The sequence below is a fragment of the Sapajus apella genome, unplaced genomic scaffold (genome assembly GCF_009761245.1).
Source record: "Sapajus apella isolate SASKATOON/1434 unplaced genomic scaffold, GSC_monkey_1.0 scaffold4, whole genome shotgun sequence".
Classification (NCBI taxonomy): domain Eukaryota; kingdom Metazoa; phylum Chordata; class Mammalia; order Primates; family Cebidae; genus Sapajus; species Sapajus apella.
This window is the reverse complement of record NW_022436944.1, coordinates 17,607,039-17,751,217: the sequence shown is the minus strand read 5'-3', so window position 1 is coordinate 17,751,217 and position 144,179 is coordinate 17,607,039. Positions and strand designations below refer to the sequence as shown.

The window sequence follows — 144,179 nt, the reverse complement described above, 5'->3', positions numbered from 1 at the left end:
TTTCAACTCTTAATCAACCCTCAGGGTCAGCCTAAAAAGGAAGACTTATGGTTAGTTGTAGAATGAGGTTCATGTTTTTTGTTTTCTTTTTTCTTGACATCATAAGCTAAAATGAAGCACTTGATTGAGATCAGGAAGAATCAAGAAATGAAGAAAAGGCTAAGGGCTTTCATACATTCACCTCACAAAGCAAAGAATTAAGAGATACTGTCAAATGGTTGATGGAATTAGAGGTAAGGATGTGAGTATATTTTTGTTATTACAAAGGTAACTGTTAATAATGGGAAGTAGAGAAAAGAAAGGCCAGATTTGGAAGATAAAGATAAGTGAGTTAAATCCATAGCCACCATAGAAATCGGCAGATGATGTCTAAACTTGTTGACTAAAGAAACAGGAAAGTAATAATAATGAATTGAAGAGTTTATTACAAGTAAAAGCAAAATGTATGACAACCATAGCACAAACGCTGGGAGGGAAAAATAGGTACATTGGGGGTTCATACACTACAAATGAAGTGGTACTGGATCACTCAAAGGGAGATTACGATTAGCCAAAGAGGTATGTGATAATTCCACTTCCAGTTGAATGGAGTAAGAAGGATTAGATTTACCGTCCTGCCTGAAATAACTAAAATACCAGATAAAATATATGAAAAATGGCACTCAAGACATTGGACACCTCATGATAAAGAACAATGATCACTGAGAAAGGAAAGAGAAAAGCAAATGTAAATCTGTAAAAACACTTGTATAAAAAATTTCATAGCAACTTTATTTGTGATAGCCCCATGCTGGAAACAACCCAAATGTCCACCAAAAGATGAATGAATAAACAAATCATGCTATATCTATACAATGAGATGTATTACTTAGTAACAAAAAAGAATGAATTAGGTACATGTGATTACATGATTGAATCTCAAATTAATTATGCTGGTGAAAGAAGCCAGAAAAAAATAGTACATACTATAAGGTTTCATTTATTTAAACTTGTAGAAAAATGAAAACTAACCTATAGTGACAGAAAACAGATCAGAGAGTATGGAGAGAGGTGGTAGGGGGTATTAAAAGGAGCATGAGGAAGCTTTCAGGGGTAATGGATATGCTCACCCCTGATAGTTTCCTCTTGCCCCTTTTAATAGCTTGATCGTGGTACATACAAATGTCAAAATTCATCAGATGGCCCACATTAAATATAAGCAGTTTATTGTGTGTCCATTATACTTCAATGGTTAAAAAAGAAAAGAAAGATGACATAAACATATTATTTTTAAAAACAAATATATTACATATATTTATATATAAAACAAAGATATAAAATATATATCAAATAAATATTAAACATGGCATAAACATTGTTTTAGGAGTACCAAAGTAACTGCCAAAGAGCTGTAAGAGAAACGGTTGAAAGTGTTTCCTTATGTGAGGAAATGCGGGGAAGGAGAAAATGAGGCGGGGAACTGTTGCTTCTTCATATTAACCCTTCTGGATTTGCTCATTTTTAACAGTGAGTATGTATGTCAGTTCAGATGCTCAGAGAAGAAGATGCTCAGATTGGACTTGATGTTTACTTACTTGATGTTTAATTCTTAGCCTGTGAAGGATAAAGGGAGGAGGAAGCAAAAATAGACAGGGAGAGAGCTGGGACTGAGATCTGGTCTGCCACCTGTGTGGAGAGAGGGAGCAAGGAAAGCCTGGATAGGAAGAGGCTCGGAACTCAGAGCAGTTCAGATAAAGATTTGCTGGACTGATAGGAAGTGTCTAAGCAAAAGTTGCCCATTAGCAGAGTCCTGTGTCAGGCAGGATGGGCCAGCACTCATCCTAGCACCTCTGCAGTGTTCAGTCATTGGCTGGAATAGCCCAGAGGGCTGTGGCTCAGCATGAATGTCACAGTAGATCCAAAGATGTGGCAGCTGGTTGCTGTCATTCTGCTGTGTGCCCCACAGCAGGTCTTCTTAAAGGGACATCTGAAGAGCATATCTTCCTGGCTGCTACAGCAGGCATTGATTTGATTTTAAAATTTCAAAAAATTTTTTAAAAGAAGAATAAATTCCTCTGATCAGCAAGTACAATGAGGCCCCGCAGTGGCTCACACCTGTAATCCCAGAGCTTTGGGAGGCTGACGCGGGTGGATCACTTGAGGTCAGGAGTTCCAGACCAGCCTAACCAACATGATGAAACCCCGTCTCTACTAAAAAAATACAAAAGCAGCTGGGCATGGTGGCACACACCTGTAATCTCAGCTACTTGCAGGAGAATCGCTTGAACCCAGGAGACAGACGTTGTGGTGGGCTGAGATTGTGCCATTGCACTCCAGCCTGGGCAACAAGAGCAAAACTCCATCTCAAAAAAAAAAAAAAAAAAAAAAACAAGTAAAACAAATAAACATTCAGAGAGTAGCACAGTTTTTTATAGAGTTGAACATTCACTTGATTGGTGCTATATATTCTGCATTATTTTTTGTTCAAATGTGTCAAGTTGAGTAGGCTAAATCTATTTGGTTCTTTCCTAGCTGAAGGGTCACAGTGGACAACCAAAGAGGCAGTTATTTTCTGCAAAAACTATCTATAGAGTCAATAAGCGGGGTTCTGTGAGCACAAGGAGGAGTGCCTCTTGAGAACCTATGGATTCTGATGAAACAACTCTGGGAATCACATAAAACTACTTAGAACACATTGAGCTCATTAGAAATCCTCTCACTCTATAACACTCATGGCTCTGAAATTTCCTCTGACTTAACAAATAAGGCTAGAAAATAATAAATAAATTATGTTTACAGTACAAAGCAACGAAAAAGCTGTTAAAATATATGTACACAAATACACTCATATATATTTGTATTTAAAAATATATTACATACATATTTGCAATTCAGAGATGAAGAGGTATATCCAGGTTTTTAGGTCCTGGAACTTACACAATTTTTCAGGCTCTGCTAAAAAAAATATATTATAACAATAAAATGCCCTCACATGACTACTCACCACCACCCTGCATAAAGGAAAGTATATGTGTGCTGGGTTGGGGGTGGGGCAGAGTGGAAAGATGTAGCAGTCTTAACCAATTGTGATTCACGTTTTATCTTATTTTTGCAAAAATGTATGACCATCTGAACATTTTGTAGAACCCCTCTCAGGGCCTTGGAGAGGGTCCTGATGCCTCCACTTTGCCAGGATTGTAGCCCTATCTGACGAGCAGAGAAGAAAGGAGTGTTGATTCCCTTAAGAAATTTTGGATATACGTATAAGTTATCGGGAGACAGAAGTTGGCCCTTCACACACGTTAGTACTGAAAATAAAAAGGATATGCACAGAGGGAATTGCCTATTGATGTATATTATCTTCAATGTGTCTGGCACCCCCAGGCACTGGTCAATCCCTGCCAGGACCCAGATCCAACCACACGACACTCTCACGAGCCTTTTGCACACTCAGGATATAGTTGCATCTGATTTCTCTGAGAACCTGTCACTCAGAGCAGGGAGCTGAATGACAACGATAAGCAAGGCACATTATTTTTGTTACAAAAGGAAATGGATTTGACTTGGTGAAAATATGGTTATACAGCATATGATCACAACCACTTTTTTAAATACCCTGAAAGAAAATATAGGGAAGTACACTCAAATGTGCTAACTATAGATGCCTTTGGGTGTTAGAACTATGGGTAATTTTTTTTGAACTTCCCCGTTACATTTTCTTTAATAAGCATATACTGTCTTTAAAATGGAAAATGAATTTCAAAAAAAATTTTTAGAAAAAATGCATTAACTTTGTATATACAGATATACACAGGTATATGTATTAATTAATGCAAGCAATGTACAGGAATCTAGAGAGATTTAAAATTTCCCAAGGCTTCCAGTAAGAATATTTCACATGGAAGCTATTTCCAGTGTGGTATGAGAATCAGAGAATCAATTAATCTTCCTTTTGAAAGGGACTTTGTATTAGTTATCTATAGTTGCATCACAAATTACCCCAAACTTTAGCAGATTAAAACAATAAACATTTATTATTTCACACCCTTTCTGTAGGTTAGGAAACTAGAAGTGACTTAGCTGAGTGTCTCAGGCTCAGGGTCTCTGATGGGATTACAGTCAAGCTATGAGCAGGGGCTTCAGTCATCCGAAGGTTTATCCAGGGCTGGAGCATCTACTTCCAAGATGGTCATCCATCTAGCTATTGGCAGAAGTCCTCAATGCCTTGCCACATGGGCATTGCCATGGGGTGCCTGATTGCCCTCACAACACAGCATCTGGCTTCCCCTAGATGGAATGATGTGCATGTGTATGAGAAAGAGAGAGGAGCCACAATACCTTTTGTGATCTAGCCTAGGAAAAGTCATACCATCATTTCTGCTATATTCACAGACCAATCCTGCAGTGTGGGAGAGGACTAGTTATAGCCAAGGCAGGGATCATTAGAGGCCCTTCAACACCATCATGTCCAATCCCCATGGGATCCTGGAGAAACTAAGATTTTTCCAGAAAGCAAGAAATATTGAGATTGTTAGTCAAAGTCATTTAAACCTATCAAGGAAATAAGTATTTGAATCCTATTTTATAAGTATTTGAATCCCATTTCTGCTGACTCAGCAGAAATGACTCTTCTGAAAACAATGTTTTAAAGATTATAAGTGTAATGTGACTTTAAAATGTTAATTGGTTTTCATTTCTTGGAAAGCTACACAATTTTATTTCCCTCCTTTTAGAGAGGTTTAGATAGGCAAAACAGATTTTTTTTAAACAAGCCTTTATACTTTTTATCCCCCCCAATAGGTCAATTGTCTTTGTAATACAATCCATGGATTTCAACATATGGAAAATGAGGCTCATGAAATCAACATAGAAACCATATTGTTAAAAAACAACAATTAGTCTAGGCTCAGTAACTCATTAATCCCAGCACTTTAGGAGGCCGAGTCAAGGAGTTCAAGACCAACCAGGGCGATGTAGTGAGACCTTGTCTCTACCAAAACAACAACAACAACAAAATCAGAATGAAAACTCTGTCTGACTTGGGGGATTTTCTTTTCTAACAAATGAATTTATTCAGGTTAAAAAAAAAAAAAAGCCTTTCAAATAACATCTTACATATTTAATGAACTGCTTTTACTAAAAAGAATAAAATTATATGAAATTTGAAATATCTTTAAATTAGAGACATAAGATTATAGAAATATAGGGCAATGCATCTTCCAGGCTGCTCCTCCTAATAAGAATAGGAAGAGAAAATTTGTCAGTGCTTGAAATTACCTCCAGATTCTTAAAGAGATGAATTCTCCTGTATTCATCTTTGAATCCCAAATGCCAGCAGAGTGCCAGGCACAGAGAGGTCATGAAATATTTGCTGAATGAATGAAGAGGGGAAAAGGACTGGATGTTTTGGATAAATGATACCACTACAAAGCCCATTCTCACCCTAATTTCCATTCCTCTCCTCACCCGCTGTGTTCCTAACATCCTCTAACTTCAAAGAGAGTCCCCAGGAAAAGTGCTGGCCTTGGCATCAGTAAATCACCAGATTCCCTAATGGCTCATGACTCGTCATCCCAGCAAGTCCAATTAATTCCCTGTTCAAACTGACATTTTAAATTCTGGTCCATAATACAAAAGGAATATGAATCTGCCCCACTTCTTGTTTGGGCATCTATTACATTTTGAACACCATCCCATAAATTCTATGCATTCACTCTCTCCCCCAGTGCAAGAATTAAACATGGACCTGCAACCGAATGGATTCTGTCTCCTGCCTTTTGTCCAGCTGGAAAGCTACTTACTAGTTCTCTCATGCTTTTGGTCCCAGGAATCTGCACTCTGGCTGTTAAACTTCCCAGCAAGTTCAAAGGGGCTCTTATCTCTCCAAGATCTGCTAGTTAACTTACTCTTGCTACGTGGCATTGTCTTTGATAATTTAGCCCCTCCCAAAGGCAGATTTTTCTCCATCTCAGGATAAAATAAGGTTTTTTTTGTTTTTTTGTTTTTTGAGGCCATGTTTCACTCTTGTTGCCCAGGCTGGAGTACAATGGCACAATCTCAGCTCAGGGCAACCTCTGCCTCCTGGACTCAATACTCTCCTGCCTCAGCCTCCCGAATAGTTGGGATTACAGGCATGCACCACCACGCCCGGCTAATTTTGCATTTGCAGTAGAAACAGGTTTCACCATGTTGGTTAGGCTGGTCTTGAACTCCTGACCTCAGGTGATCTGCCTGTCTCGGCCTCCCAAAGTTCTGGGATTACAGACCTGAGCTGCTGTGCCCAGTCTAAAATAAGGTTTTATCAAGTTGTCAAAGCCCTGTACTTTGGCACTGTTTCCAAAGGGTGTTAAAACATTCCCAAAGGATGAGCCCTCTTGAACTAAGGAATCACTGAAGGGAAAGGAATGCAAGCAGGTCTGACAGGATCTGCAGCTTTCCCCTGATTTATTGCACCTTGCTTTAGAGGAACTAAATGCTCATTCTGGTGAGTTTAGTGAATATGAGACACTCTCTGTGAATCCAGGATTTCACCATATGCTATTGGGTCATACGTCTCAAAACTCAGGTGTGCTCATCATTGAACTAATAACCTCAATTATTCATTTGGTTTCTAAATGCTTATCCCAGCACGTACAGTACTGTTTTCTTTTAGGGCTGAGATTTTATCTAACACAATTACAGTTTCTGACAAGCTATTCTGTGTTTAAAGCACATATTTTTTTAAAAAAATTAGAGATCTGCATCTCCAAGCAACGGGGCAGTCTAGGATAAATCAGACCCACTAAAAATATAAGGACTATAGCTGATCTTTCTATTATTGTTGTTAGAGAGGTAGTTTTTCCAAATTGCAGAAAGAATGAAAATAGAAAAAAGAAAAATATAATAAGTAATGCTAGGCTATTCTTTTGATGTGATTCTTTTTAGTCTTTTTTTAAAAAAATAAAATTTTGAATTTTTTTCACTTAACTTATTATCACAGATATTTTGCCTTTATTTTGCTACAGAGTTTGCTTCACAACTATGGCTTTCAGAGATCACTTTTCACAGGGACATGTTTTAGTGAACACTATTAGGCTGGGAATTTTTAAAGGCAAGAAATCCAGATCACACATTTTTTCATTAAATTATTTTTTAATTATCAAATGATTTTTCATCTGTATTTGAGAAGATTGTTCTCCCCAGAAATACTCTATAATACATTGTATGTATTTGAGAGAAAACTCTGAACTTGTTTTTAAAGTTTGTATATTCAACCAAGTATCAATGACACTTTTCATCTTTTTTTAATTATTAAAGAATCCAGCCACATCAAGGATCTTGAGCCTCCAGAATTCTGAATTCTACAGGAAACTAATTAGCTTGAACATCTTCCCCAAGGTATAAAAATATTTCGCCAATCCCAATACAGGGTGAGAAGAGCTTATGAGAATCAAATGACTGAAACAATGCAGATAGTCTCTCAACAATGTCCCCCATGCCCTCACAATTCAAATGCAGCATTCCACTTGCTTGGCTTTAAATTTAATAAAGAAAAGTAAAGCAATGGGTTGGAAGATTTTGGAAATTAAGCAAAGATGAAAGAGGCAGTATTATTGTACATTTGTGTTTCTTTTATATTTGATGTCCTTCCATGTTAGAGAGAAAAAGAAAATATGCAAGAGTATGAAGGACAATGTTTTTAATAAAACCTTGGCTGCTTTTCTGTAAGAATCAATGCAAGTAATTTTATCTCTTTAGGGGTCGTTTTCAAAGCAAAGGGAAGAAACAAATTGACAGGATCTCATAAGATACTTGGGAAATGCACTCTTTTTGTGCTTTATTTAACTCAGCTAGGGGAAAAAAAACTAGGTGAAAAGGCAAGATTTCACTCACTTCTAGTTCTGCTTCACACTACTTTTAAAAAGAAAGGAAAAAGGAAGGAAAAAAAGGAAGGAAGGAAGAAAAAAAAATCCCTCTCAAACCTTATGCCCTATATCACAGCACTGTACAGATGACTTTAAAAGGGTAATAACATATTTCAGTATTTTTTCAACTGAAATTTGATTAACTGTGCAAATTTTGGTTATGGGTTCTTTAATGAAGGAAGATAATTATATTTATATTTTTCTGACATGATATAAAAATTTAAGTCAGCATAGAGCCCCTGCTGTCAAGCTAGGCTGCCATTTGAGCAGAAAATTTTGGGGAAAGATTGTATTTTATAGTCCTGCCCTCAGCAATTCAGCTGTGCTTCATTCCACGATACATTTTTGCCTTATGCGCCATAATAAAAGCAAAACTTCTTGCCCCTTAGAGGGGCACACTTGGAAGATCAAGAGGATAATGTACTTGGGCCACATTCTCTCCTAGGACGGCTGCAAGGCGAGCTGCCATAGAAACCGAAACAGGGCACATTCAACCGGTTCTGGGTTTTCTCCTGAAGGCAGGATGTAGACCAGGCTTTTTGCAAGGGTCACTGAAGTTTGCAAAACTTTTTCTGCTTCTGGCTGATTGAGCGAGCCAGAGCCAGCTCATAGCTTGGATTGGAAACCATGTGAAACTTATTTATGCCATTTTTATTTTTTCTCTTTAACTCACTATCAGACATTAAGACGAATTTGCATCCGAGTCTGGAGTTGGTTTACAAGCATACTGTAGGCAAAATTCAATTGGGAGTAAGAATCCACATCAACCGAAGTAAACGTGAACTCTTTGTGAATCAAATACTACTGTACACCCCTCTTCAAAGCCTACAGGCGCCTGAAAATCTCCCATAAATCCAAGCTGCATCGAAAGGATTTGCTCCAAGCCTTCTACCAGTAGCTTGCATCCACAAGCATCAGATTCAGCTGTCTCCTAAATCTGCAAAGTTTTATCTGTCTCACTGTGCACAAACTACTGTCCCAAACTGTATTCAATGCAGATGGGAGGCTTTGTCACTTCCTGACTTCCCTTCAATTGTAAGGATGGATATTTTGAAACCAGGCAACTAGGAGAACCATACCCCACTAAATGGGAAGCATATGCTGTTTAGGGCAAACTTCCTAGTGGTCCCCAGAAAATAGAGAAATTATGCTCTTCTTATACCCTGAGTGTATAAAATGTTCAACTCCCTGGGATATGCACTGGATCACATTCACAAGACAACCCACCATGGGTGTGGCCAGGGTCATGCACAATTCTCAGTGAAACAGTTTGATCTCCACACCTTTCTATCTCACTTATAAGCAAATTAGAATGCAAGTGAGGGTGATTATCACAGGAATACATGTTATCCTATTTTTAAAAATACTTTTCAAATGCTGGTACATCACTAGTAATAACAACAATTTACTTGTGACAGCTAATAAGATGCATTGATATTTCAATCCTGATCTGCTCAGACCACCACCACTCCTATAAGTACCTCCAGTCAGGGAACTTGTCAATCATAAGGTGGAAATTGGTTTATGTGTCTACTTCTTCCTCAAGGACAGGGCCCAAGTCTTGATCATCACTTTGCATAAACCAGTGCCCAAGCTATTGCAAGGATGCGATAACACTTATGTAAACCAAGGGAAAGGCACATGTATGCCTAGAATATCTCTAGAAGGATCCCCCAAGAAACTGCCAGCTGTGATTGTCCCTTAACAGAGAAACTAGGGGATTGAGGTGAGACACTTGCTTTTCACTGTTTATTATTTTTTTATGAATTGAACTTTTTATCCAGTATTTTATATTTTCTTGGCTACATTAGAATATTTATTGAATGAATAAACAAATAGATGAATGAATAAGCTATATCCAGGAACACAAGAGTTGACGCCCAAATATTTTTATCTGCACCAACAGCAGTGGCTTTTTCCAACCCTAAGTTTCAAATCCTTCTAGTGACTCATGTCAAGTTGTATGCCAAGTCAAGAGAGTGCTGACACTCTGACTCAGTGTGTATAGACATTCTTGGCCAAGGAGGAGACAAAGAACTGTCACAAAGGCTAGACTTCACTGGTCCAGTTTTGATTCATTAATCAGAAATGGAAATGCTCACAGTTTTTCTCAGTATTAGGCATTATTATATCTTGTCTCTGAAGAGCAACCATGGTTACTTCTCAAGATAAAGCTCTATCCAAGATCAAGAAAAATGACAATTCTTTAGGGAAAAAAAATCCATTTATCTCATGTCCCTAGGTTTGCGTCTCCTTTCAGCTCCAGAGAGGTGGCTTACTGCAGTGAATCAAAGAGCACTGGCTTTGGGATCACGCAGGACTTTCTAACTGTCCTGAATCTCAGAATTTGCAGTTGTGTATAAATTGGGGACAAAGGTACCTATCTGACAAGGCTGCCATTAGGCTTAAATTAGCTAATATATTTAAAATCCCTGTAACATAGCGCTCAAAAAGTAGTAGATATTATTGTTATCATAAAATAGTCTCACAGCCCTTTTCACTCTTTCAACTGACTGAGAATCAACACCAGTCTTTGCTTTGAAACAAAGCTTTGAGGCTTTGAGGCTTACCTATGAGGTGCCACTACATTACGAGCTTAAGAATGTTTTGCTTCCTCCCATAATAAAAATATTCTATGATGTTTTTGACATATTACTTCTATTGCCTACAGTGTATAGATTAGAAATAAGCTGCTATTAATACTTCAGTATCCACCGTGTCATCCGTCTGACTGTCATAATCCTCAATCAATCACATTTGTGCTAGCATCACTTTTTATCCAACCAGGTCAAGATCATGTAATTTGATGGCTGCTTGGGAATTTGTCAGCACTGTCATTTGAAGGGTGTTAGAAAGACACTGGCACTACAATCAGACTCTGTAGAGATCCGCCATGCCAAAAGAATTTTTAATGAGGTGGATTTTTTTTTTTAGTTGGGGGATTCCTTGTCCCTACTCAAATTCATGCTTCAGTCTGGTTCCAAAAGAGTCTAGACTTTTGGAACCACAATCCCCAGATTCCTCAATGTTTGGCAAGTTTGCCAAGAGGTGCAAGCTGCCCTCTAGCTCATCTGGCTGCTGCTATTACTCAGGCTGTCTGATGACTTGCTGGGCCACCAGGGGCCCTGCCTTTCCCAGCATGGAAGTATGTGACTCTCCCCATACTCCCTGATCCAACAATGCCAAGAATCAGAAACAAGGGCTGGGAGTGTTAGCAGGCCCTGCATGAGTGGCAGCTTAGAGGGCTTGCATTGTGCTTGGTGCACCAAGAGCAGATTGTTATTCTGCAGGCATGAATTAGAGCCTAGACAGAAAGTGCCACGGTCTTGCCCCGGCAGTGTCTTGCTGCTGCTGGGGAAATGAGAGGACTGTGGTTGTGCAGAATTTCTGTGGGCCATGTTCCAGGAATTGTCCTTAGAGGGCTCATCAGAAGGGGGAAACATTTGCTTTTTGCATTTCTAATGCCCTGAAATTCCATTAGTTTATTATTTTCCCCCTACCTTCCCCAATTTTCCTGCTGTGAAATGGCATCAATTCATTAATTTTGCTCAAAGACAATTGTATTCTCACAACTTGAATTTATCATCATTTAAAAATTTTTATATTTTGCACGGGCTTTACTAAATACATATCTAGGTTGGAATGATTATCCCCACTGTCTGTTCAGTTGTCAGTCAGACAATACTTCCTGGCAGGTTAGCTACTATAGGTTTAGTACAGTTACTGAAAGAATGAAGATAATCTGATTTTATAGACCTCATTCTAGACTACAGGGCTCTGAGGCATCAATCCATGCAATGACTGCCTCTTCCCTTCAGGTATTGAAAAATGCATCTCTTCATGCTTTCTCATTGGCATGAATCCATAACAACTAGATTTAATTGTGTAAAAGATCTCAACTTCAAAGTCAGCCAGAAAGGCCTACAAAACCATCCATTATACTGCGAAGTTAAACGATCACTGTTTTTCAAAGTTTTCCTGATTTCTCTGCCAACAGAGATGTGCTAGAATCAATATCACACTGTTCTGGCGGTGGGGCGCTAAAATGGCTTTGCAACAACAGAAAATAAATACATCTGGGCAAACTGAACGGTAGGAAATGGTAACCAATGAGATTTGCAGAGACCATTTGGGGGAAAGTTTTTAAAGGACTAAACATGCGTATATCATCTCCGCTACCTCACCCTTCCTACTCCCCCTACCCTCACACCACAAAAGTGGAATTCAGTAGCTTAGAAGGAATAAAAAATATCAAGTACAGAGGATTTTTTCTTTTTCTTTTTCTTTTTTTATTGTTTTGAGACAGTTATGCTCTGTTGCCCAGGCTGGAGTGCAGTGGCACAATCCTGGCTTGCTGCAACCTCTGCCTCCCGGGTTCAAGTGATTCTCCTGTCTCAGCCTCCCAAGTAGCTGGCATTACAGATGTGTGCCACCACGCCCAGCTAATTTTTGTATTTTGAGTAGAGACCGGATTTCAACATGTTGGTCAGGTTGGTTTTGAACTCCTGACCTCAGGTAATCCACCTGCCTCAGCCTCCCAAAGTGCTAGGATTACAGACGTAAGCCACCGTGTCCAGCATTGCAAAGGATTTTCTAAAGTAGAGTCTGCAGCATTTTCCTGAGGGGGTCATTTACTCACTCCTGCCTCCCCAACCCCTATTCTATTCTGAGTCTAGAGTATCAAAGATATCAAAGGTATTGAAACTCTCCTTACACTGACTTATACGTCATGCTTCAGCCTCACCATTGCTGGGTGGGGATGGCAGGGAAGTATGCATGAATTTCTCCAAACCATTTTTCTGGTTCAAGCAAAAAGCAAAGGAAATGAAGGAATCTGTCTCATATACAGACTATGATTCTCCTCTGAAACATGTGCCTACAAGTAGACTATCATTATTTGAGGTAACCTTGAGTATAATTAAAAACCTTTCAGCACTCTAGTCATATTTCCTGTCACAAGGACAAGATGATACACTGAGAACTGATCAGGCTTAACTGTATTAGTAATGAAAGTAAATAGGGCATTGTATGAACATACTCCCCTGTATATACAAGTGTGTATTGGCAAAAATTAACATCCTCCAACCATTCTTGAAAAATATATTTTATTCAAATGATTTCTAGAAGGAACAGAATTAGGGAAATGTAGAAATCTTTCACTCATGCCTTTGTGATAAATTTTTTTGAATATATAATATAGGATATATATACATTATTAAGTAAATGAATGAATGATTTCTATAACTCCCCAGTTCTACTCCTAAACTCATAGACTTTATTGGCCCAGTATCTTAGAGTAACATTGACAATTAGGCTCAATCAAAGGGAATGTAATCATAGGCTGTAGTAGATTTTATTCTCTCTTTCTTTCTTACACAATGCAAGAAAAAAAATGTGAAGACTGGGGAAAAAAACTGCTTCATGTAGCTTTTGTCCAGGAAGGCTGATGTGCTTTTCTGATGGCCTTCCCTCCCCTATTTAAATTGGATAAAGATAGCCTCTTTTGAGAAAATTCACTCACCAAAGCCCTAATGCCTGAGCTTATAAAAAGAGATCCATATCACAAGTGGAAGATGACAGAAGAATGTTAGCAGAGTTTCAAAGCTTCATCCTTCCTCTGCCAGTCTGGAATCCAAATCTAGATCAACATGCTTTTGCTTGCAATGTCTTCTCTTCAAAGTAGGAAATGAAATTTTAAAAACAAGAGAACTACTCAAATGTGGGATTTACTTGTCTGCTTTCAAACTAAGAGATAATAATGATTCCCTCTCCCAGATGGCATTTGAAAAATTGCATACAATTAAAAAGTCCATGTATTTACCACTTTTGTGCTTTAATATTTAATGCCAAAAGATATTAGATCTGATAGCAATGACTATTACTGTATTATTCTGTAATATTCACTGCATATTCAGTATTTTACTAGTTGGAAATATTAATAACATTTTAAAAGCATGGTTCCTACCTTGATGGAGTTCACCTGATTGGAGAAAAAAGAGGTATTATTTGGTAGCCAGATGTGTGATTACTTACAATGACTCATAGTTTCTATTCTGAGCTCTGCCATCCTACTCTAGGTAGCCCTAAGCAAATCATTTAATCTCCCCAATGCCTCAGTTTTCTCATCTGTAAAACAGAACTAAGAACACCAGCCTTCCTCAGCTATTCAGTGAAAATTAATTAATGTTTGAAATCTTCAGATGAAAAACTCTCTGGATGTGCAGAGGGCTACTATACAAACAATAAACCTGCTGCATTTGTACACCACTTGGCATGATTCATACAAGAAGAGACAACTTCCTGTAAACTCTGCATCCTGTTAAGACCAGGAGGTACATCTGTCCATTGATGACATTAAGCCCCAGACTCTGTCCAACAGAAGTATAATGTAACTACATATGTAATCTTAAATTTTCAGGTTACCAAATTAAAAAAGGAATAAGTAAATATATTTTAATAACATATTTTAGCTTAATATATACAAAATATTATTTCAACATTTAATTAATAAGCAATTATTAATGAGTTATTTTACCTTCTTTTAACTGTTTTTGAAATCTAGTATATATTTTACATTTACATCTCAATCTCAATTTGGACTGGCCAACTTTCAAGTGCTCATAGTGCATTGTGGTTCTAGTGGCTCAGCTATTCGAAAGCACAAGTCTAAGAGTTTGCTCCAGGCTGTGACATCCATTCATCCAAGTGCTGGTTTCTCTTAGGTGGATAGGTTGGTAGAGTCAACTTTAGTCCATTTTCATCCTCTGTGCTGTTGGGCTTTAGCACTGATAATACTAGAAAGTCCCTGTTTCCATTAGCACTTAGGAGATTAGCAAGATGGCAAGGAAAGATGTTCCAGAGAAAACAAATAAATAAATCTCCCCCACTTGTTCCATCCTCACAGAGGCATATCTTGAGACATTTGTGGCAAAGTCCCTCTCTGTTTCCTGCCATGACCCCCAGATCACACTTGGCATCCACAAAAAATACACAGAATCACAGCATTACCCAAGTCTCCTCTTAAGAACATTATGTCAATTTTAAGTGGTTCCCAATAAAGTTAACTAGAATTTGAAGTGCAATAAACAAAAAATTTTTTGTTTTGCTTGTTTTGTTTCATTTCATTTCTTTTGGGGGGTGAGGGACGGGGGGTGGGGGACAGTGGCTGCCATTGTTGGATTTTTGGATTTTTAGTTGATCGGTTGTTCTTTTAAAAATATTTTTTCGGCCGGGTGTGGTGGCTCAAGCCTGTAATCCCAGCACTTTGGGAGGCCGAGGCGGGTGGATCACGAGGTCAAGAGATCGAGACCATCCTGGTCAACATGGTGAAACCCCGTCTCTACTAAAAATACAAAAAATTAGCTGGGCATGGTGGTGCGTGCCTGTAATCCCAGCTACTCAGGAGGCTGAGGCAGGAGAATTGCCTGAACCCGGGAGGCGGAGGTTGCAGTGAGCCGAGATCGTGCCATTGCACTCCAGCCTGGGTAACAAGAGCAAAACTCTGTCTCAAAAAAAAAAAAAAAAAAAAAATTTTTATACATAAAATTATTAAGGACATAACCCATTCTCAATTATAGCCTCTAAACTCATTTACTTTACACAAACCCTAACTCAAAAACAATGTTTTTTTAAAGTCAATTTGAAGCAGCCAAGCCAAAACATAATTTTACATAATGGCTTGCATAGTATACAATACTTAAAAAATAATATTCCTTACATGGAGATGTTTTACTCTTCTCACTCATCACTGTTGAGAACCTCTGTCCTTTCTAATCTCCAAATTCTGCATTAAAATCCTATATCTTCTCTGTTTCTACTTGAGCCCAAGTCTTGAATGCTGCCTAGTCTCCTGCCCTAAGCTTATTATCTGTGGCTTTCTTCACAGAAATTGCTGCATTATCTTGAGGTCATCGAATGTTTACTGAACATCTACTTTGGGCAAAACCATGTACAGGGCACTGCAGAGAATGCTAACATAAGTATGACGAAAGACCTACCTTCAAGCTGCCTATAATCTGGAAGGAGTGATAAGAAACACATACTAATAAAGAGAGTGAAACAAAAGACCAACCCAAAGGAGAAATACAAAGAACCCCTTATACAAGGATATATTAGTCAGCTCAGGTTGCCATAATAAAATATCATAGACTGGATGGCTTAAAGAACAGAAAGTTTTTTCAGAGTTCTGGAAGCTAGAAGACCCAGATCAAGATCTGGCAGAGTCATTTCTCTGAGGGTTCTCTTCTGGCTTGTAGACAACCGCCTTCTTCTCACTGTGTGCTCATGTGGCCTTCCGTTGGTGTATTCGCAAGTAAAGAAAGTAGTGACTCTTCTTCTAAGGGCAGTAATCCCATCGGATCAGGGGCCCACTCTCAAGACCTCATTTAATCCTAATCACCTCCCACAGGCCCCATCTCTAAATACCATAGCGTTGGGGATTAGGTCTTCAACATATGAATTTGATGGGGCAGGGGAGACATAAATATTCAGTCCATAACAAAGAGTGTAAGAGTAAAGAAACCCTACCCAGTTGGGTTGATTAGCAAAGTTTTATGGTGAAGACTATTAAGGTGCCCTCTCTTCTGAGTACTAACAGAAGTCATGCATCTGGGATTACAGATGTGTACCACCACACCCAGCTAATTTTGTATTTTTAGTAGAGCCAGGGTTTCACCATGTTGGTCAAGCTGGTCTTGAACTCCTGGCCTCAGGGGATCCACCTGCTTCAGCCTCCCAAAGTGCTGGGATTACAGACCTGAGCCAACACACCTGTCCTTCCTATGTATTTTTTAAATCCCAGTATGGACGGAGTTTCTATGAATGCACCTTGAAATCAGTCCCTCAAGGAAAACTGCTGATTAGGTGAAAATCATCTACTGAAAGTGAAGTCCTGAATGATCAATTCGTCAAATGACCAACTTATCAAATTTATCAAAAATTTAAAATGTTCAACTATTTCAAAGGTTTACAATAATTCATCTTGGATGGAATGGTTTATACAGCATTTTGAAGATTTCTGTGAGGCTGTAGTTGTCCAGGTAAATTAATTGATCCCAGGGTCCTGACCCTGAAGTTGCCCATTCTTTTCTCTATGTGGCTCTGTACCATGTTCACACTTGTCTGATGCACTGCCATTCTGTGGGGTAATTATTTCACATGTCTGAGGCCCCCAGAAGATTGGGAGTCCCATAAGGGTCTGGCCTATGTATTTTTGCCTCTCATCCTGTACCCAGCAGAATATGGTATATGATGAAGTTTCAATAAATATCATATTAAATTGAACCCTAGCCAGTCAATAAATGAGCACGCATGTAATACTCCTTTTCATTCATATAGAAAGGTAAATTATTATATAAAACAATTATTATACATTCTAGAAATTTACAAAATATATAATATGTGTATTCAGGCCTGCTCCTGACGTTTTTAGGGCCTGCCTCAAGTACAAATGACAATACACCTGTCATGTGCCAAAATGTTTTAAAGTTTTGAAAGCAAACTACCAAATAAAAATACATTGCTGGGCGCAGTGGCTCACACCTGTAATCCCAGCACTTTGGGAGGCTGAGGCAGGTGGATCACCTGAGGTCAGGAGTTCGAGACTAGCCTGACCAACATGGAGAAACCCCATCTCTACTAAAAATGCAAAATTAGCCAGGTGTGGTGGCGCATGCCTGTAATCCCAGCTATCAGGAGGGTGAGGCAGGAGAATCGCTTGAACCCAGGAGGTGGAGTTTGCAGTGAGTCGAGATCGCGTCATTGCACTCCAACCTGGATGACAAGAGCTAAAACTCTGTCTCAAAAAAAAAAAAAAAAGCCTTTTTTCCTTAAAAAATTTAAGCTTCAAAATTATCTGGAAGAAGCGATTAAATTTAGAATTCTCAGCTGCAGTGTGGGTCTATCCAACCCCAGACACTGGCCTTTGGTTCCTGGCCCAGGGCTATAGTTCACACCTCTTTCTATCCCCAGCTCAATTCCACACTGTGAAGTACCATACACACATGCACACATTCACATGGATGCCTAGCTACCTTAAACAGTGCCCCTTGGCTACCTTTTGATGCCACAGTAGTACAACCTATCCTCAAGCGGCCAGGCCCAGGGATGATTAAGTTTCAATTTAATGTAAGATCTTCAGAGCAAAGAAATCCTGGTCCTATGCAGCTAAAATGTTCTTGGCTTGCAGCCATTAAATATTATGTTGGAAATGGAAAGGTATTTATGGTATATTAAATTTTAAAAGCAGGGTTTGAAGGTTTTAAGATATCTATATGATTTATTTTTGTGAAAAATTACATGCATGTATATAAATGCATAGAAAAAAAAGCCTAAATCAGGTATACATTACATATTTTATGGTTGCTATTATCTCCACATGGGGAGATCAGGTATATTTTTCTTTTTACTTATCTGTATTTTATATGTTTCCATTATGAATATACATTATATATATTATTTTAAAAATAATAAAAGTTAAAAATCAAAAACATAAAAATAGTAATGTACTTATACTGGGATAATTTCTACACTGCCTAAGTGAAACATGGTATTTGTTAAAACCTCAGAAATTTAGTACTTCCCATCCAGGAATAGTAGAGGATTGATTAAATATACCAGAGAACTCACTGGCTAGTGAGGAAAATGCATGAAGCTATTGAGACCCCATATTTACAGACATGCGCTCATGAGGCTATGAATGTATACATTTATACTGAGTCATATAAAAATACTCAAAGTCTACAGTGCATATGTGTTCATCCTGGTGCCCGGAATTCTGTGGACAGAGAAGTGCTCTGTTCTCTGCAGAGCCTGTCACTAACTCACTGTTTGAGTGTCAGTAAGCTGCTGTGGCCTCAAACAGTGGTGTCAGAGGATAAAACTAGTTATCAGCAAGGTGCTTGGAAGGTCTCAGAGAATAACCTTCCCTCTCTCTAATATTATTGCACAAACATAGGATGTGAAGATATTATTTGTTAATATTCCAGGTAATTTTAAGGATTTTGTGCAAGTGCAGACACACACACACCCTACCCACATACATATGCAAATTGAAAATGGAGCCAGGATGCTTATATGCATGGCATTTCAATAACCTCAGCTGTAGCTGAGTTTTTATCCACTGAGAGTAACCTTGTGCTTTGAGATGGAATCAGAATAATCATGATATAAATTTTCAACAAACTTAGTGAATAATAAATTGATCTAAATATTACCTCAAAGTATTCACGCTATAAATTAGTTCTAAACTAAACTTCTCTGAACTCTTTGATGTGTGTCTGTGTGTGACAGAGTCTTGCTCTGTTACCCACTGGAGTTCTCAGCTCACTGCAACCTCCCGTTCCAGGTTCAAGTGATTCTCATGCCTCAGCCTCCCAAGAAGCTGGAATTATAGCCGTACGCCACCATGCCCAGCTAATTTGTTGTTGTTGTTGTTGTTTTAGTAGAGATGGGGTTTTGCCATGTTGGCCAGACTGGTCTCCAACTCCTGATCTCAAGTGATCTGCCTGCCTCGGCCTCCCAAAGTGCCAGGATTACAGGCATGAGCTACTGTATCTCTCCTAAACTCTTTTTTTTTTTTTTTTTTTTGGATTTTTAGTATTTATTAACATACAGGTCAAATCAGTGTGTTTTGGTTCATTTCAGTTCCTTCACTGCCAAACCAGGCGGCAGGAACTGCTTCAGTTTCTCTGCCTTCTCCTTGTCAGTGATGACCAGGGTATAAAGGTATCTGCTGCATTGAACTTTAAACTTCACATTGTCCTTATTTTTCTTGATCTTGACAGATTTGGCATCTTTTCGTCGGGCTGTGAGCACAAAGTCCTTGATTTCCTCAATTTTCCGAGGCATGGTGACGAGACACGCTGGGAGCGGGAGCGCACTGGGAACTTCTCACCCGCGTACCACCCTACAAACGCTCGCAGCCCTAAACTCATTTTTTAAAGTTAGTTTTAAATGATCATTTCTTGCCATTTGTAGTAAATGTTACATATAAACAAGAATGTGACATGTCTATTTTCAAGAAATTCTATCTAGCCCATAAATATTCCCTCCAGATAAACATCTGAAAAAATATATATCTCAGTGGAAATTGAGCTGCTTATTTCTTCCATATCCTGATAAACTGATCCATTCAGAGGTGAGAAAGTATTATACATTCAGGAGGTTAAAGCACTATTATCAATTTGGTTTCTCACAATGCTAAGTTAAATATGTAATTGTCTTTATAAGCTACACAAATAAGCAAATGAGAAATCAGAAAAATATTCTATGATGAAAGAGAATTAAAAATTAAAAACATTGAACATATTACCATAACATGCCACATTCACACTCAAAATCCTTCATTTATTCATTATAGTTACTGGTCTAAGCAGTTCCCTACTGATTGTAAGGATGCATCCCAAAAGTTGGAGATTAGAACATATACAGTATATCCTCAGGATCCATATTAAGTTTGGTAGCTGAGTTTATAAGATATGCCTTAGAAGCCTGTACCTAACCTATGATAGAACTGGGCTAGCCTTGGAACCTCAGCACTGGTTTATAACATTGTTATTAAGGAGAAATGCATTTAAAAACACAGCTCAGGAAGTCACTTAACACCCTCCCTCCACACTTTCATTACATTTGGGACACAAAAGGAAGGGAACACATGGCTGAAGAATGCTCTTTCATTTCAGAGGTGAGCTGGCCTGTCTCTCTCTGCTTGTTTTTTTTTTTTTTTTTTTTTTTTCCAACTAACTGTATTTTGTTTTTTTGATTATAAAAGAAACATACACTTGTTGTTTTAAAAATTAGCCTTCTCTTGTCTTATTTTTTAAAATTTTCCTAGCACCACCTCTTTTTGTTTTTTCTTTTAGATGAACAAACTTTCTATTCATCTTATTGATTTTCTAATATATTTTGTGAGGATTGTAATTGAGATTGCATTTGATTTCTAAAATATTTCAGGAAAAAATAACATTTATATAATACTGAGTCTCCTGTAAGATCTCAACATACATCTTTCCTTTTTTTTTTTCCAAAGTTTTTTAATGTCCCTCAGAAGAATTTCCGACATTTATTCTTACAGAAACTGTACATTCTTGGCTGGGCGTGGTAGCCCATGCCTGTAATCCCAGCCCTTTGGGAGGTCGAGGTGGGTGGATCACAAGGTCAGAAGTTCAAGACCAGCTTGGCCAAGATGGTGAAACCCTATCTCTACTAATACAAAGATTAACCGGGCGTGGTGGTGGGTGCCTGTAATCTTAGCTACTCGGTAGGCTGAGGCAGAGAATTGCTTGAACCCAGGAGGTGGCGGTTGCAGTGAGCCAAGGTCGTGCCACTGCACTCCAGCCTGGGGGACAGAGCAAGCCTCTGTCTCAAAAAAAAAAAAAAAAAAAAAAAGAAAGAAAGAAACTGTGCATTCTTTATTAAATGTAAGCCCAGGTATTCTAAGGCTTTGTTACTGTTATTGTTTCATTGCTACTATGATGGAGAAATCTTCATCATCACATTTTCTAGCTAATTGTTTTTGTGGGAGAAAATAATTTTTGTATAACTATTTAATCTAGTCACATTGTTGAAATTGCATATTGCTTATATTAATTCTACATCAATGACTTTAGATTTTTCTACATATGTAATTACATCTTCTGTAACTAGTGATCATTTCGTTTTCTCTTATATGCAAAGACATTTGTAATTCAAAAAGCGCCTTACTAAATTTACGAAATTGGTCTGTTGGAGCTGGCTCAGGCTCATACTGTTCACAAGAGTTGATTGTTACATTTTCAGGATTTTTGCAAGCTGGCTGACAGACATCAAGTTGGTAGCCTGAAATCGGTAATGGGTGGGAGTATTCACATCATGGTAATAAGCAACGGCTACAAATCAGAGCTCCTCCTGCTACCCCCACCCCACTGCGGCACCCCTAATTGGTTGTCAACCATTTACTAGCACATCACTAAATTTACTCCTATTATATCCTAGATTAAAAATAAAACTGGGCTGGGTGCAGTGGCTCACTCCTGTAATCCCAGCACTTTGGGAGACTGAGGCAGGCAGATCATTTGAGGTCAGGAGTTCAAGACCAGCCTGACCAACATGGTAAAACCCCATCTCTACTAAAAATACAAAAATTAGCTGGGTGTGGTGGCATGCACCTGTAATCCCAGCTACTTGGGAGGCTGAGGCACAAGAACTGCTTGAACCTGAGAGGTAGAGGTGGCAGTAAACCTAGATCACACCACTGCACTATAGCCTGAGCGACAGAGTCAGACTCTGTCTCCAAACAACAACAACAACAAAACCCTTGCTTTTAAAAGCTTCTAGAGGTGAATACCCAGATGATAATTAAAATTCAATTCAGTGCATAACAATCTTATCAAAATATTCTTCCTTACTTCTAAGAGCATGAGCAAGATGATATTGCATAGTGGCTAAAACTCTGGCATTTTAGCCTAAACTTGAATCTGAATTTCACAAATTTTAGCTGTGAGGAAATGCAAATCAAAACCACAATGAGATACCACATTACACTCACTAGGATAGCTTAAATCATGTTAATAAGAATGTATAGAAATGGGAACCTTCATACATTGCTGATAGATTGTAAAATGATACAGCCACTTTGGAAAACAGTTTGGCAGTTCTCAAAATGTTAAACATAGAGTTACCACATGATCTAGCATTTCTTCTCCTAGAAGTAAACCCAAGAGATCTGAAAACATATGTCTACACAAAAACTTTTACATAAATGTTTGTATCAGCATTACTTATTATAGCTAAAAAATGGAGACAACTCAAATGTTCATCAGCTGATGAGTGAAAAAACAAATGTGGTTATTCATTCAATGGAATATTACTCAGCAACAAGGAGAAACGAAGTACTGATATACACTATAACATGAATCTTGAAAACTGGACATTAGTAAAATGTCCAGAATCGGCAAATCCATACAGAAAGAAAGTAGATTTGTGGTTACCAGGGACTGGCAGGGATGAGGAGAAATGAAAAGTGAAGAGCTAATGTGTACAGGATTTCTTTGGGGGTGATGAAGATGTTCTAAAATTAGATAGTGGTAATTTACGAGTATATGAATATGCTAAAACCCACTGAATTTTATATTTTAAAAGGTTGAATTTTATGGTATGTGAATTATATATCAATAAAGCTGTTATTAAATATATATATGCTGAGTGACCTGGAACAGATTAATAGCTTTAAGTATTGATTTTTTATCTCTATAGAGTTCTGTGAGGCTTTATCAATAGATATGAGTTGAATAAATGATAATATATAATCACTATTTCATAAAAATAAAAACATATGTAAAATATTTATATTTATTTAAATATTTTTATATATAAAATAACACTGGGCCAGGTGCAGTGACTCATGCCTGTAATCCCAGCACTTTGGGAGGCCCAGGCAAGTGGATCACTTGAGGTCAGGAGTTCAAGGCCATCCTGGCTAACATGAAACCCCCTCTCTACTAAAGATACAAAAATTAGCTGGGCGTGGTGGTGCATGCCTGTAGTCCCAGCTACTCGGGAGGCTGAGGTAGGAGAATCGCTTGAGCCCAGGAGGTGGAAGTCATGGTGAGCTGAGACTGCACCATTTTACTCCAGCCTGGGCAATAAAGAAAGACTCAGTCTCAAAAATAAAAAAAAATTAAAATAACACCATGCTTGGCACAGAGCAGGTCCTCTGACTATAGTAGCCATTACCTTAAATTCTTTATGCTACAGCAGACTTCCTTTTTTATGTCTTTTTTACAGTGTATAATAGCTAGCTATTCTCTTCTATATAATTTATTCATCTTATATTTGAAAATCATAATTATTAAGCTACCTCTCAGTTCACCTGTCTTTATGATGAGTAAACCCAGATTTACGACACTTACTTGACTGGTGACTTTACATTTATCTGCTTGACTTGATTAATGTGTGTCCTGCACTAAACCATGCATGGCCTATGCCTGTTTTTGTTCAACCCTGAGTCACCAGTGCTAGTCCATAGCCAGTCACAGTTAGAGCTCAAGAAATAGTTGTTTAATGAATAAATAAATGGATATATCTGCTTATGAGTAGCCTTCCTGTAAAAGATGGTTCTCATTGAGAGACAGGGTGTGGAGAGAAGGCAGGACGTCATACAGGATATAGGCTGTCATATCTGAATCACCTGGAGTGATTTTTAAAAGTTAGCTGACACCTTCTCCCCAGGGCATGCCATACCAGAGCTTGCAAGGTGCTATCCAGTGGCAGCAAGGCCCACCTCACCCAAAATACACCTCAAATAACCAGTCACTGGTGATGAAGATTTCCTTAATACAACCTAAAACCTTTCATTCATAATCAGAGATCAAGGTTAAGGTACAAATACCTTCAGCCAGTGTGATATGATAGAAACACCCCTGACTGAACTAGGAGTCAACAAAGCAGGACTTTAGACCTGCCTTGGCTTTGGAAATGGGTAGATGACAGGAAGGGAAAGGGGATAAGTACACAAGTACACAGGCTGCTGAGAATCCAAAGGTGTAGAGAAGCAGAGCTGGGGGCAAGCACAAATGGAATAAGGTATTTAAGGCTTCATCTTTATAATTTTGCTACCATCAAGCCTACCCTCTCTTGAGCCCATCTGCTTTCTCCTATCAAGGTGAAAAATGTGCAGGAACTGCCTTGGCAATCAGGTTCAGACTACTGACCCGCCCAGTGATGTTTCAAAAAAATAAGCTGAGAGATAGTTTATTATATGCTACCCTAATTCTTGTGTCCCAACACATGTTAGTTGCTTTCGAACAGAACCCTAATTGCTAGTTCATGTTCACCTTTTGATCCAGTCTGATTCTCAAGATTTTATGCTATATTTATAATCTACTTTCCTTTTTCCTTTCTGTGGAGAACGGGATCTTGTTCTGTTGCCCAGTCAGGTCTTGAACTCCTGAGCTCAAGCTCTCCTCCCGCCTCTGCCTCCCTAAGTGCTGGGATTACAGGTATGAACCACTGTCCCTGGCTATACTCTACTTTGGACCTTTTAAACTGTAAAATATAACAAACAGTGCATAGAATACGAACATATGGTTCAATTAACTTTATTTGTAAAGTTAACACCTGTGTAACTGATACACAGGTTACATTATATATTACATTCATATATTATATGATGCATTATGTATTATATATAAGCATATATAATATATAAAATAAATATATATAAGATGTTACATTCATTTTATTACATGTAAGTTAAACCTCAACAGGTATGATTTTTTTGTTGTTGCTTTTGTTTTTGATTTTTTTTTCCGAGACAGAGTCTCTCTCTGTCACTGAGGCTGGAGTGCAGTGGCTCAATCTCAGCTCACTGCAACCTCCTCCTCTCAGGTTCAAGCGATTTTTGTACCTCAGGTTCCTGGGTAGCTGGGATTACAGGCATGTATCACCACGCCCAGCTACTTTTTATATTTTTAGTAGAGACGGGCTTTCGCCATGTTGGCCAGGCTAGTCTTGAACTCCTGGGCTCAAGTGATCCACCCACCTCAGCTTCCCAAAGTACTGACATTACAGGAGTGAGCCACCACGACTGGACAATAGGAAATGATTTTTAAAGAAAAAAAAAGAAATGATAAATTATAAACACCTCCGAAAGCCCCTACTCATAGCTCCTTCCCAATCACAACCTCCATATTCATCCCTAAAGAAATCATTATTCTGACATTTATGATATTCATTTTTCTTACTTTTATTTATGGATTTACCTCCTAAGTAATCATCCCTAAAAAAAAAAATAGTTTAACTCTGCCTCCCTTTGAACTTTACATAAATAGATTCATACAATATATATTCCTTTGTGTGGGATCTTTTCCACTCAACCTTGTTTTTAAGCTTCATCTGCATTATTGCCTGTAGCTGTAGTTTCTTGATTTTCATTTATGTACAGTATTCTAGTGAATGAACATTCCACAATTTTCTTATGCATTTTACTGTTGAAGGATGCTTGTTTCTGATTTCAGGTTTTTATGAGTAATAGTGCTATGAACATTCATGCACATGTCTTTTGATATACATGTGCACTTATTTCTGTTATGTGCATATAAGAGTAGATGTTGATAATCTATCTGGTGGTATGCGTAACTTCACCTTTACTAGATAAGGTAAAACCGTTTTCTGAAAATGATTGTCCCAGTTTATGTTCTGACAGCAGTATATGGGATGCTTGGTACTATCAGACTTCAATTTTAGCTGATCTCATGAAAAGTAGAATCTTATTCTCATTTTAAAAAGCATTTTTTTTTTTTTGAGACAGTGTCTCACTCTTGTTGCCCAGGCTGGAGTGCAGTGGCATGATCTCAGCTCACCGCAACCTCCGCCTCCCAGGTTCAAGCCATTCTTCTGCCTCAGCCTCATGAGTAGTTGGGATTATAAGCATGTGCCACCATGCCTGGCTAATTTTGTGTTTTAGTAGACAGGGTTTCTCCATGTTGGCCAGGCTGGTCTCAAACTCCCAACCTCAGGTGATCTGCCTGCCTCGACCTCCCAAAGTGCTGGGATTACAGGCATGAGCCACCGCATCTAGCCAAAAATGCATTTTTAAATGAATAAAAAAAAAAATCCATGTTTTTTGGGGGGATGGGGATACACTTTCTTTCCTAGTATTAATTCCTTCTGAACATATCTCTGATTATTTATTTCCTACTTGCCAGAATGAATTCATTATCTGTTTCAACGTGACAAATTGTAGCAAAACTTAGTGGCTTAACACATTAAACATTATCTCACACCCCCACGTGTATAGGTCAGGAATTGGGCAGTGCCTTAGCTGGTTGGTTCTAGCTCAGGGTCTCTCATGAGATTGCAGTCAAGATGTCTGCCAGGGATATAGCGACTTGAAGGCTTATCTGGGGCCCAAGTATTCTCTTCTAAGGTAGCTCATATACGTGTCTTGCAAGTTATGGCTGATTGTTGGCAGGAGGACTCAATTTCTGCTCACATAGGCATCTCAAAGGGCTACTCAAGTGTCTTCATGACATGGCAGCTGACTTCTCCCAAAGTGAGTCATCCAAGAGAAAGATCAAAAAGTAAACCACAATGCCACTTCCTATGTTGCTTGGGCTGATCTCTTAACTCCTGGCCTCAAGTGTTTCTCCCACCTTGACCTCCTGAAGTGCTGAGATTACAGGTGTGAGCCACCGGGCCCTGTCAATGTCCTGATTTTAAAATTATATTGTGGTTATATAACATATCAACATTTGAGGAAGCTGAGTAAAGAGTATATAAGAATGCTTTGCACTTTTCCTGCAATTTTTTCAGAAATCTGAAATCATTTAAAGTGAAAACAAAAATAAAACTATTGTGTCTGGATATGAAATTAAATATAATAAATATGTCTTGGCCAAGCACGGTAGTTCATGCTTGTAATCCCAGCACTTTGGGATGCCAAGGCAGGCAGATCATCTGAGGTCAGGAGATCGAGACCAGCCTGCTCAACATGGCGAAACCCATCTCAAATAAAAATGCAAAAATTAGCCTGGCGTGATATGCACACCTGTAATACCAGCTACTTGGGAAGTTGAGGCATGAGAATCGCTGAACCCAGGAGGCGGAGGTTGTAGTAAGCCGAGATTGCACCACTGTACTGCAGCCTGGGTGACAGAATGAGATTCCATCTCAGAAAAATATATACATATGATCAGTGAAAAAAAATGAGTGATATAATCACATCAGAAGCTCATTAGTCTCTAAGCAGAGTAGCTACTGTGAGGAACTACAGTAGTTTTCTACATGGCCTCCATCTTTCCTTGCCTCTAATTCTACCAGGCCCTTCTTATGACCCAACACCAGCTGTCCATCTAAAACATATATCTAATTCTGTCAATCTCCTTATTAAAATCTGTCAATGGCTTCTCATATCTTAGGATCTTCCCTAGCAGGGAATCCTCATATGAATCCTTAGCCATAGCTATATGGAATTGAACACATTCCCTAAGGCATACCATGGGTCTCCCACCACTGGGTCTTTGCATATTCTATTCTCTCTTTTTTTGCCTGGAAAAGTCCTGATTTTTCTTAGAGACTAATCTCCAATGCCTGCTTGTGAAGTTTTTCTGTACCCCTTCTCTCTCCAAATGTTATATATCTCCTGTCTCCTACAGCTCTTGTAGGGATTTCCCTCGCAGCATTTTTTGTACTGTGTTGTAAGTAGGTGCTTATACACCTGGGTCTTGTTTTGGTTTGTTTAGTTTTGATTTTGTTCCCCCTGAGTACTGTTCACATCTAGAAGGCAAATTCTTAAGCTATATTCATTCCCAGTATCTGGCACAAGAACAGACAAATGGTAGGTCTATTAGTTAGTTATTCGTTGCTCTGTTAACAAAATACCCCAAATGTTAGCAGCTTAAAGCAACCAACATTAATTGTGTCACACGGTTTCTGAGAGTCAGGAATCTAGGAGCAGGGTCTTTCACAAGGCTCAGTTCAAGGTGCCAGCCAGGGCTGCATCATCCAAAGACTTGGCTGAGGTTGCTGAATCTGCTTCTAACCTGGCTTACTCACAGAACTGTTGAGAAAGGCCTTGGATTCTCCTCAGCTGTTGGCAGAGGGCCTCAGTTCCACATGGCCCTGTCTATAGGTCACTGAATGTCTTCATGAAATGGCAGCTGGCTTCCTCCAGAGAAAGTAATCCAAGGAATAACAAGGCAGAAGCCACAATTTCTCTAATCATCTAACTCAGAAGTGACATACCATCACTTTTGTCATATTCTATTGGACCCACAGAACACCATTGACAAATGTGCAAGGGCACTATAGCCAGCATGCGTACCAGGAAAGAGGGGTCATCAGGGGCCAACTTGGAGGCTGACTACCACAGTCGGCACTCATTCAATGCCTGAATGAGTGAATGAAGTGATCTCCTCGGTACCATATCCCAAAGCACTTGTCAGCGAAGAACCAAAGTGAACTAATTTATCTTACAGCGTTCTTGGGTATAAAAATCCATGCCCCCAAGATGCTGATTAGGACCACAAACAGCACTTGAGAGAAGTTCTCACACATTATTTACTGACTCTGAATAGAAGAACCTTGTCATTTTGCAGGAATATAAACTCAGAGCAGGGAAGACGGGATGATTCACCTGAGGTCACTGAGAAGATCAGATGACGCAGGAGTAGACACTGTCCACTGAGAGTTATCAGAATGAATTTTAGAGGAACACACCTTCTGGAGGCTGTTGAGTTGCTTATAATGCTGAGTCTACGTCCATCTTCTTTAAAGGAAGATGCAAGGGTCCAGGGAATGGCCAGCTCATAACACGTCAATAGATTAAACTTTTCCCCTTTCAAATTTTAAAATGAGACATATTTTTCCACTACTTCCTATTCTCTGGTATAAAAGCAAACAAATAACTGACCATCCCTGCATATTTTTATAAAATATTCTAATATTACTTAATAGCTATTTACCCTCGAGAAGGATTCATGGCCTCATCCCTTATTCTTGACTTTTTATCTCACACCAGTTCCCTGTATAGGCTGTCCTTTCCTAACTTCTAATGTCAACTTATTGTTATTCTACCCGTTCTCTTAGTTACAGCCAAGTCTCTCCTCCTTCAAGAAGATTCCCTGATCCTTTGCTTCAGGGTTTTGCTTCCTTATTGGAACTACCCTATCTTATCATTTGTTTCACTCTTAGAACATTTGACTTGACTTTTAAAGTATTTAGGTACATGCTGGATGTCTCATACATATTTTTATTCTCTATATCCCCAAGAATAAATGAATACATTTGATTTCCTTTAATAGAATAAGAATTTAAATAAACCACAGGGCCTCTTTATACTTAAAAACTCTGGGATAAATTCTCTTGTAATATTCAAACTGTTTTTCAATCTTTGTTTTGTTTTTTACTGTGATTTCAGATTTTAAAATTATTATACTTTTGAATGCAGTCTGTCCATACTGTGAAATTAACAGGTTACATATGTGCAGTATTGATACACTTCCCCTTTAACAAAATTTAATTCACTAATCACATGCATTTCTAAAGCCCTTTGAAAATGTGTGTCATGCTTATGGGTGGCCGCATTCCAGAGGGCTGAATATGTGCTAGAAAAGGAGAGGAGGCTTGGGGGTGGGGAGGAAACCCTTACAAGGCAAGAGAACTGAGCATGTACAAGACTCTGTACTAAATGAAGGAGGGCAGAGGAATGCTGTTTTGGAAATATCAAGGGGAATGAAAAGAGAAAGAGAATTGACAGGAGAGAGAGGAGTGTGCCCACACTCAAGGAATCACCCAGAATTCACAGAGGAACAGGGTGCGCTCAAGGAAGGCTGCCCCTCCATCAGAGCACCACCCTTTGTTGACTGCTGACTTGTAAGACACTTCCAGTATCTTTTTACCAGGCCCCACCCTTGGGGATGTCCAGACCAAGATATCACTCTTTGCAGTAAGTGACTTCTGAGATACCAGCTGTTTACCTGATTTACATTCTATCACACTGCATCAGAATTGCCGTTTCAAATTTTTAGAGGTAGTGTGGTATGGGGGTGTTCGATGAACTTGGAAGAATTCTGGCTCTGCCACTTAGAAACTGGCAAGTTACCTGATTTTTTGGAACCTCCATTTTCTCATCTATAAATTAGGACTAATAATACCTATAATGCAAGATATTTGTGAGGATTACACATTAGTTGGTACTCAATAAATAATAGCTATTGAAAAGCAGTATAGCATAGTGGTTAAAAGCATGGAGTCTGGATCTAGGCAGGGGTTGAATCCTTGCATTATTACCTACTGTCTGTGTGACTGATTTTCTATGCATCTCATTTTCCTAATCTATCAAGTGGGGACAATAATAGTACAGTTTCTATCTCATAAAGTTGATGAAGAGATATGATGGTTATAATTCAGAGTCTTCCACTCAGTAGATGGAAGTAGTAGTGGTGGTATCAACAGCAGTAGCAGTAATTATTATTATTATTACAAAAGATACAGTGGAAGGCAACAGTTAAGACCGTGTGCTCTGGTGCTGAACCACTTGGGTTCACATCCTGGTTCTACTCCTTTCCAGCTTTGTGATCTCACAGACTCCATTCTCCTATCCTTAACCTGGGAATAATAATAGCATCTCCTTCATAGGATTTAATGAATATATGAAAATTACTTAGGACAGTGATGATAAACAATAAATATTAAACAATAAAAGTTAGCCAGAACAGTGATGGTAAACAATAAATAGTAAACAATAAATTTTAGCCAGAGGTGATGGTAAAGAATAAATAGTAAGCAATAAGTGTTAGCCATTATATTCTCAAATTTCAATCAGCCATAGCTCCAGTTTTTAGGCATTTCTGTGGGCAGTTTTAAAGCTTGATATTTTATATAATTAATTAAACTTAAAATGTATGTATTATGTGGTGAGTAACTTGTCCTACCAGTTCCCTGAGAAATAAACAGGCTTTCAGCCACAAAAGGTTTTCAGCTGGGTCCCAGCTGACCATCTCTTCAGTCTCGATGTGTATAGCAGATGGTGGACTGCATTTTTTAAAGTATTGCTTCTAAAGGGAAGACTATAAAGTTCTTAGAGAAATAAAATACTCTGATTACAGGAGAATGCCATTGCCTCGGCTGTCTCACCCCACACCTTAATAACCGATACTGTGGAATATCACACAGAGGGAAGAGAGCTCATAATTAGGCACATTGGAGAATCTCCCCGTGTGCTGCAGACTGTGGTTTCCAATGACACACCTACTATAAATCCCTTTTTACTTTTCTCTCTGGCTGTACTGCAGTAACAGCACAAGTCGTTCGTTCAGATACCGGAAAGGCTTACAGTCCAGGAAACTTTTTTTCTCGTCTACAGCCAATAATCTTGTAGCACGGTGATGTCACCCCACAGTTATGCAATATGACTTAACTGTTGGATAGGTGACAGGAATTCCACTGACACCAAGATCACAATGAAATTGCTTAGCTGCTAAATTAGTCATATTGTACATTACAGATAAGTTACTTTTAAGCTGTGATTAACTGCCAGTTCAAATAGTACTATTGTTTGGATAGGGAAGTCAGGACCCCATCACTCATGGTTTAAATGATCACATCCAGTTTTTCCAGCAACTGAATAATACAAACAAGGTAGTTATCGAATTTCATAATATCACAGGCCACTTGAAAAGGGACTCAGTCTGAAAAGGAAATACTTCCTATCCTCTATATTTAGGAGGAATTTTGTACAAAATTTCCTTGATTGTTTTCCAAAATTAATCATTTTAATCTCTTGACAACTTTCCTAATCTAAATAGGATGAAAGAAGGATCCTGTTCCTCAATGATGACAAGGATTGTTTAGTGATGTTTTCTTTTTCTCTCACAAACTGGCCTCTGTCCTACAAGTCAACCACACTGTGAAAGGGGACTTGCTACTTTTTACTTTTTACTGACCACAAGCCATGATGAGATAGATGTCACTTATTCTATAATAGCAACTGTTAAAATAATCCTTAAATCTTCCCATTTTTAGCACGTTAGAAAAACTTCGAAAATACTGAAAAGTACAAAAATAAGCAAACTCTCCACAGTCCCACCCTTCCCAAAAGAACCATAACTAAAACTTGGTTGTAATTTCTTCTAGCCTCAATAAAGACTGAATAAATACAACAGACTAACAAACTCTTTGCCTGGAAGTGTGCTGAGTGCTGGGCATAGAGAGATAAGTAAGACTCCATCCCTGCCCCTCAGGAAGTACACAGCTTACTGTAATGGGGTATGTAAACACAAAAGAGGCATTTAGCAGAGGCTGCAGAGAGCAGAATGTGGGGTGGAAGAGATGCAAGGAATTATCAAAGCAGATTAGAGAAATCCTAGAGTGGGACTATTCAAAGCATGGTCCACTAGGTGACTGCAGATTTTATAAGCAACCAGTAGAAACTAAGAGTCCTTATTTAAAATCTTCAGAGCAATTTGATAGAGTAATTGTAATTCTGCTGAATCTAATAATTTTGAAAATTGGGTTTGTCTTTTATATCTATTTATTTCATTTTGGTTGTATCTATTTTATTGTATTTTCAAAAATATCAGTCCACAATGGATTGGAGATTTAAAAATATATAAAACTCTGCTCTCATGATAAATAGTTTGAAAACTGCTGTCCTCAGAGATTCAATAGCTTAGCCAAGTGTAAGGTGATCAACCATCTGGTTTGTGCTAAAACTGGGAAAGCTGCAAGAAAATCAGGTGAATTGGCCACCTTAAAAGTCTTTCTTTCCAAGAAATAATTATCTTCATGAGAGAATAGATTAGATGAAGGGGAAGCAATCATCATCAAAGAAATAATAGAAGAAAACTTCTCTGAACTGAAAAGAGGTCAGAGTCATTAGGTCAAAAGAGTTCACTAAGGGGCAGCCAAGATTAAAAAGAGTGCTGTAGCTAGCTCTATTTTCTAAATTTTAAGGATTAAGACAAAAATCCTGTAAGATTACACAAATTGAGGTGAACAAAATAATCAGGTAGTGAAACAGTATTTTCATTTCTAATGAAATGAAATTCTAACAAAATGAAACTTCTAATGAAAATACATTTCTTTAACAAAAAAAGATGTTTGCTTTCATTTTCTAAATTGAGAGAAAAGAAATGAGGAAAAATCATCTTTTGTATACAAATGTAACAATGAAGGTAATAAAATGAAAATAGAAAACAATACCAGGAAAAAGTAACATGGGAACATGCTAATATTAAGAATTAACATAGTTTTTTTTATTTGGCCTCAAATTTGGCTCTAAGCTTCCTGGTTGGGGAAGAAGAGATTGGGAATCACAATCATTAAAATTGCTGCTAGGATGAAGGAAGAAGCATATATGTTTCTCAGCAAGACATGTTTTCCTGGATCGGAAATCAAAAACAAATTCAAAGGGTTTACTATTGGGGTCATTAAGTGGTGTGGTAGCACTACCTTCAATAGCATTTCTATAGTAAATGTAGGAGTAAATTTCACATACCTGCTTCTTGCAGGGATCCTCAAATCAGTAAAATCAAGATGTCTAAACATAGTATAGTCTACAGAGCTTATTTAATTCAAGGATAGAACTTAAGAGTACCCTAGAGGAGTAGATAAATGGCATGTCACTTAGCATTCTCTGATTATTTCTCTCAGCCAGGCTTGTATAATAGGTAATCTGAGGTCTCATAATGTCTGAAAGTAAGTTACTCTGGTGCTCTCTATTGCTGATTGAGAGTATATAAAACTTCCAGTTTCAAAGGAGATACAGTTGAACTTTGTTTACTTTCAGTACTGATATTAGCATTGGACATCAAATTTGTGTGAGATTAGGCTAATAGGCTTCACATAATGAATATTATTTTAGTAGGTATCAAAAGCTTTTAACATTCTTATTGGTTTTACTCCTCTTCTGGCATTCTCAATAAATTTAATAAATATCATAGCACTTTCATTAATGCAAATGACATTGTTTATCAAAATATTGTTATAATATCCAGTTCTCATAATTATGTTAGAAAAATTTTCTTCATATGTAATCTGTTTGAATGAGCAAGAATCAGTTTGTAAATCAAGTATGTACATTATGAACTCTTCATAAAGTATATATTTGCAGGCATATATTTTATAAATGATATAATATCTACAAATATATAAGCACCAAAAAAGCATTAGAGAGATATCTAATGTTAACCTTGATTATCTCTGGATGACAAGATTTAGATGACCTATTTTTTTCTTTTTACTTTTCCATGTGTTTAAGTGTTCTACGATTAAACCAATATTATCTTTACAAGAAGAAAAATAATAATATTCTTGTTTACTTAAAGGCATGTAGGGGTGAGAGCAATTAATGTCTCTATATCATCCCTAAGGCAAATCAGTCAGGTGATCATGATGCCCTTTCAGGGCTTATATGATGACTTTAAGAATTGGATGGTTTAAGAAAGAGCACAATTTGGGCCAGAGACTGAGAGCAACTTTGCCACTTTCACAGCTATTTGACTTTGGGCAAATTTTTAAATTTTTGATTCTCTGGTTCTTCATCTTTAAAATGGAAACCGGATTGTTTTAAGCATAAATGAAATATCTGATATAAAGTGACTGGAATGAAATAGGTGCTCAACAAATATTATATGCGTATTTGCTTGCCCCATTCCTAAAAGGGTTAGACCTGGTTCTATAAATGTTAGTGCTCTTCCCTACAGTGGCTTTATGCAACCTGGCTTCAGTTTAATACAAGTATTGGAGGAGTAGGAGGCTTGGTCTTGTTTTTCCCTTGTTCACTACTTTAGAGATGAGAAAGGGAGGAAAAGGAAGATTTATTGTAAATCTACGAAATATCAGGCACTATGTTACGTGTGTTACTTTGCTTAAGGAAAGTTTCATATTTTTCCCAAACACTTAAACATCTGTGAAGTGTCTCAAGTTTTTACCTTATTAATACATTTATCTCTTTAGAAGTATCTTACATTATATCACCACTCACACTAAAGCAGTTTCGTTATTACTGTTTTTATCCTCAAAGACTCTCTTAACTGTGACATAGAAGTTTGGTGGGTTAGGTCACCATCACAGTTAGGTCACATTTCTAGAACTTAATCTCATAGCATTTGGGACCCTAGAAGTGCACATTTTCTTTTTTTATCCCTTTATTTGCACATCAGTATGTGTCCAATCTTTACTTTTTACATTAATTGGGCAGTATTCTGTTTCTTTAATATACGTTAAATGTGCCTTGTTTAAATGAACCTCATTCTCTGTGGAAAAAGTTAGACAGAAGGCTAATGAAATGGGTATCTCTAACCACCAGTCCTAGTTTTGAAAATTTGACTAAATTAACCCTACTAAAAAGAGCTGAATCTCATCAAATTTGCAACACTGGAAAGCATTTTAGTACAAGAATTTTTCTGGGTCTGTGACAACTCATTTTCTTTATAACTTTGCCTCAATATTTCAGACAGAGACAGTTAAGCAATTGTAGAGAGGCCTGCAGCATTTGGGAATGGGGCCTCCCTTCCTAATGATCTATTGCAGTTGTATTGCACATGGATTGCACAACAAAGGTTTCTATTTTCCTACTTTTTTTTTCTTTATCATGTGCCAAGTAAGCCTTTTTTTCTACACTCCCTTAAAACCTGACCCTTTCTCATCTTTTATGCTTTTGTCTTCCTGACATGAAACACTAAGAAGGCAAATTACTAACTGCATCCCTCAAAGCCTCAACTAAATATGATGTAATTAGCCACACAAACATGACCTGCATCTTTTCCCCTGAAAGCTTTCCCAGCTATTTGCCCACTAAAGTGTGGTTTTCTGCAAACACATTTCCCAGGAAATGTCCTCGAATGGCATGTGATCTTTTCATTTTAGACAAGCTGCCTTGATCAGGTATCACCCAACTGACCTGCTTTTTTCTGCCTTTATTTCCAACACAATGTTGTCTCTACAGACTATCAACTAAGTCCTGGTTTTTCCTCACTCAATTCCATTCTCAGCCCTATCCCTGCACCACACTTGACACATGCACTAGTTGGTTAACATACGTTTTATTATTCCCTCATGATTCTCACCAGGCCTCTGAGTGACCTTGAAATCCTGTGGTCATTTCCCCAGTGCTCTCCTCCAATGCTTTGGTGGTAGGGAGCTTGGCTTCAGGTTTGTCATCACCTCATTTACATGTTTAGTTTTAGTTGGCTGGGAGCCAGCTCTCTGCTCTCTGTTCCATGCTCACCTTGCAAGCTACATATCCAGGTCACAATTTTTATTTATATGTCTCTCACTATTTGAGGGAGTAAATCCAACACAAAGCAGTGAAGATGAATGACAAGGGAAGAAATTAACAAGGGCTCTGGGATGCTCTTAGAGCATGAACTGCAGAGCAGAAGGGGTCCTAGATGCCACTTGATCCAATTCTATCATTTTACGGACAGAGTTGATACGTCTGAGTTTAAAATCATAAGCCATTCAAATAAATTAGTACAATAGCTGCCAGGAGGAACATTTCCAAGTGGTTAAAAATCTTTGACTTCAAAATCATGTTGACCTGGGTTCAAATCCCAAGTTGTGTGGGCTTATACAATTAATGTAAACCCATTAATCTACAGTATTCTTACCTGTTAAACAGGGATAGTAACACCTGTCTTACTGGTTTGAGCTGGATATATGATTGCTATTAATTTTTAACCAGAATCCAGCTCTATTGATTTTTAGTCAAATACTCTTTACAAGATAATGTTACTATTATGGTTCTAGGGGCAATCTTCCAAGGTTTCTAATCGTTACTAATGGTCTGACTTTGAACAACTTATTTACAAAACAGTGTTTCAGTTGATTAATCCAAAATATAAAGCTAATAATGATATCTAGTAAATAGGTAGTTGTAAGAATTAAATAGATAATCCTTGTAAATATAGCATTTCACATAGAGTTTAGCATGTAGAAAGCAAGAAAGCATTGGATAGTTCCTTGTAGTCTCAAATGCCCAGAACAAATGAATGGTCAGGATACTCTCCTCCCATGTACTCTCAAACACAGATGCAAGGTTATACACTTGGTTCTTTTTGGACCACAGTGCTTACATTCATTTATTCAAGCTGGGCCTTAAACAACAGGTAGCATTAGATCATGTGGAGATGGAAAAAAAAAAAAAAGTGTTTTCCACCAAAGCAAAAACTATAAGCAAAGATGAGAAAGGGGAAGGTGCATGACAGGTCTCTGAAACACTAAGTAATTCTGTTTGGTTTCAAAGGCTTTGAATTGCCCTCCCCACCTGTAGTCTCATCCCCTCCTTGCTGATGCCAGAAACAAAATACTATTTTGAACATGATTACAATTTTCCCAATTTTACTGTTCCACATGAAATTCAAAATAAAGTCCCAACCCTTTAGCACAACCTCCCAGGCCTGTCACAATCTCTCTCTGCCTAACTTGCCAGCCTCAATTCCTCTGCTCTGCCAATTGCCCTCCCTGAACCACGTGCATTTATCTGAATCATCTAACTCACCTTCAGCCCTTTGCATGAGTTGTTCCCTTGGCCAAAAACATTGCCCTACTTGGCCTTTAAAACTTAGTTCAGAGGTTGCTTGTAGGAAGTCTTCTTTGACACCCTTTGCCTACCCCTGACACTCCCCCAGCATAAACAAAAGCAGAGTTCCTCCTCCCATAGCATCATATGTTTACCTTATGCAAAACTGGCAAGACATGGGACTCCATGTTTGTATCTCTCTCCCTCTAGAGTGCAAGTTCCCTGACTACAGAGGCTGGGTCTTTTAAGGAACCTACTATGTGCTGAGCACTGTTGTAAGCACTGAGAATAAAGAATAAGAGAGGCAAAGTCCCTAATGTCTCAGAGTTTATAGTATTATGTGGCAAGTCAGACAATTAACAAACAGATAAAAGCATAAATAAATACTTTCAGTTAGTGACAAGTGCTACTCTAGTGTACTAAAGAGTAGCAAGAGAGAAGAAGGAAAACATAAGATAATGTGATATAATCATGGCAGAGAACTGAGGAGGAGCCACCGATGCCTGGAACCAGGGCAAGACTGCTTGATGCTGAGGGCAGATTAAGAGCTCAAAAATTTGTGGAGAAAAGGAAGGAGTTCATTGAGATCTATTTCAAGGATATAAAAGGGATTCAAACTCCCTCCATATAGAAACCAAGAGTACAGTAACTTTCCAGTCCAGGAATAAAAGGCAGAGAAAAGCACCAATATTTTCACGCCTAGGTCTGACTTGGGGCCTTGGAAGGTAATAATGGTTTGGATCTGTGTCCCCACCAAATGTAAAGTTGAATTGTAATCCCCAGTGTTGGAGGTGGGCTCTGGTGAGAGGCGATCGGATCATGGTGGTGGAGTACTCATGGATGGGTTAGCACTATACCCCCTTGGTACCATATAGTGAGTGAATTCTCAAGAGATCTGATTGTTTAAAAGTGTGTGGCACCTCCCCTGCCCCATTTCTTGCTCCTGCTCCAGCCATGTAAGACTTGCCTACTTTCCCATTGCCTTCCACCATGATTCTAAGTCTCCTGAGGCCTCCCCAGCCATACTTGCTGTATAGCCTGTGAAACCATGAGCCAATTAAACCTGTTTTCTTTATAAACAGTATCAGGCACTTTTTTTTTTTTTTTTTTTTTTTTTTTGAGATGGGGTCTCACTCTGTCACCCAGGCTAGAGCGCAGTGGTACAATCTCAACTTACTGCAACCTCTGCCTCCTGGGCTCTAGCAATTATCTCACCACAACCTCCCAAGTAGCTGGGACTGAAGACACACAGCACCACACCTGGCTGATTTTTGTATTTTTGGTAGAGATGGGGTTTCACCATGCTGACCAGGCTGGTCTTGAACTCCTGGACTCAAGAAATCTGCTAGCCTCAGCCTCCCAGAGTGCTGGGATTATAGGCATGAGACACCATACCTGGTCTAGGTGCTTCCTTATAGCAGTGTGAAAATGGACTACTACAGGAAGGGTGGTCATAATCTATGCTGAACTAGTGATCTTAGGGCAAAACAGGTTTTTTTTTAAAGAAATGGGGTCTTGCTATGTTGTCCACGCTGGAGTGTAGTGGCTATTCATAGACCCAATCATAGTGTACTACAGCCTCCAACTCCTGGGCTCAAGTGATCCTCCTGCCTCATTCTGCCCAGCAATTGGGACTATGGGAATGTGCCACCTTGCCAGGTTTGATGCAGGTTTTTATAAGCCAACATTCGTTGAAGAATAGTCCAGAAACACTAGACTAAGCCCTGGAGTTGCTGGGAAGCCTCAGTCTCGGAAATACTACTCTCCCCACCCTCACCTCACCACCACTTGGGCACTCACAATGTACATTAGCATATTTAAGCCTCTGAATATCTCAGCATGTGAAAAACCTGATACAATTTTATTTCCCAAATTAATTTGACCACTGTATGCTTTTTTTTTTTGTCTTGTTTTGTTTGAATACAACACTATTTTAATCCTGTGAACCAGTATTTTGTAAAACATACTTTGGGAAACTCTGGTCTAAATCATTCTCCGTAACCTACAAGCCTAATTACAGTAATTTCTAGCTTCCAGTTCCATTGTGTTCAGTAGAAGCATTAAATAAGGTAATAGGATTTTTGAAAAGATATAATAGTTTGGTTTGTACATGTGAAAGTAGAAGGTGCAAGAGTCTCAGTAAGTCTAATTTCATCACATTTATTCATCTTAAAATAATTTCAATAGAACTAAAAATGGCTAATATGTATAAAGATAAACATGTATAAATATATACTAATATAAGCTTTATGAAAAAACTAATTACTAAAGGTTAAATTTGAATTTGAATGCATTTTTATGCACTGCAGATTATTCAGATTTTTAAAATTAAAATTAATCATTTCTGTTCAACCAAGTGCAAAACAAATTAAGTTTATTCATCACAACCCATCTTGCTTATTTTAATTACAACCATTTTAAATAGCAGAACTATTAGGTTCTACAAGATTAATTTTTAAAAATTAAATACATTAGACTTCATAATAATATAGATACTTAATGGAGAGAAAAACTCCATGTCAAAGGCTAATTAATATCACTGACACTTTCCTAGTAGCTAAAAATAAGACTAATAGCAAATTCCTCCAATATCAGGCTATATTATAATAGACGTATATTTCATTGGGAAATTCACTTTATACTTCTTTCATTAGAATAAATCCAACCAAGGCCAGGTGCAGTGGCTCACGCTTATAATTCCAGCATTTTGGGAGGACGAGGCTGGCAGATCACTTGAGATCAGGAGTTCAAAATCAGCCTGGCCAATATGGCAAAACATTGTCTCTACTAAAAATACAAAAATTAGCCAGGTGTGGTGGCTCACGTCTATAGTCCCAGCTACTTGGGAGCCTAAGGCAGGAGAATCGCTTGAACCTGGGAGGCAGATGTTGCAGTGAGCCAAGTTCGCACCATTGCACTCCAGCCTAGGCAACAAAAGCGAAGCTCCGCCTCAAAGTGAATAAATAAATAAATAATAAATTCAACCACACAAAATTATTGTTCTAACCATTGAAAAATGTTACATTTATAAAGTTCATATATACATCATTACTGTATACAGAACTCATTTCCTAGCTAAGTTTTGATTATAGCCATCTTTGTCAGATTAACTCTTCTTAAGTTTCCATTTTTCTAATATCTTTAAAATTATGGGATATCTTAAATAAAGCTACCTCAAAAGAAGTCACTGAGTGAATGATTGCAAGTAGTTTAGTAACAATAAGTATCAATGGTGTAATTTATTCCCAAGCCAAGTTTTATCAAGTAAATATCAATAATTTGCTACCTTCCCCAAACTGGTCTTCAGAATATTAAAGAGTAGTTTAATTATTCACCTGCTTAATGTCCAACTAATAAAATAAGTCAACATCACCACTAACTAGAATTAACCTAAGCGTCCCACAAATATTGATTTATGTAAGTCTCCAGGCAAAACTCACTTTTTAAAATCTACCTTCTAACAGTCAACTGAGAATTATAACTAAGAACTTTACCATACTTTAACAAATGCTTGGCTGATTTTAGCATTTTAATACTTATTCTTTATAGAATAAAGTACTTTTAGCACTCATTTCAATAGATTTTTTTTTAGATCACTCAGGTCAAATATCAAGAAAGAGTAAATAAGAAAATGATCAACTAACATGTTCCCTTGACTGTTAAATATCACATATATGATAAAATACCATGAGCCCATTGAAACTCACATTGTATGGAGAGAGAACGGTCTTTTCAATAAATGATAATGGATCAATTAGATACACACATGAAAAAAGAATTTGAGCTTCTACCTCAAACTATACATAAAAATCAGTTTTAGATGTATTGTAGATCTAACTATAAAAGGTAATATGACTTTTAGAATAAAACATAAGAAAATACCCATGGCTTTAAAATAGGCAAAGATTTCTCAAACAGGACAAAAAAAAAAAAAAGCATTAATCACAAAATAAATTGATAAATTGGACTACATTAAAATTAAGAACTTCTATTTCATGAGAAGTCACTGTTAAGAGTGAAAAGGCAAGCCATAGAATGGGAGAAGATATTTCCACTACAAATCTGGCAAAGGACTCATCCAGAGTATGAAAAAAGCTCCTCTAGGTCAATATGAAAAACAGACAACCCAAATGAAAAATAGGCAAATGAATCTGACCAAACATTTTACAAAACAGGATATCCAAGTGACTGATAAACATACAAAATAAAAACCACTACCCAACCACCAAAGTGACCAAAATTTTCCAGCATTTCTTTAAGTGAACATATCATCATTACAATTAAAAATACACATATTGGCTGGGCCCAGTGGCTCACACCTGTAATCCATCACTTTGGGAGGCTGAGGTGGGTGGATCACCTGAGGTCAGGAGTTCGAGACCAGCCTGGCCAACACAGTGAAACCTCATCTCTACTAAAAATACAAAAAACTAACCACGCATGGTGGCATGTGCCTGTAACCTCAGCTACTCAGGAGGCTGAGGCAAGAAAATTGTTTGAACCCAGGAGGCAGAAGTTGCAGTGAGCCGATATTGCATTATTGTATTTCAGCCTGGACAACAAGAGTGAAACTCCATCTCAAAAAAAAAAAAAAACAAACTCATGTTATCTATATGCTCCTGCAGAATTTGTACGAAAAGATTAATAGATGTGTCTTGTCTGTCTAGGTAAAAGAAGAATATCAAGTAAACTATTACCTTCAATGGTCTTAACCTTTTTAGACTGTGCAGATGAAGTGTTGACAAGAATGTGAAACAAATAGAACTTTTAAACATGACTGCCAAGAGTGTAAAACGGGTATAGCCACTTTGGAGAACTGTTTGGCATTATCTATTGAAGCTGAACATATGCTCGCCACATAACCAAACACTTTCTTTCCTAGGAGAGAAAGGAATACACATGTCCACTAGAAGATATATATAAAGATGTTAATAGCAGCACCATTTATATTGGCTTAAGATGAGCAAATAACACAAATGTCCATCAAAAATGGAATGTTTAAATAAACTGTGGTATATTCATACAATGGAATACTATACAACAACGAAAATGAGCGATAGGCCAGGCGCGGTGGCTGACACCTGTAATCCCAACACTTTGGGAGGCAGAGGCAGGTGGATCACTTGAGGTCAGGAGTTCAAGCCCAGTCTGACCAACCTGGTGAAACCCTATCTCTGCTAAAAATACAAAAAGTAGACAGGTGTGTTGACACATACCTGTAATCTCAGCTACTCAGGAGGCCGAGGCAGGAGAATCAGCCTGTCAGGAGGCGGAGGTTGCAGTGAGCCGAGATTGCACCATTGTAGTCCAGCCTGGGTGACAGAGTGAGACTCTGTCTCAAAAAGAAAAAGAAAAGAAAATGAAATGAGCCATATACAAAAACTGAATGACTCTCACAAGCATGATGAGAGGTGACAGACAAAAAAAAAAATACTGCATACTATTGTATGATTCCATTTATTAAAAGGTCCAAAACCAGGGGCTGAGGGGAGAAGATCTATGCTTTACAAGTCAGAATTATGATAACACTTTCAGCATAGGGCCTGGTAGGCGATATGAGTGAGGCTTTTGGGGTGTTACTATGTTCTCTTTCTGGAGTGCTGTCCTAGTCTGCTGGTTACATGAGTGTATTCACTTTGTGGCATTTGTCAAGCTGCACACATAATTTGTGCATTTTTTGTATGTTATACTATAATAAAATTTATATTAAAAAATCTTATTATACATATTTGTATAACATATTTTCTTTTTTTGGACTTTTTCTATATTTTTTAGATTTCCTTAAGTGAACATATCACCATCGCAATAATAAAAGATAAGTACAGTTTTTATGCTCCTGTCACAATTTATACAAAAAGAACAAAACAGACTTATCAACATAAATGTGGTCTTGCCTGTCTAGGCAAAAGAAAAAGTTGTAAGCGATTTCCTTCAATGGTCTGGAAAATTGTGTCAAAACACCAACCTGATATGAAATACATCTTATATGAAATAGATTATTGAGGTGCTGCGAAGTAGCCTTGGATAAATATGGTCAATACAAAACTGTCTCTTCAATATCAGGAACTTCTTGCTTTAGAAAGCATCTGAAAAACTTCCTCATTTTGCCCATAAATCCTAGCATAGCAATAGTTTACCTACCAATTGGACATTTGTAATATCTCATCAGAAGTCCAGTGAAATGCATTTTAGTAAGTCATAGGATACTCCAGCTTTCTTGTAATATATGAAACAAATTTTTATAAAAGCAGCCTGGGTCACATGGCAAAACCCAGTCTTTACAAAAAATACAAAAATTAGCTGGGCATGGTGTTGTGCGCCTATAATCCCACCTACTTGATAGGCTGAGGTGGAGAATCTCTTGAGAGTGAGAAGTCAAGGCTGCAGTAAGCCACGATCGTGCCACTGCACTCCAGCCTGGGCAACAGAGCCAGACTCTGTTCAAAGAAAACAAAGGAAAGAAAGGAAAGGAAGGAAAAGGAGAGAGAGAGAGAAGGAGAAAGAAAGAAAGAAAGAGAGGAAAGAAAGAAGAAAGAAAGGAAAGAGAGAGAGTAAATGTTTTCTCATTCTGTCCTCTTCTCCTTCTTTGCTTGTCTCTTCTACCTCTCTCCCTTTTCTTCTCTTCCTCTTTTTCTTCTCTTTCCCTATTTAATCTCAGTCATGAGATTGCCAGTGAGGCTAGAAAGTCTTAAATTTAGTTCTCCTAGTGTCTGAAACACAAGTAAAGTGAAGGCCCTTGTTATAACTGGGAAATTAGCCTCTAGACTCTCTAAAATTGGAAGTGCAAAAAGAGAAGGGAAAGTGAACAAGTATCTGTTTCTTCTTCCCTCTCCCAATGCAGCCCCTCCCCCTTGGTTTTCCAACCCAGGCCTCACTATAGGTCAAAATGAATGCAGCTGCCAACACTGTGATGCGAGCTTGTTCACATTGATAGACACTTTTCTCATGTTCACATGATAGGTCACAGAGCAGTAGGGGAAAGGGAAATGGTGATGCAATATCTACTAGCCACGCTAGGAGTGGGGGACCAGAAAGTTGTTATGGAAAAATAAATATTCAAACGGTGAAATGGAGCTTGTATCAAAGTGGAGAAGAGTGGCTCTTTGCACCACTATAGTGACCGGAAGAGCAAATCAGGTGCTGTGCACGTTACAAACAACAGGAAAAAATTGTACAAATGAGATGGTGTATATCCACGTTATCTGAAGACCCTGAAATCCTTCAGATATTAGAGATGACAGCTATGATGCTAAATGCCTTAGGGACTTTCAGAAGAACTTGTACATTTAAAAAGGGTACAAAAACTCAAAAATTTATAGGCATCTTAGAAAGTCCCCCAACAGAAACTCTGAAACCTGCATCAAGACTTTCCATTTCACAGGACGAGGAAGATGGGGGTAGGGGATGGGGTGGTTTCCACCGGGCCCTGTAGAAAAAAAGCAGAAAGGTTACCTCCTCCCAATCTGCAAGTATCTGAAATCCCCTCGGAAGATTGTGACATGAGGTTGGAAAACTCAGAGCACCCAGGATGAGACCTCAGGCCAGAGCCAGGTCAGCTTGCAAAAGAAGAGCAGGAAGCTCCTTCTCTGGTGCTGCTGGCACACCATCCCCCAGAACAGAAGCAGGAGTGGGAGGAAGGCTGCCTGGAAGAACTAGGGGGAAGAGAGAGAAAATGGCCTGAGAATGAGACTAGATTTGAGTATTTGATATCTGAGGGGGATTTGGAGTGAGGCACAGAACAAATGACTTGATAAGAAAACCACAAAGGCAGATGAAAGATACAAGATAGAAGAGGGGACGCTAACTATAAGAAAGTGATTGTGGGCAGGTTGAGAGATAGCCACTGGGACCAAAGAAAGTGGTCAATGACAGAGACGAAGGAAGAAATCGGCCTCCAAAGGAGCAGAATTCACTCCAATCTGAAGCCTATATCTGAAATAGATTCACACATTATTTAAGCCCAAGAGTTGTGGTTTGGGGTACCCTTATATTTGGGCTGGGGGGAGGTGGCAGGAGGGATTCTTTTTAAATAAATGAACCACAAATTATTCAAAAGATTTTTAAAACTTATTACGAAAACTGAACATACAAAAAAGTAAGCAGAATATAATAAAGACTTTCATGTACCCAGTACTCTGATCCAACAATTGTCAAATCCTGGCCAATCATGTCATTCAACCACATCCATTTTTCCCTTCTCACACTAGTTTATTTTTTTTTAATTATTGTAGTTTTTAAATTTTTAATTAATGGGCCAGGTGCAGTGGCTCACATCTGTAATTTCTGCACTTTGGGAGGCCGAGGTAGGTGGATCATAAGGTCGGGAGTTCAAGGCCAGCCTGGCCAACATGGTGAAACCCCATCTCTACTAAAAGTACAAAAATTAGCAGGGTGTGGCGATGCACACCTGTAATCCCAGCTACTCAGGAGGCTGAGGCAGGAGAATTGCTTGAACTGGGGAGGCGGAGGTTGCAGTGAGCTAAGATCGCACCACTGAGCTCCAGCCTGGGTGACAGAGCGAGACTACATCTTAGAAAATAAATTATTGTAGTTAAATATACTCTCACATTAGTTTAATGCACATTCCAGATATTGTATCACTCCATCAATGAATATTACACTATTTGTCTCTCTGAGGATATAAGAATAAACTCATTTTCTCTTGCTGTACTCTCACAACACGCTTTTGGCACCAGGTATGTGAGGGTTTTTCCCCACACATCAAGTAAGCAATCAGTTCTGCAACAGACATCATCTGGGTGTCTTCTAATTCAAATCAATTGACACAACCTGGAGATTGCATGAGACGCCACAGGTTGAAGGCTCAGTCCTCAAGACTGCCCCACACCCCCACTTCCGAAGTAAATCCTGAGCCCCTTCCCCCAATCTATTGTACTAATATATTATGTGCACCATAAATGTACTAATATATTATGTGCACCAGAAGCCTGTGGCTTCTGACTGACTGTAAGTTAGGGTTCCCATTACCCTCTCCTGGGGTTTAATTTGCAAAAGGAGTTCCCAGAACTCAGGGAAACTTACTTACATTTACCAGGGCACATCACAAAGGATACAGATGAACATGCAGAGAGCAAGGCATGTGGGAAGGGGTACAGAGCTCTCATGCGCTCTCTGGGCTGACGGCCCTCCAGAAGCCTCCATGAGTTCAGCTATCTGAAAACTCTCTAGAATCTTTTCCTCTGGGTTTTTATTGAGGCTTCATTACATTGGCATAATTTGATTAGATAATTGGCCACTGGTGATCAATTTAACCTTCAGCCCCTTTTACCTTGGTTTTTTCCTGTGACCAGCTCCCATCCTGAAGTTACCTAGGGGGCTGCCAGCCATCAGCTGGCATACATAAAGACACTTATCACTTTGAAGATTCTAAAAATTTTAAGAGTTGTATGCCAGGAATTGGGGACAAAGGCCAAATATATATTTCACAGTATTACAGTCTCTGAAAGATAGTCTTCTTATATCTTTAAAAAGTAAGTACAATGGGCCAGGTGAAGTGGCTCAGGCTTGTAATCCCAGCATTTTGGGGGGCCAAGGCAGGCAGATCACCTGAGGTCAGGAGTTCAAGACCATCCTGGCCAACATAGTGAAAATTCATACTAAAAATAGAAAATTATCAGGTATGGTGGTGCAGGCCTGTAATCCCAGCTACTCGGGAGACTGAGGCAGCAGAATCACTTGAACCTGGAGGCAGAGGTTAAAGTGAGCTGAAATTGACAAGAGTGAAACTCCATCTCAAAAAAAAAAAAAAAAAAAGTGACCACAATGTCATTATACCTCAAAAATGTTTACCATCAGGGGATATTTTGGTGGTATTTCTACACTAAAGCCTCTCCTGTTACCGTACCCAAAAGTGTTTGTGCGTTTTAGAAGAATTTGGAAGGGTGAGAAGAAATTTTACTTAAAGAAGGGACCAGGGGGTAAAGCTGTGTCAGGAACCCTGGGAAGGACAAAGACCCAGCAAGAGAGACTGTGTTCTGTGGTTGGTCGTAGAATACAGCTGTGCAGTATATTGTAAAACTTCATACTTAGCTCATGTGTCTTGTAAAACTCCATACTTAGCTCTAGACAAGTCTGCAGCAATCAGTAGACATCAAAAAGCCAACATTGAAACTGCTGTCATTGATAGAAGAAAATTAAGAAATCTATGTAGTACAAAAAAGGATATTTTCTGTTCTGTCTCCCCTCCACCCAATCTATTGTACTAATATATTATGTGCACCATAAAATATTTTTAAAATATATCATTAAAGGATGTGGTTAAAAAATAAACTCATATTTTTCCTCACACTCTAATAGATCATCTTGCACCCCTCACTTTGGAGACCACAGAGCTTGATTTTCACAGTTGTTGTCAAGTGTAGTCTTTAATTGGATGATAGAGAAATCAGGTTTGGCAGGTTGAAAAAGACACCTGTGCAAAGGACAGTAGAGGCCAGTGGTCTCAACTCTACTGTATATTAAAATCAGCCTGGGAGGTTCTAAGAAATGTGAATACTCAGGTCCCACCTCATAGTAAGCAAATTAGTAATTCAGGAGGTGAAGTCTGTGCATTTTTAAAAAGCTCCTCCAGTGATTCTAACATACAGGCAGGGTTGAAAAACCACTGGTGTGGGTGTTTAAAAAAAAAATAGTTGCTTAATGTGAGGATATTAGTTGTGATTTAAAAGCATTTTATTCTGCTACTTTCTCATCTGTAAGTGGGAACAGTGTTTCACAGGGAAGTGAGAGGAAAAGGAGGGTAGAAAAACTTTAAAGTAGAAACCAGACCTAATTAAAGAATAGTGAGGTTCTTTTGGAAAAGGGTGGTTTTCATTTCCATATTCCAGGTTCTAATTTACTACATCTTAAACTGATCCAAAATTTTGACAGACCTTATTTTCATTCAACCAAAAGCACTTATCCTATTAGATTATTAAAATTATCTAATGACTATTTCATATTGCACTCATGGTTATTTCATATGTCAAAATAATTCTGGCTACTTATATGTTTTCTTTTTAATCAAGTTTATCTCTCAGTTGGGAAAAGAAACAAATCTGATCTTAAAAAAATAGAAAGACATTTTCTATCTCTGAGGAACTGACTTCATCAAATTATCCTGAAGGGAAAAGCAAGTACAAAAATATGAACTATAGGCAGCTGGAAAGCAAAATTCTCCACAGTGAATGACACACCAATCCTGCAGGGAAATATGCACCACAGTACATTGTTTCCTGAGGCTTCCTGCCTGGGGAACACTGAAGAACAGTAAAAATTTTTTCAGAAAAGATTTCCTCAGCTGTCTCATGGATGGATTTAGCACAGGTATTTGATCAAAATGTTAAATCACTGTCAAATCCAAATGTGTATATTTATAAATTTTATATATGTAATCACAGGTTCCTAAAAATGAAGGTTAACAGAAACTTGAGCTGGATTCCATTTTATCACAATCCTGGAATGCTAAAAATGCTGTGACCAAGTCATCCATTCATTCATCTAAGTGAAAAGCCTATAAAATCACAGGCATCTTTGGCCATATCCTTAAATTTCAACATTTTATGTTTCACCAAAGTTATATTGGCATTATCTTTTGTGCTGGAAGCAAAGTTAATTGTCTTCTGCAGGATATTTAAAACAAAATGGGCAATCTAAGTTTATTTTATGATATTTAAGAGGCTAAGATGAGCTTGTTCCACAAATAACCTTCCTAGTAAATCCTGGACAGTCATGAGAGGACTGTGTGATGGTAGCACACACCTACTATAGATGGCATTGTGCATTTAGCTTGGCCACAGGAAGTATTTACCAAATTGGGAGTGGGTTGTCAAAACAGACTCCAAGGTCGTGCAGAAAATTAATATCAATAATTAATATCTTTGTATGGTTTTACATGGTACTTCACATTTTTAGATGATTTCTAATTAGTTATCATCCATCCTTGATATGTTATTGCCATAATTCGGGATCTCCATATCTCTTACCTGAACCACTTCTAAATAGGTTCTCATCTCACTCCAGCCAATCCTCACCATCACATGTTCTCTTGACAATGCATCTGGCAGCCTGTTACTCCTGCTATTTATCTATGGAATATTCTACCTCTTGTTTGTTGGTTCTCACCTCCTCCGACCTTCCCATATTCACCACTTAACACAACCACATGGAGCTTTGTGCCATTCTCCAAACATACTGTTTGGTTCTAATCTCTGTTTCTTCACTGTCCTTCATGAGTATTTTTAATGTCTCTGCCTGAATGGCAAACTCTCACAAGGCCTGGGAGATCAAGTCACAGCTTTATCTCTTCTGTGGAAGTCTTTTTGGAAAGCTCTGTGGTTGGCCTATCTTTTGGGTTATCTTAACCTTTGTAAATACTTTTATTGTCATTCTTATCACCATTGTCTCTTTCCAAATCTGGGTTCCCCTCTCTCCACTATCACCCCTAAATAGAAACTGAGTTCCTTCAGGGAAGCTACTCTGTCACAGTCATCTTGGTATCCCCAGAATCTGGCAGGAGTTCAATTAAAGAAACTGATAAGCTCAATTGATTATTGAAAGAATTTTTTTCCTGTTTGAGGTAGAGAAAATGGAATAATACAAAGCAGAAACAATGTTGCCTAAATCAGAGGTGAGAAATCTATTTTACTATAAGCCAATTATGAAAATATAAAGATGATCACTGGTTATATTTTTAAAATATTTAAAATGAAAATATTTTTACTGAATGAAAGAATTTCAGTGTGAAAATAGGCACTTCCTGTTATAGGCACTAGACTGTTAAAGTATGAGCAGATGTGAGAAGTAGCAACACAGACATGGTTTTCTGATCTTTGATCAAAGCTTAGAAGTGGCAGATTGCTCTTCATCAACGAGGATCATTTATACTTGGCACCAAGTCTTGGCACTTAGATTACAGAGGATTACAGGACCACATGGTCCTTGTTTCTTAGGGAGGCCTTTCTTCAAAGGTTGACTTTTCTTTGCCATCCTCTCTCTCCAAGGGGCCTCTCTGGCCTCTCTAACTTAGAGGATTTTTCCTTCCCCCACTCCTCTTTTGTGAATTAGGTGTTAGAGTTAATACTTAGCAAAGAAAATATATATACATATTAAAGTTGATCGTTAGCAGCCTCATATAAATAACACCCTAGGGAAAATCCCTATATCTATGAATAGTTGCTTATAAACTATGATTCACAGGGTCTCAAGGGAGTTACGTAGCAATTTGGGAGACTGTTTGAATGGGGCATGTTTTGACTATTCCATCACCTACAGGTCTTGAGCATTTCTGAAGTCTTCTCATGGTAGTAGGCCATATGTAACACGTAAGCACTCAAGTTGTGTCTACAGGACATCAAAATAGCTATCTAATTTGACTAAATAAATTATCTTTAAAGCATATCTTTCTAGGATAGGAAAACTGGTTGTTTTGTATCATGTAAAAGTTCCAACAAGAAGATATTTAAAGATGTATTTTAATTCCCGACCTGATTGCATCAGAGATGAATACACATCATCATCATATGATTCAAATGATTACTGCTCTGAATTTGTGAGATTACTACTTCAAATAGGAGGGAACAGATATTTTTTGAGCATCTGAAAGATACTTTATAAACATAAGTTCATTTAATGACTTAGCACATGAGGTGGGTATCACATGGCCCCATTTTACAGATAAGGAAATTAAGATTCAGAAGGGTTGGGTCATTTTCTGAGGTCACATAAAGAGCATATGACTGAGCTGGCATTTGACCTGGGGTCTGTGTGTCTACAAATCCAGTGCTTTGTCTTCATACCACACCTCTGCTAAGAGGCCCACAGAGTTTTAAGGAACCCAAATAAGACAGGGCAATGCACATGACTGTACTCTATGACCGCACCTAAACCATGCCAGGCTATTGAGTGTGGATTGCTAGTCCCCTATAGCTCCAGGAAAGGGAATGTCTCATCTGTTAAGAAGCTCCCATACAACAATCCTTACTAGAACTTACCATCCAACCAAAATCTTGACTTTGTAAATATAACAAGCAGTTGTCATCACCCTTAGAAAAAAACTAATTTTCTCACTTTTAGTGATTATTAGGTCCTTAACTATATTCCATGAATTTTAAATAATTTATTTTTGTTTGCCTTAACCAAATTTATACATGCTCATTGTTTAAATAAGCTTTAAATAAGGTTTGATGTGAAAATAATGGTCCCTTGTGCCTCCCTTCAGTATATTTCTCTCCACTCCAAAGGCAGCCACAGTCAATGTTTTCAGCAATTTTGTTTTGTTAGTTTGATTAATTTGTTGATTGGTGGCTTTGATGTTTACTTCCACAACTTTTTAATGCTATGTTTGCTTAGGTTACTAATTTGATTTTTCAAGTGCAAACATTTTCCATGACTTCTCACCGTGGAATACAAGCTTTCTTTCACCACCTTCTCCCTCCCCTTCCCGCACATCCACCTTTCCCATCTTTTCATCCACTTAACTATCTTTATATTAAAATTTTGATTAGATTAATACTTAGTGTTTATGTTATTTAAAGTGAAGCTCTGTAGTATATATAATTATTCTTCTTTTCATTTTGGCTCAAACTTTTGTTTCCCTGGAGTTGGTTTTTATTGGTTTTAGCAAATATTCTCTGTGTATATCACTAATTTAACCCCAAACTCTCCATCAAATGCTTAACATTTTTTCTTTCTTTTATTTTTTCTTTCTCTTTTCCTTCATCTTTCCTTCCTTTCTTCTCTTTCTATTTTTCTTTCTTTCCTTCTTCCTTTTGAGATAGGGGTCTTGCTATAATGCCCAGGCTAGAGTACAGTGGCTATTCACAAGCATGATCATAGCATACTGCAGCCTAGAACTTCTGGGTTCAAGCAATCCTCCTGTCTCAGCCTCTCAGGTAACTTGGATTACAGGCATGTGTCACCACATATTTCTTAATATTTCTTAAAATCATTCTTAATATTTCTAAAATCTTTCTTAATATCTCTTAAAATATTCAAACACATCAGAATTCTTTTATGTTCACCTTCTTGAAAAATATCTGTCCTTTTGTAACATGCATTACCTGGATAGATGGCCCTGGATACCAGGTGGACACTTGCTACCTGAGATGTCCCTTGCTTATGTCCTGGGAACTCCCTTTGCCTGTCTCTTGTATTCGTTGTCTTCCTCATTTTGGTGGAGCACATCCTTGAATAGCTTCTGAGAATGAAAATATGAGAGGTAAAATATTTTGAGACTTTTCTATGTTTTCACATACCTAAATTTCTAACTTTCAATTATTTTCTCTATCCTCTAAATCTCATACAATTTGTTACAAATCTCTTAAACTGGTAGGACTAAGACTGACCATAGTTTTCCAGTAATAGTCTGAAGAATGTAATACGAGAATTATTACTACTTTGTCATTCTGAATTTGGTGTTCTAAATTCCTCCCTGCCATAGTTGCATAGTGCAGTTATAGTGCATTTGTCTTTTCTCCCCACATGTGTTCCTATTTAGGATTAACACCTCTCAATTTTTCCAAGGTCATTTTGAATTCCATTGTTATGTTCTGAAATGCTAATAACCCTGTCTCTTAACATCAGCCATACTGAGCTTCATAAATATCATACAGATTACTGATAAAGTACACAATATATAATACTTCTAGACCCTCAAACCTGCTGCCATTACTTCTAATGGCCAACTTAAAATGATTCCAAACCATTAAATAATGGGAAAGCTTGACACATATGACCAAATTATTTCTTCATAAAGAAAAGAATGCTTTTGTGGTTGGGAATCAAGATGTCTGAGCTCTGGGGGATTTATCCTATCGTTTTTCCAAGGGTGTTCAGCTTCTACCTTTCAAAGGCAATCTCTTTCCTTATTTAAAAAATTGGGGAGTATGTAATTATTTTTCCAGACCTCAAGCATTCATCCTGTTAATACTAAACAGGTATATAATTACAGAGGCAGCAAGGCATAGTGAAAGAGTACTTAGTTCAAGAGTAAGAAGATTAATGCTAGTAATGTTTACTTGTGATCCAATATTTGTTGGAGCTACTAATAATCTAATATGTATTAATGCATCAAATATGTTTCAAATATGTTTGGATTTATTAATCCATCAAATAGGTGCTCAAATGGAGCACCTATTATGTGCCAGATTCTGTGCTAGGCACTGGAAAACAGTGAAAAAGATAGACATGGTCCCAGTCCTTGTTTAAGGGACAACAGATACTTGGCAAGTAATAACAAGTTGAGCATTATAACTTAACCTCCATGAGACTCAGTTTCCTGTGTAAAATAAGGAAAATAATAACAGCACTCCATATGTTCAAATGAGGTCATACTGTAGAAAAACTTTATAAACTCTCTTTTTCCAGATGAACTACAGGCATCTTCTACTAGCTTCTGATTTTTCCAGAGCCACAGAGCATATCTTACTTATCTTTGTAATCTCAGCAAGTAGTGCAGCACTTGTCAAGTTAGCAGGACTCAACACATGTCTGCTGAGCAAGCAACAACTCCAAAAGAACACAAATCCATATTTTCACACAATTAAAAGTCTTTTTATTTTCTTACCAAGATAATCCACCCATTCATGAATTTATGAACATTATGCAGTAGAAAAGCATAAAGTAAGACTATGGTAAAATGTTTCCTGTTAGCATGTATTCATCATCAAAGTGTATATGTTGAATAACTTAAATATTACAGCATTTAAATTTTCATCTATTCAATTTAACATAACAAGTAATTTGTCCCTAAAGTAATGTCTGAGGGCAGAGTATACTTTTTAGAATGTCTCACAAAATTATCTGTGGCTTAAAAAGCACCTACATAAGATATTCAAAACAAGTGATTTACTTTAAATTTCAAAATGGGATGTGAAAAAGAATGAATTAATTCCCAGCAAAATTTTTCCCTACAGAAAAATTTTCTAACAATGCTAAAACACAATGAAATAAAAACTGTATGAAAATGCCAACTGACTTGCTTCCCAACAAGTCTACAAGATTGATGGACTTTAATCCTTGGGAACATTAAAATTTATATAGCAGACAGTTTTACCATGGAAGCTAACTGTTTCAGTTTTTTTTCCCTTTTAGAGGGCTTAAAGGATAAGCTGTGATTTCTGTTTCTCATGAAACTGCAGAACGGAAGGACTGAAAGTGAGGCCGAGGAATTGTCTAGTTCAGCCTCCTTATTTTTCAGAGGAGGAAAAACAGAGGCCCAGAGAGGTAAGATGATCTGTCAGTTGCAGAGGGGCTAGAACTAGAGTGTCCTCTTCTCTAGGAGAGGAAAATAGCAGCAGCCTACCTCAAACAGCAGCCTGGTATCCTGGGAATTTGCTTGTCTGCTGTGTGGAGATAGTCTGGCCCTAGAGAGTCTAATTCCAAGACAGTTACACATACATTCCAGATAAAAATGCATCTTTATTTGAAGTGAAATAGAATGACAGACCAACCCCCCCACCCCTTTTTAGGAATAGAAACATAAAATTATCTAATATTTTAAAATCTCTACTCCTTAATATAACAGAAAGACCATCAGAGAGCATTATCCAACTCCATCAGCAGTTCCCAACACACCAGCCTAACAGGTGCACCTCAAAGCCTACACTGGTCCATTGCTTCTTTCACTTGGCAAGCAGCTACTTTCTGCTCACTTCATTCCCCTGTGAAGAACCTCATGCCTGTAATACCAGTATTTTGGGAGGCCAAGGCAGGAGGACCGCTTCAACCCAGGAGTTTGAGACCAGCCTGGACAACAAAGCAAGGGACCGCATCTCTCCAAAAAATTAAAAAAAATAATTAGCACGGCCTGGTGGCACATGCCTGCAGCCCCTCGCTATCAGTGGCCCTTACCCTCACATTCATCCACATCAGGTTCAACCTCTTTCTCCTGGCCCCTCTCCCCATCATTATGAGATTTCAAAATAAAACAAAAAACCAGAATGTTGTTCCTCTTCACAAGTTTGGGAACATCTGATCTAGTATTTCCTAAATTATAAAGTGGAGTAATGGAGAGAACATACACCTGGGTTTCACTCAGATCCAATTCAGATGTGGTTCTGATTATAAGCTCTTAAGGAAGTCGTGAATTTCTTGAAGGTTCAATTTCTTTATCTCTAAATTAGAGATAATAATGCTTATCCTACAGAGCTGTTGTAGAGATTAAATAAAAACACATTTATAATGTATTTACCACACTGTGTGGCTCCTGCTAGACAGTCATTCCGTTCCATCTTTCAATGAAATTACATTTTCTAGCCTCTGAATTATTCTTCTTTATTTATTAGGTTGGTGCGAAACCTAGCTTAATTAAAATTAACACGTCTTATCAAATATCTGATGTTTGTAAGTAGGCTTTATTCTAATATGTAAGCTACATGAAACATTAGTGACAAGGTTGACCACTTTATTGTTTACGCAATATTATTCAGAAAATATATATATTTGGAAAATATTATTTTGATCAGAAATATTACCAATTTCTCTTCTCAGTTTATGTAATTCATAATAATTCTGGAATTAATTGCCTTCAAATTGGATATCTTTTTAAGAAACTTGGGTGTCATCCATCTGTAGCCTATCGATCAATAACTAATAAAATCATACTGTTTGACACATTTAAATAAAATTAGTGAGTTCATGTTCAGAATGAATATTTGGTCTTATTATTTAGAAAGCAATATTCTCTACTTATGAGGCAGTATTTTATCCTATATGATAAAATCTCATGCTTCTTATCTAAACTAGAAAACATCAACCTTTTAATCCGTGTTTCTGTGTGTTTCCTGGGACCAATGTGGTTAAACACTTAGGGCCAACTCACTTAGTCTCTCTAAATTTTAGTGTCCCAAGCTAGGTGAATAAAATAATTTTGCATTTATAATAATACCTTTCTTTTACAGAGTTCATAATGCATTGAACTACTCTATTATTAATTCTGAAGCATTCCTATGGACTTAGTAGAGGACATCTATTAAACCTAGCTTACAAAGCAGGAGTCACAGCCATGGGCTGAGTGATTTGCTCAAGGTCACACAGATACAGGGTTATAAAGATCAAATGATATCATGCATGGCAAGAGTTTGACAACCATAAAGTGCTGTAAGTGTGCAGGGTATGACCAGATACATGCACAGATCTGTGATGAGTTTTCACAGTTTTTGGCTGCTATTCTCAATACTTCTTTCCTTTGACTTTTGGCCAAAATAAAAATAACACATGCCACCAAAACATCTCATAGAGCATAGTGAGTAATAAGAAGCTGGGAAGTATACATAACTCCTTGGAAATATGATGCCATGTAAATATTATGAATATTAATGGTGACCCTATTATTTATGTGTAAAGTAACCTGTTGATTTACTTTTTTAAAAAGAATAAAACAAGCTTGAAATTCTGACCAAACTATAACTAGGGGGTTGAATTCCAATACTTTTGAATCTCTCCTGCTGTATCTACTTAATTTCCTACTTGGCTGGAGAATTATTGAGAAATCTTGTAGGATATTTTAAGTACTTGCTACACAATGCTGGCTATGCAGCTATGGAGTATCAGCAAAACTTGTGTTAGTCTCCCTGATTCTCAGAACTGTTTCAGACTATAATGAACTGCTTCAGAGGGGTCTGAAGGCTTCTAGTGAAAAGTGGTTTAGGATGTGCCAAATACCATGGTTGCTATGAAAATTATCAACCAACTAGAAACATTAGCTATTTTGTGCCAAAAAAAGTGTTTTAATAATGATTCATTTCTGGTCATTAGCTGATTATTCTGAGTTCTCATTATCCTGAGACTACATTAGCACTAAGGAAAAATGTGTTTGCAAATTTGGCTTATTTTATGTGATGGTTATATCTCTCATGTACCAACCATAAATTCTTTGCCTCTGGGACTGCAAATCCTTCAGGATGTAATGGAAAGTTAGTATCACATGGCAAGACATTTGTTCTCATTGCAGAGTGAGGCCAGCTCTGAAATTCAAACCCTAATGAGAGCAAGTATGTAAATGAGAGCAGCCAAACCAAACAGACGAAGAAAACAAAGCCCAAGGAGTCTATAAAAGACATTTTTTAAAAATCTAAGTATTCCTTAATCAACAGTATTTAGACTCTATTAATTCAAAATAGAGCTTTTCCTAATACTTTGTTACTACAGTGACATATCTATAGACCTACACTTAAAAAACCAAATGATACGAAATTTTCATCCTTAGAGTGGCTATAGTTTTTAGATTTTTTTTATGCAAAGGAAATATCATTTTAGCCATTATACCAAATATTTAAAATATTTCAATGTGCATTGAAATAAATATGATCTTAAATGGCTAGTGTCAAAGTAATATGTATTCTTGATCAAGATGTTAATCTTACACTTTCCAAATACTAAAGATGCTATTTTCTCAAGGACTTCTACATATGATCCAATACATATCTTGCATATTTTCTGAAAGTTTTGCAACAAATGAAATGCATTAATGAAAAGATAAAGAAACTTTTATCTTGTAATTAAAATAGTTTATGTCTTTTTCCCCCTTTAAAAAAGAAATGCTTACAAAAGTATCTATCTTTGCAGGAAATTTCCCACTCTACCAATGTTCCATGCTTTTCAGCATGTTTATTACTTTACTTTCATAAATATTGAATACAATTGTTGTAGCATGTTGTGAAAATGGAACATTCATTTATTCACGTAATATTTACTTAGAATCCAGTATATGCCAGGCTGTATTATTCACTCTGAGAATATAAAAATGAACAAGACAGATGAAAACCCTCTCCCTTTGGAATAATCCATTTTAGTATGGGAAGAGAGACAACAAACAAAATAAGTAAATAATATCGTATGTTAGAAGGTTATAAGTGTGCTAAAGAGAAAAATCAAGCTGAAGACAGAGATGGGAAGTGGAGAGACTTGCGGTTTTAAATAGTATAGTCAGGGAAGTCCTCACTGAAAAGGTGACATTTGAGCCAAGACCTGAAGATGAGGGAATTAGCCATGCAACCAGCTTAGGGAGTAAGGAGAAAGTATAGTAAGTGCAAAGGTCCTGAGGCAGGAGGGTACCTTGGTAAGCTAGAAGAATAGCAAGGAGATCACTGTGGCTCGAGTAGAGTGAGCACAGCACCAATCATGTAGGCTATTGTCAGACTTGACTCTTACTCTGAGTAAGATAGGAAGCAATGAATTTGAGCAGTTGTAGGAATCAGAAAAAACAGAAATGACTTGGATGTAGTCCTAGCAGGAACTGAAGCCACGGTTCCAAGGGAATTTTGAGTACAAACTAATATAAAGAGCAATTACAGAAATTTGGGCAGAGTTAAGTGTCCAAACAAGGAATGTGGAGGCATTCAGAGGCTAGCACATTGGGATGCCACCATTACACTTTGATCTGAAGCAGCCTAATGAGAGTTAGAGCTGTGGGAGGGGATCTAATAGGGGATGCAGTTGTAGAGGGATTCTATCACTACCAGAATCTCAGCCTAGTTCAAAGGGAGGGGGAAAGAAATGCCCCAAGTTCTTTTTTCTACTGTCCTCTGACCTCCTGCCAGCAGTTCTCGTTGGCTGAACCCAGGGAAGACAAGGGATCCCTGGTGATGAGGGCCAGAGCACCCCATTCCTGGAATGAAAGAGTGCAGAGAAGAGGAGGGAAATGATAGGGAAGAGAGAGGAATCAATGATAAAGAAAAGAGGAATCAGGCAATAACCAGCACACTTGAGTGTTACCAATGCTAAAGTAAAGACATCTTCTGGACCCATTTATATATTGACTGCTGCATGTAAAACCAAGAATCTAAATTTGTTTGGAGGAATTTAGATTCATGAAGTCTTAGCACTGAAAATAGTCATGTTTAGTCAATCCTTCTATTTTAAAGAAACTGAGACCCAGTGAGATCATGACCTGTTCACAGACACACAGCTAGATACAATGCTGCAGAGACTATAGCAAAACAAAGGTTTCCTGACACCTCATTCTCTTTCAACTTTGCTTCTAATATTTTAATTATTTTTCTGTGCTTGTAATTCCTTTCTAAAATCCTTTTGTGTTTCATAAATTAACTTTTAAAAGTTTCTCTGCATTAGTTTGATTCAACTGAAAAGGCACTAATTATTTCTAATATTATCTTTGAAGGCATTCAAATATATACTATTCCCAAGGGATAATTTATCTTTGGATAGGATTTATGAACTATCAGCTATCGCAACCCAACAGCTAAAACCATAATCTTGTCTGTTGTTATTACACCTTTATAAAGTTATTTTTGGCTTAGCCTGGAGTCTGTGGGTACATTTTTTAAATATATAAAAGTAATGTATTTAAATAAAAATGATATGTGATCATTGAAGAAATTTTGAAAATATATAAAGCAAAAAAAAAACGCCTATTATCTCAAATCTTAGAGATAGCCATTATTAAAGATCAGATGTTATCTCTCCAAAATTCTTTTCCTATGCATACATGCCATTTTTTTAAAGGCATAATATAATTTTAATTTTTTTACTTGGTATTCTACCATATTTAATATTTTTAAATATTTTCAACAAATGACAAATGTTCATTTTCAAAATAACTTTGACTTTTGAGAACAGTGTCAACTAGGTCAGTAGTCTGAGACCAGACTGGCCAACATGGTGAAACCTCATCCCTACTAAAAACACAAAAAAAATAGGCAGGCATGGTGGCACGTGCCTGTAATCCCAGCTACTTGGGAGGCTGAGGCAGGAGTATCACTTGAACCCAGGAGGTAGAGGTTGCAGTAAGCCAAGATCATGCCACTGCACTCCAGTAGGGAGACAGAGTGAGACTCCGTCTCCAAAAAAAAAAAAAAAAGTCAACTAGAAACAAAGTTCATTAATAAACTGGGCTATAAAATTGGGGTAAAATTTTTCTACCCATAACGAGGTGCTATTTTAAAGTAATATGACCAGTATTACTTTAATCACAGCCTACCAAGTAGCTGTGATTACAGGTGCCTGCCACCATGCCTGGCTGATTTTTGGTATTTTTAGTAGAGATGGAGTTTCTTCATGTTGGCCAGGCTGGTCGCAAACTCCTGACCTCAGATGATCCACCTGTTTCGGCCTCCCAAAGTGCTGGGATTACAGGAGTGAGCCACTGTACCCAGCCTTCCTTTTTTAATCTTAATGTTTCATCATCTCTTATAAAACTCCAAATGCTATCAAATAATAATATATTTCAAAAGTATTGGATAAGATAAGCAAACTTTCTTCTTTTGCTTGGAATTTATGCCACCTATTTACATTTACATTAAGGCTCCAATGTAAATGTGAATAGGTGGTATAAATTCCAAGCAAAAAGAATTTATACCTAGATGTTTATAATTTCCAAGCAAAAAGAATTTATACCTAGATGGCATAAAACACCTAGATGTATAGGTTCATAGGCTCATGGTATAAAACATCTAGGTGTTTCTTCTCCCATGTTCAACTAGGATAACAGATTATCTTTGTGTGCTATAGAGAAAGTAATAATGGCCTTTGGTGGCTTTGCTTTAGATTTTAGCTGAGTAAGAACAAATTTAACCTTTGTACATATAGGCTTGAAGTTGAGAGAAGATAAAGGGAGATACAAAGAAAGTGCCCAGGCCAGTTGTCCTTGCCGGTGCTCAAGACCTGTAACCTTGCTAATAAAGAAATAGCCTGTGAAACAGAATAGAAATCATCTACTGTTCAATTGTACCGGACAAGGAAAAGAAAGTAGTTTCTAAAAGAAAAGCAACCCACCAATACCAAATTGCAAGACCTTTCTACCTACCTCTTCCAAAGTAGGTCCCTCTCTCTATGACCCTTTTATGACTGCTTGAACTCTTTAAAGTGTCCCTAGATTTGCCTATGTAGATTTTTATCTCATTGAAAAAAAAGGAGTCTCAGCCCTGAGCATCCCTAAAATTAGCTCTATTTTTGTCACACTTATTTAATAATTACATTTACATTTAAACAAAATGACTTCTTTTTCATTGTTGTCCAGTTGTTTTTTTAAGTGGGGCATTTCAAACTTGTCTTTTTTTTTTTTTGAGACGGAGTCTCACTCTGTCACCCAGGCTAGCATGCAGTGGTGCAATCTCAGCTCACTGCAACCTCCACCTCCCAGATTCAAGCTATTCTCCTGCCTCAGCCTCTTGAGTAGCTGGAATTACATGTGCATGCCACCATGTCCAGCTAATTTTTTTTTTTTTTGTATTTTTAGTAGAGACGGGGTTTCACCATGTTGGTCAGGCTAGTCTCAAACTCCTGACCTCATGATCCACCCACCTTAGCCTCCCAAAGTGCTGGATTACAGGTGTGAGCCACCATACCCGCCCAAGCCTCTCTTAAATAATCGAAATCACTGCCTTTAAATTAAAGTTAAGGTTTCATTGAGAAAAAGATTTCTCTGTTACAGGAACTTAGTCATTTTGCAACCAAGTTATTAAATCTCTATAAGAAATGTCATACAGATTGTTAAATATTTCTTCCATTTTGGTATCACACAAATAGTATACCCCTACAAAAAGAAACTTATCTTTGACCACATATTTTTAGATCTCTCTTAACATAATATATAATAAATTATAAACTATTACAGGTTAAGAAGGTGTTTTTTGTTTGTTTGTTTGTTTTTGAGACAGAGTTCCGCTCGTTACCCAGGCTGGAGTGCAATGGCGCGATCTCGGCTCACTGCAACCTCCGCCTCCTGGGTTCAGGCAATTCTCCTGCCTCAGCCTCCTGAGTAGCTGGGATTATAGGCACCCGCCACCATGCCCAGCTAATTTTTTGTATTTTTAATAGGGACGGGGTTTCGCCTTCTTGACCAGGATGGTCTCGATCTTTTGACCTCGTGATCCGCCCGCCTCGGCCTCCCAAAGTGCTGGGATTTACAGGCGTGAGCCACCACGCCCGGCAAGGTTTTTTTTTTAAAGGTTTCCTTTTAAATGTAAATCAGATCATGTTAATCCTCTGCTTATAAACTGCCTTTAGCTTCTCATTACATTTAAAATAAAAAACCTGTTCCTAGGCCGGGCGCGGTGGCTCAAGCCTGTAATCCCAGCACTGTGGGAGGCCGAGGCAGGTAGATCACGAGGTCAAGAGATCGAGACCATCCTGGTCAACATGGTGAAACCCCGTCTCTACTAAAAATACAAAAAATTAGCCGGGCATGGTGGTGCGTGCCTGTAATCCCAGCGACTCAGGAGGCTGGGGCAGGAGAATTGCCTGAACCCGGGAGGCAGAGGTTGCGGTGAGCCGAGATCGCGCCATTGCACTCCAGCCTGGGTAACAAGAGCGAAACTCCCTCTCAAAAAAAAAAAAAAAAAACCTGTTCCTTTACCTGGCCAACAACGTCCATATGATCTGGCTCTTGCCTACTCAGATGCCCCCAGCTCCCTCCCAAACACATACTGGTTTCTAGCACAAAGTCATTGTCCTCATCTGTTGCCCTTCCTAAAATGCTCCCCCAATGAGCTTGTCCTTAGCTCAAAGAACACTTTCTCAGGCCTACCTGCAGGATATCTGAGTAAGATACATTGCCTCCCTCCCCACCTTGCATTGTTGTTTCATTTTTTTGTTAACACTTATGAATATTTTAAATTATATATTTTTGCTTATTTCTTTGGTGATTGTTTCCCCTACTAAAATATAAGACCTATTTGAACAAGGACTTTGCTTTTCTTGTCTGGTTCACAGCTGTTTTCCCCAAGTCAAGCAAAGAGGTCAACATAGTAGTTTCTTAGGGAGTCTTGCTCTGTCCCAGGCTGGAGTGCAGTGCTGTGATCTTGGTTCACTGCAACCTCCACCTCCCAGGTTCAAGCAATCCTCATGCCTCAGGATCCCAAGCAGCTGAGATTACAGGCGCCCACTACCATGCCCAGCTAATTTTTGTATTTTTAGTAGAGACAGGTTTCACCATGTTGGCCAGGCTAGTCTCAAACTCTTGACCTCAAATGATCTGCCCGCCTTGGCCTCCCAAAGTGCTGGGATTAGAGGTGTGAGCCACTGTGCCCAGCCAGGTTTCTAAATATATGTTGAATGCATGAAGAAGTAGAGTTAATATTATTATTATTATTGAGATGGAGTTTCGCTCTTATTGCCCTAGCTGGAGTGCAATGGTGCAATCTCGGCTCACTGAAACCTCCACCTCCCGGGTTCAAGTGATTCTGCTGCCTCAGCCTCCCAAGTAGCTGGGATTACAGACATGCGCCACTCTGCCCAGCTAATTTTGTATTTTCAGTAGAGACAGGGTTTCTCCATGTTGGTCAGGCTGGTCTCAAACTCCTGACCTCGGTGATCTGCCCGTCTCAGCCTCCCAAAGTGCTGGGATTACAGGCATGAGCCACCATGCCTGATCAGAGCTGGTATTATTATATTTGGAGCTGTTTGTTCAAGACACAAGCTTGATGTTACCATGATAAATTTTTTTCTTTCACAGAAATAAAATATCTCAAATGAAATATTAATACACAAATTATTTTGAATAGAGTAGTTAAAGAAATTCAGTGGTGATTACTTAATATGATTGAATCATCACAATGTAATTTATCTTTCTTGAATATATGCATTTTTGTGGGAGGAGCTGATTTTTTTTTCCTTGGAGGGTAGAGCCATTGTATTGATGAAATACCAATGAAACAAACAAAAATGAAATGTGGATAAGCTAACAATCTAGAAGTAGATTAGTTGCTGAGTAAATGTATACAACATGCAAAGAAAAATGATTAGTATCAAAATCTAGAAGCAATGGGGAAGAATCAAAATTCTAAACATTTGAAGATGAAAATATATTGACATCATCTAGTCAATTTAGTTTAACAATAGGTAAAGGCCACAAAATGGGCATCAAAACAATATCGTTACTATTATTCACTAGGGATTTGATAGCCAAAATTAAAACAGCCCTCTGGTTAACTTTTCACCTTGATTTTGCATTTCCCTCTGTCTTTAGTTCAGTGACTTCCTTTTCCTTCAAAGATCCCACATTAAGGATGAGGGAAGGGAGTGAATATTAATTGCAGAGAAGCAGCTCATTACATGACCATTTTAAGTAACACCCAAATCCTTATGTAAACATGGATCATGGGTTGAGCTTTTAATGAGTATGAATGCTTTCAAAGTAGGATTTCAAGTATTCTAAAGTTAAATGCTGAAAGTGTTTTGTTTCCAGTCACTAAAGAGCTAGTTATTTTGGAATTAAAACATAACTGGGAATGCAAGGTAGTCAAGATTCTATCTGTACCTTTCAAAACTTTGGTTTCTATAAATTAAAAGTAGTTCAATCAGCCAGGTTAGAATGACCTTCAGATTATCAGTCCTAGAGCATATAAGCTATCCTTCATGTGTAAATACAGTTTATGTAAGTTTCTACACTCACATTTTAAAAAATTGTATAAGCCAACAGCAGTAACATACAGAGGGAATTATCACCCCGAAGTCTAGAAATTTGCAGTGTTTCAGTGTTCTCTTGTGAGTGTTAAAGTTTTGCAACTTAAAATTACAGGTATGTTACAACTTTAATAAATACTTCAAATTCATATACAAGAAAAACTAGACAGTGATGATCCACTTTGTCAAAAAATGTGCCATTGAATGTCTGTAAATAGCTCATCTATGACAAAATATGGCTTCTCCATAAAATCATGGATATCGAGTAACTGCTTTCTTCTTTTTTTAAATTAACAAATGGTATTGCCAATAGCATCACATTGAGTTGCTATCTTTTCTCCTAAAGATGCCAAAGCACTGCCACATCTGTGACCTTTTTTATACCTTTTCATTGGGTTTGGTAGTTTAACACCTCTTTACCACAAAGTTATTTCTTTTTAGTGATAGGAAAATTGAGGGATTAATAGACTTGTCAGCAATCACAAAACGATGTTATAGCAAAATGGAGCTTACTTTTGATTTGTCCAACTAGGAAATGTTAAAAAAAAAACTTTATCCTGAGTGACCACATATAATATTTAAAAACAAAAAAAACAGAAGTAATATACTCATTAATGAATTTTGTTTGGATTTTCTGTTGCAGCATTTAAACTACATTGTAAAATCACAGAGCTAATGTCTTACATTCTAAGTTAAATTCCCTAATAATATAATACAGGTCTTAGTAGGACATTATGTTTATTATCAGTTTGAAATGCACCCTTTACTTTTACCAAATTGCTACATTTTGCTTGAACTTCAAAGGTCTTTGAAAGTCAAGGAAATCTTCATTATTGAAAAAAAAAAAAAAAAAAGACATTGTTTCACAGTAAACGCAAAAAGAGTATTTGATAAAATACCTCATTATCAAGTAAGCATTTATGCATCTCAATCAAATTGTATTTTTCTTTATAAAAGTATTCATAGAATTTTGTTAGTTCTTTCTCCTTGCATTTTTTTCCCCTTTTGGGTAATATCATACAATGGTCTCACTGAAAGTGTTTGTTAATATGATATTGTCTTAGAAATGGAACCCCAGGAAAATTATAGTCATAAGACAAGTACTGTTTAGACAACTGATATTTATTCCAGCAAATGCTTTGTGAAACCAGAAAACTATTTCTCCATTTTGTATTTTTCTATCAGGTTGATGCAAAAGTAGGCAGTTTTTGCCATCAAGCAAATGGCAAAAACCACAATTACTTTTGCACCATACTAATAACAATTTGGTAATAAAAACATAGAAAATAAGCATAAGCTACTTCTAAACTCTGGAAAAAAAATTGTTCACTGGGATATAGGTAGTCCAATTCTTAACATACAGCACAGGGAATGTTCAATAAATGTCACTGTCTCACTGATAGTATTAATGCTAAAGGGTTACTTCTCTTTGCTAGGCAGTTGCTTAATTTCTTTGGAAAGTATTTTCTTTATCCCATAATGTTTAATGTATCATTATTATTTTAAATATAATATACATTTATTGAAAAAAAAAAGAGAGGTTTTCTTGAGTATCTAGAGTTCACATTCCAGGATTTTCTGACTACTGAATAATTTACCAACTGGTACTGATATGGATAGATAACAACCTAGTAAAATTTTGGGGTATGATGTTTACAGGTGATGAATAGATCTTACTGTAGCAGTTTTTTATTTTCATCAGTAGAAATTGTCCTTAGTTTTTAAGTGCTTTTATTCCACTGCATTATGTTTTCTAAATATACCTCCCATGCATCACTGCAATTTGAAATATTTGAAAAAAGCACTAGGTACAGAAGAAACAGTCAAGTTGGGGGCTCTAAGAGCAGTAATTGAGGATTCCCACAGCCTCCAGTATGGTCTCTGGGTATAGGAATGCAGCCTGGTAATTGCATTAAGACTCTTAGTCTTGAGGCTTGGTACTCCGGGGATCTCTTTATTCCAGTGAGTTAGGCTACCATGTTCCTTATTAACAACTCTCTATACAGGGAGAATGTGTACTTGCATGTACATCCTGCTTTTTATCATTTAGCTATTTAAAGGCTTTCAATTCTTTGTGCACCAGCTTATGAATTACAGTTTTTTGTTTAGATATAGCTATGCCACTTTTTGTCTTCCACATTGATTTCAAACTGACTTGCAAAAATCAGAATTCTTATTTCTTCATGGCAGTTTGATGTAATGAATTCTACATATTTTTTAAGGGCAAATGTATAAAAGTAGCTAGGACCTTTAAACTTGTGGAAAACAATATTTTCAAGAGAACAATTAAACACAAACATAAATCCTTAACCATCTAAATGAGACTTTTAAAAGTTATAAATCAAATGCTTTTCCTAAGATGTCTTTTAACATCTTTAGCCCCCTCCTTACCAGAAATTTGTCCACTTCTTGATCTCTTCTTAATTATCTTTATCTTTCATCTCATAACATATCCTTTTAAGGGGAAATGGTTTCACAGATCACTTTAAGATTTTTCCTTTAAATGTATGATTTAAGAGTGTCATAACAAGTAATCAAGAAGTTTATATAAGATAATGTAAAAAGATGAGCAGGCATATAATAGTCATTTTTCCAAAAGCACCATTGATAACCACTTTAAACAATCTAGTAAATGAATCCAAAATTAAATTAAGCTTTTATAAATTCATATTAGGTTTAACCATTTGCTCTAATTTATTGATGTAAAACTGCCTCTAACAATTACTGAAATTACAGATTTAGAAAGGAAACATTCCATTAGCTATCGCTGCCACAATAGCATAATGTTACTTTGTTCTGTTACTTTGGTCCACCCCCTTAAGAAATAGGGATGTTATTATGTGGTCTTATTTTACATTCTGACTTCAGTCACTTGGGTTTGGAGGGCATGGTTTCCACTAACATTAAAAGATCTAGCTCTATAAATTACAACTAAAGACCTAAAAAAGTCTCCGCAAATTTAATTCTCAAAACATCTTTTGGGATAGAAAGTATTTCTATTCTTCAAAGATTAGAGAACCGAGTTCAATGATTTACTATTTTAAGTTATCATGATATGATTGCTAAAATCTAAGTCTTAATGGAAAGCAAGATTTCATAGTAGTAGATATGAAATCTTGCTTTCCATTAAGACTTAGATTTTACCTAAATGATGACTCTCAGTCTTGAGGTTTGGTACTCCAGGGATCTCTTTATTCCAGTGAGTTAGGCTACCATGTTCCTTATTAACAACTCTCTATACAGGGAGAATGTGTACTTGCATGTACATCCTGCTTTTTATCATTTATTTAAATTTATCATTTAGTTTAATGATAACTGCTTTAGTATGTCAAAGTTTAAGACCCATCCCCATTTTTTTTTTTTAACTGCTTAAAAGAATGGCCTTGCCATTTTCTTTAGCCAGGAATTAACTACAAGATAATAAATTTGCCAATGCTTTCTTTTCATAGTTGTTCTTTGTACTGGGACAGGAAAGGGTGCTTTATCACTCATTATGGTTGTTCGTGGCCCAATCCAAATCATATACACCCTGGCTGCTACTAACAGTTTTAGAATAAACAAAAAGAACTATAATACAGCAGGTTCTACGTTTATAAAGCCCATAAGCTGATTTCGTACTGAAATTAAAAACAGTCTCAAGAATTTAAATGAATCCTGGAATCACAGCAAATTCAGGCAATTTGGGAATATGTTGGTAACCCTTAAAGCTTTTTTTAAAACTGACTTCACCCTGGGCAAGTAACCATCCCTTGATGCGTTGTTGGAGACAGCATTTCTGGCAGGAAGATAATTTTCTGACTCAATCTGGCTTGCTGTTCTTGTTTAATCATCCCCATTTCTCTGTACATTTTACTCCTCTGACTACAATGGTCAACATTTATTTTCAGAAGTTTTCAAGTGATTTAGTTCTTCCAGAACTCTTTTTATCCCATCTCAGTCTTCCCCAGCCCCCATTCCTATCGCCCTCATTTCACTAAGATTTTGCTAAACATTAGAAACGAGCACATGACCTCCAGTCTTCAACGTCTCAGAACAAACCGACATAAAAACGTTTGATTAGCTCGTTTGTAAGCTTCTCTAGGCTTGGAATTTAAAACTGCCTTTAGTTCGTCAATTCTTAAAGAACCTTCAGATCAAAATTTAAATTTAAAAAATTTTAAATAAAGAAACCGCTCCCTTTTTTAACCTTTAGCCCCGCCCATGGCCCCCCCCAACCCAGGTTCCACGAGAAACTGCAGGAAACCGGAGGAGGCGGAGCGGTGACGTCACGACGCCGGTGCGTCACGGAACGGCGGCGGCTGCGGCGCTGGCGGTGGCTGCGGCACCGGCGGCATTTTAGTCGGCAGCGGCGGCGGCAGCGGGGCTGCTGCTCCTCCCAGCATCCCTGGCGCGGCCATTTCAGCCCCATCTTGGCCCAGCTGAGGGAGCTGCAGCGGCCGCTTCAGCAGTTTGAATTTCAGTTTCTCCAGGGTTTAGGAATTGGGCGCACCGAGGAGGAGCCGAAGAAGCCACCACCGCTACCTCACACAGCCGGGGCGCCTCCGCTCCCGAGCCAGCGGTCTGCCGCCGCCGCCACCGCCCCTCTCTGAGAGAAGCCGCGAGGAGAGGCCGAGACCGCCGTCGCCGCCCGCCCGCAGGGGTGGTTCCCCCTCTGAGGGGAGGACCGGGCCGGCTTTCCCCTCCCCCAGAGCGGGTTTCCGCCAGAGACAGTCGACATGTCCCTGGGGCTGAGCTCCGGCTAGAGCCGGGGAGGGAGGGCCGCCTGCCCGCGCCGCAGCCCCACCGCCCGCCCGCGGACCTGCAGCCAGCCCCGGCCCGCGGCTCCCGGCTGAATCAGGCATCTCCAACTCCAGACTCGCCGCTTCAGTCCGAGGGCCCAGAGCTGACGCCGACACCGGCCTGAGGAGCTCGAGCGGGGCAGCACCGCCCCTCACGCCGCGGCCGCCGCCTCCTCCTCCTCCTCCTCCTCATCCTCCTCCTCCTCCTCCTCCTTCTCTTCCTCCTCCTCCTCCTCCTGCTCCTGCTCCTCCTCCTCCTCCTCCTTCTTCTCCTCCTCCTCCTCTTCGCCCTCCCACTCCCACCCCCAACCAAGGCCTGCTGACCGCGCCGAGCTGGACAGACCACCGCTGCTGGGAGACGGGAGAGGAAGCAGCCGGCCCTCCCCTGGGTTCGCGCTCCCGCCGACTCTGAGGGAATTGAATTGAGGCGCCGCGGCTGCGGGAGCTGAAAAGGAAGGAGGAGCCGTCGCGGGACTGAGACGGGGGCAGAGCCGAAGAGACCAACACAGAGAAGGAAACGAGGAGGAGGATGTCTCACTGGGCGGCCAGCGCCTGGATCAGCCCGTGACTGTTACAGCGGCGGGCCTCAGACCCCAGCGCAGACTCGGACTTTGTCTTTGGGGGCCGGTGTTCTGCCCTCCCCGGTTTCTGGCAGGATCCAGAGGAGCCGGCGTGCCTCTCTGCCCTCCAGCCTTCTTCACCATGTCCAAGATGCCGGCCAAGAAGAAGAGCTGCTTCCAGATCACCAGTGTCACCACGGCCCAGGTGGCCACTAGCATCACCGAGGACACCGAGAGCTTGGACGACCCGGACGAGTCACGCACAGAGGACGTCTCCTCCGAGATTTTCGACGTCTCTCGGGCCACGGATTATGGCCCTGAGGAGGTCTGCGAGCGCAGCTCCTCCGAAGAGACACTTAACAATGTTGGGGATACGGAGACTCCCGGGACCGTCTCCCCAAACCTCCTTCTGGATGGGCAGCTGGCAGCGGCGGCGGCTGCTCCCGCCAACGGAGGAGTCGTCGTTTCCACCCGGAGCGTGGCTGGGGCGCTTGCCAGTACCCTGGTGGCGGCCGCCACTTCGTCCCCCGCCTCCGGAGCACCCGGCGGCCCCCAGGTCGCGGGCTCATCCGCTGGGCCAGTGACTGCAACCCCATCTCAGCCTCCCACCACTTGTAGTTCCCGTTTTCGTGTGATCAAGCTGGACCACGGGAGCGGAGAGCCCTATCGACGCGGCCGATGGACGTGTATGGAATACTATGAGAGGGATTCAGACAGCAGCGTCCTGACTAGATCCGGGGATTGCATTAGACACAGCAATACTTTTGACCAGACTGCAGAGCGGGACAGCGGCTTGGGAGCCACGGGAGGGTCGGTGGTGGTAGTGGTGGCTTCCATGCAGGGGGCGCACGGGCCCGACTCGGGAACTGACAGCTCCTTGACTGCTGTGTCACAGCTACCCCCGTCGGAGAAAATGAGCCAGCCCACTCTGGCCCAGCCGCAGAGTTTTAGCGTTGGGCAGCCACAGCCGCCGCCGCCACCCGTAGGTGGGGCTGTGGCTCAGAGCTCGGCTCCGCTGCCGCCGTTCCCGGGAGCCGCGACCGGGCCACAGCCGATGATGGCAGCCTCGCAGCCAAGCCAGCCCCAGGGAACGGGGCCCGGAGGACAGACTTTGCCGCCGACGAATGTAACCCTGACGCAGCCGGCTATGCCCCTGCCTCCGCAGCCCGGCCCGGCTGTCGGCGCTTCTGCGACGCCGCAGCCCCAGCAGTTCGCGTATCCTCAGCCTCAGATACCGCCCGGACATTTGCTGCCCGTCCAGCCATCCGGCCAGAGTGAGTACCTGCAGCAGCACGTGGCCGGCCTGCAACCGCCAAGCCCCGCACAGCCCTCGTCCACTGGCGCCGGAGCGAGCCCCGCCACGGCGGCCAGCCTTTCCGTGGGCACCGGCCAGAATGCCTCTTCGGTGGGCGCGCAGCTCCTGGGCGCGTCTTCCCAGCCCAACGAAGCGGTGCCCCCCCGGCCGGGACCAGCGCAAGGCGGGCAGGTCGCGCCGTGTCAGGCGGCTGGAGTGTCCCCAGCTGCTGTGGGAGGCGTGGTGCAGGCTGGCATGGGTTCTGCCGGGGCTGGGCAGCCCCAGTCCGTGCCTCCGCCGCAGATGGGTGGCAGTGGTCCGCTGTCAGCCGTACCTGGTGGCCCTCACGCCGTGGTGCCCGGAGTCCCAAACGTGCCTGCAGCCGCGCCCGCTCCAAGCGTGCCTGGTGTGTCTACCACTTCTGTTACTATGCCAAATGTACCCGCGCCTCTGGCCCAGTCGCAACAGCTGAGCAGCCATACGCCAGTCAGCAGGAGCAGCAGCATAATCCAGCACGTTGGGCCGCCCTTAGCGCAAGGAGCACACAGTGCACCAACAAGTCTACCACAGTCTGACCTAAGCCAGTTTCAGACTCAAACCCAGCCTTTAGTCGGGCAAGTCGACGATACTAGAAGAAAATCAGAACCCCTACCTCAACCACCACTTTCTCTCATTGCTGAAAATAAGCCTGTTGTGAAGCCGCCTGTTGCAGATGCCCTGACAAACCCCCTTCAGTTAACACCTATGAACAGTCTGGCCACCTCTGTATTCAGCATAGCTATTCCTGTTGATGGCGATGAAGACAGGTATGGAAATCTTTATTTTAAATATTTGATAGAAATGCTTGGCCAACATTGCAGCTTAGGATGCAACTTAGGGAGATGTGTTGCCAACTGAGGTCCTTTAGCATTTTTAAATATAAAACTTAGTGTTTGGTGAAATTGATTTAGGCTGCTGATGCTGATGTCAAAGCGTAATGAGCGAATTGGTCTCGTCACAGTTGTTTAAAAGCACTAAAATGGGTAGGGATGCAACATTGTTTACTCAGAAAGGTGAATTTTAGCTTAATCTTACCGTTTAATGATGGTAGCTAGTATGTTATTCTCCCATAAAATTGTCTGTTTCTTACATATCTGTCTGTTTCTTACATATCAATCATACCCGAACACTTAAGGCAGAGAGATTTGTCAGTGTGAGTTTTGAGGCTGAGACAAAATTACTTACAAGTTTTCCTTTCTTGAAAACCAGAAGGCCCTCTAGTGAAAAAAAAAAAAAAAAAAAAAAAATCCCTGTAAGGAATCTCCTTCAGTGTAACTGGAAAGGCTGGAGACATAATGGTGAAATGTCAAGTCCGGCTTTGAAGATCATACTTAGTTCAGCCTTTTGATTAAAGGAGGTAGCAAGGTCATGAGTCTTCCCAGAGACTTCTCTAAGATATTATTTTTGTTGTTGTTAAGCAAAAAATGTACTGAAAAGATGTTCTCTTCCATCAGTCTTTTTACTATAGCAAAGGGAGGTTGAGATCGATCTTTTAACTGTAGTGAAAGCTATAATTTTTGAAATTAAGACTAAGTTTATAGTGTAAATGTCAATAATTGGTTCCCTGTATATAGGGAAGTTTTTTTAATGTCTTAAATAAGAATTGGTGTATTGCTACACCAGTAATACCACAACAGCTGATATTTGGTTATGGTTTAATGAGGATTTTTAGTGGTTTTGAGAAAATGTCACATGTAAATTGACATACATATTTCAAATTTTTTAAAGCTGACTCGTTGCAATGTTTTAAAATTATATTTAAAAAGTATAGAAAAAGTTTCAATTATTTTACAGTTAGACATTTCTTTGCTGTGGTTTTTGTTAGCGAGAGGCTAATTTTAGGTGTTTTTAAAAGATCAAAACTAATATGGATTTCCAGAATAATTAGTATGTAGACAAATACAATGATATATATGTTAAAGCTTTCTCTTCCTATGGTTTCTTCTGAGTTCCTTCATGTTTTTTTCTTAACTTCTCATTTCTAATTAGCCTTGTATTTTTGTTGTATGCTTGTGTTGGTTTGAAAAATGCTCACTGAAATTTATTCATCTTCTCTCCTTTTTGTAATTTAAAGTTCATCTTTTTTTGTAGGTGACTTGCTTATGGGGAGTCTTTCTTCACTTGAGAACTCTTAGAGAATACCACGTGTCCATAAGTGAGCTCAGCTAGCTAGTCATTGAGAAATTTTGTATGGATGGGACTACCAAGTAAACTGATTCCACAAGCCACTCAGAAAAATCCCTCTACTTCTATAGTTGCTCCCATTGTCACACACACGGACACACCTGTAACACGGATTGAGTTTTATTTTTTCACCTTTGGTAATAATCAACAGGCATCTTCCCTTTCTAGCTGCCAGAAGCCAATTTTTTCCTGATAAGTTGGTAAATAACCTTTTGCTTACCTCTGATCCTATATGCTACCCCATATCTCTTCAAGAAATGATGACCGGTTTCCTGACCTAACCTGCTTTCTGTACACACACACACACACACACACACACACACACACACACCCCCCCCCCCCCCCCATCCATCCTAAGAATGCAGATTACATTTTCCCACCTCTTCACACCTCTCTGAGTTTACAGCATACATAGTTAGATTCCTCAGAACTTTAATACGATGATGAGGCACGAAGCAAAGAGTTCTGTTGATAGATGGAAACTCTGAAATGTATTCTTTAGGGTATGACATCAAAAATGCATTTATTTTTCCTCTTACTGTATTAAGAACTGGTAAGCTGAACAATCTCATTTCCAAATTTGTTAAATTTGAACAACAGATACTACTGTATCAGTGTTCTTATTAATTGCAACAGTTAATTCCTGCAGGGTTTTGATGTAATGTGCAGTCCTATTTTAAACATGACACTTCCCTCCCACACCCCAATCATTTAAAATCTACATTGCTTACCAAATGTTCATTTCTAATTTTTGTTATAGTCTTTCATTGGTTTTTAACTTGACATGCTAGTTTCCAAGATGTAATCTTACACATTTGACTGTTTTGTCACTGGTTCAACATACCTGGTGAAGGAATAAATCCATTAAGTAGAAATAGTTTTTTGTTTTGTTTTTGTTTTTGTTTTTTTTTAATAGAAAGCATTGGTTAAAAAAAAAAAGGCAGGGCATTTAAAAATTTTGTGTTTGAAATTAAATAACAGTTTTCTAGGCATATGTTTAAATTACTGGGATGAATACTTTTGAGGAGACAGTACTATCGTAACTGAAAATTTTAATTTTTATGTGATTTTGGGTTGCCACCTTAAATCTGCATACAGTGTTATATGTAGTCATTCAAATGTTAAATAAAACCAACTAGAGTGAGAGGTCTTGAGTAATTATGATTTAAACTTTGTAAGTAGTTTGACAAATTTCATCTCCTAAGGAAACATTTGTAAATAAGATGTGTGCTTTTTAAAAAAAAATTTTTGGACTTTAGTATACAGTCTATTTCTTTGAGAAAAGGAAGGAAAATGGGAAATTAAAAAGTTTAAGGTAGTTTAGATTGATACATTGAAAACTATCTTGTGATTTTGTTTCCAGTACCTAATACAAAGTTCTGTATTGGCTCAATTTTGAAATCAGTTATAATTAAAGAACCTTATAGTAATACATGTTAATACTATCACATCTTTAAAAGGCTGATGCTTGTATATGCAAAAAGTTCTCAACTAGCATTGCCTATTGACTACATTATTAATTACCATAAAGTTTATCTTTCTGGCCATTTTCATTAGAAAGGTTTATGGTCAGCTGTTGAGACTCTTGAAATTGATTTTGTGTAAACCGGTGGATGCGATGGTTGAAAATATAGTTCTTAAAGTCTAGTTACTTTCATAGTGAACTTTACAAAATTTGTTTAACACACTTAACAGTCTCCTGTAAATGAGAGGAGGTGCAAAATATTACTGGCCCTTTTGGAAAAGGAACACAGTACAAATCACTTTCCATAGATAGCCGACCAATGTGAACTCTGTAGGCCGCATTCCAGGAACTCTTATGAATGGCTGCAATTGTGAGCTGTCATCTGTGTCCAAAAGACTGTGGAAAACCTGAATCTAAGGATCCTTTGGTGTAGATATTTCTGTCTTGTTAATGGTTTTATTTGTGTGGTTTGCTAATGACTACTGATAAAGTATTATACATTGTGAATGTTAAGTGGTGTGTCCTGGTATGTGCTATAAATACACATTTTATTTGTATATATTTTAAACAAAATTCCGCTCTTTTTTCTTTTTTTTACTCTAAGTATATACCAGGAGGCAGAACTGCCTTGATCTTAGACCTCTGTTATATGAAAGTCTCACTGTATTGAAGTCTCTAAAGATGGAAATTCCTTACTTGAATCTCTGTTTCTTGGGAGCTTACATTTATCTGTTGGATCGTGAAGGTAATTTGGCTCTTGTAGGTTTACAGTTGATGTGTAAATCACATACTGGTTACTATCTTCTGCCTATCTACACCTTTAAGAGTGGTCTTACTGAAGAGTTAGTAATAAAAATATAAAATCATACATATGTGATACATTGTTTAGTATAAAAACTGATATTGGTGTATTCATCAGAGGTGCCACACAGATTACTAAAAATACTTTATTCATAAACATAGCTCGAAATAAAGGAAATGACAGATTTCCAAAAAGCCTTATGATTTTCCAAAGTACCCAAAATTCCCAACCCATGAGCTGTATCTGTAGAAGTGTGGCCTTTTATATTCACAGTGACACATCTTATATAAAATTTTATGTGGACTAAATCATATAGGCCAAACATAGGTAAATTTTTTATAGAAAACATGATGGCTTGTATGTGCTGAATAATACAGATTACAGTAATTATTTTAGTAACACTTGTTGTTTCTCTTTAGGAGATCACAACCCTTGAACTAAATCACCTTTATGAGAAGTCATTTTATATAGAACTGGTGGTAGGGGTATATATGTTCTCTACTTCCTGAGAATAAATATAATGCCAATTCATTTGTTATTTAAGAATCCTGCACCAGGGGCAGTAGCCCATGCCTGTAATAGCAACACTTTGGGAGACCAAGGTCAGAGGACTGCTTGATGCCAAGAGTTTGAGACCAGCCTGGACTACATAGCAAGGCTCTTCTCTACAAAAAATTTAAAAATTAGCCAGGTCTGGTGGCACCCACCCATAGTCTTAGCTGTTTGGGGAGGCTGAAGCAGAAGGATTGCCTGAGCCCAGGAGCTGGAGGCTACAGTGAGCGATACTATAATATTGCACTGAAGCCTGGGCCACACAGCAAGACCCTGTCTGTTAAAAAAAAAAAAAAAAAAAAAAAAAAAAAGAATGCTGATAGCACTAATTTGGAAATAGTGAAATATGGTACTGGGTCTAAGAATGGGAGTCTATCTTTCTCTGCACCCGAAAAGATCAGAATCAGTTATGAACAAATAGCAGTCCGGCTAATGAAGTACTAAAAATCTGTTTCCTAATAAAGTAATGGTAGTTAGGAAAGTATAAAAGAATTCTGACCTTCCATTCCTAAAATGGCACGAGTTGGGGGAAGAGAAGTGTAGAATGATAGCAGATAACCAAGACAGAAGAAAATACAGTAGAATGGCATGAAATATAGTCTCAAAAGAAATAGGAACACTTGTGCATACTGAGGAACAGTGTTCTCATTCTTTCTTTGAAGAATTGTTTTAGTCCAGTGTTTATTTCCTTTTCTGAAGATTCTGTTTATTTCTTAATTGCATTACTCTTTAAATACTTACAATATGAGGAAGGAGAAGCTTTACAAAAGCAGGTCTGTCTGGTTAAATGTAGCCTGAATGATATTCCCTAAGTAATTCCTTAATAGGAAGAGCAGATTTTTAGTAAGAAATATCATATTTAAGGGGTATATGTAGCAAAATTCCTGAATTAGAATAAATTATTTAAGTGTATGGTTTTTCATTCAAATCACAATGGGCTTGTGATTTGAGGCTACTATTTTCAATGGTATTGTATTAATTATTGAGTCCACAAAGAATATGTATACCTGAATCATTGGTAAAATGTCTTTCCCACAGCAATTCTTGAACATACTAAATTATTCAATATTATATTCTTAATCGGGCATTGCTTAGGGCAAAAACTGGGTATCCATTATAAAAATGTAGGAACAATAGCCAATTTGCACCATTCTTAAACATTATTCTATGACTTTAATAAGTATACTTTGAGGTATACTCTTCAAATTTGGCTTGGTAATATTAAAAGTATATTGATGGATTGTTTCCTGCATGAAGGTATTGCATAATTTCTACTCTTAAATCAGGAGAATTAAATTTCATCTAGATTGCTTACCTTTCAAATTTAAAGCCTCAAATTAGACTTAAATAATTAGTACTTAGTTTGATTCTTTTGTACCCAAGCTAATTTTTGTTTTAAAAAAAAGTGCTTCCATCCTTTTAAGTTGTACATTTAATTTTGATGTTAAGTGAAAATTCCGCAGATAACTGAATTAATTTTATTAGTGTTTGCCTGGAACATATACCTACTATTAGAGTAGGCAAGACAAATAAGTCTAAATGTTAAATTACTTAAAGCTTCCTTTCCCATAAGCCTTTACTAAAAGAATATTGCTATGTAGAAGATGGAGTTTGTGATTAATGTGTCAATTATTGCAAATAATGATGGCATACTTTTAAATGTTATTTTTAGTTTTAGGCTGTTCGTCTTCATTATTACACAAGTTTGTCTTTTAATATGGATAAAGGTTTCCCAAAGCAAAGTGCAAAGCCCGTTAGTTTCCAAAACAGTACTATTTAGTTTTTATCAAGTGGTTTTGTATGTTAAACAAAACAAATCTTTGCTTGGTGTACTGTTTTACCTAGTCTTTGAAGACAAAACAAAGGAGGGAGGATCTGTTTTGATCAAATAAAACCAATAGTGTATTTAATTATGTGTTAACATGTATGAGTGACCATTACAGAGACAGTGGAGTCAGACATACCTGCGCTAAAATCTAACTGCTGCATTTCACCTTGAGCTAGTTGGCATAGATCTTTTGTTTCCCATTATGAAAAATGGGGATTGGGCCAAGCGCAGTGAATCACACTTGTAATCCTAGCACTTTGGGAGGCAGAGGTGGGTGGATCACCTGAGGTCGAGTTCGAGACCAGCCTGGCCAACATGGTGAACCACCATCTCTACTAAAAATACAAAAAATTAGCCAGGTGGTGATGGACACCTGTAATCCTAGCTATTCAAGAGCCTGAGGCAGAAGAATCACTTGAACCTGGGAGGTGGAGGTTGCAGGGAGCCAAGGTCATACCACTGCACTCCAGCCTGGTTTACAAGAGCGAAACTCCATCTCAAAAAAAAAAAGAAAAAGAAAACGAAAAGAAAAATGGGGATTGTACCTACTTGGGAGAGTTTTAAAGGATTAAATGATATATGCAAGCGATTTGACCAATCTTGAACATAATATATAAGGCAAATGTATATCACAGAAATGTTAATATTTCAGTGTCCAGACTGCTCTCCCAGATCACCCCTTTACATGCTATGAATCATACCAAGAATCTTCCATTTTAACATGGAAGTATAATTGTATGGTATTTATGTAGTCAGAAAAAAGGAGATGATGTTTTAGTCCAGAGGAGTCATGATGTTGCAAGAAATATAGGGAATTGTGTTCCAGTCCTGGCTCTTCTATCATTTAGCTGGTTTCTTTGGTCAAGTCATTAAACTTCTCTGTTTTTCTTTTTTGAGACTTTGTCAAATTTTAAGATTCCTTCTATCCTTATGTATGTGAGACCATACATTCAGGTGTGCTTCATGAGAGAATTGCAAAACTTTCTTCTTGTCACCCCTTCCCTGCCACTTGACTATTGTGTGGCAATAAATAAAGTTTGCAAATACTTGTTAAGTAGGTTGATTGCCCAAGAAAACATTTAAAACAATATGTCAGTCAGTTCAGCTTTCATGGTGCTCTGCAAGTAGTGAGCACTGGGATACAAATGTGAGACTGTCCTGCCCTCCTAGATCTCAAGCATTTTCATCTTGAAAATGACTATCAGATGTATACTTTGACATATATTGTAGGTGATGATGGAGTAAATATAAGGTGCTAATGGGAACAATTTGGAACATCAGATCAGGTTGGGATTGAGAGGGTAGTAGACTGACTTCTGTTTAAAAGTTATTCTCTTCATAGGTATTTATATAGTTCAAAACTCAAAATATATAAAAGAGTAAAATTGAAAGCCTCTCTGTCACCTCTGTCCTCCAGCCATCCAGTTTCTGTCCTTAGAAGTAACCCATTATTATTACCTGTACATTCTTTTGAAGCTAACTTTTGAACTAAATCTTAAAATGGTCATTCAGATTAGGTCACTAAGAAGAGAAGGGGATAGTTTTCCATGCAGAGGTGGAAGGTGGTTTGTATAATAATGTGAAAGAGTGAGAATGTATCATTTGGAAAATGGTATTATTAATTTGACAGGAACCAAAGTGAAGGACTTAAATGTCATGATAAGAAATTTAGATTTTTATAGTAAGTTGCTGTTAAAGGTTTCTTGAAACTTTTGTTAAAATATATCTTGAAACAATTTCAGTATCCTTTTAGTGATTGTTGCATGCTAAATTATAATGCTATGATAAAGCTGTGTTAAGGGAATACCTTGGGAGCACTGAGCCCCAAAAATCAGAATTCTTATCTAATGAAATGTACTAAATATTTTGGTACACGTAGCTCCAAGTTTAAGTATTCTGTTTGTCTCAATATTACCTTGATAATGACAGAACACTTGGTACATGTTGAGATACTGTTAACAAAATTTGATTTATAGACAGCATAATTTGGAAACTGTTAACACGCTATATTAAACACAAAGCAAGCTTAGTTGTATCAGGCCCTATGTATATATACTTTCATTTGATCTCTTCAACAATTTGTAAAAAAGGGGTCTCTTCCCCCTTATGGATTAAGAAAACAGACTCTTAGAGTTTGAGTCACCTGGGTATTGGGTGACAGAGTATAGACTCATATTTAGACCTTTAACCCCAAAACCAGTGCTTTTCCATATTCCCAAAGTTAGAAGTTTATTACTTAGCAGACAGTAAGTTAGGAGGAAGGAAGAGATACCATAATACAGCCACTGATTTATTGTTTTATAACCCTTTACCTAAAGGATATTTTTAATCATTTAAATTCCACAGATAATAGTACTGGAGATGGTGCTTGTTGATTTTCTGCTTATTGTATTTCGCAGGTTCCTATTTAGGGATCTCTGAAGTCGAATTTTGGCATAGATAAAAGAAAGAGGTATTTGTTGAGTGCTGAAGTACCTTATGCTTTAAGCTTTGACAATTTTTGTAGCTTAGTTTTGATGTATGGAGTGTTTGTGTTTTATTCTCCCTGTTGTAGTTAGTTACCCTACAAAGACAGTATCTTGCTAAAACAGGTAGACATGCCACATGCATTGAGTCATTTTCTGATGTAGCACATATTTGAAAATGTGATGGAATATTGACTATATATAAAGTAGGGAGAAAAGACGGTTTTGTTCAGTGATTTTGAAGAATGTTTACAAATACAAAAACAGCATTTTTGTTTAGGTGGCTGAAGTACAGTGTAAACCACGTCTCAGTCTTCCTAGAATTGCTTCATTGGCTCTACATTTAGAATGATAATTTATATTAATATCAAATAAACTGTTAGAAAGCTGGTTTTCAATTTTACTTCTTGAGTAGAAGAGAATTTGTGACCACAGCTGCATAAAAGTCAGCATTTCCTTCTAATAAATTTTTAATTTCAGTTGTCTCTTCATGCTCTCAGGTTTCATAGACTGTAATGTTGAAATGATCCCATTAACAGCCTTTTCCGTGGGCTCTTAATCTCCTCAATTTTATGCCATTCCAAAATAGAAGTCTCTCTGATGATCAAGCCCTTCAATATTTACAACTGGCTCTTTTCCCTTCTACTTCCTTGATCAGTGATTTCACAGACTTGACTCCCTTAATCTATACCTGTTAATCAGTGTGTGGAGACTAATTATTGTTGCTGTTTGCTACAAATCCTTCAGTTTATGGATAACATCCCAGTTGAAGTGTCCCAGAAACAAAATTTCATAGCTTATAAGACTGTCTAAATTTTTATCCTTAAAATCTAGACTATTTAAAGTTTTATGTAGTACATAGATTGTATAGCTGTGTACTATAGAAACTATGTATTGTGGCTTCTTCACTTTGAATGTATGTAGAAAGAGTGATTGTTAATTGTCAGCTTTTGCAAATTAAGTGTATTCTAATATGTTCTAAAAAATTTAGGTCCATTTATACAGTATTTTATTTCACAGGTTCTTTCCCCATCTCAGTGTTTACTACTACTAACTACAAATATGTTCTTTTTTTACTTTTACATTTATTTGACTTTAGAGAAATATTTCACTATTTTGTAAAACTGCTGGAATTTTATAACTTAAGTCATATGACTTCATTTGGAACCAATTTACTTGTAATATGAATTTGATTTAAATTAAATATTTATATTTCCAAAGTCAGAGGATCTAAAATTCTTTTAAAGAGGCCAGGCATATTGGTTCATGCCTGTAATCCCAGGACTTTGGGAGGCCAAGGCGTGCAGATCACCTGAGGTCAGGAGTTTGAGATCCAGCCTGGGCCAACATGGTAAAACCCTATCTGTACTAAAAATACAAAAAATTAGCCAGGCGTAGTAGCAGGCACCTATAATCCCAGATACTCAGGAGGCTGAGGTGGGAGAATCATTTGAACCCGGAGGCAGAGGTTGCAGTGAGCTGAGACCGTGCCGTTGCACTCCAGCCTGGGCGACAACAGTGAAACTCGTCTTCAAAAAACTTATTAATAATAATAAATAATGAAGTTCTTTTAAAGAATATCATCCTTATAAATATATTGCTAGTACTCTTTAATGAATTTTTAATTCTAGACTTGCAGAATAACTTCCAAGTATACTGTGTCTTATTCTCTTGTATATACTACCTTCCTCTTTGAGTCACTCCATTTAAACTAGTGGTCTCCAAACAGACCTTTGAGGATAGTAAACTAGTTCCCATATGTTCCTGGGCAAGCCTGTTTTTTTTTTTTTAAAACAAAAAGAAACAACAAAAAAACCCAAGTTGAATATTCAGTTAGTTCAGTTGGTTTTCATTTGATTTGGCAGACTGATTTCTAAGTACAGTGAAAAAAGTGGCCTGACAAATACATCTTAAGAGGATGTAAGCTGTTAAATAAACAGTAGTTAGAAGCCTCTTAAGCTTTTCTTATTAGCAGGTCTAATCAGTGCCTTTGATTGCCTTAGACCTAGTTAGGAGAAAAATGGAGAAAGGGTTAAAAGAATAACAAGGAGTTGAAGTAGGGCAAATGATGAAAAATACACGTATTAGACTCCTAATTAATCAAATAGTTACTTTGGTGGTTCTCTGGCATGTTGGAAGTCATTTTTTTTATTGTACTGATAATTCTGCAGACTTTTAAGACTTTTAATAGTACCCCATAATTGCCATATTGTATCTGAACCTGATTTTGTACATGAAAATAATAGCTATTGAGCATTTACTGTATGCCAGGAACTTTACGTATAGTGTCAATTCTTCAGCCATCCTTCAAGGCTAGGTAGTAATGTAACCATTTAACGGATGAAGAGACAGACCTAAAGAGGTCAAAATTTAACACTGCTATGTGTTTAGTGTAGTGGTATAAGAGCATAAACTGTGGAACTAGATTGCCACCTACTAGCTCAGTGATGTAAGGCAAGTTCTTCTGTCTGACCCAGTTTTCTCATCCATGAGATGGGAATAATAATGTTGCCTACCTCTTAGGTAGGGGCTGTTGACATAATTTAGTTGATGAGTGTAAAGCGCTTAGAATAGTGTGTGACACATAATAAACATATTCTTAACTGCTGCTCTTCTGCTACAGCATGGGTTAAGAATTTTAAAAGTTATGTGGCAAAGTTTTTGTTAGCTCCCAGGTGTACAGGCTGGAGGTAGGGGAGACCAAGAAGTGTGCCGAGGTTCCCCGTGGAACCAGTCCCCAGATATGAGGTATATCGTACTTACTGAGAGATAGTCCAAAAGAGCCCATCAGTTCAGATTCTATGGTGATAGCGCTAGAGAATGGTAGAAATGAAAGATAATTATGATAAATAGGCTTTTACCCCTTAAAGTGGCACTGTACCAATGCTAGGATTAGAAAGCTGCCGAACAATTCTAGATAGATCAGAAAAAAACACATAAAAATAATGGATTTCGAAGGTGGAAATGTGTCAAGTCCAACCCAGGAAAGAACTCTTCATTGTTAATTATGAAACCCTTGCTACTTTTAACAGAGCCTAAGAAAAGTTTTTACGTTGTGAAGATAATAGCTTAACTTACTTTATTTGACTACACTACCTAAGAACAGCATTGTTAAACTGCTAAACAAGATAGATTTTTATAAAGGCATTCGGTACAGAATAGTGTTGATTAGGCTATGAATTAGTCACATTTATATGCACACACACACACACACACACACACACACACAAAATTGAATGCTACTTAGTATTTAGTTTGCTCTGCATTACCTCTTTATTTTAAAACTGTGATTCTGAATTATTGTTGAGGTCTCCCAGATTTTGTCCAGTTTTTAATTTCTTTCAAAGTGTTGTTTTAAGCAAACTTACATGGTTTTTTAATCTTTTTATTATCAAAACAGTTACACTGTATTAGAAATCTAAAATATTCCATCTTCTTTTGAAAAGTAGTGATTTTACTGTACATTCTCAACCTCATTTCCATTTGATTCTCGGATCTCACAGGAATCCTTCAACTGCTTTCTACCAAGCGTTCCATTTGAACACGTTTCAGGAATCAAAGAGCCTCTGGGATAGGTATGAATACTTACATAAGGAATGCATACATGCAAAACTGTATGCATGAATTGCTTTGCACTGTACTGGTTTCTCGTCATTAAAACTGATATTTGTTATTTTAGGGGGGATTCACATGGTATCTAGCATGGGACAAAGCAGCAAAATAAACCAAAAGGACAATCTATATAGAAAATAAACATACTTTTCTTTTTTCTGCATCCTGTGTACTTTATTTCTATATTTTTGAAGGGTTCACATTGTGTTGAATTTTTGATATGAAATAGTCACTTCCCCAGTGTATTTTAATGCAAATGCATATTCTATAAAATAAACTATCTACAGTTACTTTAATTTTTGTGCCATTTTATGTTTTTTCTATAAAAGCCATAGTGATTCAAAGCAAAATGTTATTTCAAATTATGAAATTGGAGGAGGAACAAGACTAAGGTATCAAAGTAATTGTTGTTTAATTTTTGGCAAGAAACTTTAACTTCAAATTTGTTTGCTAGAACTCACTAGGTCTGCATTACTGATTTGTAAGCCCCTGCAAAGTTTGCTTTCTTACAGAAATGCTATATAGATTTTATTGTTAACTCTTAAAAATACAAAATGAAGTCTTGGAGATCTTTTATGGCAAAAGATACTTTGGTTTATCTTTCTGCTTAACACACATTTTAAGTAGTGTATGCTCTGTTCAGTCATTTTGCTGAATATTTATTAGCACTCCATCATTTTATGTTTAATTAATAGAAGTTGAGCTCAAACAATGTTTTTAAAATTCACACAAAGCTTGTTAGATTCTTTTAACTCTGCCTGGCAACGCGTTTGTGTCTTCTGGCATAGTTTTGGATAACACTCATGAACTCAACTCCATCTCTTTCATTAGAAAAGAGTATTGCTAAGTGCATGTACATGTCATATTAAGACATGATACATATTGCCTAGAAATGCTAAAACAGTCTAATTCTTTGGCTTGATTTGCTTGTGTGTGTCACTCTAGGGAAATTTTCTAACAGTATCTTTTTGATAGTATGTTCCAGAAATGTTTTTAAAGAGTTACTTTTACAATAGGAAGTTTTAAAATGTGTAGTACCATGTTTATAAAACAAATTTTTAAATAGTTCTTCCCTAGCCATTTAAATTAATACATAAATGTAAATTGTGACATGAAATAAACATGAAGGTTTAATCATTCAAATAGTTTTCCAAATGAAGCCAGAATGTGAGTACTTTGGGGTATGCTTTATAGTTTCCCTTAGAAAAAGGAAAAATAGCCCTGTATTTAGAAATGTAGTAAGAGTAGTTTTCAAATGTATGGTAATTTATTTCACATAGCTAATTTGTGAGCTGTCATGGTTTCGATATGAATGATATATTATTTTTATCAGCGTAGAAAGGTTTGAGCTATATTTTTAATAATTTGAATCTAGTATTAAAAGGTTTGTTTCATAATAAAACAACTATAGAAGTTGCCAGCACATCATTTGTTGTTACAGCTAAATACTCCTTATCTGTTTTCTTTTTTTAGATACCAGAAACTTTTAAGGTATCAGAAATGAGGCAAGTTGCTGTATCTATAGTTTCTCATGGGTTGAAAATATTTTCTCATCTCCTTGGAGCCTGTTGTCCAGAGCCAAAGAAGTTAGTGAATATCTGTCTGTAGTGTGTTAATGCCAAAATATAATCAAATATAATCAAAATATCAGGTCAGCCATTCTTCACTGTAAATTGGCATTGCGGGTACTAAGGTGACAAGCCCAACCTAATAGAAACTGACTAGTGGCTTCCTTTTAACTTTTCAACTAACTTACTAAATTTTCCACTGAGAGGAGCAATCATAGCTAACTTTATTAGTTTTAATAATCTATACTTTCAGTTGGCAAATATCTACAGAATTATTGATAGGTATATCAGTTAATAAAGTATCATGAGACCATTTATTCCTTGCAAACGGGTTGAAGATTTGTGTATGTTAAGCTATAAAAAATATTAAATATAACTTCTGACTTTGTTTGTTTTGGACATCGCCAAATTACATTGTTCATTTTTTACTATTATAAATTTAGGATTTTTTTTTACTTTGCTACGAATTTGGCAAACAGGTGTTTTGCAAGGATGATTCTTCTATTAAAGAGAGACATGGGCCGGCATGGTGGCTTACGACTGTAATCCTGGCACTTTGGGAGGCTGAGACAGGTAGATCACCTGAGGTCAGGAGTTTTGAGACCAGCCTGCCAACATGGTGAAACCCATCTATACTACAAATACAAAAATTAGCTGGGTATGGTGGCGTGTGCCTGTAATCCCAGCTGCTCGGGAGGCCAAGGCAGGAGAATTGCTTGAACCTGGGAGGTGGAGGTTGCGGTGAGCTGAGATTGTGTCATTGCACTCCAATCTAGGTGACAAGAGCAAAACTCCGTCTCAAAAAAGAGAGACATTTAGAAGTTTAAGGGACTGTAAGTCCCTAACATTATCTTCTATATTATCTATTTATTTTGAGGCATAAATTCATCCTGCTATTGCTAGATAACAAATTTTAGGCTCCTATTTATGAAATGTTGGAAATCATTTTCAGTAGAAGCAGCTTTTAAGCGTCTGTTTTCAGTAAACCTGTCCTAAATTGCTTAATATCCCTAGTTTGAGTTTGCCTAACTAGAAAGATGGGAATGTCCTTTTTTCCCCAGGATTCTTTCAACTTAGCAGAATATCTTTTAATCCAAATATAAGTAACTAATGTACCTTTCTCATATTGGCTTAAAGTTTTTTAATGGCCCCTTTGTTTCCTTCCATATTTCAATTAGAATTGGCAAATTAATAGACTTTTCACCAAGCAGTCTGCCTCTGCTTATATTTAGATATTTTCTCCTTCCATTTATATCCAGTGCTTTACTCAGTTATTGTACTAAAATTGAAGCTACCCTCAAGCCTCCCTTTCCCTTTTTCTGTAGGTGCCATCATTGGTTTCTGTCTTCTCTATTGGCCATTTGCAGAGTCCTCAGGGAATCAATCAGCTGAAACCATCTTCAAATGTAGGGACAGTAGATACTGATAACTCAAACATAATCCAGTCCTTTCTTCAGAAGCCCAAACTGTTTTGAGTTGACTCTTTATTAAAATAAATACTATAGCTTCCATAGTTAGCTTTCTGGGAGATTATCTTACTATGGAGGAGTTACTTTTTAGTGAGATCCTAGCCTATTGGCATTTCAGAATAGTAACTTTAAAATTTGACTTCCTATTTTCTAAAGAACAGGTTTCCAAAGTTAATACTTGGCATTGCTTTGTTAAATTGGCAGAATTGATTTAGAAACCTATCTGATGATCACTGGGGAGCAGGTTCTCATTGAGAGTCCTTTGTTTACAAAAGCTCAGCCTAAGAAATTATAGCAAACAATTTTACTGTCTTCTAGATACCAGGTCACTAAAGTAAAGGAGTACTAAAGGGAAGGAACTTCAGTTAGACTAAAGGAAGAAATCAGGTAGTTCATAAGGCTTTAACCTCATTGATAAGCACTTTCAGGGCTTTTGTCTTCATTAAGAAATGCATAAATGTAGTTGAAACAAGTGAGACAGCAGTTGCTAGGTGCACCATCCCCTTGAGTCTGCTTGTCTATCGTTATGAGAGCACCAGTATTTAGAGAGAAGTTAATAAGGAAAGTAGTAGACTTAATTTACTAACTTAAAATGAATATCTAAGTTTATCCTAAATTTGTTTACTAGATAATTGATGATCTCTTAAATTGTTTTCTACAGTGATTATTCACTTACATTTATTACCTCTAATTTTAAAATTATTGGATAAAAAATGTGTTCTTATTTAAATAGCCTCAAGTATTTTGTGTTGGGAAAGCCTTCCAGTATTTCCTGTCATTGTTCCTCGTGAGATGTTATTTTTGAAGCTAGGAATAAATTAGAACCAAGCTGCTTATATCATAAATACCATTGGTACTGTATGAGATAATTTATTTTGCTTGGCTCATCTGTAAGAAGCTTGGGTCCATTGTTAACATCCACCAGTGCTTGTTATCCCAAATGGTAAAACTCAGGTTGTACGACTTAGCTGATATAGCTTTTGAATGCTTGGTGATAGGACTTGTAAAATTTTTTATTGAAGTATAATTTGTATTGGAAAAGTGTACCATTAGTAAATATATAGCTCAAATTGAACACATATATGTAGCCAGCACCCAGATCAAGACATAAAATATTATAAGCCCATTTCATGACATCATCATGTCCCCCATCAGTCACTTCCCCTCCTAATCCTGATTTCTAATGTTTTATATATGTAGGACCATACACTATGCATTTTGTGTCTGACCTCTTTCACCCAGTATTATGTTTGAGATTCTTTGAGATTCATTTGTATGGTTCTGCAGCATTGTAGACATGGACTATATAATTTTAAAGAATCACTCAAGTGGGTTATTTGTTGGAGATTGGTATTGGTTAAATGTTCTCTCTTAGTAATTATGCATAAATATCTTGAGGATATGTACCTGAACTATTTTGTGACCAACTCCAATATATTCCTTACTAATTTGTACCTAGTACTTACATAATTTATTATCTCATTATATTTCAACCTATTCCACTAAGACATCTAGTAGAGGATAATCCAAGAAGCTAAAAATTAGAGTATAGATTTTTAATGACTATCACCTTTTATTCTTCCTCCCTCCCCCTCTTTCCTTCCTTTCTTCCTTCATTTCCTCCTTCCTTCCTTCTTTTTTTTCTTCTTGTTCTTCCTTCCTTATTTTACTTTTTAATTTGAAATAATTTTAAAGTTGCAAAAATAGTGCTGAAGGTTCTTGTATGTCCTTTACCTAGCTTCTGTTAGTGTTAACATATTATACAACCTTAGTACAACTATCAAAGTTAGAAAGTTAACATTGATAGAATACTATTAGCTAAACTACAGTTTTATTATTTTAATTTTTCAAGTGTCCTTTTTCTGTTCCAGGATCCAGATCAGGATTCCACATTGTGTTTAATAATTATGTCTTCCATTTTAATCTGTAACAAAATACTGTTCCTTTATTGAACATAGTGAGTACCAAATCTGGCCTTATTGGTGTGGAGAGTTAGTTAACTAAGGTTGCCTCCAGATTTCCACCTTTTCTGCAGTGCTTACTACAATTACTATTCTCACAGGACTCTTTTGTATCACATTATATAAATGTTTTCATCCGTAGTTTCATCTGTAGTTCTTAAGTGAGGGAAGGGGAAAGGCCCAGGGTAAGAGGGGTAGGTAAACATTGGTACTTAAAGGATCAGATGAAAGCTTTATATATAATCGCTCTATAACTCGTATTTGGATGCCTGATTTAGATGGAAACATAAGGTCATGGTTATGTTCAGATAACATTAAATCAAGGAAGTGATAGCTGTTGTGGATGACAGCATTTATAAATTTAACTGAAACAAATACAGAAATCAAGAAATTGGAAGAACTTATGTAAAGTCAGGGACGTTGACTAAGTATATCAGAAAAAAATACTTAGCTATGTGTGTTAATGGCATTTTGTAGTATTGGTAAGTGACAGGGGTGCCACAAAAACTGTGATTTTAGATGATGTTTCTAGAACTAGAGTAAGAAATGATGTTTTACTCCATTTCGACAGAATAGTTGTTCTAAATACAAAACTAACTAGAAAACCGAATTTCTTTATACTCTACTTGGACATCCGGGGTGTTTCAACAGGCAGCCCTGAGTGAGCTTACTATGAATAAATGAATCCTCTGGGAAATGGTCTTGCCATCACTAGACGTAATAAAACTATCTAATTGTTAACTAGGGATGTTGATTTTAAGTGAAATTTAGTTTCAGTTACATTTAAAATGCCTACTCTGGGGTTTTATTTCCCCCACTTTCCTAAATGGAAAAGAAAAGCAGTAAGTACAAGCATTGGAATTGAACACCTTTGCTTCTGTTTTGCTATTATTGGCTGTGATTATCAGTAAACCTTAGAGAGCTGTGTATTTGCTTAAGGAATGGAAGGCTAGCAAACTATTCCGCTCTTGTAGGAAAGAATTCCACGTCAGAGGCAGTAAGTGTTGGTCTGAATAGAGAAACCAACGGAGCTTCCCTCAGAAGAAAATGAGTGACAGTAAGCTAATTTGGAAATAAGAATTTGCCATATATAGTGGTGGTAAATGAAGCCCCACAAATAAGTAGGCACCCATTATCACCATGCTGATGATTTCAGAAGCATCTTAAAAACTAGTGAATTATTCTTTCCCAGGTGCCAGGCAGAGGTAGAGTAACATGGAGAAAAATAACTCACACATTGCATAGTGAAGAACTTAAGGTTAACTTCACTTAGAAATCATGGACTGTATATAAATGGGCGTCAGTCTAGGTCATAGTCATAGGACCATAGGGAAAACCAGGCCTCAAAGTTTTTAAAAGCCACAATGCTTGGTTATGAAATTGATGGTCTCAAAATACAAGTCAAATTCTTGATGATGTGGAAATAAGAGTAGTATGTAGTAGAGAAATACAGTTGTATGTAGTGTAGTGAATGTAGGTCATTGGGGCTTTAATGAAAGATGAAAGAAGCCACTTAAAACTGTTAGAAACCCAAGCCTACAGTAATCTGAAAAGCTACTTGGGAAGTTCAGTAAATTATTAGATGCTTGGTCATATTATAAATAGTCTTTTTAACAATATATGTTTGTGCCAAATTATAGATACTTGCTATTTAAGGGCTTTTCCTGTTGCCATCTTAAGTGGTTTTGGATCACCTTTTCTAGTCAAAAGACTCTAAAGCCTTAAAATCTCAATTTTTTAGAGTAGCTCAGAATGAAGCTAAGGGAAAATATCAGGAAAATTTGCAATTATATGACTCAGCAAAAGTTTGTTCTCCTGTAATAGGTAAATACTAGAAGAAAGACTAAGATTTAGTAACTGCTTTCAGTGAGCTTGGTCTTAATATGGAAAATGGTAAATACATGATCACATAATTGAAAGTGATACCTGTCATATAACGTGTAAGCACTTCATGTCTCTCAAGTACAGCTGAAGGAATTGGTCAAAGTTTCTTCAGGAGGTGGGCTTTTGAGTTGGAAACTGAAAGATGGGTAGAATTTGGTCATGCAGAATTGAAGAACTGAGGGAAAGTGAACATCCAGTTAGACTGAAATACTGTGCATCAAGTACTGGGCTTATATGATAAGGATAAAGTTAAATTTGGTGGGTATATAACATTCGAAGACAAGAAACGAGAGGGGTTAGATTAGAGACAGATTCTAGAAAGGTATTGAAGCCTAAATTAGGCAATGGAGATGAGATAGGAATTACAGGATTTTACAACTGATTAATCATGATAAGGGAGCCGTCAAACTTGACTCCAAAGTGCCAAACTAATTGACTGAGGGAATGCTGGTTCTGTTAGGAAGTATTAGTGAAATAATTTGTTTGGGAAGGAGAAAGTAGTGATGAGGTTTTTCTTCTCAGCTGTTTTCTGGATGAGTTGATGAGCTGGTACAAAGTCAAGGTGAAAATACTTGGGATGCAGCTGAAGCTGTAGACTTGCAGCTTGGTATAGAAATTAAAGCTAGAAGAGATTTAAGAATGTTTTAAGATTAGAACATTTTGAGGATATTTTCTAATCAGAAGAGAAATGTCTGAATCTTTTGAAATAATTTCAAATTTACAGAAAAATTACAAGAGTAGTACAGAGAACTCAATCTTCTTACCAGGATTCCATATTTGAGCAACATGGCAAAACCTCGTCTCTATAAAAAATGCAAAAATTAGCCGGGTGTGATGGCCCATGCCTGTCTGTAATCACAGCTGCTTAGGAGGCTGATGCGCAAGAATTGCTTGAAACCCATGAGGTAGAGGTTGCAGTGAGCTGAGATTGTCCCACTGCACTCCAGGGTCACAGAGTGAAACTCTGTCTCAGTCAAATAAATATATAAATAAATGTTCTATTTCTTTTATATTGGCTATTACTAATAAACTGAGAGTCAGAAATATGTGGCTTTTTTTTTTTTTTTTTTTTTTGGGACAGAGTCTTGTCCTGTCACCCAGGCTGGAGTGCAGTGGCACGATTTCGGCTCACGGCAACCTCTGCCTCCCGGGTTTAAGCAATTCTGTTGCCTCCCAGATAGTTGGGATTATAGGCGCCCACCACCATGCCCTGCTAATTTTTGTATTTTTAATAAAGATGAGGTTTCACCATGTTGGCCAGGCTGGTCTCAAATGGCTGGCCTCAAGTGATCCGCCATTCCCTGGCCTCCCAAAGTTCTGGGATTACGGGCGTGAGCCACTGTGCCCAGCCCAAATATGCAGCCTTTTGTTAACAAAGCATGCAGATCCTTATTATACATATATTTGAGTTTTATGTAACTGGCTTCCACTTACTTTGATTTTCCATCTTTAGAGGGGGCTCTACCTTTAATTTCAATATCTTTTTCCTTTGCCTTTATAAGCTAATTTCTGCTCCTTTTGAAAGGATCAAGGGTATAAATCATTTGAGAGTAAACATGTTGAAAAGCCTATCTTTTTTAGAGCTATTTTTCAAAGCGGCATTAATGAAATTCGTTAAGCTGTGTATTTTGTGTTTCTTCTACCAGTAGGTGCATTCGATATAATGCATAAATGCCAAACACTTTGTATATGTGTATATACATGTACATATGCTTATATATGTATGTGTATATGCATATGCTTACGTATATGTGTATGTATGCTTTATATATAGTGTTTAGCCAGCCAGTTGTGTCTTAAATTACATCTTGGCTCAACCACAGATATATGAAGTTTCTTGTTACTGTGTGTTGTGTGTCTTTTTATATGTGGTGTTTTTTTGTTTTTTTTCTGTTTTTTCGTTTTTGATTTTGAGACAGATTCTTGCTTTGTCACCAAGGCTGGAGTGCAGTGGCGCACGATCTCGGCTTACTGCAACATCCGCCTCCCAGGTTCAAGCGATTCTCCTGCCTCAACCTCCCTAGTAGCTGGGATTACAGGTGCCCGCCACCTTGCTGGCTAATTTTTGTATCTTTTAGTAGAGACGGGGTTTCACCATGTTGGTCAGGCTGGTCTTGAACTCCTAACCTCAGACAGTTCACCTGCCTCGCCTTCCAAAGCGCTGGGATTACAGGCCTGAGCCACTGTGCCTAGCCTGTCTTTTTATGTGTTAATTTATTGGAACATACTGTCTTCCTAGCAGTTTTAGTCTATTAGGTACATTTTGTACTAATTTTTAAAGTAAGTTTATCTTTAATATTTTGAAGCTTATTTTTTCAATATGTAACCTATGGAATAACTCTGTGTAATTTATTGGAGGGCATATAGGGTTGCCTATTTCCTCCCCTTCTCCATTTAAAAGTAAGTTATTTCTGACCAGGCATTGGTTTATCATGGCTAGGATTTCTCCAAACAATGTAGTGAACTTTTTGAACAACAGGGTGAAAATATGGCTATATTAGTAGATAGCCTTATAGAATTTTCAGAATTTTTTAAGGAAATGTGGTTAAACCTGAAAACAAAATATTCTATTAAACTACTAAGCTAAGCACATTCATTCAAAAAGCAAGTTCCTTTAGGACCTCTTGTAGACCTGTTTGATTTAGCATATCAATTTTCAGGTAATTACATGGAAATTATAAATCATCCACCTTCCTCCTCTTCACTGTTTTTTTCTTTCAATATAGATTCACCTTCTCACAAAAGGAAATGATAAATAACTAGAGGGGAATATTCAGGATTTGGTTTTGATAGCAATCTTGTCAGAGACTCAAGATTATGACTGATAATATTAACACAGTTTTCTCATTAAATTTTTATTAGGAAGAATTCTAATTTTAAATAAATTTTAAAGAATATCTGGTTAATCTGAATGCTGTTCATCTGTAACCACTTTAGTTACCCAATTTCATTTCAGATTTTTAATAAGGATGTCCCACATGTTGGAATTTAATGATTTAAACTCTTGAAATATGACCCTGTACTTGGTAACAACTAATTTTGAAAATATATGCTTAGGAAAATTTTGATATATAAGTTTTATATTTTCTAAAATGTATACAGCTCTTAAGTCCTGAATTTACCATACATTTGTGTAATGTACACATTCTTTTAAATTTTTTTTTCTGTAAGTTTTATAGTAAAATAACTGCCTCATATGACTGGTTTAATTTCAGCTTCCAAAAAGACTTTCCAAGCATTTACCAAAACAAGGCTTTTTTGTCAGCAGGCCCTTTAACAAAGGGTCAAACAGTCGGCCCTTTAAATGACCATTTCATCAAAGCCTTGCAGACAAGCAGATTTACCAGCATTGTAGATAAGTATTTCAGGAAGTATTTACTAAATATGACTGCATACTTGTCCCAAAAAAAAGTAAACCTTCAAAAGATTTTTTAAATTATTATAGTATTTTGGTTGATAGAAGAGTTTTATTAAAACTTTCTAAAAACATTTGGTAATACATTAATGAAATGACCACATCTTTAAACTACTATTTATCCTCATAAATATGGATTTTTGCCTTCACCAGGTGATTACATTATAAGGCTGTGCTTTGACAGAAGACAAAATTAAGTGGTATGATTTATATTGAAGTCAAATGTGTTGTGAGATTACATTTGGAAAGATTATATTGGAAAAATTGGAATAGTTTTTCAGGCTGTGTCAGAGACTTAAGTGACCATGTCTAGTAGAAAAGTTCCATTGAAAGTTAAAAATCTGTAACAGCATGACCCAACCTGTACGTTTGGGTCAAGTATCTTTTGAGATAGCTGCAGAGTTTCCTTTACAATGCTGTCTTTGAGTTTTCTATAGCTTTGTGTGTATTGATCATCCTCAATAAGGGCCTTTTTCTTTCCCCCTTCCCCTTTGCCCCTTTATAATATTTTATTGAGGGGGTTAATTTAGGCAAAACTGTGCCCACAGATCTATGGGTTTCCTTTTCTGTGGGTTACTGACAACTAAAAATATAAATGTACATTCTTATCAGAGAAAAAATGTTATTAATGATACTATTATTCAGGGATTAAAATAGATGCGCAATTGAAAGCTTTCTGGTAAAGTTTAATAAATTTAGAACGCTATTTTTAATGTAGTGATTTTTGCCATTATTAAATCTTCCTCCAGTTTTCTTTCATGCTCATATACAGATGAGCACTGTTATATAGGATACATTATTATGTCAGTTACATAAAGCACATAATAAAATTTAATTCCTGCCATTATGTTGTCTGTTTTCAAAATCGGAAGTAGTAGAGACAGATGAAGATTTAGATATAAAAATGGAATTCTGTCTTATGTACTTAAATGACAGTATGGATTATTACTGATCCAGCCACTCGTGCTATATAAGTCTAGAAACTCAGCTAGGCGTGGTGGCTCAGGCCTGTACTCCCAGCACTTTGGAAGGCTGAGGTGGGCAGATCACAAAGTCAGGAGATTGAGACCATTCTGGCTAACATGGTGAAACCCCATCTTTACTAAAAATACAAAAAAAAAAAAAAAAAATTAGCCAGGCGAATTGGCATGTCCCTGTAATCTCAAGCTATTTGCGATGCTGAGGCAGGAGAATCACTTGAACCTAGGAGGCAGAGGTTGCAGTGAGCCGAAATTGCTCCATTGCACTCCAGCCTGGGTGACAGAGCGAGACTCCCTCTCGAAAAAAAAAAAAAAAAAAAGAATAAAAAAAAAAAAAAAACTCATATACATGGATATGGACCAAACAATAGAACTCTAATACCATTCTGCAGGACTACAGAGCTGTCTGTATCAGGTTATGGTGTCAAATCATAATTTCTGAATCATGATCTTAAACCTTTAATTGGTTCCATTTCTACTTTACTCTTTACTAACAAGTATCCTGATGGCCTGAAAATCCGTGTTGAAATTTAAAGTTTGAATTTTCCAGATCAAATATGAAATTTATTTTACATTTTTTTAAGTACAAAATATCAGTTGTATAATCATGGTAAAACATAAAATTTTGCTATAAAAGATTTTTAAAGGCTATTTGATTAAAACACTTATTTACTTAAACTCTTTGCTAGAATTTTTTTTAGAATTCAGCATCGGAGGAGGAATGTGACATAATAATGATCGAAAGCCGAAAGTTTAAAAGTTGTGATGCCCTCACATGGTTGGAGGGTTATTCTAGCTTCTAAGGACTGAATGTTGTCCACAAGAGTGTCATCAGGTCATAAATTGGTAAGACTTAATGGCTTAGATTTTATGTATTATACCTGATGTTATTGTATTGAGATGAATATTTATGAACAAAATGAGCACATTGTGTAAGAGTATAGTATTAAATATAAGTTACAACTTGGAATTTTAAATATTTGGAGTATGTAAGCCTTTCGAAGTCTCTTGAGGCTGGAGGCCATATCTTTGCAGTGGTGTTTAGTAAATACATCAATTTAAAAAAAGAAAGTGAAATCCTGAATTATAAAAAGATTATTAAAATATTGCTATTGCATCTGCTGTAGATGCCTACAGTATAGTGAAGAACCACAAATTCTTTCCAGGCATTATACCAGGAGATATTTGAGAAATAATATATTCATCTTTTCTTTAAAAAAAAAAAAAATTCAGTTTTCTTAATATATAGCTAAATTTTATTGCTTTGGGGGATTTTATTTTCTTAGTAAAAGACCTGTTTCCTCTAAATGTCTAAAATAAAGCCAAGAAATTTTTTTTAATTCTTACATTGAAAATACCTAAGATGCCAATATCATAACACGAGAATGATACATTAGGCAGGGTGCAGTGGCTCACATCTGTAATCCCAGCACTTTGGGAGGCCGAGGTGGGCGGATCACCTGATGTCAGGAGTTCGTGAACAACCTGGCTAACATGGTGAAACCTGTCTCTACTAAAAATACAAAAATTAGCCAGGCATGGTGGCAGGTCCCTGTAATCCCAGCTACTCGGAAGGCTGAGGCAGAAGAATCGCTTGAAACCGGGAGGTGGAGGTTGCAGTGAGCCAAGATCACATCACTGCACTCCAGCCTGGGCAACAGAGCAAGACTCTGTCTCAAAAAAAAAAAAAAAAGAAAGAGAAAGAAAATGATATATTAGAAGTCATTGCACATTTTTTATAGACCCTGAAAATTAATTTTCTCTCAGAATCGTATTCTCCTTAGAAAAAAAAATACTTTGTTTTGTGTTCTTTCTTATTTTGCTTTGTTTTACACAGCTGTATTTTGTAGGGGGACCATTGGAAGGTTAGAATTTAGCTCAGGATAAGACCTTATACCTTTTAATCTGAAGATCATCATATTTTGCAAATGGAGAAAAGGAGGGTGGATTATTTGTCCAAGGTCATATAATTGTAAAATTAATATTTTCATTAAAGTGTGGTATACATATCCTACATGTCAGTCAAGAATTATTTAAAATTATTTATTTTCCAAAAAAGCCAAAAGGTATGGGTTGATATCAACTAAACAGGCCACTATATATATTCCAACTTTATCCTTAACTAGAGATATGATATTTTGTCCCTTGCCCATTTTTCCTTTTGAATAATATTCTAAATTGTTTCCGATACAGTATTTCATGACTTCATTACATTCTATAAGCTTAAGTCCCATAAACCAGTAATTGCAATCAATAGTAGTCTGGAAGGAATTACAACAAACTAATTATCTTTTATTCCATGTACTTTTAAATTTTTTTTATTTTCTATAATCTACATAACTTTGATGATCAGGAAAATAATTTCTAATTTCTCTAGCATAGGATATCCATATTTAGTAGTCAGTGGCTGGGGCTCAAGAGATCATGAACCATCTGGAATTTGGGATAGAATTTTTTTATGTTCACTTTTCTGTGAAAGGTTCAGAGCATTTGTCAGATTTTTTTTTTTTTTTTTTTCAGAGATTTCTAGTGACTGTTTTGTGTCTAAAGGACAATCCTTGTTAGACACCTAAGTATGACTTGTGAAAGAAATTTCTAATGAGAACATTGGTCCTATGACTCTTACTGATGTTTGTTCAATGCTGGATTATTCTAAATGCCCATTAGACTGATGGGACAAATCAGAGCCAAGCCACATTTAGCTTAGGAATTTCATTCTGTCAGTCTCTGTGCTCAATCATCAGTTGGATTTTTCTTCAGAGTAGTTGTGTTTTGGCTACTGTCAGGCACTGTGCTGAATATTTTTGGCACATTATCTCATTTAATTTTCACAAGTTATATATTAATAGACATTATCAATATCCTCAGTTTACAGAGAAGAAAACAAAAGCTTAGGGAAGTTAAGTAACTTGCTCAAGTCACATAGCCATTGAGTGGTGGAACAAGAATTCAAATCTTACTACTTACTGGAACCTGAGTATCAGTGTGCTGGCATGTAGAGTAATCTCTAAAAACTCGAAGGATAAGATAAAGGAGAATTTTATATTGTTTGAAGATGAGAATTCATAAATTTGATTTATCTTGAACTTAACTAGCAATGGGTCATTCTCCATTACAAAACTATCTTTTAAAGTGTTTGCCAAAAAACAAATGTTGGAGGTTGCTTAAAAGTCAGTATTAATTACATTAAAAAAATAAATTCTTTTCAGATTTAATGCTTATGATTATAAACAAATATATGGGTTTTTTTTTTTTTTTTTTTTTTTTAGAAAAGTCTTAGTACTTATTAGAATAGTATATGTATCCTTAGGAACTCATTCTTTAATATTTAGGATTTATACAGAAAACACTAGGAAGCATTAATTAAAAAGCAGCTTTGAGCTGCAAATATTTCTTGGGATAATGAAATATATTGCATGTAAAACCCATATTAAGTGCTACGTGACAGTTTTCCATTAGTTCAGTTGTGAATAATTCTATTCAGAAACCACTTTTTGGCCCATTTTTAAAGCGTTTATCAGGCAAATTTTTTTTGGATACATAAGGTTTTTTGGTTTTGTTTTCTTTAGTACTGAATTTGTCATACACTTTTTGTTGGTTTAATTTTACTCTCAGAGGAGCTCCAAACCTTATAACAGCCTTTTCCCTATTTTTAAGTATTTGTAATGAAAGGTTGAATATGCAATAATAGACCTGCTTAAAACCGTAAGAATTTGTTTACTCCTGAGGGATGTTGAAACAGTCTAGAGATCAAATATAAACTGTTTCTTTAGCACCATGGTTAAAAATGCACAACTTGATAGGTCATCAGAATATCAGAATTCTATCTAAAAGTCTTTTTTTGAATAATAGATTTGTACACCAACTTCTATAGTAGTGATATGTTTGCCTTTTAAAAAAAATTGGGAAGTTTGGAAAATAGAATAACAATAATCATACCTAATGCAAGTTTTAAACACAATTACTGTCTTAGTGTTTGCATATTTCCAGACTTGGAATATATGTACATATTAATAGTTGCAATCATGGTAGATAAGTAGATTTTCAATAGTTTTTAAACTATTTAGTTAAAACTAAAGCTAATACTGATATATGTTAGGCTTTGAATTTTGAACTGATACTTGATAATTTTGACAACTGTGATAACATTCCCTCCTGTTTTTCCTTCTACCTCTCTGGTTGTTTCTTCTCAGACCCTTTGGCAGGCTTTCCCTCTGTCTGTTCTTTTAAATATTATTGGAGGCTCGGCATGGTGGCTCATTGTCTGTAATCCCAGCACTTTGGGAGGTTGAGGTGGGAAGATCACTTGAGCCTAGGAGCTTGAGACCAACCTGGACAGCACAGGGAGACCCCATCTTTACTGAAATAATTTATTGGGCATGGTGGTACACAACCTGTGGTCTCAGCTATTTGGGAGGCTGAGGTGGGAGGATTGCTTGGGCCTGAGATGTCAAGGCTGTAGTGAGCCATGATCACACCACTGCACTCCAGCTTAGGCAACAGTGAGACTCATTCTCAAAAAATAAATAAATAAAGGAGTCCTCAGAATGTTGTCGTCTTAATTCTTCATCAGGAAAAGAGCATATAGATGGCTTCTGTGCACATACTATCTTTATGCTATAGGAAGTAACCTGTATGCTTTAAGGTACTCAACCCTGTTACTTCCAGCCAAGGCATCTCTCCTTACATTCAAACTTCCCTGATCTCTCATAGCCAGTTAATCACAAAGTACTGCCATGTCTGCCTTCTGAGTGTTTTGCCAGCCTATCCCATCTCTTGTCCGCATTCAAGGCACTATCCTTTCTTATGTGAAAATGCAACAACCTTCTGACTACTTCTTGTCATTTGAGTTTCCTAATGTGGCTAATTGCACCTACTGTTATTTTTACTTGGAACATTTCTTTGTACCTGTCTTTTTCTTCTCTAAGCAACTGTAGCACTTCCTCTACTAATTCTTTCCTGATCCAACAGCTTTAGTTTGTGCCCCCATAACACCCTCTAGAATCTTGCTCTTAGCATTTATCACACTTTCATCTTGTATATCTCCTGCACTAACTGTAAACTCACAAACTCTGGAATTATGTTTATTTGACGTTGTATCCCCAGTGTCTGATAAACATTTAATTCCATTACATCCCCTTTGGGATGTAGCATCACAAAATTTGGTATCTGAAAATATTGTTAGAAATTATTGTTTACAATTAGAGGCAGGAATAAAATACAGAAACCACATTATCTAACTCCTAAGACAGTGTTTCTTGTATATTTCATGACAGTTAGATTTTGACCACTGTAAGTTATCACTGCAAGTTATTAGGTAATACAGTAAGTGTTTACCATGTGCCAGATACTTATGCATTATCTCACTGGATCCTAGTACCTGGTCCTATTATTTATTGTCCTTTGGGGAGGCTAAATATTAGTTTATCTAAAATCATATGTCAGTTTTGGTGCAGTGACTCAGACCTTTAATCCCAGCACTTTGAGAGTCCAAGGCAGGAGGATTGCTTCATGCCATGAGTTCAGGAGCAGCTTGGGTAAGCCTATCTCTACCCGCAAAAAAGATAAATTAGCTAGACATGATGGCACATGTCTGTAATCCCACTGAGGTGGAAGAATCACTTGAATCCAGGAGTTTAAGGCAGCAGAGAGCTATGATGTCCCCCTTGTACTCCAGCCTGGAAGACAGCGAGACTGTATGTTATAAAATAAAATAAGATGAGAGCTCTGATTCAAACTTGGATACAACTCCAGAACCAATGCCCTTTTATTTAATACCACCTCTCAGAATTTATTTTCTGAGTTTGAATTATGAAACTGAGTTAGAAGGGAATTTAGTGGTCATTTATTCTAACCACTTGTGCTATAATTGGATCATGTCTACAGTGTTCCTTCCAAGTTGTCATCTAGCCTCTGAACACCTCCAGTGATGTCTTAACTTTTGCATCCTGGTTTCTTTTTTTTCCATTGTATGTTTAAACCGCCCATAAACGCTTTCTGTAAAACAGAGAATCTTAAAATGTGAAACAGAAAAATCAGATGATTGCCATTACTTAAAGCATATATAAGCTGCACTAAAAAGTCTGTGGAGACATTGAAACTGGGTACATCTTCTAGTTATTTCTGTATTTTCATAGCTGCCGTAATCAAAAATGTGGTTTCCAGTTCGTGGCCATAAGTCACTGGTTTTAAAGTTCTTTTTCAAAAATGAATAAGGAGACATTGCTTAATATATTAGCACACGGATGTTTCTGTACTTCCTTTTGATTCTAGTGATGATACAAGGACTTTTCATGGGAAACCTTTAGATGTGACCTGATCCACCAATATAAAAAGAGTGAAATGAAATTGAATTTCTTCAGACTCCTGGATCTAGTTTACATAGAACTTTCATTTATTCATGAGTCATGCTTAAAGGCATGGTAGTTTGAATTGTCTTTTTTATCTGACCACAAGCCTTTAGGTTCTTTAACTTCTTCCCTTTAGACTTAATTTTGATTAACTGAAGAGTGAAATTCGTCAGCTGAGAGAACCTATAAATAGATATTTATGAGGCATGATTATACAATCAAGCTTTTCACCAGTTTTACAAATACTTCCTTCTTAAATGCATGATTCTAATGTAAAAAAGTCTCTGTCAAGGTTTTTAAGATCATTAAGAGTTTTTAGCATCCACTTTATTATCCATGAAGTCGTCTATGATTTAGTTATCACCATGATTGTTACCATGGAGTTGCCAGGTTTCACTGACCGTGGCAGCAGTAACCTGGAAATTCATAAAGCCTAGCTCTATTCTGTTCCTCAAACTTAAAACCATTTCTCCATTTACATCAGTTGCCTATGTCATATAGAAACTGCTGCACTTTCCTTCTTTCTCAATGGGTAACAACCAAATGCAAGGAACGTCAAAAACCTACCTTTATTAGGGAGAAAAAAATTCTCAAGGTTTGCCCATATTTTACTGTGTTCCAGCGACACCCTTTAATTAGTTTCTGATAGTTTAAACAGCTGGTTAATTTCATAGATCTTTATCCTGGCTTGATGAGCCCAATATATAACATCTGTTTATACCAAGCTTATAAAATATAATTAGATAATACATTATAAATTGTATTCCATTTTTTTCTTCAAGTAATATGTTTACTATCAATTATATGCAGAGTTGTGTTGTAATAAGTAGACCCTAGAAATGGACAGTTTCTGCTTTTAAGGTTTAATTCGAGAGGAGCATTTGATAAAGACAAAAAATTATTTATGGACGAATCAGAGATGCGGAGCCTGTTGCCAAGAAAGGAAGAAGGCTAAGAAAAATATAGGTGGAGCATTCCATCTCAAGTGACAGTCTTATCTCTGGAATCTTAATTGATTTAACAGATTTCAGGTCATGATCTAAGTGTAGAATTCATCATAAAAGATTTCACACAAACTATTGTAAAATTCTGTCATTCACCACGTCCAAATTATTAGAATTGTTATTACCTGTAAGAATTCAAGGACGTGAATCTAGACTGAAATGATAAAAGCTTGGCTGTTAAATTTTTTGTCTCTGAAAATATGCCTACTTGATTACAGTTTTGCTTGAGTGAAAAAAACCTAATGACCCTTTAGGTTTTATAGTAGTGCTATTTTTTTACTTCACACCAGAATCCCTTTTTGAATAAGGTAATTCTAAAACAGTGATTCTCAGCTAGGGTAATACTTTAAAAGCAAAACAACACTTTATCTTACTTTTCTTATTTGCTTTTAGTAATATTTATTGTTGAATTTTCATGTAACACTACTGAAGGAAGACTTGGGATATTTTTAGTTAAATACCCTTTTTGGAACTTTTTATTTGAATTAAATTAGTTATATTTCAGTGGCCTTCGGAAAAATTTCCCACAGTAAGTTATTTTTCTCTAAATAATGAAATATCAAGATCCCAAAGATCCATAAGAATGTTATTAATGTTCAATCCACAAGAATCCTATGTTTAATAAGCCTTGTAAATGTAAATCTCAAGTCAAACAATTTTTATTAACATATATTTTGTGCCTACATTAAGTCTTTGACATTTAACTAATTGAATAAAAAATTCAACTAAATTTATTAAGGCATAACTAGGATTTTGTTATTTTGGGTGAAACAAAAATATAAAACCTGTTTCTTAATGCTAATCATAATTGATTTTTATTCATGTTTCACTGCCTCAGGAGGTTAACTCTTATTTAATTTCGCAGGATACACTGGGAAAGTAGACCTTATAAAGTGTCAAAGTCCAAATTGATCCAAATGATAAAAGGAACTAATTGGGTTGTTGTTAAGTGTGTACTGTTGTAAAGTCTCATAATCCTTATAGCAGTCCTTTAAGATATGTACAACTCTGTCCCATTTTATAGTTGAGGAAACTAGTTTCAGTATGTTAACTTGCTAGGATCATCCCACTAGTGAGTGAGTGGAGTTTGGATTAAAAGTCAGCAGTTTAATTCTAAAGCCTGTCCTTTTAAGCTATTTTATTATTTGTGAATTCAGCTTTTTGCTTAGGCAACTGCTGAGCAAGAAGCTGTCTTGCACTCCAGAATGTCTGACCCCAGAATGAAGCAGAGAACAAAAAGTACTTCAGACAAGAGACAGTAAACTGAAACATAGACAACTTTAATTCTTGAGGTCCTATATTCAGTGTTGCCTTTATGTTTATTGAAGGTGAAAAAAAATTATTGGCTGGGTGCAGTGGCTCATACCTATAATTCCAACACTTTGGGAGGCCAAGGCAGGAGGATTGCTTGAGCCCGGAAGTTTGAAACCAGTGTGGGGAACAGAGTGAGACCTGTCTCTACAAACAGCTTTTTTTTAAAAAGAAAGATGTAATTATTTGCTCAAACCCAAGCCACTATAATTTTTTTAAAATCCCAAATGTAAAACATTCATGAATTTATTAAAAATACTAGGCTTTCCCCCACCCCCAATATATATTCTGTTCATTTCACTATGGAACAATAACCATGCTTCGAGCTCGCCCTTTAGTCTAAATGAGAATCAAGCAACTGCCTCTTTAAAAACCCCATGAGGCCAAGTGTGGTGACTCACACCTGTAATCCCAGCACTTTGGAAGGCCTGAGGTTGGTGAATCACCTGTCAGGAGTTCCAAGACCACCCTAACCAACAAGGTGAAACCTCGTCTCTACTAAAAATACAAAAATTAGCCACGTGTGGTAGCAGGCACCTGTAGTCCCAGCTACTCAGGAGGCTGAGACAGGAGAATTGCTTGAACCCGAGGTTGCCATGAGCCAAGATTGCAGCACTGCACTCCAGCCTGGGTGAGGGAGTGAGACTTCATCTCAAAAAAAAAAAAAAAAAAAAAAATCCCATGATATTCTTCTGAGTTTAGCCCTATTTTGAAATGGTTCCTTGACAACCTTTATTTATTACTGTACTTGGACTTTGGGGGACAGATTTGGAAGGTATATAAAGTAGCAAAGAAAAACTAGTTAATAACCCTGGAGCAAATTCTAATCATAAAATATACTGTCCATAGAATTATGCTTTTTCTAGAAAGCTATTTTAACATTTCTGCACTTTCAAGAAATGGGCATAAAGAAAAGAAATGGGCAAAATTAAGATGAGCAAAAATTACGTGCTTTTCGCTGGTATTTGGCTTTTGACATACAAATAAACCAAAGGGGATAGCCTCATTTTTACTTTAGTCAAGCCTCATTGTAGAAATGGAATTGAGAAGATACTTAAGGCGTCTAAATAAGAATGACATTAGTGGAAAGAATATGTAGAATGCTTGAGAAAGAGGAGGCAAGTGTGAGGTCGTTAGATGAAAGGAATTATTAGTATTCCTAAGAATAGTTTCTTCCCAAGCCCGCCTTTTTCCATGACTCCTGACATGTTAGTGTTCTCCAGTGTTTTGGCCCCACTTGTCCTTTCATTGTTTAAGCAAGTTTGTCTTCTCCTATGGTTTGAGTTGCCTACCACATTCTTAAAACTCTCAAACCTGGACTTCTAGGCCAGAGATTACACTGGAGTTCTCAATACCTATTTCCAGCAGCCTTCTTTCTGTATTTCTCCAGTAGGATCTACATTTTACATATCTCAAAATTCAGTAGTCCCAAGTGAAACTTAAAATTTATTTTCTCATCTTTATTTGCAGGTTCCTCCACCACTCACTCCCCACCCCACTTCATCCCCCACAAAATCTAGCTGCCTTTCTGTGATACACCAACCAACTCCTAGTTGCTCCAAGAATAAAGCCGCAGGCATCCTTACCATTTTCTTTGTCACAGATAGTCCTTTCCTTTGTCATATGACTGATCTCTCAGTATTCTGTGTGCTTCAGTTGAAACTTCAAATATTTTCTAATCCCTCTCACCCTTTTTTTCCTCTTGAGGTACCAATGTATATCTAAGTCTAGGTAACTGTCAGTCTTATACTGTTTTTCCAGTCTCCAAGAAATAATTTAAAGTAGCAGGTACTATATAGTGTCAAATTTTTAATTTGGGCTTACATCCCTTGGTATGTATTCTTCACTCCTCAATAATATGCTGTCATCAGATTAGCTTGTTGCTGCTGTGTAAACAGTAAAATGAAATCTCTTTCAATAGAGCGTGCTCTAATTGTTAAGTACATCAGTATGAGGGAAAATGCCACCCTCTTCATATCCCTTTCTCGTGCCCTTTCTTAGGTCTTACTCCGAGGAAGGAAATGATCTTTTCATCCTGTCAGACCTTACCTAATGTTAGTCTACTAAGAAATAATGATTTTGTCTAATAAGAAATAATGCTAGGCGGGGTGACTGGTTCCTGTAATCCTAACTGCTAGGGAGGCTGAGGTGGGAGAATTGCTTTAGCCTAGGAGTTAGATACCAACCTGGGCAACAGGGTGAGGCCCTGTTTCTAAACAACAAATTTTAAAAATCAGCTGGGAATAGTGGTGCACACCTGTAGTTCCAGCTGCGGGGGGGACTGAGACTGAAGCAGGAGGATCACTTGAGCCCAGGAGTTTGAGGCTGCAGTGAGCCATGATCACACACCACTGCACTTCAGCCTGGGCATCAGATCAAGTTCCCATCTCTATAAAAACAACAACTAGCTAACGCACAAAGTCCGATATCTTAAATAAATGTAATTCCATATTCTTATCTAAGTATTAACTTGAAGTAATAGGATATTAATTAAACAAGTTATTTGGAATGTTTGGACTATAATAGTGAAACTGCCGTGCAAATTTTACTCTTGTATCAGTCTCTAATTTTTCCAGACTAAATTCTTATCTCTTACATTTTGAATGTTATAATAGATTTTTAGTTCAGCTAGTTTTAAAATGGCTCTACAAGAAAAAGTAATTATATCAGAATTTTACTACCATATATTAAAATAATACCCCAAAACATCATAAGTTGGATATGTTAAAGAGATCTGGAAAAAGAAGATATTGTTTATTTTAATCTTGTATATTTTGGGGGATACATTTTTAATATAACATTTTTATTATGTAAGTTTACAAACGTTTTGTATTATAGATGTTTACCACAAATTTTTACCATTTGCTTACCAGACTTACTTTGAATAAACAGAAATCACTGCACTGGGAGCTATAAACATTATTTACACCATAGTCATAGATATAAATTATATGAATCCTAAACAAAGAAACAGGATTTTTACAAATCACAAATACCACTTATGTTGTTCATTGTTTTGTTTGTTGAATATAGTACCTTATCTTGCAGAATGAAATAGTCCCTAGAGAAAATGGAGTTGGCACCTCCTCCCTCCTTTCTCCCTTTCCTATTTTCTGTCATTACTTTTCCTGTCTGCCATTTGTTCATGTTTGGAGTTTACACTGTACAAGATAACTACTTCATGAGTTATTTTTATTTTTGAACATGTTTTTCATTGTTCAAGATGTAGTGAAAGTACTCTTGCTTTTATCTCTGTCCCACATCTGCCTGCCTTCCCAAACAGCCACTTTCTTAATGTATGTATATCCTTCCACACACTTTCTTAATGTGTGTATATTCTTTTTTATGTGTATATAAGCAAATCAATGTTTATTATCTTCCTTCATGTAAATGATAATATATTGTGCACACATCTGTACCTTTTCTTTTAAAGATTTCCGGAATACATTGTTTCCATCTCAGGACTTGATACATACCATTTTAATATGCATTATGCATCTATTTTAATAGATGCATACTATTTAATTGAATGGATGGCTATGCCGTGATTCATTTAACCAAAAGTGTTGCTGTTATAAACAGTGTTGTAATGAGTAGTCTTGTTAAATACATTATTTGCTATGTATATAAAATATCTAGAGGATAAATTCCCAGATACATGATTGCTGGCTCAAAAAGTGAATAATTAAGGGAAGGTCGGGAGAGAAGAGAGGGAAAGGGATAGAAGTCTGTTTTGGAAAATAGTATTACATTATAGTTTTAATTTGTATTTTTATTTTATGAGACAGATGTTGAGTATTTTTTCATGTCTTTCTTGTGAATGTTCAATGTGAATTCTCCCCATTTTTCTATTGGGCATCTAGTCTTACAGATTTCTAGAAGTACTTTATTTATATTTTTGGAAAATTATTAGAGACTTTTTGATTTAAAAAAAAATTAGGCATGCAGTTACATAGTCTTGTCCCACTCCAGAGTATTAAAGAAATTCTAATTAAATGGGTTTCTGTAAAGTTCTTAGTATAGATGATATGACTGACTCTAGACAAAGGGGGTCAAAGGTAGGATGATGGACTTTATGTAGATTGCATGCTTTTTAATCTACGCTTTACTGGCTAGGAATTTGACTAAAATTAACAAGATAAATATAAAATATGCTGAGAGCATTGGTGAACAAGGTTTTTGTAGAAGATGCTAACAATAAAAATCATTATATCAATATTTAACTGGGTTTTGAATAGTTCCTTGGGAAAAGCATTCATCACACTATTGCAGGACTGGCTCCTTGAGAAAAGTAACAACAATTAGTTTTGTAAGTAGAGATTTTACCTGCTTGCTCCGGATGAATAATAGCTTTAAAATAACTTACTTTGTGTTACTGCTAATAATAATCTCTATGGGCCATTTTGGAGGGGTTTTTTTTAATCATGAAATTAAACATTTTGTTTTGCAATGGTAGAACTGATGGTCAGTAATTAGAATAACATTTTGAGTTTTTAGTTTATTATTAACTTCATGTAACTTTTATTCTTAACCATAGAGATTTGCATTCAGCCAGAGTGTCTACATGAATTTTATTTATTTAGGCCCTTTTGAAAGGAAAATTCTTACTTGTTCTTAAATAAGCTGTAAATATTTTTTTGGTCCCCTCTTACAGAAGAGTGGTGGATTTTTAAAATTATATTTAACCTCACAAGCTTGCTGAACTGTAAATTCATTTGTAATCAGTGAGTTGCATTTTTTAAATTTTCTTTCTAGAAAACAAAACGTGTTTGTTAGAGAAGACGCAAAATGTTACCCAGGTTAGAATTAATGCATTTTAGTAGTAATGATGCTATTTTGGGAGATGGAAGTGGGTGGAATAAAGGTTATAGATGATTTCTGAGGCTCCCCAATAAAGGTATAGCTTCCTTCTACTTGTGAATTTCTGAAGAATCAGTTTTAGTTGGTTTGGGCAAGGGGGCTTGAGCATGAAGTATGCAGATTTACCAACTCAAAGGAGTTCGTATTACAAAAGATTTGATTCTGTAATTTGGAGAGTTCCTTTAGTGCATTTATAGTTGAGATTGTAACTCAATGCAAAGTGAAAAGGGTCTTTGAGTAAAGCAAGGCATTTTTAAATTTATTTTTTGTAGTATTCTAATTAAAGATACATAAAATTTTTAAGACATCTTCAGCTTTCTAACAAACCAGAAGAACATTTTCGTTCTTAGCAATTAGGTAAACTGTATCAGCTATATAAAGATCACCAAGCACAAGTGCCTTTTCTAAGAGGTTCCCTCCTTTATTCTCAGAGCTGAACTTCTTCTAGGAATTTGCCAGATAAGATAAATGACATATTCTGAGAATGGTTTAATCTTTGGATTCTTGCTTATGGTTTCACAACTTTACATTTGTTATTTAAAGTGCTGTTAATAATAGACGTAACTGGATTTATTTTGGGTCACTAGAGATTATTTTTTCACAGTCTTACTATTATGGAAGAAAATACATGTGTTTTGACATTACATCCAGGTTTGAATCCTGTTCCTAGTATTGTGTCTTTGAGCAAGTTACTTGACCTCAGTTTCCTCAACTGTAAAATGAGAATGTTGCTCAGGCTTGTTGTAAGTACTCACTAAGATAATGTGTGCCTGCTCTAAAGTAGACAATCATTAAGTGTTCTTTTTCTCTACCTTGTTGATTTGTTAATCAGCATTTATATCAAGGGGAAGACAGAAAGACAAAGTAGTCAAACTGTCCATTTTATAAAAGAGAAGTAGTCATCTTATTTTTCTAGAGTCGGGTCTGGATCTGTCGCCCAGGCTGGAGTGCAGTAATGAACCCCAATCCTGGGTCAAGCAATCTTCCATGCAGCCTCCTGAGTAACTAGGACCACAGGCTTTTAATTTTTTTTTTTAAGAAATGGGTTCTCACAATGTTGCCCTGGCTGAATTTTTTTATTTTAAATAAGTAGCCATGATGTATCTGTCCACATTACTACAGATAAATAAAAAAGTTGGTGTCTCATAGATTTTTAAAAATATGAGATCAAGGCTGGGCGAGGCAGCTCAACCTGTAATCCTGGCACTTTCAGAGGCTGAGATGGGCGGATCACCCGAGGTCAAGAATTCTAGACCAGCCTGACCAACATGCAGAAACTCCATCTCTACTAAAAATACAAAATTAGGCCGGGCGCGGTGGCTCAAGCCTGTAAATCACAGCACTTTGGGAGGCTGAGGCGGGTGGATCACGAGGTCAGGAGATCGAGACCATCCTGGTCAACATGGTGAAACCCCGTCTCTACTAAAAATACAAAACATTAGCTGGGCATGGTGGTGTGTGCCTGTAATCCCAGCTACTGAGGAGGATGAGGCAGGAGAATTGCCTGAACCCGGGAGGCGGAGGTTGCGGTGAGCTGAGATCGTGCCATTGCACTCCAGCCTGGGTAACAAGAGTGAAACTCCGTCTCAAAAAAAAATACGAAATTAGCCAGGTGTGGTGGTGCATGCTGTAATCCCCACTACTCAGGAGGCTGAGGCAGAAGAATCACTTGAACCCAGGAGGTGGAGGTTGCCATGAGCTGAGATCGCACCATTGCACTCCAGCCTGGGCAACAAGAGGGAAACTCCGTCTCAAAAAAAAAAAAAAGTTAGATTACCTTTAGTAATTTTAACTTGTGAAGTTGGAAATTCTTCATCTGTCCTCTTGCTTTCTCAGTAACATTGCAAGTGATCTCATGGTAAGAGTAAGGAGACCTAGGAGGAAAAGCTGTGGTAGGGAGCCCATTAGGGTCAATTAAAAGATGAACAGCATGGAAAGCTACCCTGTCTTACTGTAGCATTGATATACTTTGAGTTTTACTTTTTCTGTGAGTGTAATTATAATTAGCTTTATTTAAACACTAAGTTCGAGCTCATTTTGTTGTTTTGGAACAGAATTCCAATAAATAAGTATTTTCTTATAGAAGTCTTTTTTACTTTCCACATCTCTGTATTTCTGTTCATTCTCTCCATATCCACAATTTTTAATGCATCTATAAATGCTAACAAAGGTTTGATTTTTATTGAAAGAATGATTCATAGTAAATAGAAAATTTGTTTTCAAAAATTACCTTTTGACTTTAGCAATTACAGTTTACCCTAATAGTTTAAAAAGGAAAATTCTAAACTCATTTTTCCCTCACGCTTCTGTGGCAGTAATTATAACACTTGATTTTAAATTGACTTGCTTCAGTTTGACTCCTATATACATATATACACTAATCTGAAATACATGATTTATTTATACTACCACCATTACAGGGTTATCGGGTTTATATACTTTGTGCTGGGAGTAAAGACAGCACTTAAGCTCTTCTTAGGGAGCTTAAGTTTGGAAACTGGTTAACCATCAAAATATAATGTGCTGAATGTAATAATTAAAAAGACAAGGTATAGTATTGTAACATTAGATGAAGGAAGGAAATCATTGATTCTGCTTCAGTTGATCATTTTCCTTCTGAGAGTCAAATCTCACTATGACAACTTGGAACATAATAGAAAACATCTGATAATCTCATTGAAACAATTATTTTTAAACCATATTCTGGGATCTTAAAATATCTTATTGGCATAAGACTACCATATTGGTATCTTCACTGTAAATCTGGCTGTTTAAAGCAGTGGTTCTCAAACTTTAGTTTCTCTCTGAATTGCCTGGAGAGTTTGTTAAAATAGATTATGGGCACCGCCCCAAGAGTAATTAATTCTGGGATGTGTCCAAATACTTACATTACAAACACGTTTCCAGGTGATGCTGATGCTTCTGGTTCAGGGATTACGCTTTGAGAACTGATTTATCTGAGCTCAAAAAATTTTAATGCCTTTCTCATATGAACCATTAATTGTTTCAAATCTAATTACTATCAGTATACATTGAGTTACTATGTGCCAGGCACTGGATTCACTTACTGGAAAAGCTGAAGAAGTTATGGAACTTCCCTCAAGGAGCTCAATCTAATAGGATCAACAGTGATAGTATTATAATACTCAAAGTAATCACTGTCTGTATTGAGTGCTCAGTGTGCCAAGTACTATGCTGAACATTAAACTCATTTGAACCTCACAAATGGCATATAATCCTTATTTCAGATAAAAAACCTAAGGTCTAGAAAGGTTAAATAATTTCCCAGAATTCATACATTAAGTATATGGAGGAGCCAGAATTTGCTATTCTGCCTTTTTGCACTGTAAAAAATTTGTAAAGATTGGTAGACCCCAGAAAGGATGGAGTAATTGGCTCTACCTTAGAAAATCAAACAGCATCACAGAAGAGATAGCACTAGAGCATCTTAAAGGACAGGTGTAAGATAGCTAGATGAATTAGAACTGTGAGCATTTCCAGATGAGGGAGCAATTTCTGCAAAGCCAAGGAAATTCCAGAGAATATATGTTCCACAGACTGCAAATAGTTATATAAGACCATAACACAATAGGTAGATAGATGAGGAAAACAGACTGTATAAGGCAGAGGTCAAAGTCATAAAGAATTTTATATACCAGGCTAAGAAGTTTTAAAAATAGAATTAGGCTTCTTAATTTTCCCTCCTATAACTTTCATCTGTAAGCCAGCAGTTCTCAAAGCATGGTCAAATAGTAGATTCCACATCATCTGGGAACTTGTTAGAAATGCAGATTCCTGGTTCCACCTCATGCTGGCTGAATCAGAAACTGAGGTGGAGCCCAGCAATCTGTGTTTTAACAAGACCTCCAGATGATTCTGATGCATGCTAAAGCTTGAGACCACTGCAGTAGATTATAGAATTCTTATATAATAGCCTTCAAGACAGTTAAAGGTCACTATGGTGATTAGTAATTCTATTTGACATTGATTTATTCTGTTAGAGTACAACACCTAACAGAGTTGAAGTATTAATACCTTTTAAGGGATACATCTTCATCATGATCTATTTTTACCTTGCAAACCTGTTTCTTCTGTTGTCATAAAAAAGGTCTTAGGACAAGAGTTTGTTAGCTTAGCATTCAAAGAATAGCATGCTAATTATTCTTAGCTATGGGAAGATTTTAAAACTTGCTGACTGATTTTAATTACAAAAAAAAAAAAAAAAAAAAAAAAACCCAGTAAACCCTTTTTTGAGGGTTTTGGGGTTTTGTTTTCTACGGCTTGTTAGTACATAAAACTGGTATTGTAGTTAGCATTTAAAGTATGCTATTTAAACCAAATGTGTTGAAGGAATCAAATGATTTAAGTCGTGAAATGACTTAAAGTAATTCTATCTTTCCTTGCCATGTAAATAAAAATACAGAAAGTATATTTTTGAGATTCTCAAGCAAACTAATCTAAATGCCTGTCACTGTCTTTTTTGCCAAAATGTGTTTAGTATTTGTGGTGAATATATCTACATGGTATCTGGCACTGAAGTATACACTAAAGCCTTGTGGTTTACATAGTGGTTCTATAGTTTATAGTTACATATAGTAATACTTTGCATAGCTTACTACAGTCATTTAAAGCCCAGCACATATAAAATATTTGTTAATGATCCATAATCCTTTCTAGATATTAGATAAACAAAACCTCTTTTCATCTTAGAAATAGTAGCAGCAAGAAGTGAAGGTAGTATGTTGTAATTAATGTGGTTAATGCTCAAATAAACAAACTTAGTGCTCCATGTAATGATTCAGGGTTTCAAGAATTTAGAAGTGGAAAGTCCACTGAGGCATTGACATCAACCCCTTTATTTTACAGATAGGGAAATTGAGATCCAGGGAAGTTAAATAGGTGATTTGCTGATGGTGATATAGGAATTGAATAGCAGAACCAGGATTATAACCAGTTCTACTTGGATTGCAACATAAAAGGCACAACTACATAGGACAGAGTATTTCTGAGCCTCAATCTGATGTAACATTGTGGGTCCACACCATCTAAAGTAGTGTAGTCTCCAGGTATTTTAGCACTGAAATCTTCTTAGGTGGAGTATACTTTATGAAAAGTATTTAGTAACACATAAAAATTATCTTTTTGTATTGATACAATAAGCTAAAGTTTCAGATTTTTCAAGAGTAATTTTAAAACCTAATAACTGTTTTTTAAATAAAATTTAAAAAAGAAAAAGATATAAATTCCAGCTGTTCTTACTACTTAATACATGATAGAATATAAACCACCAAAGAGGACAATTATTTAGCCTTCTGTGTTATTATCATACAATTGCTAAGGTGGTATTTGAACTTGGGATGTGCTTACAGGCTAGATAACTTTTCAGTTATTTCCAGGAAAAATTGATCTAAACCCACATACATACCTTATTGGGTGATTTTTGCCAGGAAGCAACCTACAATCAAAGACTTGTAGGTTGGCCAGAATGTTGAGTTTGTTTTTTGTTTTTTGTTTTTGAGATGGAGTTTTGCTCTTGTTGCCCAGACTGGATTGCAATGGTGTGATCTCAGCTCACTGCAACCTCCGCCTCCTGGGTTCAAGCAATTCTTCAGCCTCAGCTTCCCGAGTAGCTGGGATTACAGGCGCCTGCCACCACGTCGGGCTAATTTTTTTATATTTTTGGTACAGACGGGGTTTCACCATGTTGGCCAGGCTGGTCTCAATCTCCTGGCCTCAAGTGATCAACCAACCTCAGCCTCCCAAAGTGCTGGGATTACAAGTGTGAGCTACAGCACTCAGCCAAATGTTGAGTTTCTTGTTAACCAATCCTGCCCAAAAGCTCTATGAATCATTTTTAGAAGCCATTAAATTTTTTTTTAAACTAGATGTTAAAGTATAAAACTTAAAGCAGAAAAGTCAAATTAAGAGCAGGGACTAGAAAAAAAAAGTCAAGCCATCATCTGAATTTTACATTGGAATTTTTACATGAAATGCGATTAGAATATATAGTTGGTTAGTGAAGAAGTTTAAGAGATATGGAGAAGACACTGCCCATTTAAAATGTGTCCTTTTAAAACCACTAAACAGGAGAAAGTCTTAATAGAATTGGGAATTTTAAAGTAGCATAAGTATATCACAGGCAAATTAGAAATTTTGGCACTGCGAAGGACTTGTAGAAGTCATCTATTTACTGAGACCCTCATTTTAGAAATGAAAGCTTTTAAGTACTGAAATTGTCAGAACAGACTTAATAAGCTATTTTAAATTACTATATTTGGTTTTAAGTGAAACACAAATGTCTTTTACATTCTTTTAAGAGTTGGAAGGGAGGTAAAGTTTTTTAGAATAATTTAATAACATATTCTAATTTTTTCCAGTGCATCTGGGGGAGGTGTTGTAGCCATTGACAACAAAATAGAACAAGCAATGGTAAGTAAAAGTTTACAGTTTTCCCATTTCATAGATTGTTGGTTGTATGGAACACTTAGTTTTTATCAATTTTAGAAAACAATTAATTTAAACCAAAGATTACCAAATCATGTTTTTTTGACAATGAGATTTAGTTGAAGATGCTAGAACATTGAGAATGTTTAGTCTAGAAATACCAATTGAGTAAATATTTCTCCTAGTTGAACATCTCACATTTCATTATAATTGATAAGGGCCATTGGTGAGGGGGGCATACATAAAGACAGTATGTTCCCCAAATATTTCAGCATTGAAAATACTTTAGAGCAAAAAAGAGTATTAAAGCAAAAATACCTAGAGGTCTGATTCAAGTAGGCTGTAAGTAAGCTATGAGTAGACCAGGCACAGTGGATTGTCTGTAATCCGAGCACTTGCGCTGAGATGGGAGGATCACTTGAGACCAGGAGTTTGAGACCAACCTGGGCAATGTAGCAAGACCCCTGTCTCTACAAAAAAAAGTTGGGTTTTTTTGTTCGTTTTGATACATAGTCTCGCTCTGTCGCCCAGGCCGAAGTACAATGGCACAATCTTGACTCACTGCAACTTTCGCCTCCCACATTCAAGTGATTCTCCTGCCTCAGCCTTCGATAGCTGGGACCACAGGCACACACCACCACAACTGGCTAATTTTTGTATTTTTAGTAGAGACTGGGTTTCACTATGTTGGCCATGCTGGTCTCAAACTTCTGTCCTCAGGTGATCTACCCACCTCGGCCTCCCTAAGTGCTGTGATTACAGGCATGAGACCTTACAAGACTGTTAGTATCAAAATATATATATTTTTAATCCTAAAATTTTAAAGTCTGAAATTACAGGTCACTTTATCTCTAAAGCAGTAATAACGATTTGTTAGCATCAAACAGCTTTCCATTGGAATGTTGTTCTTTGTTCTCTTGATCTACCATTTTACGCATGTGATTTTAAACTTTTTAATTCTAAGCCTATAGTTCACAATTCAGGTAGCTAGTATTTTTTGGAAATCATCCCAAACTTTGAAAAGATTAAATTCTGGGCTTACTGCTGTAATTGGCAACTGGATTTTTTCCAACCCATCTTCCATAGGCCCAGTCAAGATGAAGCAGAAACCTTAAAGGCAAGAGCAGGAAAACTAACATAAAAACTTGTAAGACACCAAGTAGGCCGGAACTAGATAGCACCACCTTTACCTTTTCATTCTTTTTGACATTCCTAATTTTGTTTTTCACAGGATCTGGTGAAAAGCCATTTGATGTATGCAGTAAGAGAAGAAGTGGAAGTTTTAAAGGAACAAATAAAAGAATTAGTTGAAAGAAACTCTTTACTTGAACGAGAAAATGCACTGTTAAAATCTCTTTCAAACAGTGATCAGTTATCCCAACTTCCAACCCAACAGGCCAATCCTGGTAGCACTTCTCAACAGCAAGCAGTGATAGCACAGCCTCCGCAGCCAACGCAACCTCCACAGCAGCCGAATGTCTCCTCAGCATAAAGCTTTCTTAAGCCTCATTAAGAAAAAAACTGAAAGCAATCTATCCTTGTGTGCCACTGGTGTTCTTTCCACTTTATACGAAAGCAAGTAGCCATGCTTTGGTTGTGTGTTTGGCCTTTTCAGTATTAGACAATCATTCTACAGGAGCTTTTCCTCTCTCTCAGATGTCATGCAGCGCTGTTGATGTCCAGTTCTATGTCATCAGTACACAAGGAGAATAATAGATGGGGTTTATTAAAGCGAGCAAAGTCTGCATTTTACCTGGTGCGCATGAGTGGGGTCTTTAAGAGTTTTGGTGGCTTTCCCATGTTTCCTATTACCCATGGATTTACCCTGAGCCTTCCTATCCCATTATAAATAACAGTTCATCTAAAGAGCCACTTTTCTTTCAATATCAGTAACATTTGCCTACATAGGTTTTCATTTATTTGTGTTTTATTTATTACAGGGCTGCTATTTTCATAATGTACATGAACAATGTCACAGAACTTTTTTAATTTTTTTGAATATAAGTATCAGTAAAGGAAGTGAAAGACAGGATTGCATTTAATAGATAAAACGTTTAGGCAATAATTGAACAAAAGAATCCTGGCATATTTCTAACACTAATGGCAATTTACTTTTGGTATTTATTTTCAGTAGTAAAGACCCAGCTTGAATGTAAATTTTGTATAGTGTAAGTATGAAGAACATTAGTGCAACTGTACAGGTAGTCACCAGTTATTGTGATATAATAAATAATTGGGCTATTTTGATGAAGAAAACTTTGTTCATTTGTTTCTACTTTCTAAGAGAGAAATTGCCATGATTCCTCTGCTTTTCAACATTTCGTATGACTTTTTTTTTCGGGTGGGAATAAAAAGCTGTGAAATTGTTCAACCTACTTTGTAACCAAAGAAGCAAAGCTGTGTAATGGAGTTTGGTTTTTGTTTTTGGTTTTTTTTTTTTTTTTTATAATGCACATTCTTTATGTATTTTTATTTAGTGTTTTCTCAGTCACAATTTTCTTTGCTGTCTAGCATGATCTGCATGACCTATAATCTTTGAACCACTTTCGTACCTCATGTTTTTATCCAGCACTCTTATTGTAATATGTACTAGTCTGTGAACAATGTCAAATAAAAGAGAACGAACAGGTAGTTTGGTGGAGCTGAGCTAGTGTACAATACACTAGTTGTAAAAAAAAAAAAAAAAAAAAAAAAGTGAGCCATCTTTTGTTCATTTAAAATGGTGTTTTGAATTTCGTATGCAGAAAACGTTTTGTTACATTGCAGATTTTAATGTATTTAATAAATGGAACATGCAGATTAAGTGCAGTGTATACTGAGTATTTAAATTAAAATGTACATTTCATAAATACAGTTTCAAAAGAAAGCATCATTTTGTGTATACTAACACATTAAGTGTATGTCAGAAATTGATGTATAAATATATATTTTAACACATTTTCTGAAATTAAACTGCAGTTTTGTTGAAATATTTGGCTCTATATGTGTTCAGAACTTGACTAGATTTGTATTTTCACAATTCAAAATATTCCTTAAAGACCTGTTATTAATGACTTACTGATAGTTCTTAAATTTTCAAAGCAAAACAATTTAAAGAATGCAAGAGTAGTGAGCAATATTTGTACTCAATATTCATATTATGTTAGTGATACTTTTAAGTAGGAAATCCTTGTCTACCAAACTTTTACTTGAATTCAGAAAGGTGCCTGTAGAAATTAACATGTGCTGCGTCTGTAGCCAGCTAGCTAATCAGTTAATGAGAACCAATCTCCTTGTTAAAAGACGTGTTCATTTGAAATAAAAATTAGATAAGCCACAAACAAGAGGCATAAAATTGGGATGTACATGAGATTGCCAAATATTTTCTATTGTTGTGCTGCAGGACATTGAACAAAAGTTAATGAATAACATTAGAAACAAAGGAACTAAGTACATAGGCTTGAATAAGCAACCCTAAGGATGTGTGGTAGATTCCCAGTAGAACCGCTACAGGTGAGATAATGGAATGTGAAACTTCACTGTTGGACTGAATTAACCAAAAAGGTTTGCTGGTTGTGCCCCTCCAGGGCTAACTATGATACATGATATTTAATACAGGTGGAGAAAAACTAGTCTTAGAGTTGAGATTTTTGTGAAAATAGATTCCATTTTGATTCTGGGGCTGGAAAAACACTACAAAGTAATAGTCTCCAAGGAAATGAATAATGTGTTAAGGTTTAAAATAGTAACAGCAGTTATTACTTCTATATTAACAATAGAAAAGGAGAGAAAACATGAGTAGTTCACAGAAGAGATAAGCGGCAGTTTCTAAAGGTTCAACCTCTAGTAACCTAAGAAATGCAAATTAATATTTTCAATGAATTGTAATAGTTGTTCTAAGAAGCAGGAGTTAATGCAGGACAGGCTTTCCTGTGTACTTTTAGAAAGTAATTTGGCAATATGTATCAAGAGCCTTAAATCATAAGCTTTTCAGTGTAATGACATGAGAAGATACTCAACGGTGCATTGTTCAAAAATGCAAAATTATTGTAGTGCCTGCCCTCTGCTTTCCCATCATCCCTTCCTTCCCTCAAAATCCAAACTATCCCTGTCAACCCTTCCCCTAGCTGATTGTTTAGGATCTTAAGTAACTTCCAGTTCAGCCTTGCAGAGTTAGAGTCTCCTGCTCCAAATAGCTGTAAATATTAACTGATTGAGATCCCAATTTGGAGGCACAGTCTTAGAGGAATGCAATCTAATTCTCTCAGTGTAGTGTCCACAGACCAAGGTCCCATATAAGCTTTTCTGTTTTAACTTAGCCAGTAAATCATAAGTAGAAATTTTTTTGATATGGTAATTGCCTGCAATTCAAACCTAACTTTCCCCAAAGAAAATTTATTTTAGGTTGTTCCTGTGTGATCTCACAGCTTGCCATACCAAAAACAAATAGTAGGGTTGGAAGGCATTAAATACAGTTTCCTTAACCCTTAAATGTCCAAAATGGCTGAATTTTTCCAATTCTGTAATATCCTATGGTAATTAGAATTATTGAGGCAACGTCTTATAATCAAGCCTCCAGTGATTGGGGATCACAACTGCAATTATTCACAATAATTTTCATAGGTGAAAGATTTCAAGTTCCAAACCTGTAATTCATGGACCTTTTTTAAAAAAATGTCTGGAATATAAAGACTAGAATCAGGATATCTCTGTTCTTGAAAATTTATCTTTGCAGAACCAGAAATAACTAATTGTGTGAAAACAATTTTTAAGATTTCAAGTCACATTTTTAAAAGAAGATTTATGGCTCAGTGGCAGGCATTTTGTGACATGGCTCAATTTTCTTCAATAATCATATAAAAAGGACAAAACCCGGCCCTCAAGATTCACAATTTGAGGACATAATAAGCCATCTAATAATGCTGTGAGAAATACTTGTCACTATATATAGTCAAGGATGGTTTTGTCAGGGTAGGTTTCCTCAAAAACATGACACCTGAGTCTTGAAGGTCGTAAGAGCCAGGAGGAAGGATGTTCAAAGCACAAGGAAAGAGCTCTCAAAGGCTTAAGAACACACAAGGCCCCTAGGGCAGCCACAATTTCATTGGAGACAGGCAGGCAATGACTTCTACACAGACTTAGTAATTTGGCATCTATTCAGAAAGCAAGAAAACTTACTTAATGGTTTTAAGCAATGGGATGTTGTGCTCAAATTGTGCTAGATGTTGTGCACAATTCCACTGGCAGACGGGAGGCAGGTTAGCTGAAACTAGAAGCTGAAAAATAATTTAGGAGGGACGATAATCTAGAAAATAAAGGATGAAAGGGCAAAATTACACAGGCAATTTTGTGAAGCTCACGAAGGAAGCTTGTCTTGGGTCTTTGTGTACCATTTTCCTCTCCACAGTGAACATTCCATTCCCAGAATTAGGGGCCAACTTTTTTTTTTTTTTTTTTTTTTTTTTTTGAGATAGAATCTCACTCTGTTGCTCAGGCTGGAGTAAGTGCAGTGGCACAATCGGCTCACTACAACCTCCACCTCCCGGGTTCAAGTGATTCTCCTGCCTCAGCCTCCCAAGTAGCTGGGATTACAGGCGTGTGCCACCACATCCAGCTAATTTTTGTATTTTTAGTGGAGACAGGGTTTCACCATATTGGCCAGGCTGATCTTGAACTCCTGACTTCAAGTGATCCCCCTCACCACCTCTTGGCCTCCCAAAGTGTTGGGATTACAGGCGTGAACCACTGCACCTGGCTGCCTATTTTCTTGTCTCTCCAAGAAAAGATTAAATAGAGTCCCAACTCATACTTCAAAGTTTAACCCAGTCTTTTCCTTCCAACAGTCATAGATCAGTGAAATGAAAGTCTTTGTTTCCTGTTAAAGGAATTTCAAGAATTTAACAAAAGGGTTGGGGGAATGGAACTTTTGCTGTCACTATGCCTCTGTGTCACTTCTACCCTAAAGGTAAACTAAATGTAATCCTTTTATGGTGTCTAAGATTAGGATGATTCCAAAGCCTTTTCCTAAAATCTATTCCTTGCTTCCTGGTAAGGATAATGTGGGTTCTGGCCCCACTGCAGGTATTGACAGCCCAAGGCAGAATAGGTTCTGCTAGGCTTTAGCCTTTGGTTCTTTGATATAGGTCAGTCCGGCAGGCTTCTTTTTAATAAGTCCCCTGCCTATCCAAAACCAGACCTTTTCTCCCACCTCCTTCTGCTTCAAGCATCTTAATAATCCATATTTCTATTTCCTAGTAATACTAATAGCTTATTATTTAGTGATGTATACTTGTACCCTATTTACTCCTTTTCAACATTTCAGAATACATCTTTGTCATGTATTTCTGTACCAGTTCACAGAATTTCTACAGCAAGTTCTCTTTAAATGTATGGCTTCCCTTCATAGGTTGCAAAGATTACTTTATAAAAGTGCTATTGTAACTGTATCTTTTGTGGAGTACAATTGGTATGACATGCTGTGTTCACAGATGAAAATGCTAAGTGAGGCACTCTGAAGCAAGTTAAAGTTGACAGACATTCTTGCTTTTTGTTTTCCCATGGAATCATCAAATAAGAAAAATAAGACAGATTTTCAGATTGGTGATGGCAAAGTAAGAAGCTGGTATTTTGAACTGGCATAGTCCACTTAGTTGTTGAATTCGTTCAACATACCTGGTTGGTGAGTGAGTTAGCTTTATTTTTCATTCTCAGCAGGGAAGCTGATAGACGACTAGGCAGTTTGGGGAATTTTCCGATTGTCTTCTGTCATGGGTCCAGAGTATCTTAAGTTTACAGACTATGACATTGTCCACAGAAGCCATATTTACATCCCTTTGGAGGGAAGGAAAAGGTGTGCTAACTTAGATCATAAAAACAACTGAATTTTAAAACAAGGCAGATGCCACAGTTCAACTTTTCCATAGAAAAGTTGAGTTCATCTCTTCATTCTTTTGCATGCCTACAATGTTTCCATATAACAACTGTAACGTATTTTTGCCTGCTGCAATCCGAATGTTATCCAGATCACAATTCTTGCTGTCATTTCACAGGCATGCAACATATCTATAGATAGGTCATACCTGATGAAAGATCAGAGACAGCAAGGGAACATTTTCCCCACACTTGAGGCTGAATAATAGCAGGTCAGTGTGTAATTCTTGTTTTCTTACTAAAAAGAAACATGTATGACTGTTATCCCTAAAAGTGAAGTTTTCAAGAAATTTGAGTTTCACTTTTTTATTATAGAAAAAAATGTTGACATGCAATTCAATTATATTTCAATTTAGGCGCTGCACCTTGTACTGGATGTTTGGGGATAGAAAGATGAATGAGACATGATTTGTGTGCTCCAATGAGCTCAGGCCAGTGTAAGTGTAAAAGTTAAAGTGCCATATTGTTTATTCAGAGTATATGTTATAGTTTGTGAACCTGATATCATTTGTTGAATGAAAGGTTTATATAAATCAACAGTAATATTGTCATGCCATGTAAAAATGCTTTGATATTGCCAGGAAACAACTTTAAATCACCAGAAAGCTTTAACATCAAATAATACTTTTAGAAGGAGGGGGAAAGCCTCCTACCTTGACATTGAGCCTGTGAAGTATTCCCTAAAAAAGAGGAACTAATCTGAGAACTAAGTTTACACATTTTTAATACTCTTAAGTTATAGATAATGGAATTGATTTAAATCAAAGTTAACTAGAATAGGATTCATGTGTCATGAATTATATTGTCTATTGTCTCATAAGCAACACACTTATTATCTTGGCTGACAAAATCAGCTACCATTCAGTGAACCAAGTTAATAACTCAGGTGACTGATGCCAAAAATAAATCTCTAATAGAGCTGCGAATCCAGAAACACAAATATATGTTAAGAAAGTAATAAAAGTGTCATTTCAAATGATTAAGGAAAAATGGATTATTCAACAAATAGTGTGGGATAGCATAACAATTTAGAAAAAATATAAAGTTAGATCTTTCACAAAAATTAATTCCAGCTAGGCTAACAGTTAGTCTTCTACTTTTTGGTTACTCCCTTTTAGAAATTGGAAGCTGTGTACCCTGTCCCTGTGAAAATGCACATAAGCAAAACTTTATAAATAGTTTATGAAGAAATGCTCAATATCAGCAAAATAAGGGAAGTGCACATTGAAACACAAGAAACCATCTCAGATCCAACTAATATTTAGCATGCATACAAATCTAAAGCTGGAAAGGGTGTGGAAAAACAGGAATACATTGCTGGTAAGCATACAAATTGGCACAGCCTCTTTTAAAGGCAATTGTGTATCATTGAATTTTAAAAGTCACATACCCTATGACCTAACAATTCCAACTTTTAATATACCCTAAAGAAACACACATGTGTTAACAAGATAGCTTGTACAATGATGTCAATTACACCTTTGCTTGTACAGTAGACCCCCTTATCTGCAGTTTCACTTTTCGAGGTTTCAGTCATCCAGTGTTAACCATGGTACAAAAATATTAAATGAAAAATTCCAGAAATGAACATAAGTTTTAAACTGCACAGCTTTCTGTATAGTACAATAAAAATCTCTCACTATTCCTCTCCATCCTGCCTGGGACAGGAATCATCCCTTTGTCCAGTGTATACACACTGTACACTCTGCGCATTGGTCATTTCTGTTATCAGATCATTTAAAAAACATAGTACATAGAGGGTTTGGTACTAATTCTTGGTTTCAGGCATTCAGTGGGAGTCTTGGAAAATATCCTCCATGAATAAGAGGGGAGCTACTGTAATACTATGAAATTGGAAAAACCAAAACACCCATCAAGAGGATGGAATATGGTCTACATGATGAAACATTAAGTATCAATGAAAAAGAGAGAGTCCTGCATGTCTGACATGGAAGGATCTCCAGGAGACAATGTTAAAAGTTTGGGCAAAAAAAATTGAAAGACAATACCTGTAATACATATGATACCATTGATGTTAAATCACATTACACACACACACACACACACACACACACACACACACACGAATACTGTATAGTGTACTTCTACAAGTACATATTTGTGTATTATATAGAGAGAAGGTCTGGAAGGATACTAACCAAACTGTTAACAGTAGTTTGGTGGCGTGCATTAGCTTTAACTGTAATGTTTGATGTTTTTGAATATGCATTTATGTATTGTTTGTGTAATGACAAATTAATAAATTAGAAATAAAATAATTCATTTTCTTTTTGTCTGCTGCTAATATTTCCACTGGTACCTGGCGTCTCATCACGTTCAGCATCTTCCCTCCCCAGGAATATCTTCACCACTCTACCTGTTTCTTCTACTTCGCCTTCTCCTTCAGTATTTATACAGGCTCAATAAATAACTGGCCAATAAATAAGTAGCCCACCTCCCCTAACTGAAAATGTGTTCCCTCCCCTTGCTTTTTCAGCTCTCTCCTCTTCCTTTCCACTTTCTCCTCTTCCACATATAGCTCACCACAAACACAGTCTGGCTTTAGCTCCCACTGTGCCACTGGAACTGTTCTTGTCAAGGTCACTGATGATCGCATCATTGCTAATTCTATCCTTACATTTCTTATCTTATTAAACTGCTTTATTCGTAATTTCTCTTTATGATCATTTCATTACTCTAGTAGTTTTCTATCTCTTCATTTTCTAACCTTCCTTTTTTAAAAAAAAGTTTCCCTTAAAAAAGTATATAGCTGAATTTTCTTTTTTGAACCAGGCAACACTTCATTCCATAAAATAGAAGTGTTCCCATTTTTTTTCTATTATAGAGATGAAGTTTTGCCATGTTGCCCAGGCTGGTTTTGAACTGCTAGACTCAAACAATCCTCCCGCATCAGTCTCCCAAGTAGCTGGGACTACAGGTGTGCACCTTTGTTTCTGACTTGAATTTTTAATTTCTTAACCCAATCTGTCTTTTGATAGAAAAATTTAATTCATGTCTATTTCATCAGTGTATATTTGGATGTATTTCTGCCATCTTATTTCATGTTTTTTTTCCTTAAAATGCTTTCTTAGCACCCTCCCCACCACACACACACACACACACACACACACACACATATCCTCTTTCACTTTTCTAGGCTTTCATTCAGTTGTTTCTTGTTAATTTTTGATTCCTCTTTTGGTTGGGAAGCTATACATTCCATATGCATTCTTCCAGTGGTTACAATTTTATCATTTTGTTGTGGGTTTCTCAAGCATATACAAAAGTGAACAGTATAATAAACTCCCATGTACTTATCACCTAGCTTAAACAATTACCTACTGATGCCCAATCTTGCATTATTTATACTCCCACTCATTTCCCCTCCCCAAGGTACTCAAGAATGTCACCCCCCAACAAGGGAGCTCTAAGAGAAGGAGGAGAATGTGAGCCCCAGGAGGGAAGTTCTAGGGGGAGGAGGAGAAAGGGTTCAAGGACCTACATATGGGCTTTAAAGTGAAGAGCCTAGGAAACTTGGGTTGTGATGGTGCTAATACTTAGAAATAATCCACGATCCACTGGATTATTTTGAAGGAAATCCAAGATATCATAGACTTCATCCATATATATTTCAGCATATTTCTCTCTAAAGGAAAAGGATTTTTTTAAAGAAAAATTATAACCGAAATACCATTATTCCACCTCAAAATTAATAATTCCTTATCACTAAAAACCTACTCAATGTCTACATTTCCCTGATTATCATAAATTTCTTATGGTTTGAATGTGGATCAAAATAAGGCTCACACATTGCAATTGGTTGGCATGCCTCTAAAGTCTCTTTTAATATGTAGGCTCCCCATACCTCTTTTCCCCTTGAAATTCTCCAAAAATCTCAGTTATTTGCCCCATAGCTTTTTCTGAAGTCTGAATTTTCCTAATTGCACTTTTGTAGAATCCTCTGTCCCTGTATTTCCTATATTAGTTCTAGATGTTTAATCAGATTCAGATTTATATTTTGTCAAGATTAATTCATAAGTGGTGATATATACTTCCATCATATAAAGTCTGTTTGTCTCTATTTTGTGATGTTGGAAGCGCTGATAATCATTACGTAGACCCATTAGCCTATTCCTTCTATTATCCCTTCTCACTTATTAGTGAAATACTTCTCTAAAGAGAAACTTGCCCTTACCAACTATTCAGCTACCCTGTGGTAGAGTGTGTATAAGAAAGGGAAAGGCTTAATTCTTCCTTTTATTTCCCAGTTTTCAAAATAATGAGTACCTACAAAAGAATAAAAATAAATAAATAAGGCATGATTAGGGAAGATATTTTATTGTGGGAAGAAGGAAAAGAAAATGTAGTGAGTTGATTTAGGATTCTATGACTTAGCTGTTGGTAGAGGGAGAAGCCAGGAAATAACCCCAAAAAATTGATCATAGGAAATGGTGACCTGAAGATTTGTCTGTTTACTGCTGAGGCTGGGAGTAACTTCTAAGTGAAGAGTACTTTGAGGGAGGGAATGGGGGTAGGAAGCCCATATCTAGGGAGAGAAGGAGCTGGCTCACAAGAAGCCTCTGCAGCTAGGAAAAGCAGGTCCATTACCCCATGGATTCAGAGAGTGAAGAGTTACAGAAATGAGCAATGGATTTTTGTGGGCTTACTTTCTGCCAAATGGAGACTAGACATACTCTCCTTGCAATCTGACCATGAATCAGGAAGTTCAGTAAGACAGGCTGCATGGGTTAGGTGACATTTAGCACATGCAACAATATATATATATTTTTTTGAGATGGAGTTTTGCTCTTGTTGCCCAGGGTAGAGTGCAATGGCGCGATCTCGGCTCACTTCAACCTCCGCCTACTGGGTTCAAGCCATTCTCCTGCCTCAGCCTCCCTAGTAGCTGGGATTATAAGCATCCACCACTACGCCCAGTTAATTTTTGTTATTTTTAGTAGAGACAGGGTTTCACCATGTTGGTTAGGCTGGTCTCAAACTCCTGACCTCAGGTGATCCACCCACCCTGGCCTCCCAAAGTGCTAGGATTACAGATGTGAGCCACTGTGCCCAGCCAACATGCAATAATACTTCTAAGCAAGGCAATAAAGATCAGCAGTTCTGGTGCTGATGGGTTCTATTGCCTTTGGTAACTATGTCTTGATTCTCCGTGGAGACCAATTTTATTATCATCCTCATGGTCTTTCCCATAAGGAACTCACTAAGTGGTTTCAGTGTTGGGATACTAGCTTAAGAACCTAGGTGGTCAGCATGAGGACCTAGGTCTATGGGACCCTCCTATTAATGACTCCTCCTACCTATCATTCTTTAGCCAGCATTGTTGCCTTTCTCCCCTCCCCCGCCCATTCCATCCTGCCCCCAGTAGTCTATCCTTGCTAAAGTCTTCACTGAGAAAAATTGTAAAGCGAGAGTCTCTTCTCAGAAATATCAGCTTTTTTTAAAATGGAACTTTTGAAGACCGCCCCATTCTGTTCCCTGGAGAAAGTGAACAAGTGGAGACTTGGCAATAGCTATGATAACACCTCCAGCCTCTTGCTTCCAGCAACCTTGAGTTCCAAACCTGTGAGTCTTAGCTTTATATTCACTGACTTCAGCTTCCCGGACCTGTCTCAGTTCAGCATTAGGTAATGACTGTGATGATAGCTGACTCATCTGGGAATGTAGCTTTCCTGGAGGCTTCCTCCGCTCAGATAATCACACTGCGGGGTGGGTGGGGGGTCGGGGGAGCGAAGGTTACAACAATTTTTTACCCCAGGATACTCAAGAATGTCATCCCCCAGAAGGGAGTTCTAAGAGGAGAAGGAGAATGTCAGCCCCAGGAGGGGAGTTTCAGGGGGAGGAGGAGAAAGGGCTCTGGGCCCTACATATGGGACTTAAAGTGAAGAGACTGGGAAACTTGGGATGAGAGGGTACCAGTACTTAGAGACAGAAGCTGACTGGTGTAAAATGGAATGAGAAGCTCCTCATTGCCCTTTGACAGCTGCGAAACTTCAAACTGGGCCTCATTTGAGGGTAAGTTCTGTAAGAGTAGACACTTCTACTTATTTATTCACAGTTGTATTCCTGGTACCTCGTACAGTGATGCATTGTTTAACAAGAATACATTCTGAGAAATGTGTCATTAGGTGATTTTGTCATTGTGCAAACATTATAGAGTGTACTTACACAAATTTGGATGACCTAGTCTACTACACACCTGGGTTATATTGTATAGCTATTGCTGCTAGGCTATAAAACTGTACAGCATGTCACTCTACTGATAACTATACTGTGACACATGGTAAGTATTTGTGTATCTAAACATAGAAAAGGTACAGTAAGGATACAGCATAAAAGATTTAAAATGGTACACCTGTACAGGGCACTTAGCATGAATGGAGCTTGCAGGACTGGAAGTTGTTCTGGGTGAGTCAGTGAGTGAGTGGTGGGTGAATACAAAGGCCTAAAGCATTACTGTGCACCACTGTGGACTTTAAAAACGCTATGCACTTATGCTACACTAAATTTATTTTTTTATATATTTTCTTTTAATAACAAATTAACCTTAACTTATTGTATATTTTTTTTTTTTTTTTTTTTTTTTTTTGAGACAGGGTCTCGCTCTGTCACTCAGGCTGGAGTGTACTGGTATGATCAAGGCTCACTGCAGCCTTCACCTCCTGGGTTCACCTCAGTCTTCCTACAGGCATATGCCACCCTGGTTGGCTAATTTTTTAATTTTTTTGTAGAGATAGGGTTCTCCCTGTGTTATTCAGGCAGGTCTCGAACTCCAGGCCTCAAGAGATCCTCCCACCTAGGCCTTCCAAAGTGCTGGGAATACAGGTGTAAGCCACAGGGCCTGGCCACTATAACTTTTTAGCTTTATAAACTTGAATTATTTTTAAACTTTTTACTCCTTTGTAATACTATTTAGCTTAAAACACACATTCTATAAGTGTACAAAAATATTTTCTTTATATTCTTCTTACGTAAGCTTTTCTCTATTTTTAAAATTTTTAATTTTTAAACTTTTTGTTTAAAACTAAGACACAAACCCACATATTAGGCTTGGCCTACACAGGGTCAGGATCATTAATATCACTGCACTCTACCTTCACATCTTGTCCCACTGGAAGGGGTCTTCAGCAGCAATTAACATGTGTGGAGCTGTCATCTCTGGGATAATAATGCCTGAAGGGCCTGCCTGAAGCTGTCTTACAGCTATTTTTTTTTTTTTTTAAATAAGTAGGACTGCACTCTAAAAGATAAAAAGTAGAGTATGGTAAATACATAAACCATAGTTGTTTATTATCATGTATTATGTGTTATACATAATTGTATGTGCTAGATTTTATACGATTGGCAACACAGGTTTGTTTACATCGGGCATCACTATGAACATGTGAGTAATTTGTTGCCCTGTGACTTTGCTGATGGCGGCCCACAGTTGACCTAAATGTTGTTATGCAGCACATGATTGAACTCATTAAATGAATGAATGAGGGTTCACACCTATCTTACATATTCTTTATTCTTGAGTTTTCTGATCTCTAAACGTAGCCTGAGGTAACCAAATCATAGCCTTGTTGTGAGGATCAAACAAGAAAAAATATGAAAATCACTTAACTGGGATCTGGCCCATAGCTAGCATGCGGTAAATATTGGCTTTTGCTTTCTTTCTCACCTCTTTCTAGGCATCTGGTTGAAGCAATGCTCTTTCTTCTCATCGCTTTTGGATCAAAAGCTCTGGAGAAAGACTAGGCAATTTTTAGGCCCAGTAAATAACACCTCTGATAAATCCAAGGTCACCTAGATACGTTTAATCACCTTCTCCAAATAATAACACTACCAAATTTTACAGCACTCCTGACAAAAATCTATTTTTCTTCCTTTTTTCCCCCTGTTTAAGACAGGGTCTCACTCTGTCGCCCAGGCTGGAGTACAGTGGTGCAATCACAGCTCACTGCAACCTCAGCCTGCCAGGCTCAGGTGTATTTTTCCTCTTTTATCTCCAGAACCTCACAACTACCCTAGTAAGCCTTGGAAAAGCAAGTGTTTGACAGGTAAGGAAACAGGTTCAGAGAATCCAAAGAGCTTGTGACCTGCCCAAGAGCTCAGATCAGATTAATGGTAGAACTGGATTCCAGGCCATTGGACGCTACAGCCCACGTTTTTCTCCCCATTGGGCTTAAATAGGTCAGAGGTCACAGGAAGAAAGAACTCCTTTTCTGGAACAAATTATATTGAAACTGTACCCAATTTATTCCTATTCATTGATTCATCTACTTGATTTCATTAGGCAGTTCTGTGATTCAAGAGATGGCCATCTGGGGTGGGCAAAAGAGAGCAATACATGACAATATACACTCCTTGGAATGAAGAAAGGTAAGTTTCCATCCACAGAACACCGAACAGATTTCAGTCAGAACAGTCTCAGTTCATGAGGACTGGTGCTGATTATTTGTTAGAAATGTATATTTTCTGGCTAGGCGCAGTGGCTCATGCCTGTATTCTCAGCACTTTGGGAGGCTGAGGCGGGTGGATCACTTGAAGTCAGAAGTCTGAGACCAGCTGGCCAACATGGTGTAACCTGTCTCTACTAAAAAATACAAAAATTAGCTAGGCATAGTGGCACACGCCTGGAATCTCTGCTACTCAGGAGGCTGAGGCAGGAGAAGTGCTTGAACCCAGAAGGTGGAGGTTGCAATGAGCTGAGATCATGCCACTGCACTTTAGCCTGGATGACAGAGTAAGACTCCATCTCAAAAGAAAAAGGAAAAGAAATGTGTATTTTCTTAATAAGTAGCATATGCTCATTGAAATATTTCAATAAATTAATTTTTAAAAAAAGAACAAGGCAAAATCTCCCCTCTCTATTCATCTGCAATCCCATTCTGCTGAGTTTTCTCTGCACATAATTGAGATACATACACTTTTTGTGTTTTCATTTACCATAAATGAGATTATACTAAACATATTTTTCTTCAACTTGCTTTCTACAAATCTACAGTAATCATGGACATTTTCCCGTGACAGAAAATAGAGATTGCCTTTATTTTTTAAGATAGCTGCATAATGTTGTATAATAAGCCATATCACGACATTCCCCTACTCATAGATGTTTAGATGGCACAGAGTCTTTTCTGTAATCAAAATTGTTTCTCTATACATCTTTGTCTAGTAAAATGAGAATTTCTTTAGGAGTGGCCGACATTTCTTGAGTCCTTTACCTTCACATCATGTGAATAAGATAAATCGCTAAGTTATGGGTAGGCCATTTCACTGTAGAAAACTAGAGACCTGAGATTCACAAAGGGTAAAGCTAGGGGTTTTTTTTGATATATAATTAGAGTAGAAACTCAATTCCCTAGCTCCAAAACCCAGATTCCTTTTACCCTTCAAATATATATATATATATAACTTTTCTTTTTCTTTTTTTTTTTTTTTTTTTTTTTTTCCTGAGTCAGGGTCTTACTCTATTATACAGGCTGGAGTACGGTGGCAGGATCTCAGCTCACTGCAACCTCTGCCTCCCAGGCTTAAGCAATCCTCCCCCCTCAGCTACCCAAGTAGCTGGGATTACAGGTGCATGCCACCACACCACACAGGCTGATTTTGTATTTTTTGTAAAGACAAGGGTTTCTCCATGTTGCCCACACTGGTCTCAAACTCCTGAGCTCAAGCAATCTGCCCACCTCGACCTTCTAAAGCACTAGGATTACAGGCGTGAGCCAATGTGTCCAGTCTAGCCTCCAAATATATTGATATTCTGATGATAAGATGCCACAGGGCTGCATATCTTTTATTTGGACCCCTTGTGTCCCTCTATTCCACTTAGCTAAAAAGCTACCTATCCCCGGGGGAAAAGGCAAGTGAGTAAAAAAGCAAAAAAAAGGTTAGACTGCAGTGCTCCAAGGAGACTAATCAAAGCATGTAAATATTATTTAAAATATCCCTTTAGGCTGAGCATGGTGGCTTACGCTTGTAATCCCAGCACTTTGGAAGGCTGAGGTGGGCGGATCACCTGAGGTCAGGAGTTTGAGACCAGCCTGGGCAATATGGTGAAACCCCGTCTCTACTAAAAACACAAAAATTAGCCAGGCATGATGGTAGGCACCTGTAATCTCAGCTACTCGGGAGGCTGAGGCAGAGATGAGCTGAGCTGAGATGGCAACACTGCACTCTAGCCTGGATGACAGAGTGAGACTTGTCTCAAAAAACAAATAAATAAATAAAATATCCCTTTAATATATTTTAATCAGCTTTATTGGGGTATAAGTTATACACTAAAATGCATTTTTAAAATAAAGTTTCATGAGTTTTGAAAAAGTATACAGCCATGTAACCACAACCACAGCCAAGATGAAGAATATTTCTGTCACCTCAAAAAGTTCCCTCCTGCCCCTGTGCAGTTGAGTCTCATCAATCAACTGCCTTAGGCTATTTTTTTTCTTTTTTGACAGTTTACGTTGGCTTTAATATAGCTTAGTACAATATTGTTGGAGAGTCATACATGTTGTATGTATCAGTAATTCACTTATTTGTATTACTGAGTGGTATTTCATTGTAGAAATATACCACAATTTACCCACTAATGATGACTATTTGGGTTGTTTTCAATTTAGGGCTGTTATGAATAAAGTCGCATGAACATTCATGTACAAATCTTTGTATGGACACACTCTTTTCATTTCTCTTGGATAAATACCCAGGAATGCTTTGTATGGTAAACGTATAGGTAACTTAACAAAAAAAAAACAAACAAAAAAAAACAGGCACAATAGATCATACCTGTAATCTCAGCATTTTGGGAGGCCAAGTTGGGAGGATTGCTTAAGGCCAGGAATTCAAGACCAGCCTGGACAACAAATAGAAACCCCATCTCTACAAAAAAATTAAAAAGTAGCCAGGCATGGTGGTGTGCACCTATGGTCCCAGCTACACAGGAGTCTGAAGCAGGAGGATCATTTGAGCCAGGGAGGTAGAGGCTGCAGTCAGCTGTGTTCACACCAATGCACTCTAGCCTGAGCATCACAGCTGACCCTGTCTCAAAAAATAATAATAATAAATAACTTTATAAAAGCTGCCAAAATTGGCTGGGCACGGTGGCTCATGCCTGTAATCCCAGCACTTTGGCAGGTCGAGTTGGTGGATCACCTGAGGTCGAGAGTTAAGATCAGCCTGACCAACGCGGAGAAACCCCATCTCTACTAAAAATACAAAATTAGCCGGCATGGTGGCACATGCGTGTAATCCCAGCTACTCGGGAGGCTGAGGCAGAGGGTGCAGTGAGCCAAGATCGCACCATTGCACTCCAGCCTTGCAACAGAGCAAAACTCCAACTCAAAAACAAAAACAAAAACAAAAAAAACTGCCAAAATGTTTTCCAAAGGATTTATACATTTTACAGTCTCATTGAGAGTTCCAGTTGTTTCGCATTCCTGCTAAGACTTGGTATTGTCACCCTTTAATGTTAGACTTCAAAGGAGTGTGTAATGGTATCTCATGATTTTAATTTGCATTTCCCTTATAATAATGTTGACTATTTTTTCATGTGCTTATTAGTCATTATGTATCTTCTTCTGTGAAGCATCTGTTCAAATCTTTGGTGGTTTGATTTCTCACTATCTAATTGTAAAATGTCTTTGTATATCCTATACACAATCTTTCATCAGATATAAGTAGTGCAGATATCTTCTCCCAGTCTGTGACTCGCCTTTTTGTTTTGAGCAGAAAGTTTTCATGTGACAAAGACCAATTTATCAAGTTTTCTTTTATGGTTCATATTGAGTCTAAGAAGAAATCTTTTCCTACCCCAACATCATAAGGATTTTTCTCCTATGTTCACATCTAGAAATTTTACATATTTAGTTTTTACATTTAAGTCTCTGATCCCTCTTGAGTTAATACTGTATGTATTATGAAACAACAGTATGAATTTATCTTTTGCCTATGGATGTCCAATTGATTAGGAACTATTTGTTGAAAAGATTATTCCTTCTCTATTGAACAATTTTGGTAACTTTGTCAAAAATTGACTAGAAATGTAAAATCTTTAAATGTAAATGTAAACCCTATTTCTGTCAACTCTATTCCATCGAGCTATATGCCAGTATAGCTGTGACTTCTTTATGCCAGTACCAGCTGGGCAATATGGCAAAACACCTTCTCCGTTAAAATACAAAAATTAGCCATGCGTGGTGGCACATGCCTGTAATCCCAGCTATTCTGAAGGCTGAGGCATGAGAATCACTCCAACCTGGGAGTCGGAGGTTGCAGTGAGTCAAGATCGTGCTATTGCACTCCAACCTGGGAGAAAGAGCTAGACTCTGTCTCAAAAAAGAAATAAAAATTCTTGATGGTTGAACGAAACATTAAACATCAATTTTATTTCTTTTTTTTAAATTAAATCTGAGTTAGTTTTGTTTCCAGAATCAGTTCTATTTCTGTTTTTTCTTTTTATACATGTCAGTTCTGAAAAACCTTGTTGACTTAAGTGGGTAAGAATGGGAGTATTGTTACATCAACATCAATCTTTGATTCTATGTTCTATGACAAAATTTACATAGTAATTTCTCTTCAGATATTATTTTTCATGATCAACAAGCTAAAAACTCAATTAGGTCTTTCATCAATTTTGCTGAAATCAAAAGTTGAGAAATTCCTGCTTTGCAAAAGGACTTGTTACCTAGTCAATAAAACCTAAGGTGATATTTCAAATTGTCCATTCGTTTGGACCCCAGAGACTGTTAGACTCCAGAGCAAGGTCACACCTTAAGAACAGTATGGGAGATGGGGGGAGGAGTATGCATTCTCAGTAGAACAGTGTTAGCAAAGAGTACCTATGGAAGTTGAAGATATGAAAATTTATTGCTTTAAAGCTATTCTTGCCTGATTTCCTTTTTAAAGTCTTTGCACTCCACTTCAAAGACCACTTATCTAAAATTTCTTTTTAAAGTATGTTTACGACCAGGAGCAGTGGCTCACGCCTGTAATCCTAGCACTTTGGGAGGCCGAGGTAAGCGGATTACCTGAGGTCAGGAGTTCGAGACCAGGCTGGCCAACATGTTGAAACCCCATCTCTACTAAAAATACAAAAATTAGCTGGGTGTGGTGGTGCATGCCTGTAGTCCCAGCTACTCGGGAGGCTGAGGCAAGAGAATCACTTGAACCTGGGAGACAGAGATTGCAGTGAGAAGAGATCACACCATTGCATTCTAGCCTGGGCAACAGAGTGAGAATGTCTCAAAAACAAATAAATAAATAATAATAAAATATGCTTATAATGCCCCCCAAATGAGTCCATTTTAAAATATATCTTAAGAAATAAAGCAGTGGTACATAAAGCAAAAATCTTAATGGTTGCCAAGTAACTGAAGCATAGGGAATCCCACCATAGTGAATAAAGTACAGGCTTTGACATCAAACAGATACAAATTTGAATTCTAGGGACCTTGCACACATCACTTTACCACTCAGCCTCAGTTTCCTCATCTGTAAAATGGTAATACCTGCTTCATAGGGTGTTTTTAAGGGCTAAATGAGGTAATATATAGATAAATGCTTCTGTAGACTACAAAACAAACCTATAAAGCCTTGTTGAAAGTAACATATTTCCCCCTCATCCCCCAGGATTAATTGAATTAGTCATAGATAGCGCAGTAGAGGGATATCCTCCCTTGGGCCTGAGTCCTAGGCCAAATAACCCAGACTCAAGAGCTGGACTCTGATATCAGAAGTCAGACCCAAAAGTTAAATTCATGGAATTTTATTAGTATTTATTTATTCCCTTGCTAAATATGATGATTGTGTACTAAATCATAAAGCTGCAGAGAATACCAAGATTGCTTCCTATCCCATAATACCAGGAAACGGAAGGAGAAAAATGCCTCATGTAAAAATGTGTGACTATTTCCTGAGTGCACACACGGCTGGGAAGCACACACCTCTGTCTCATTGCACATCCTCTCCTGTAAGATGGCTCCATTCCCAGGTGTCTTATCTCATAATTGCCACACATATTTGAGGTTATTATTTGATGTTTATGGTATTATGAAACACACACAAACTCTTCCTCATGAATCTAAGGCTGACAGAAGAAATGAAAAACAGGCTTATAGTTCAAAATCTGTGTGTGAATTAAAAGAGCAAAATGGTTAAACATAAAAATGAATGATAGTACCCATAAATTTCTAGAAAAATCAACAGAGACCTATAAAAGATGGTATAATTAAGGCTTTTTAGAGCATGTAAATCAAGAATACAGAGACTGTAAAATATTTGTGCTCTATCTGTGCCCTTCTTTCTTCTGTTTCAGCGTTCTTGTATTAAAAAAGTGGGATTTTCTATATTATGCTATGATGAGACAATATGTAGCAACAAATCTGACATTCTAACACATAAAAAATTGTTACCCGAAAACAGTATTGCAGCTATTACACTATGGACAAAATGGCCCCAAAACAGTATTATTTTAAGAGTTTGCCTTATGTCACATTTTATAACAAAACAAAAATATTTTATTAATCTCAATGTAAGACTTACATTAATCTTAGTAAAAAAAACAAGGATTTTTCATTTTATTATTGTTCTTGTTACAAAGATTTTTAAATGCAATACATCACTTATATAATTTCTTGTAGTAATAATCTGTTCAGGAGACATTTTTCAGTCTCTTCCAATCCAAGCACACATTATCTGCCTTGTGCTCTTGTAGATATTCAGTTAAAATACATTCTAATGTTTAAAGTGTTCAAATACATTTGGTAAATGTTAAACATTTAAAATCACCTAGATTTTAAAATGCCCAAAAGAACTGCCTAGATATGTAAAGATACACGTGAATATTCAGGACCTAGGTTTACTGAAGAATTATGGAATACATCAATAATCATTTTATTGACTAAAGTCTATATGCATTAATATACGTACTTAAAAGTCAGAAAAGTATCCTCCAAAGTATCAGTGATGATTACCTTTGGGCTAGGGCACAGAAGAAAAGGGGTATCAGAGGATTTTTAGATTTGTATACACATTTTTATTGAATATTCTTATAATGGGCAGACATAATTTTTCTAACATAAAGATGTATATTTGATTAAAATCAATTGGGAATACAGTTTCAGCAGTAAGAAAACTAAGTCAGTTGTAGCAGTTACTTTTATTACTTATTTATTTATGAGATGGAGTCTAGGCTGGAGTAGAGTGGCGTGATCTCGGCTCACTGCAACCTCCGCCTCTCAGGTTCAAGCAGTTCTCCTATCTCAAACTCCCAAGTAGCTGGGCTGCAAGTGCGCACCACCATGCCTGGCTAACTTTTGTATTTTTAGTGGAGACAGGGTTTCATCATGTTGGTTAGCCTCGTCTCAAACTCCTGACCTCATGATCTGCCTGCCTCAGCCTCTCAAAGTGCTGGAATTACAGGCGTGAGCAACCGCGCCCAACAAAAAAATTTTTTTTGAGACAGAGTCTTGCTTTGTCACACAGGCTTGAGTACAATAGTGCAATCTTGTCTCATTGCAACCCCCACCTCCTGGGTTCAAGCAATTCTCCTGCCTCAGCCTCCCAAGTAGCTGGAATTACAGGTGTGTGCCACCACGCCTGGCTAATTTTTGTATTCTAGTACAGACAGGGTTTTATCATGTTGTCCAGGCTGGTCTCAAACTCCTGGCCTCGTGATCAGCCTGCCTCAGCCTCCCAAAGTGCTTGGATTACAAAGCATGAGCCACCACATCCGGGTGATAGTTACTTTTAAAAGTGAGGTCTTAGCCTACCAACATCTTTGAAATCTGCCTAATCCAGCAGTGAAGGAATTTAAAAGCATCTCCTCTGTACCTGCTTCAAGTTCTCTCAGTCCAAGAGCTGGCGACTCCTGCCTAAGAAATAGATATTATTGATATATAAGACTCATTTCATCTAGCACTTTTATCTGCCATGTTCTTGACTTGGAATGCTGTAGAAAATTTCAGAGCAAGCTTTACAGAAGAGAATCTCTTAGTCTCAGCCTTCAAAATGAAAGAAAGTTCATTTTGTTTCATTTAGAAATATTCAGATAATTCTTAGCCTTTTGAGTTCTCTTTTAAATTGCTTACTTCCCTTTCTTATACTTGGTTTCTCTATAACACTGTTTTCTACTCTGTGAAACAGTTATTATCTATATACTCTCTCTAATCTTCATATTTCTTGGTAAAGTGTTTCTCCCACTTACCTGATCACAAGAGTCACAAACCAAGGATGTTAGTTAAAAATAAGATTTCTTTTTGGTCTTCCCTCCTCAAGAACTGCTTAATTATGATCTGTGAGGTATCTTAAAATCACCCCAGGTGATTCTTATGATCAGGTCAGTTTTAGAAATATTGCCTTAGTTTAACAAATATCTAATAGAGTCCCCACAAAAACACAGAATAAGTAACAAAATACCTTTATGAGAAGTCTAGAATCCAGTTAGGAAGTTACAGTAACCCCCCTCTCCCCACAAGCATAAAATCAAGATCAGCTGCACTGAAAGAAGAGCAATTTCACTTTACTTGCATCAGCCCCTCCCCCATGCTGTATAGCTCAACAATGAGAGGGATTGGGACTCTTTTTGAGGAGTTGGAGGAGATGGTGTGGCAAAGATCTAGTGTCTCTGTTTTTTCAGTATAATACCCACAGAGTTGGCTTCTATTTTGCCTTACAAAAAGTGCCAAAAGAACTGGCATAGTCCCGATGCCTCAGGCAGCTAAGGGGACAGGCACTTTCCCAAGGCCAGCATAGCTGTGAGAGGCTTAGAGACAGCACAGAACTGAGGTCCCTCCTACAGGAGGGAGAAGGAAATGGAACATGCTCCCAACATCCCCTGCCTTTCAGTGTACTTCCCAAAGAACCACGCTGTAACCCACCTCACACAGAGAGTTGAACTGACATAAGATATTTTTTAAAAGGGGGGGCCAGGTGTGGTGGCTCACCCCTGTAATACCAGGACTTTGGGAGGCTGAGGCGGGTGGATCACTTGAGGTCAGGAGTTTAAAACCAGCCTGACCAACATGATGAAATCCCATCTTGACTAAAAATACTAAATTAGCCAGGCATGGTGGCACATGCCTGTAATCCCAGCTACTTGGGAGGCTGAGGCAGGAGAATTGTTTGAACCCGGGAGGTGGAGGTTGCAGTGAGCTGAGATCGCACCATTACACTCCAGCCTCAGCAACAAGAGTGAAACTCCGTCTAAAAAAAAAAAAAAAAAAGTCCGGGTGTAGTGACTTGCTCCTGTAATCCCAGCACTTGGGAGGCCAAGAAAGGTGGATCAAGAGGTCAAGAGATTGAGACCATCCTGGCCAACATGGTAAAACCGTGTTGCTACTAAAAATTCAAAAATTAGCTGGGTGTGATGGCACACTCCTGTAGTCCCAGCTACTCAGGAGGCTGAGGCAAAAGAATCACTTGAACCCAGCACATGAGTGCTGCAATGAGCCCATATTGTGCCACTGCACTCCAGCCTGGCAACAGAGTAAGACTCTGAGACAGCTAGGAACAAAGACCCAGAACCCAGAATCTCTAGCTGGGATAACTGGCATTGATTTTTTCCCAGTCAAAGCAAGTACGTAAAGAATAGGAGAGGAGGCTATTTTTTTCAAATGTGCTAGAAACCAATGCAAATCTACAAAGAACATAAAGAATCAGGAAAACATTATATAGTCAAATGAATAAAAGAAATCTCTAGTAACTGACCCTAAAGACATGAAGATTTACAAATTGCCTAACAAGAAATTTTAAATAATAAAAGCTCAATGAGTCACAAAGAGAACACAGATTGACAACTTTAAAAAATGTCAGGAAAACAATACATATACCAAACAAAAATAGTAATGAACAAATAGAAGTGATAAAGAAGAACCAGGCAGAAATTCTGGAGCTGAAGAATTTAATAACTGAACTAAAAAATTCACTAGACATTCAACAGCACACTTGATCAAACAGAACAGAGAATCAGCAAACTCAAAGTCAGGTCATTTAAAATTACTGAGATGAGCAAATAGAAAAAGAAGTTAAAGAGTGATGGAAACCTCAGTAAACTATGAAATACCATCTAGTGGTGAACCAATATACACATTATGGGTATCTTGAAAGGAAGGAAGGTTATTTAAAGAAATAATATGCAGCCATAAAGAAGAATAAAATCATGCCCTTTGCAACAACATAGATGTGACTAGAAACCATTATCATAAGCAAATTAAGGCAGAAACACAAAACCAAATATTGCACGTTCTCACTTACAAATGGATACACATGGACATGAAGATAAGAATAACAGACATTGCAGCTTTAAGTAGGATAGATGTTAGTTATGAGTCTTAGAGACATATAAAGAAGTTTTAATTCTTCCCTCATTTATTAGTTTCATTAGTGAATCACAGATTTTACTTAAATGATTATTATTTTGTAAAATGCAATGTTTTTCCTTGTGCTTCTTCAATAAAAATTTCTCTAAGATGAAAAAAAAAAAAAAAGAATAACAGACATTGGGAACTCCAAAAGGATGGAGAGAGGAAGGGAAACAAGGCCGGAAAAACTTCCTATTTGGTACTATTTTCACTATCTGGGCAACAGAATCATTGGAAGCCAAAACCTCAGCATCACACAATATACCCGTGTAACAAACCTGCCCAGGCTGGTCTCAAACTCCTGCAGATGTACCCTGTGAATCTAATATTAAACATTTAAAAATAATAATTTAAAGATTATAAAAGAAATAGTGATTATAAACTTCTCAAATCTAAGGAAGGAAATGGACATACAGATTCATGAAGCTCCAAGGACTTCAAATAGAATAAGTCCTATAAAATCAGCATCAAAACACATTATAGTCAAATTGTCAAAAGTCAAGTATGTGTGTACACACATGCATACACACGTGAAATCAAGCAGAAAGAGAAATTTTGTTTTTGTTTTTTGAAATGAGGCTCACTCCATCACCCAAGCTGGAATGCAGTGGTGCAAGCACAGCTTACTGCAGCCTTGACCTCCCCAGGCTCAGGTGATTCTCCCACTTCAGTCTGCTGAGCAGCTGGGATTATAGGTGTGCACCACCACAACTGGCTAATTTTTTGTATTTTTTGTAGAGACAAGGTCTTCCTATATTGCTCAGGCTGGTCTCAAACTTCTGGGCTCAAACAATCCTCCCACCTTGACCTCCCGAAGTGCTAGGATTACAGGCATGAGCCACCATACCCAGCCACAAAGAGAAATTTTGAAAGCAGCAAGAGAAAAGTGACTCATTATGTACAAACCCCCCACTCCCACCCCCTGCCCTGTCAAATGAGACAATCAGTGGATTTCTTGGCAGAAGCCTTGCAGGCCAGAAGAGAGTGAAATGATATATTCAATGTGCTGAAAGAAGAAACTGTCAACCAATAACAATATACCTGGCATAACTGTCCTTTAAAAATTAAGGAGAAATAAAGACTTTCCAAGGAAAACAATAGCTAAGAGAGTTTATGACCACCCAAACCTGCCTTATAAGAAAAGCTAAAGATAATTCCTACAGTTGGAAAAAAAGGACGGATATGGTTTGGCTGTGTCACCACCCAAATCTCATCTTGAATTTTAGCTCCCATAATTCTCATACGTTATAGGAGGGACCCAGTGGGAGATAATTAAATCATGAGGGCAGTTTCCCCCATACTATTCTCATGGTGGTAAATAAGTCTCATGAGATCTGATGGTTTTATAGGGGGTTTCCCTTTTCACTTGGCCCTTATTCTCTCTTGCCTACTGCATGTAAGACACGACTTTTGCCTTTTGCCATGGTTGTGAGGCCTCCCCAGTCACATAGAACTGTGAGTCCATTAAGCCTTTTTCTTTATAAATTGCCCACTCTCAGGTATGCCTTTATCAGCAGTATGAAACAAACTAATACAAGGACACTAAACGGTGACATAAAAGCATATGAAATTATAAAGCTCATTAGTAAAGGTAAATTTATAGACGAATACAGAATACTCTAATAGTATAATCATGATATGTAAGTCATTTTTAGCTCCAATATAAAAGTTAAAAGACAAATATTAAACAGTACTATAAATACAAAAAAATATATTAATGGATACATATTGTAAAAAGATGTAAAGTATGACATCAATAACAAAGTATGTGGAAGGCAAAGTTACAGTTTTTGTATGCAATTGAAATTATCAGCTTAAAAGAAAAAGTTATTATACTTTATGTAAGCTTCATAATAACCACAAAGAAAATTCTATCATAGATAAATAAAAGAAAAAGAAAAGAATATCACTACAAAAAGAAAAAACAAATCACAAAGAAAGCAAGAGAGGAAAAGAGGGATGAAGCAACTACAAAAAAGAAAACATTAATAAAACATCAATACTAAGTCCTTGCCTATCAGTAATTAAACATAAATGAATTAAATTCTACAATTAAAAAAATAGAGCAGCTGAATAGATTAAAAAATAATGAAATGAAATGATATACTGTTTATAACAGACTCATGTTAGAATCACAGACCCACAAAGGCTAAAAATGAAGGGATAGAAAAAGATATTTCTTTGTACCATTGCACAAATGGTAACCAAAAGAGAGCACAAATGGCTATACTTACATCAGACAAAATAGACTTTGAGTCAAAAACTGTCACAAGGGAACAAGAAGGTCACTACATAATGACTAAAGGAACAATTCATCAGAAAGATATACTATTATAAATATATATGCACCCAACCTGAGAGTATCTAAGTATATAAAGCAAACACTGACAAACCTAAAGAAAGAAATAGCCATACAATAATAGTAGCAGACTTTAATATCAAACTTTCAATAATGGATAGAACATCCAGACAGAAAACCAATAAAGAAGCAACAGAAAGAAACACTATATTTCAAATGGACTCAACAGACATATTCAGAACATGACACTCAACAACAGCAAAATACACATTCTTCTCAAGTACACATGTGTATTCTCTAAGATAGTACACATTTTGGGTAACAAAACAAGTCTCAACAAATTTAAGAAGATTAAAGTCACATCAAATCTCTTCTCCAACCACAATGAAATAAAACTAGAAATCAAAAACAAAAGAAAAAATTATAAAATTCACAAATACATAGAAATGAATATACTTTTAAATACCTATTGGGTCAAAAAAATCAAAAGGTAATTAGAATATATCAGAAGACAAATAAAAATGAAACATAACATAC

At 37.3% G+C, this 144,179-nt stretch overlaps 1 protein-coding gene, 1 long non-coding RNA gene and 1 pseudogene across 7 annotated transcripts; 1 reads left to right on the top strand and 2 right to left on the bottom strand.

Moving 5' to 3' along the window:
- Positions 1-19,469: 19,469 nt before the first annotated feature.
- Positions 19,470-19,781, bottom strand: LOC116540074 (annotated as a pseudogene). Its single transcript, XR_004264296.1, has one exon. The product of XR_004264296.1 is annotated as a 60S ribosomal protein L38 pseudogene (transcript).
- Positions 19,782-70,280: 50,499 nt separating this feature from the next.
- TSC22D2 (TSC22 domain family member 2) lies at positions 70,281-119,041 on the top strand. 5 transcript variants are annotated; one of them, XR_004264283.1, is made up of 5 exons: positions 70,281-72,685; positions 84,718-84,789; positions 96,793-96,949; positions 116,006-116,057; positions 117,304-117,423. XR_004264283.1 is itself a non-coding variant. In XM_032263367.1 (4 exons), exons 1-4 carry the CDS (start codon positions 70,728-70,730, stop codon positions 117,562-117,564), a joined length of 2,343 nt encoding a protein of 780 aa, XP_032119258.1. In that variant the 5' UTR covers positions 70,289-70,727; the 3' UTR covers positions 117,565-119,041. The 5 variants fall into 5 exon arrangements, 2 of the variants coding, with proteins under 2 accessions (XP_032119258.1, XP_032119265.1); XM_032263367.1 differs by lacking the exon at positions 96,793-96,949 and having other exon boundaries at positions 70,289-72,685; positions 117,304-119,041; XR_004264289.1 differs by lacking the exons at positions 84,718-84,789; positions 117,304-117,423 and having other exon boundaries at positions 116,006-116,058.
- Positions 83,578-88,441, bottom strand: LOC116540066. The gene is made up of 3 exons (XR_004264294.1): positions 88,083-88,441; positions 85,284-85,286; positions 83,578-83,590 (listed from the first exon to the last, which is right to left on the bottom strand). It is a non-coding gene; the product is annotated as an uncharacterized LOC116540066 (long non-coding RNA).
- Positions 119,042-144,179: the final 25,138 nt, after the last annotated feature.

Excerpts from the sequence above, each read along its gene's own strand:
- TSC22D2 (XM_032263367.1), top strand. The coding sequence starts at position 70,728 with ATGTCCAAGATGCCGGCCAAGAAGAAGAGCTGCTTCCAGATCACCAGT. Across the intron at positions 84,790-116,005 it reads TCAAAGAGCCTCTGGGATAG|TGCATCTGGGGGAGGTGTTG; the intron begins GTATGAATACTT and ends AATTTTTTCCAG. Across the intron at positions 116,058-117,303 it reads ACAAAATAGAACAAGCAATG|GATCTGGTGAAAAGCCATTT; the intron begins GTAAGTAAAAGT and ends TGTTTTTCACAG.